At 45.7% G+C, this 139,917-nt stretch overlaps 4 protein-coding genes across 5 annotated transcripts; 1 reads left to right on the forward strand and 3 right to left on the reverse strand.

Annotated features, from left to right (window-relative positions):
* Nucleotides 1–48,818: 48,818 nt before the first annotated feature.
* kcnj3a (potassium inwardly rectifying channel subfamily J member 3a) lies at nt 48,819–66,246 on the reverse strand. The gene is made up of 3 exons (XM_084689169.1): nt 64,786–66,246; nt 63,983–64,199; nt 48,819–50,720 (listed from the first exon to the last, which is right to left on the reverse strand). The coding sequence occupies exons 1-3, from the start codon at nt 65,464–65,466 to the stop codon at nt 50,134–50,136; spliced, it is 1,485 nt and encodes a 494-aa protein (XP_084545295.1). The 5' UTR covers nt 65,467–66,246; the 3' UTR covers nt 48,819–50,133.
* A 5,736-nt stretch (nt 66,247–71,982) lies between these two features.
* LOC146235145 (uncharacterized) lies at nt 71,983–73,134 on the reverse strand. Its single transcript, XM_084689370.1, has 2 exons — nt 73,085–73,134; nt 71,983–72,889 (listed from the first exon to the last, which is right to left on the reverse strand). The coding sequence occupies exons 1-2, from the start codon at nt 73,132–73,134 to the stop codon at nt 72,010–72,012; spliced, it is 930 nt and encodes a 309-aa protein (XP_084545496.1). The 3' UTR covers nt 71,983–72,009.
* Nucleotides 73,135–73,495: 361 nt separating this feature from the next.
* galnt13 (polypeptide N-acetylgalactosaminyltransferase 13) lies at nt 73,496–106,657 on the reverse strand. 2 transcript variants are annotated; one of them, XM_084689268.1, is made up of 13 exons: nt 106,207–106,657; nt 102,467–102,742; nt 96,932–97,100; nt 94,048–94,214; nt 93,540–93,747; nt 90,994–91,164; nt 89,097–89,214; nt 88,617–88,797; nt 85,890–86,029; nt 84,021–84,119; nt 82,325–82,459; nt 79,622–79,878; nt 75,535–75,666 (listed from the first exon to the last, which is right to left on the reverse strand). In XM_084689268.1, the coding sequence occupies exons 2-12, from the start codon at nt 102,606–102,608 to the stop codon at nt 79,693–79,695; spliced, it is 1,716 nt and encodes a 571-aa protein (XP_084545394.1). In that variant the 5' UTR covers nt 102,609–102,742; nt 106,207–106,657; the 3' UTR covers nt 75,535–75,666; nt 79,622–79,692. The 2 variants fall into 2 exon arrangements, with proteins under 2 accessions (XP_084545395.1, XP_084545394.1); XM_084689269.1 differs by lacking the exon at nt 79,622–79,878 and having other exon boundaries at nt 73,496–75,666.
* A 3,818-nt stretch (nt 106,658–110,475) lies between these two features.
* Nucleotides 110,476–111,623, forward strand: rprma (reprimo, TP53 dependent G2 arrest mediator candidate a). Its single transcript, XM_084689355.1, has one exon. The coding sequence runs from the start codon at nt 110,702–110,704 to the stop codon at nt 111,008–111,010; it is 309 nt and encodes a 102-aa protein (XP_084545481.1). The 5' UTR covers nt 110,476–110,701; the 3' UTR covers nt 111,011–111,623.
* Nucleotides 111,624–139,917: the final 28,294 nt, after the last annotated feature.

Below are 139,917 nucleotides of genomic sequence, written 5' to 3' on the forward strand. Positions count from 1 at the left end.
CCCTCAGACCTCCAGTACTGATCCCTGCTGCCCTGTGACCCCGCCCTCAGACCTCCAGTACTGATCCCTGCTGCCCTGTGACCCCGCCCTCAGACCTCCAGTACTGATCCCTGCTGCCCTGTGACCCCGCCCTCAGACCTCCAGTACTAAACCCCTGCTGCCCTGTGATCCCGGCCTCAGAACTCCAGTACTGATCCCTGCTGCCCTGTGACCCCGCCCTCAGACCTCCAGTACTGATCCCTGCTGCCCTGTGACCCCGCCCTCAGACCTCCAGTACTGATCCCTGCTGCCCTGTGACCCCGCCCTCAGACCTCCAGTACTGATCCCTGCTGCCCTGTGATCCCGCCCTCAGACCTCCAGTACTGATCCCTGCTGCCCTGTGATCCCGGCCTCAGACCTCCAGTACTGATCCCTGCTGCCCTGTGACCCCGCCCTCAGACCTCCAGTACTGATCCCTGCTGCCCTGTGACCCCGCCCTCAGACCTCCAGTACTGATCCCTGCTGCCCTGTGATCCCGGCCTCAGAACTCCAGTACTGATCCCTGCTGCCCTGTGACCCCGCCCTCAGACCTCCAGTACTGATCCCTGCTGCCCTGTGACCCCGCCCTCAGACCTCCAGTACTGATCCCTGCTGCCCTGTGACCCCGCCCTCAGACCTCCACTACTGATCCCTGGTGCCCTGTGACCCCGCCCTCAGACCTCCAGTACTGATCCCTGCTGCCCTGTGATCCCGGCCTCAGAACTCCAGTACTGATCCCTGCTGCCCTGTGACCCCGCCCTCAGACCTCCAGTACTGATCCCTGCTGCCCTGTGACCCCGCCCTCAGACCTCCAGTACTGATCCCTGCTGCCCTGTTACTCCGCCCTCAGAACCAGCAGTAGAGGAGTGCACGGCAGGGCTGAACTACTGAGCTGATAAACTGCTTTTGTTATTGTCAGCTGAAATGCGGCCAACGCGCTGGCATTGCGCATAAGCGTTAATTACACACTAACCTTTTCAAAATGGATATTTAGACATGTTACTTCCTTAGACTCCTCATGCAGAGGAGATGGAAACAATCCAGCACCACTCAGCTACTGCTGCCATCAGCGTAGCCTTTGAAAAACCCGTTGGACAAAACATGGCACTGTATCCTCTCCTATCTATCTTAAAATAGCCACTTAGCTTTGACTGACACTAATTCTTACAACATGAAACTGTAAAAACATCCCTTCATTTCATCCTTCTGTCCCTGTCAGGAAATTACAAAAGCCAGAGTTTGTGATGTCCCCGGCGCCCAGATCCTTTTATTCTGTCAGATTACAGCATTTGATATGACGCAGTGCGCCGTGCCGGGCTGACATGCAGCCGTGGAGAGGGAACCTGTCAACCATGGGGTGTGTGTGGGGGGGTGAGTGTGTGTGTGTGTGTGTGTGTGAGGGGGGAGAGATGTGTGTGGGGGGAGATATTTGTGTGGGTGGTGAGTGTGTGTGTGTGTGTGTGTGAGGGGGGAGAGATGTGTGTGAGGCACAGTGAGGCAGGGTGAGGAAGGGTGAGGCAGGGTGAGGCAGAGTGAGGCAGGGTGAGGCAGGGTGAGGCAGGGTGAGGCAGGGTGAGGAAGGGTGAGGCAGGGTGAGGCAGGGTGAGGCACAGTGAGGCAGGGTGAGGCAGGGTGAGGCAGGGTGAGGCACAGTGGGGCAGGGTGAGGCAGGGTGAGGCAGGGTGAGGCACAGTGGGGCAGGGTGAGGCAGGGAGAGGCACAGTGAGGCAGGGTGAGGAAGGGTGAGACAGGGTGAGGCAGGTGAGGCACAGTGACGCAGGGTGAGGAAGGGTGAGGCAGAGTGAGGAAGAGTGAGGCAGGGTGAGGCAGAGTGATGCAGGGTGAGGTAGGGTGAGGCAGAGTGAGGCAGGGTGAGGCACAGTGAGGCAGGGTGAGGCAGGGTGAGGCAGGGTGAGGCAGAGTGAGGCAGGGTGAGGCACAGTGAGGCAGGGTGAGGCAGGGTGAGGCACAGTGACGCAGGGTGAGGCAGGGGGAGGCGGAGTGAGGCAGGGTGAGGCAGGGGGAGGCGGAGTGAGGCAGGGTGAGGCAGAGTGAGGCAGGGTGAGGCAGGGTGAGGCAGGGTGAGGCAGAGTGAAGCAGGGTGAGGCAGGGGGAGGCAGAGCGAGGCAGGGTGAGGCAGGGGGAGGTGGAGTGAGGCAGGGTGAGGCAGGGGGAGGCGGAGTGAGGCAGGGTGAGGCAGAGTGAGGCAGGGTGAGGCAGGGTGAGGCAGGGTGAGGCAGAGTGAGGCAGGGTGAGGCAGGGTGAGGCAGAGTGAAGCAGGGTGAGGCAGGGTGAGGCTGAGTGAGGTAGAGTGAGGCAGGGTGAGGCAGGGTGAGGCAGTACAGATCATCAGTCTGGCTCATCCACGGCCCTTCTTACTGTCATCTCCTCCGACTGTACGAGTCAACAGTAATAACAGTGAGGAGGCTCAAACCATGCCGTCTGGGCGTCCACATGTGTGTGTGTGTGTGTGTCCAGGCTGATGGTGGCCATTCCTTTTTATTCAAACCTTACAGATGACATGATGTGAAAAATGAGCCTGTGTCTAGTCGGGTGGCCATTAGTGAGTGAGCACATTATCTCTTCTGTTTCACATTGGCTCTCCTCCTCTCCTCCTCTCCTGCCTTCCTCCTCCCCTCCTCCTCTCCTCCCCTCCTCCCCTCCTCCCCTCCTCCCCTCCTCCACTCCTCCTCTCCTCCCCTCCTCCTCCCCTCCTTCCCTCCTCCCCTTCTCCCCTCCTCCCACTCCAGTCACTCACTTTTATGGGCTTTTGACTGCCGCTCTCTGTTAAATCCTGGGGTGTGCACCCGGGCCACTTGACGTATGGCTGTCAGTGCTCCTTACCCCTCACTCTGATGCCTTCACAGGCTCCCTCCATCTGACTGTGTGAGTGTGTGTACCAGTGTGCCTGGGTGTGTGTACAGTATGCATGTGCGTGCATGCGTGTGTACGTGTGCATGTGTACCTCCTCTCTCACAGAATATTTGTGTGTGCTCCAAATAAGGTAGTTACTGACATTGACAAAAGGACTGTCATTACTTACAATGCAATAATAAGAAAAGTGTTTTTAAGCATAAGGTAGTGTAAACTGTAAAACATAGAAATAAAGTTGAGAAGATATCATCACAGATATATTGAAAGCTAGAATAGTCTCATTCTAATGTTCAAAACATCTTTCACCTGCCCCTTCTTCACACACACACACGCACACACACACACACTTCTTGTCCTGTCCTAAGGCTGAGATGCACTCGTCTCTAACACCCTTAATAGTCAGTAAAACACTTATTGCAGCTGATGAAGGGAAATCAATTAGTTTCTCAAATCACAGTGTTGGTGTCACATTGTTGTGGCTGGGATTGACACCATGAATGGACACGCAGACCTGCCTTAAGGAGGGAATATCCATCCACCCTGACAGATGTTAGCATCTCCTGCTTACAGATCTGTGTGGGTTAGGATCTGCAGGAAAAGGCCAGGGTTAGGATCTGCAGGAAGAGACCAGGGTTAGGATCTGCAGGAAGAGACCAGGGTTAGGATCTGCAGGAAGAGACCAGGGTTAGGATCTGCAGGAAGAGACCAGGGTTAGGATCTGCAGGAAGAGACCAGGGTTAGGATCTGCAGGAAGAGACCAGGGTTAGGATCTGCAGGAAGAGACCAGGGTTAGGATCTGCAGGAAGAGACCAGGGTTAGGATTTGCAGGAAGAGACCAGGGTTAGGATCTGCAGGAAGAGACCAGGGTTAGGATCTGCAGGAAGAGACCAGGGTTAGGATCTGCAGGAAGAGACCAGGGTTAGGATCTGCAGGAAGAGACCAGGGTTAGGATCTGCAGGAAGAGACCAGGGTTAGGATCTGCAGGAAAAGACCAGGGTTTTCACACTCTTCCTCCTTCTCTTGGCCACGCTCTCCCAGAAACGAGAGGAATCGAATTCACAGCCTTCTCTCGCTCCCCTCTCTCCCTCTCTCCCTCTCTCCCCCAAGCCCACCTCACCCTGTCCCCCACCCCTTCCTACCCTGCCTCCCCCCCAAACCCATCCTAGTTGGTAAAGCTGTCATCACATTTACAAACACCTCAGTGAATAAAAACATTAATGCATTCATCTGCAGTCGTAGACAAGGCATATTCACCTCCTGTGTAAAGCTAACAGCAGTGTTCTCCACAACAACACAAACTCGATACCTAAGATGAAACAATGTTCTGTGTAACAAACTGAAGAAAATAAATTTTTAAGTGACTGATACTGTAGTTGAGCAACCAAGTGGTACCTAAAAAGTGGGTCAGCAAATTATTTCAGCAAACGTTTTTAAATATATATGTATACATGTACATACAGTATATGTTTATATTTACATATACAAATAATAAGAACTTGTTACAATATTGCAGGAAAAGCAGGAGTAGACCAGCCCAGGCTCTCGATGATGTAGCAGGGTGAGCTGGGTGTGAAGCTGTGGTCAGTGACAGCAGAGTGCAGTCCTCTCCCAGGGACAGCTCTGAACCAGGACCTCTCGGTTCAATCCAATCTCTGACATGAAACAACAAGCCTTGGGGACAGCCTCCCAGTCCGCCTGTCCCGCCCCACCTCACAGGAGCTCAGCGTTGGAGAGGCTCCACACATCTGTCAGGGGAGAAACACGCTTCCATCACTGACCAAAGCCCTTCCTGAAAACTGTGCAATCCTTCTCTCTTCTCTCCTCTCTTTCTTTGTTTCGTTTTTCCTCTTTTTTTTCTTTCTCTCTCCTTCTACCTCTTTCTCTCTTTTCTAGACCTCTCATCTCTTTCTTTCTACCTCTCATCTCTCTCTCTTGCATCTCTCATCTCTCCTTTGACATCCCTCATATTTCTCCCCCGTTCTTTATATCTGTCTTAGCACATTATGCTTTTTATTTTGTCAGCTGTGCTCTATTCATCTTTATCTAAAGTGGCAGCAGTTTGAAGACTGTTGGTTCTGAGTTTTGAGCCAAACGCCTGTAGCAACATGGACTAAATACTGCTACAACATGTCACCAGCTGCATGCTACGTCCTACATAATGCAATCCTATTTGTGTTGGTTGTTTGCGTACGACTTCATGAGATGATGTCACAAGGAGTCCCTGTCAGCTCATGTTCTCTGCCAAGCCAAGCTTTGAACAGGAGAACATGAAGGAAGCAAGTGCATATTTACTGATTAAATAAAAGCCGGTACAATGAACCACAATTAGTACAAAGACGGAGGAAATAATCATTTGATTATTTGGCAAAAATTGATAAAATACCACCTTGAATAACTTGGAAAATAATAATAACAATTCTAAGTAGTACACTTGCCTGGTGTAGTTACACAAATATATATATATATATATATATATAGTGTGTAACTACTGTGTGTGTCTCTCTGTATGTGAGTGTATGAAATATAAGTATATATAAGGTTGTGATTAATATTGATGAATATTTCTGTAATTCCATCATTGCTTTGGCAATATAAATATTTGCTATTTACGTAATGCCAATAAAGCCCATTGAATTGAATAGAGGGAGAGAGAGAGAGAGACAGAGAGATAAAGGGAGGAAGGGAGAGAGAGTAAGTCAGTAGTGTGAGTATTTCAAGTACGGCAGCTGTGCGTGAATGACGATACAGTATGTGTGTGTGTGTGTGTGTGTTGATGCACTTGTGTGTTGTGTGTATGAACAAGTGTGTGTTCATGAGCAAGTGTGTGTGTGTGGAGGTGTGTGTGTGTGCCACCTGGCTGCAGAGCAAACTGCCCCAGGTCGAGCTGCAGGGTCAATACCAGACAGAGTAGCTTTTTATTTCCCTAGCCACACACACACATCCTGCAGTTTGTCCAGCAAACTTCCTAATGACTTGAATAGCCATGCTCTTCCATTGTTTCACACCAACTGCGTGGAACAGTGTTGAGCATGTGTTATGTGTTGAATTAATTGTCCCTGTTGATAGATAAGACCACCAAATCCTTATCTTGCAAAGAAAAGGTTTTCATATAATCTTAGATTTAGTCACGTACATTGGTATTTTATTGCCAATATCATTGGTGAAAACTGGGTTAGAAACATTCTATGGAAGCAAATCAGTGACACAATGTTTTGAATTTTAAAAGGTATTGAATACTTAATATTGAAATTTAAACAACACTGAATTCTCATATGAATGTATTTCAATGTAAAATAAATTCGGGTTTCTCCAATTCGAGCCAAAAAATTTGATCTTAAAAAATAAGAGCATATGAAATTCAAGTCCATCAAATTCGAGCCTATCAAATTCGAGACAACAAAAATTTGAGGCAAAGAAAATCTGACTGCAACATCCGGGATACCAAGGATAGGTTGATATCCCAGATGTTGCAATCTGAATTTTTCAAGCTTGAAATTTTGCAGCTCAAATTTGATAGGCAAAAAAAAAACTGGAGGAACCTGAATTTTATTTGACATTGAAATATATGATTATGTGGGAATTTGCTGATGTTTAAATTTCAATATTAAGTATTCAATGCCTTTTAAAATTCAAAACATTATGTCACTGATTTGCTTCCATAACATTCTATTCTTTGCATATTCTGAGGACCACAAACATTGTAGTGCTCTACAATGATTAAGATAATGATTAAGATGATTGGCCTGTACTAATGTTTTTATAGAGCAGACACATTTATCCAAAGCAGCATACAGAACCTGCAAACTCCTAATTTGCAGTCAAACACTCAGCATTGAGCTATGGCCTCCAAATATGAGTTGGTAGTACATTGGTTAAAAGCTAATTTGAATAATTCTATTGTCAGTCACTGGTCACCTTTGTATCCAGCTCCCTTCAGACCCAGCTCAGATTCTCTCTCATAAGGCCCAGTCATTTCATCAGCCCGGTCCCATCCTGAAGTGACCAGGCCTCAGCTAACCTGGAAACACTAGGCAGGGTCCACTAATATGTCAGGGTACGAGATCATCAGAAGGAGAGGATCTCATAGTGTGGATCATAGTATAAGATAATGAGAGTTGTGAAAAAGACATAATGCAGAAATAATATTGGAGACTACTGTACTTTATATGAAGTGATGTGTATAGAGGGTAAACACAGATATCACACTGGTTTATGTTACGACCAAATTACTTGGAACACACCCTGGGCTCAATCTGAGTCTGAGAAGCCAGGCGGTGGCAATATTCATCTGATGTGCTGTTTAGCTTTAATAGGATCCCACAGCTCAAACATGAGCTGACAAACACAGCAAGACAAACACAGTCTCTCTCCGGCAATAAAATATACACTCTCAAATAGACCTGTACCTCTTTGAATCCACTGTGTGGGTGCAACCACATAGCAGAACAAACAGTGTTCTGATAGGGCTCTGATAGGGCTTTGAAGGTGATAAGAGCCACTGGTGGGGTGAAGAATGAGCAGGCTTCGGGCTCAGTGCAAAAACATTGCATGTGATTGACACGATTCCCTTGCCTTGAAGAAGTTTACCTTCTACTAAGAGCTCCAAGAGGCCCTCCCAACCACCTGCACCCTCAGACAGCAGGCCACAGCTGGGATGTGTGTGTGTAGTGGGGGGTCTTCTTGTAACAAATTTCAAAGAAGGACAGCGGCCATTCAGCCAAATATCCCTTCTCTTTTGGGCAGAGCCGGGAGTCTGTTTGAAGAAAATGAGTGGATTCTGGATCAAGAGCCTTTCTGGAGGAATTTCAGTCTGTTTGAGGATTATGATGCTTCATCCACTACAAAGCTAGTTGAGGAAGTGTTATAATGCTAACCCTCGGAGGCCGGCCTCATCCAGGCAGTCCAGACAGTGATATAGACATGATAAAACTCAGAGAAGCCGCACAAATCTTCAAAGATTTGTGGTAAAGAGAGAAACTTTTAGGAGTATTCTAAAATTCTAATGCAATTGAATATCCACATCTGAATCTGATTCTTTCAACCCACAGATTCAGTTAATGGGATAATGGGATTCAATGTGCAGATCCCTGTTCAGGTCTTCTGAATCGTCTTCTCAGCAGTCTCAGATAAAGTGGAGGTGTAAGCCACACCTGCACTCATCCAGTCCATCTCCAGTCTGCTCTCATCAAGTTTCCTTCAGCAAAGGTCCTCAGTGTGTGCACAGCAGCTCTTCCATAGCTGAAGAACTGCATCCCAGAGCTGTCCCTGTAGAGCTGTCCCTGTAGAGCTGGCCCTGTAGAGCTGTGCCTGTAGAGCTGTCCCTCTAGAGCTGTAGAACGGTAGAGCTGTCCCTGTAGAGCTGTAGAGCTGTAGAGCTGTCTCTGTAGAGCTGTAAAGCGGAAGAGCTGTCTCTGTAGAGCTGTCTCTGTAGAGCTGTAGAGCAGTAGAGCTGTCCCTGTAGAACTGTCTCTGTAGAGCTGTAAAGCTTTCCCTGTAGAGCTGTAGAGCTGTCCCTGTAGAGCTGTAGAACTCTAGAGCTGTAGAGCTGTCCATGTAGAGCTGTAGAGCTGTCTCTGTAGAGCTCATTCTGTAAGATTGTAGAGCTGTCTGTAGAGCTGTAGCGCTGTCACTGTAGAGCTGTAGAGCTGTCCTTGTAGAGCTGTAGAGCTGTAGAGCTGTCTCTGTAGAACTGTAGAGCTGTATAGCTGTCTCTGTAGAGCTGTAGAGCTGTAGAGCTGTAGAGTTGTCTCTGTAGAACTGTAGAGCTGTAGAGCTATCTCTGTAGAGCAGTAGAGCTGTCCCTGTAGAGCAGTAGAGCTGTCCCTGTAGAGCTGTAGAGCTGTAGAGCTGTCTCTGTAGAGCTGTGGCGCTGTAGATATGTCTCTGTAGAGCTGTAGAGCTGTAGAGCTGTCCCTGTAAAGCTGTAGAGCTGTAGAGCTGTCTCTGTAGAGCTGTAAAGCTATCTCTGTAGAGCTGTAGAGCTGTCCCTGTAAAGCTGTAGAGCTGTAGAGCTGTCTCTGTTGAGCTTTAGAGCTGTCTCTGTAGAGCTGTAGAACTGTAGAGGTATCTCTGTAGAGCTGTAGAGCTGTCTCTGTAGAGCTGTAGAGCAGTAAAGCTGTCTCTGTAGAGCTGTGGAGCTGGAGAGCTTGTGTCTGGGGGCTTTGACAAGGAGCCAGCCTGGTTCTCCTGGAGCAGGGAGCAGCCACTGATCCCCATCACCTGCCTTCCTCATCCGAGGCATCTGAAACACTCTGAAAAACTCTGAAACACTCTGAAACACTCTGAATATGAAGCCTCATCTCAACAGGGACCTCCACTCAAATCTGTCATCATTTAACCTGTTTACGGCACAAGCTGAAAGCCAAACAACTAATCGATAGCAAACGGGGACAGATTACTGTATGTGCCAATACCCCAGACAGACATGATGAAAGGCTCTGTGCCTCTAATAAATTCCTGGGGGAATACCCTCCATTTACCTTAAGCTCATACATTGAAAGGTTTATCAATCGCAAACGGTACTATTAATTAGTCGCTGATGAAGCAATTTAATTTAAAAGAGAACTTACATTGACAGGCAGTCTTCCGATGGGTTTGTCTACTAGATTCAGTTAGTTAATTTGAATCACTTTTTATGTCGTTTTTATGTCTTTTTATTTCACTTATTCATAAAATTTTATGTTTTGGTATTGCTCTTTTACCTGTGTAAATAGATGTCATATATGCCTGACTTTTTTCTGTGCTGCAGTCTACCAGAACCACAGACCACCAGAACCACAACCACCAGAACCACAAAACAGCAGAACCATAGACCACCAGAACCACAAACCACCAGAACCATAAAACAACAGAACCATAGACCACCAGAACCACAAACCACAGACCACCAGAATGTCAGACCACCAGAACCACAGTCCACCAGCACCACAAACCACCAGAACCACAGAACCAGCAGAACCATAGACCAGCAAAACCACAAACCACCAGAACCACAAACTACCACAACCACAAACCACAGACCACCAGAACCACAGACCAACAGAAACACAAACCACCAGAACTACAAACTACCAGAACCACAGACCACCAGAACCACAACCACTAGAACCACAGACCAGCAGAACCAAAGACAACCAGAATCACAAACCACCAAAACCACAGACCACCAGAACCTCGACCACCAGAACCACATACCACCAGAACCACAAGCACTAGAACCACAGACCAACAGAACCATAGACCACCAGAACCACAAACTACCAGAACCTCAGACCAATCGAACCACAAACTACGAGAACCGCAGACCATCAGAACCATAGACCACCAGAACCACAGACCACCAGAACCACAAACCACAGACCACCAGAACCACAGCCACAAGAACCAACTACTACCAGAACCATAGACCACAAGAACCACAACCACCAGAACCACAGACCACCAGATCCACAGACCAGCAGAACCACAGACCAGAGAGCATTGTCAGTCTGCTGCAGTCAGCCCAACAGGAAGTGTTGGTGTGTAAGGCTTTAGGCAGTGAAGCATCTCTTCTGATCCCTCTGCACACTCTGTCCAGTCCCAGGTCTTTTCTACCTCTCACTTTTAACACAACCTTTGTCCTCTTTCACAAACAGCCCTCCACACGAATAGAGGAGTCAGACAAACTAGGGAGAGAGACAAGCCTCTGGTGCAGTTGAAGCCTTGAGCAGAGAGGAAGTAGCTGCTCCTACAGACACTCCCAGCATGTGAGGGACTAACTATAGCCACATCAATGACTAACTGGCACAGCAAGGACACCTCCCCTCACTTTGAAAAGAAAATAAATTAAACAACAAAGGAGGACACTGACATTCACTGCCTCTCAGTTTGTTGCTCTGACTAACAGCTTGTATCATGACCATGATACACACACACACATCTCACACACCAAACACACAAGCACAGACCAATAGCCAGTCCTGTGCTTACACACACACCTTACAGTTGGTTAAGCTAAAATGAAACCTATTTGTGAAAGTTTTAACATTGACGAATGAATTAAATTAAAATTACCTCCCTCTCTGGTCTGGTCTGGTCATTCCTAACCTATATTTCTGTGATTCTCCCTGCCATGAATTCCACACAATCAATAATGGAAGAATATACACTGACAAAGGCCTCAGCAATGCCGACGACGAAAGGCATTGATAAATGATTTTGTGCCAGTTATGACAGCCAGGTCTGCACAGTAAAGAGAGTGGAAGGCCTTTTTAATAGTGCAAGGAGAGAATTAAACCAAACCCAGGAGGGCCTCCGCTGGAAGGAAGAGATGCTGCATCTCTCAGCTCTAAATCACACATCTACTTTAGACGCACAACTACCTCACCGCCATTTTTCTGCATTACCAGAGGAGAGCTGTCACTGCCGTCCACGGTAAAGTTTACACATTGTGATTTATCAAAGAGAGAGGAGCTGTGGAAATGCCTCTTGTCCAAGAAAATAAACATCCTGGTGAATTTTAGAATGTTACAACACAAGCTGACCTCATTCCGCTCATTCTCTCTCTCTCTCTCTCTCTCTCAGTGGGGAAGATGTTCTCTAAAAAGATATTTTCTCTATGATGCTTCATAATTCAGAAAAGTTGTAAAAGTTTTGCTCATTTGCAAAATCCATGTGCCCACACCCATGCAGGGTCCTGGTGTTATACAGGCTTCTACACCCTAGAAGGTGTCCTCTCTCCCTTTCTTTCTTTTTACAATAGCCTGCTCTGTACAAATGATGTGTGCATTCCATAAGTCAGCAATGCAAAGCCCTGTAGTGAGCAATACAGAACACTGCCTTATTATCGCAGGTGGTAAAAAAAAAAAAAAACAGAACGAAAAAAGAATGCTTAAGAGGAGTGAAAAGTTTCCAAAGGTCAAGAATTAATCAAACTCATTACGGTGGAAAACAGGGCTCATGCCTGCTTGCTGCTAACTGCTTTTGCACAGTTTTAACCTCTGTTTTCTTTTCAAAGCACCAAAGATTCCCATTGGGGGCAGATGTCCATGAGTCCTCATTTAGAGAGGGATAAGTGAATTATAAGGGCCCTTCTGGGCCCCTGGGAGACACAAAACAATATAATTTTCAAAAATGTCAGTACAAAAATAAACATAACACACAGTCAACCAAAACTGACGTTTGGCATCACAGTCCACAGTCCACAATACATTACTACATAGTGCTAATCATATAACTGGGTTCTATAATTACTGGAGTGCTGGGCCCACTAAAGCATGTCCCAGTTCTCACTAGAGACACTAGAAACAGCCACCGCAGTGAGGGGGGGACAGTCCTGAGTCCAGGCCTTCACTAGTGCTGGCTAGCACTCGGTCCAGTAAATACTACAACCCCAGGGAACAAGGAAGGGAGATACAGAGAGACAAAGTGCTATGCCTGTTTATACCCGTGAACCCAGTGTAGTGGCCACTCTCTTCCACTTTACTCTGTCTGTGTTCTGGTTCCAGAACTTTCTGAAAGCAAGTAAGGAAGTACTTACAGGAAGTACTTAAAGGGAGGTTAGGAAACCTGCAGCGGTTCACACATACAGATGAGACAAGCTTGAACGGACACAGACCTTTTACATATTGGAAAAATATTAGCGGATCGTTATAGCAAATGTCTTTTGAAATAATTTAGCTGTCAATGCAAAACAAGGGGCGGATAGTTAAATGTTTCGGAGCGGAGATTGATGTTGTCAGATAATAACAAAACCAATGTACGTGTATGAATGTCACATCCATATCCCATTTAGATGGTGAAACACCAAAACAGACACCAGGTTTCAGGGAGGCATGTGAGAAAGCATGCTTCTTGATTTTGAGTTAAGCTTTTTACTAGCTTTCTAACTGTTTAAGGCTAATCCAAAAATGTACATATGTTATTATCTGTATATTCTATATATTCGTTATATGAAATCATTTAAAAAATATATCACCAACCGATTTTGATAATACATTTTGAAGGAAGAAAGCTTGACACCTTACCATAGCCACAACACCATGTACCAGTTGGTGTTTGTGTAAAAATGTGTTTTAATAAATGCATTTCTCTTTTGTTTAAATCAGAAGAAGAAACCCAAAATTGTGGGATCAGTTGATTTTTTCATGCATTCCTCTCAGCCTAATATAGCTTGATGCTGCTGGAATCTCACACAGAGGAACACAATCTCCTGTCTAAGGTTGTGTCGTGTGGTTCCTGTGGCACCTCAAGCTTTCAGCAATCGATTGTACTCCTGAAAACCCTCATCTAGATGAGGCTCTCTGGATGAGTCTCTCTAGACGGGTCTCTCTAGACGGGTCTCTCTAGACGGGTCTCTCTAGACGGGTCTCTCTAGACGGCTCTGGCCTCCTGGACGTTGGACAGCGTGAAGACAGGAAACTCCTCAGCATAATCTGAATTTGTGTTCTCTGACTTAAAACTGTAACTGATTTAAATTTGTGTACATGTGAATTATAATTAGGCATCATATGAAGAGTTTATCAAAAGCCATTTGACCTCCAACATTATTAACTAATTAAGACCAACTACTTTATGCAGATACACACAAAAAAACACAATTGCATAAAATCTGAATTACAGTAGCATGAATTTTTTAAATATAATTAAGTATGTTTCTTTTATTTTGTTTAATCCCACAAAATTATAGCTAACCAAAATTATTGAACAAATAACACAGCAATAGGAAAAACACAGTCTCATAATAATCATAATAAACGCTCTGAGGAAAATCCAGGCTGTAAATGTGCACAATATTCCACATTATATACATGTCATTTCAGAGTGCACCCCGAGTGACGCAGTGTCAAATCTGTGTGACAGATTTAGGTGAATGCTGGTGAGGGGAGCCAGCATGGTGGAGCTGCTCTGGGCTGAGTCTGACAGGCCCAGCAAAGCTCTGTTCACTACTGGGCCTCCGCTATGCCAACCCTGCCTACCCCCACCCTGCTCACCCACACCCTGCCTACCCCCACCCTGCTCACCCTCACCCACACCCTGCCTACCCCCACCCTGCTCACCCACACCCTGCCTACCCCCACCCTGCTCACCCTCACCCACACCCTGCCTACCCCCACCCTGCTCACCCTCACCCACACCCACACCCACACCCTGCCTACCCCCACCCTGCTCACCCACACCCTGCCTGCCAAGCACCTGACACCATGGCCATCTTCTGACCAAGCAAATAAAAATGATACACAATTAGGAGATGAGTTCAGGTGGCTTACGTCTGGTTGCACATGTACTCTGAGATGCAGGACCAGTAGAATAAAGAACTCTTTGTCCCTGCTGCTTGTGGCCTTCTGAATAACATCAGGTAATTCTCCGTTTCTTGTATGAATTGTTTCTGTGTTGATTGGTGTGTGTTGATTGTTAATTGTTAAGATGACTGTGACCTTGATCTCGGGGGTTTAGGGTTTGTTCAGATAACACAATAAACAGCTAATTACTCTGACTAAAGGTTGCTGCATTTGTGGTAGCTCAGTGGATGGATTCATCTGGAAAAAAGGCCAACGTGCTTGAAGATCCTAAAATATATGACAGTGGAGCTTCAGAAATATAACTGGAGTGAAACGAGAAAAGTGAAAAAATTATATTTATAAAAAAGGTTTAAATTAACATTTTGTCTGCACTTTACCTCACTCTCTCAATATATTGTACTGTGGAAAAGATGTAGACGGTTAGAGAAAAATTTGGACGGGCAAGGTTACCTGAGATTTATTCTTAATGAAATGTCTCCCTCTTTTGGCAATTCTGGGATACTAAAGAAGAAATTGTCTGTGAGCATCACAAGTCCTTGTAGGGTGTGTTGTGTTTCTGTTACACATGTACGTATGATGTCAACACCATGCAGAGATCTGATCTGATCTGAGTTTCTAATTTGATCTGATGTGTTGGGGGCCATGGTCAGGAGAATGGGGTGGGGGGGGCCTTCCTTACTCAGTGTATTGGAGTGAAACTACTTCTTTAATCATCACTTTACCTCTGCTTATACTGGTCTACAGATACCGAACTGAAAAGCAAAAGATGAAATAATTTGAAGAAAATAAGCCAGAGACTACAAACAGCGCTTCATCTGGTGTGTGAATGGTTCAGTTATGGCTCGTAGGCTAGGCTTAATGTTGTTTTGTTAAGTGGGAACCCTTCACTGTAAAATATAAGAAATTAGATTTTCACAATGGTTTTATCAAATGAATTGCCTAGAGCTATTTGAGGGGAAGAACTGGATCAATTGAGTAAACTGTACCTCAATTGGTCCAGTAATATAATTACTAGGCAATTAATTTAATCAAATAAATGGGACAATATATATACTGTGTGTGAGTATATATATGTGTGTGCTTCTGATAACCTACAGTTTCAACTAACCCTAACCCTAACCCTAACCCTAACCCAGTTAAACTAGGACTGCGTGTCCCCTGGCCCTAAAAAGAGTCAAGATAGATTAAAATAATCCAGGGCTGCCTTGACAGTGAACTACCTTAAATAGAGATAGAAGAGGAGAATCCATCAGTTTGACCTCTGTAGTGTTGAGTAGATTATTGTAATCACAACAGAATAATTCTCTTTCCATATATTCTAATACTTAAATGAGAATAATGCTTTCTCTGTTTCCATCTGAGTTCATGTTGTAGATCAGACAAGCTGCCCCAGCTGTCTCCCTAGAATAGACGTCTGCCGTTGTTTAAAAACATCTTGAGCAAAAACGTCTCGTCTCATAGCATTTTCTGTTCTTCAGATTTTGCTTAAGTTGCTGATCCTCCCAGCTTCTTGGAGAGGTTCTCGTTCTGAGCAGCAGAGGGCGAGGCAGGCCTCCTAACATGACCAGGTTTCTCCTCCCCCTACAGAAGCTCTGATCTCCAGTCTACAGACAGTGATGGATGGAGTTCCACGCTTACCCATCACAGACACGCACAGTACAGTGTCACGCAGGAGAGAACAACATTAAGACCATTTCTCTCCCACCAAAGTGCTTTTCTGAAAACATGTAATGTAAGTATGTAAATGTGTTTAACCTTTCCAGAGTGTGTGATTGTAGGGTGGTGAGTGCATGTTGTGCCAAATAAAGATGAACGGTGTCTGTGGCTGAGGGACTGATCGCCACTGACTGCTGAGTTGATGGATGAGTAAGGAGGAAAGGTCTGCAACATCATGATGAGGAGAGGAAGTCAGTCTGGTTGCAGAAGAACAACAGTTCAGTCTGCCATGGTGTTAAACATTAAAGTAACACTGATCATTGGGTTCAGGAGATGTCTTGTCTCACCACAGCACACAGATTTCCAATCAACAATAAAATACAGATTTGGTGAAAGAACACAGACATAGCAAACTGCTTGTAAGTTTCATCATCACGGGTTGTTCTGAGGGAGAGAAAGCCGTCTTCTATGTGTGTTTGAATCTTTCCCTCTCCCTCTCTTTGTCTCTCCTTCTCAGTCTCTCTCTCTCTTCTCCTCTCCTTCTCCCCTAGGACAGGTGGCTTAGGTGCAGTCACACAGAATGAATCCCTGAGCGGCCCTGCCTCCTCATTGACCTAAGACGGATGGTTTGACCAGGCATACATCCAGCATCCACTTCATCAACCTTCAGGAACTACATTATGGAACATCAAATGATCTTGCTTTTTACAGCTTACCGGATCCCCACTGAACAAAGTGTAGCTGTTGCTATTTCTGTAACACACACACACACACTCACTCTGTGGACACATACATATTGTACATGCACACATACACAAATCAACATACACACAGTCACACACACATGCTATGCCACTCACACACAATAACAAGCACACATACACCCATGCACACAAACATGCAACACACACCCACAGAAACATAATATTCACGTATACACAAGCACACAAACAGAGTTCTTTCACAATTTGAGGAAAAAATACGATGAATGAATGAATGGATTGGTCAGAGTGATAGCACATGGCTGCTCAACTAAGTGGAAAATGAATATTGAAACTACCTTGTACTGAGTAGACTAGCTAGGGGATCAGGCACACAGGAAGTCATTTAATAGAGTGTAAGGCCAAAAGATAACCTCTTCCACTCAGTATTACTCTGAGCTAATTACCAGGAGAAACCCCCATCTCCTCAGGGCCTGTCTGTGACTTGTAAGCCCCCAACCAACACCCACACAGTACGATGGCAGTCATTAGGTAATGGTGTGATATGATGTCTCTACCTGTGAACAGACTTCCCAGGAAGGTCATCTATGGTAGAATCACATGACTAAAGACATAGCAAAGAATAATGTGAACAGGGATTTGAAAGAGCCGTATACTTAATTGTGTTTTCAGTCCTTAGTGCAACCGGCCAGGAAGAAACTGATATGTTTACAATAAATGCATGCGGTGGTTTGTATTGCTTACATTTGTTCTGACTATTTCAGTTGATTGTGTGGGAGGTAGTCTGTAGGGAGAGACATGGAGGCTGTCTGTAAAGACGGCTACATCAGTCTGTAGGGAGAGACATGGAGGCTGTCTGTAGAGACGGCTACATCAGTCTGTAGGGAGAGACATGGAGGCTGTCTGTAGAGACGGCTAGATCAGTCTGTAAGGAGAGACATGGAGGCTGTCTGTAGAGACGGCTACATCAGTCTGTAAGGAGAGACATGGAGGCTGTCTGTAGAGACGGCTACATCAGTCTGTAGGGAGAGACATGAAGGCTGTCTGTAGAGACGGCTACATCAGTCTGTAAGGAGAGACATGGAGGCTGTCTGTAGAGACGGCTACATCAGTCTGTAAGGAGAGACATGGAGGCTGTCTGTAGAGACGGCTACATCAGTCTGTAGGGAGAGACATGGAGGCTGTCTGTAGAGACGGCTACATCAGTCTGTAAGGAGAGACATGGAGGCTGTCTGTAGAGACGGCTACATCAGTCTGTAGGGAGAGACATGGAGGCTGTCTGTAGAGACGGCTACATCAGTCTGTAAGGAGAGACATGGAGGCTGTCTGTAGAGACGGCTACATCAGTCTGTAGGGAGAGACATGGAGGCTGTCTGTAGAGACGGCAGCACACCTGCCAGACCTCATCAGACAGAGCAAGTACAGTGTCTCATTATGGTGATGATCCTTCACTCTGTCTCTCTTTTAGTCTCTGTACTTCTCTCTCCCTTTCTCTCTCTCTCTCTCTCTCTCTCTCTCTCTCTCTCTCTCTCTCTCTCTCTCTCTCTCTCTCTCTCTCTCTCTCTCTCTCTCTGTCTCTTTCTATCCCTTTCTCTTTCTTTCTCTCTCTCTCTCTCTCTCTCTCTCTCTCTCTCTCTCTCTCTCTCTCTCTCTCTGTCTCTCTCTCTCTCTTTTTCTCTGTGTGTATGTGTGGATGCCCATGTGCCTGTGTGATTTGTGAGAATGTGCCAGTATGTGTGTGTGTGTGTGTGCGTGTACTTGGTTCTGGGTTCATGTGTGTGTATTGTCTGCACCTGTAAGCTTCAATGTGTGCCTGCATAGAGAGGACTTCTGTGTGTTTCCATGGTTATCTCAAGTGTGCGTAGTCGTTTTTGGCATGAAGGGATTTTCCCTTTGAGCAGAGCAGACATCCACCAGCTCCACAGTCCCACACAGGAGCTACAGAGGAGACCAAGGAGAGCCCACGTCAGAGCTGTGAAAAGTGTTGCAATAATCACAGTCATTGGGGAACCATTCTGCATGTAATATGCATGATCACACATAGTATATCTTCACTGCAAAAAAAAAACCCTGGATTAGGAGAGCTGTGACTGGTGTAGGATTCTGCCTCAACTCAGCCCTCTCCCACGCTTCTCCTCCCCCACCCTCCCTCTGCCTCTCTCCTTCTGCCACTCTCCCTCTCTCTCTCCTCTCCCTCTCGCTCCCCGTCCCTCTCCCTCTCTCCCCCCTCTCTCTCTCTCCTCACCCTCTCTCTCCTCTCCCTCTCTCTCCCTCTCTCTTCTCTCCCTCCCTCTCTTCTCTCCCTCTCTGTCCTCTCTCTCTCTCCTCTCCCTCTCTCTCCTCTCCCTCTCTCTCCTCTCCCTCTCTCTCCTCTCCCTCCCTCTCTTCTCTCCCTCTCTCTCCTCTCCCTCTTTCTCCTCTCCCTCCCTCTCTTCTCTCCCTCTCTCTCTTCTCCCTCTCTCTCCTCTCCCTCCCTCTCTTCTCTCCCTCTCTCTCTTCTCCCTCTCTCTCCTCTCCCTCTCTCTTCTCTCCCTCTCTCTCCTCTCCCTCCCTCTCTTCTCTCCCTCTCTCTCCCTCCCTCTCTTCTCTCCCTCTCTCTCCTCTCTCTCTCCTCTCCCTCTCTCTCCTGTCCCTCACTCTCCTCTCCCTCTCTTCGTCTCTCTCTACCCCTCTCTCTCCACCTCTCTCTCTCTTCTTTTCTATCCTTCCCTTTCCATTTATATCCCCTCATTGTGTTTACACAGTGGTTCATATCTCTTCACCATCAGGCTTTGCTGGTGTGACCTATGCTCTCATGAACAAAGCTTCTCTCGTTTGAGTGGCAGTGAAGATACTATTAATTAGCATAATTGCATGTGGAGCATGTGGACTGAGATTATGGTGGGTCTGTTTAGTTGTCAATTCTGTGCTACATACTGTAGCAGCTCCCAAAGCCTGTGGATAGCTCATTGACTCACCCAGCAGTTGCGTTTCCTAGCAACGCCTCTTGAATTTGCTGTACTTCCTCATGGGCGCCTGTAATAATCTGCTCTGCTCTGTCCATGAAAGCTTTGTTAAAAGATTCATGATGCATCTGAAACTGTGTGTTTCTGTGTGTTGTTCGGTGGGATCCTAGACATTCTATATTTGGTTGCTTTCGAGTTGCTCTGCTTGACTCAGAAAGCATCTGGACAGGCATACTCTTGGTTAGAGTCAGGCTGACTGACAGTGAGAATGACACAGACAGTTGCAGTGATTCTTTCTGGTTCCTTCAGGTTCTAATAAGTGAAGATATCATGTCTCTCGTCTATAGGGAGGAGAACATCCCTGTGGGGTGTGGTGAACACACACTGTCTCATTATATGACACTCACGCATTCACACACACAAGCACACACAATCACATCTCAGTTTACTGTAGCAAACGACAGAACTATAATCAACTACGTATAGATGAGGAATCCTGTGGTGACATGGTATTGTTGTTGCCATGTCGCTGAGGTCTGGCTGGGAGGGACCCAGTCTCTGTTTGTACTGTATGTGCCAATGTTGGAGGAGACGGTAGGGCCAGGACAGTTCTTTACATTCTTACTGTAGCAAAGAAACTTCTCTATTGTTTCATCTTCATCTGTATTTTTTCTCTTTCTCTTTCTCTCAGTTCAGTTCAGAAAGCTTTATTGGCGTGACTGTTCGGGTCAAGCAATATTGCCAAAGCAGTCCAGTTTGAAGGGACAATATAATATTTTTTGAACATATATATCATAACATATAATAAGGAGTCGAATAATAATAATATAACAAAATAACAGTAGCATAGCAAGTTGGAGACTGTAGAAAAGTAACAGACATGTTAAGATACAGAAAGGTTTTAACAATCACACAAGGGTGATTCACTGTCCCTCAGGTTGTGATATTGAGAGACATATCTAGCAGCAAGACTTGCTGTAGGCCCTTCGCCCGGAGATATCCTTAATTTCTCATTTACATCGAGCTCTATGAAGTCTTTAATTACTGTAACATTTTGGGAGATATTGATCTCTTATATTTTTATACTTGTAACATTTAAGAACGAAGTGAGTTTCACCTGATGTGCAGTGACCACATATTCTGTATTCTTCAGGTAACCATGTTCCACACATTGCTGCAGTTTCCCAGTCATGTAGATTCACCCTCTACAACACCCAGAAGATCGGATACCTTTCTGAGCATTCCACCCAGCTGCTAGTCCAAGCACATGTCCTCTCCTAGTTGGACGCAGCAGCCCGCCTGATCTTCAACCAACCCAGATGCTCCCATGTTACCCCGCCCATCATCTACCTCCACTGGCTACCCATGACAGCCTGCATCAGTTTCAAGACCCAGGTACTGACCTTCCGAGTGGTGAACGGGACTGCACCTGACTACTTCCAGTCTGGTCCAGCCTTACACCCCCACCCACCACCTACGGTCTTCTTCTGGTCTGGTGGTCCCACCTCCCAAGAGTGCCTGCTCCCAACCCAAGCTCTTCTCCTGTCTGGCCCCCCAATGGTGGAATCACCTCCCCACCTCCATCAGGGACACTGACTGTCTCTCCACCTTCAAGAAAAGGCTAAAGATGCACTTGTTACGTGAATACAATGGTCCATCCATCCATCATCTGCCACTTTTCCGGGGGTCAGGTCGCGGGGGCAGCAACCTAAGCAGGGAGGCCCAGACTTCCCTCTCCCCGGCCACTTCCACCAACAACAGTACTTACTTACTTTTGGCTGCCCACAATGTTTTTGGGGGTAGCCAACAACATTCTTGTTGTTCATGATCATTGACCAATGCACTTTTTGAAAAGCTCTTTCTTGTAAGTCACTTTGGATAAAAGTGTCTGCTAAATGAATAAATGTAAAGGCTTTGCTCCTTTTGTATAGTTAGTCCACATATTTAAGTTTCAATATTCCTATATGTTTAATGTATGCACTTCCCTGCCAAAGTAAATTCCTTGTTTGCGCAAACATTCATGGCGAATGAAATCCCTTCTGATTCAGATTCTGATTCATACCTCGGGCGTAGGACTCATAATTAAACCATTTCTCTTTTTTCATTTTGTTAAGTTTCATATTTACTTTCTGCAAGCCAGCTTCTTTTGCAGGATTGTGAAAGATAAGGTTTACATTGCTCATGGCCATCTCTCTTGATCAGCACCATGTTAATTTTGATCACAGAAGCATTTCATTTTGTTGGTCATTTTTGTTGAATTGAAGGTTAATGTGTATTTGTCTGTCTGTGTCCCATCTGTATGGCTGGTTACGTTTGCACAGAGGGATCACACTGTGTGCCACTATTGCAATTTGGCTTTTTCAGCAACACATTGTTTTGATTGTGGTCTGAGAGTGGGCTTTGCTGCCTGACAGTGAATGCATTGAAGGAGGAAGGGTCCATGTCAGTGACTGCATAGTCTAAGACGCTGCTTCCAAGTGTTGAGTAGTATGTGTATCTCCCTAAGGAGTCCCTTCTGACGCCTCTGGCTTTTAGGAAGAACAGGCTTGAGGTGAGACAAAGATTTACTAATTCTCACTATTATTTAGGACCCCATCTAGACTATTCCTCTGAGTTATGCTTGGTGTCATGTAAAGAGGACTCAGGCCAAACACATGGTTGTTGCCCTGTGGGTCTATATGGTCCAGTTCAGTTCCTGTCCTTGCGTTCAGGTCTCCACACAGAAGCACATTTCCCTGGGACTGAAAATGGCTTATTTCTGTGAGGAGGAGGTTAAAAATATCCACATTTTAGTAGAGGTATTCTGCAGGGGGGACATACATTGCACAAAGGTATATATCTTTTTCTACTAGTTTTTGTAGTTTTAGCCAAATGTGTGACTTCCCTTGTTTGATGACAGCAATGTGGTTGGCCAGGTTCCCTTTGTACCATACCAGAATTCCAGAGTTTCTACCCCGGTGGACAGTGCTCAGTTTTATTGAAGGTACTGAGACTTAATAATATCCAGATGGACAGTAGGTTTCTATGTCTGCATTGCACCATGATTCTGTTAGGATAAGGATGTCAACATTTTCAATAGATTTGAGGAATTCAGCATCTGTACTCTGCACACAAAAGGCTGAAGAATAAAGGCCCTGAATGTTCCAACAACTTATGTGAAATTAACTCATTAAATGAGCAAAAATTAGATTTTTTTGTGAGACAGGATATAAATGTTGCTCTTTAAATGGATGGATAAAATATTAATAAATACATGTAAATAATAAATAATAGAAAAACAAGTAAAATTAAAATAAAATAAAAGAGATGAAAGAAAAATTATAATTAAATAAAATAAATAGAAAACTAAACCAGAAAACATTGTTTTCTTCTCTCCCTCCCCCTCAAATTGTATGAACCATGTGTGTGGCATACAGTGACAGAATTGGGTTTTTATACATGATTGTATAAACATGATTGACTGCTCTAAGTTTGCTGCCAGTGTCTCTCGTTCTCTTTCTCACACATACACACACACCAGCATATCTTAGACATCCCACTGTTATTCTGTGTGCTTTTCTCTCTGTCCTGGACTGACTGACTGACATAATGATGAATCAGATCAAATCTGGTTGATTGAAAGGGAGTATACAGAGGTTTGTCCTGCATTAACAAATCTGACATAACCATAAACATACGGAAAGAGGTCCCTGCCCCCTGCACCCCCCTTCTCCTCCCCCCTCCCCCTCCTCCAACCTCCCTCCCCCTCCTCCAACCTCCCTCCCCCTCCTCCAACCTCCCTCCCCCTCCTCCAACCTCCCTCCCCCTCCTCCAACCTCCCTCCCCCTCCTCCTTCCCCTCCCTTATTCCCCCCCCTTTGTTCTTCTGTCTTGCCTCCTCCCCCCACACTACCTTCCACGCTTTCCCTCCCTCCCTCCCCTCCCCCCCTCCCTCCCTCCCTCCCTCCCTCCCTCCCCCCCCCTCCCCCGCTCTCTCAGCTCCCTCCCCCCCCTCCCCCGCTCTCTCAGCTCCCCTCCCCTGCTCTCCCCCCTCCCCTTCCTCCCCTCCCCTGCTCTCCCCCCTCCCCTTCCTCCCCTCCCCTGCTCTCCCCCCTCCCCTTCCTCCCCTCCCCTGCTCTCCCCCCTCCCCTTCCTCCCCTCCCCTGCTCTCCCCCCTCCCCTCCCTCCCCCCCCTCCCCCGCTCTCTCAGCTCCCCTTCCTCCCCTCCCCTGCTCTCCCCCCTCCTCTCCCCTCCCCTCCCTCCCTTCCTCCTCTCCTGGCCTGTTTGTTCCCTGAGGTGAGGGAGATGCTGTCTCCCATCAGGATGACTTTACAGTAGACGCTCTGTTCCCAACTCTCCTGTGAGTCAACGCTCATCCAGGAAATGCCAGAAGTTCCCCTGAACTCATCCATGACCATCTCCCTCCGAGTGAGACAGGGCTTGTTGGAAACCACACAGCCTCAATCTCATAGTGCTCTCAGCCAGCATCACAGACTACAATACTGCACTGGGGTTGTGAGGCTCCACCAAGGAACATGGCCATAATTTATAGGATGTGAAGAAAAGGTGTACGCCCCTGTGTGGTGAAAGTCATCATCTCTGTGGGCTGTTTTGTTTCCCTTCAAGGAGGGTGGCGGTGCTGGAATAAGTGTGCAGTAAGGAGATTACTGGTTGGAGGCGACAGTCATCTCTGATGCATACTTGCTCCTTAGCGTCGAACAGCTGCAGGAAGGAAATCTGACACTAAAGTTCTCCCCGTTGAGATAAGATTCTCTTCAAATCTGGGCCTGGACCCTCTTTCTCATCAAGCTTCACTCCACACTGGCAGGAGGAATGTGAAGTCCTGTCATCCACTTCTCACTGAGTCCTCTGGTCCACTGGATGGACAGTCTGTTTTTGGTTTTAATGTTCTTTTGTATAGATCACTAGTCATTTGAATATACCCATCTATTCTAAATGACATGGGGATGTAAAATGCCAGGTTTGTTCTTGAAAGGTAATGAGCAGAATAGGAAGCTCTGGGTGTTCCTGGAAGTGCTTGTTCTCAGGGCCAGACAGGTCTATTTTAGGGAGTTGGTCAGGCCCTGGAGACAGGCTCTCTGCTGGGGAATCACAGTCAGGTGATTAAAGAGCAAAGTCGAGGCTCTTTCTGGCAGTGGTAGATTAAGACGGTGTCACTCTCTCATCTCGCTCAAAGTCACAGTTATTTGATGTGGTCCGTCCTGTGGTGTGGTTCTGTTTCATGCCTACAGAGGCCGGAATTAAATACATATTCCAATGTGAGATGAGAGGCCCATCCTTTGAAGAAGAATTAAAAGATTGGTTTGGCTGTATGGCTGCTGAAACACCATCATGATCAGTGAGGGTCAGAGAGGGAAATGTTTACATGGACAGCAATTAGATACTGCTGCTTCAGAACCATTGTTACAATTATTTTTGTCAACTCTAATAAAGATATTCAGTGGATGTAGCTTATAATGTGACATTCATTAACCGGTTAGCACACTTGTGTCATGTAGTATGACTGTGTAGTATGACTGTGTAGTATCACTGTGTAGTATGACTGTGTAGTATGACTGTGTAGTATGACTGTGTAGTATGACTGTGTAGTATCACTGTGTAGTATGACTGTATAGTATCACTGTGTAGTATCACTGTGTAGTATCACTGTGTATTACTGTGTAGTATCACTGTGTAGTATTACTGTGTATTCTAAAACTGGTTGTTCCCATCTTTGATAGTGATTGGCTATATCGCGTTCCATGCCGTTGTAAAATCCAGCATAACCTTACAGGTTGTCCTCATAACATTCTTTAACATTCCATATTACTGCGCATCGAATATTTCAAATAAGAAAACTCGGCAAAGGTGTCCATCTGGCTGTTGCATGGCAACGATTTATGCAGGAACTATACTTTGTAGAGGCGGAAGAATCACGGTTTATTATTACAAATTTTTGTTTCAAATGTTTTTATTTATTTATGAAACCATATCAAATATTTGTAGTAACAGTTTTAGAAAAGCAATAAGCCCCAAGAGGCCGTGTTTTGCGCTGACTGGCGTAGTGCCTAACAACTCCCCTTACCTGTTCTATAATCAGCGCAAAACACAGCCTCTTGGGGCTTATTGCTTATTATCACTGTGTAGTATGACTATGTAGTATGACTGTGTAGTATTACTGGGTAGTATTACTGTGTAGTATCACTATGTAGTATCACTGTGTAGTATCACTGTGTAGTATCACTGTGTAGTATCGCTGTGTAGTATCACTATGTAGTATCACTGTGTAGTATCACTGTGTAGTATTACTGTGTAGTATCACTGTGTAGTATCACTGTGTAGTATCGCTGTGTAGTATCACTGTGTAGTATGACTGTGTAGTATCACTGTGTAGTGTTTCTGTGTATTACTGTAGTATCACTCTGTAGTATGACTGTGTAGTATGACTGTGTAGTATCACTGTGTAGTATCACTGTGTAGTATCGCTGTGTAGTATCACTGTGTAGTATGACTGTGTAGTATCACTGTGTAGTGTTTCTGTGTATTACTGTAGTATCACTCTGTAGTATCACTGTGTAGTATGACTGTGTAGTATCACTGTGTAGTATTACTGTGTATTACTGTGTAGTATCACTGTGTATTACTGTAGTATCACTGTGTAGTATCACTGTGTAGTATTACTGTGTATTACTGTGTAGTATTACTGTGTAGTATCACTGTGTAGTATCACTGTGCAGTATTACTGTGTAGTATCACTGTGTATTACTGTAGTATCACTGTGTAGTATCACTGTGTAGTATTACTGTGTAGTATCACTGTGTAGTATCACTGTGCAGTATTACTCTGTAGTGTCACTCTGTATTACTGTGTAGTATTACTGTGTAGTATCACTGTGTAGTATCACTGTGTACATTTACATTTACATTTAGTCATTTAGCAGACGCTCTTATCCAGAGCGACTTACAGTAAGTACAGTGTGTAGTATCACTGTGTATCTCTGTGTAGTATCACTGTGTAGTATTACTGTGTAGTATCACTGTGTAGTATGACTGTGTAGTATCACTGTGTAGTATTACTGTGTAGTACTGTAGCATTACTGTGTAGTATCACTGTGTAGTATTACTGTGTATTACTGTGTAGTATTACTGTGTATTACTGTAGTATCAAGATGATATCTGACAGACTCAGATAGCTGCCTGTCCAGCTGCACGCTCCTCTAGTCAGCACTGTTGTTAGACTTGCCAGAGGCAAGTTTATGTCGAAATCTAACCCCAAACTTCCATAAGGAAAATTTAGCCTACAGCAGATGTGTGAATTCTGTGTGTGTCTGTGAGTGTGTGTGCATCCATGTGTGCATGCGTGTGGTGTGTGTGTGTGCGTCTGCATACAGCATGTGTATGTGCATGAGAGCGTGTGTGTTGAGTTTCTGGATGTGTGTGACAGAGGACCATATTCCTCTCCCTCGCGTCCTGTCCTGTCCTGAGGGGAATGATCATATTACAGTCACACTTGACAATCCTTACTGAAGATTTAAATAAATCATAAATACTGCATTAATGTGACCAAACCATTGATATGTGTTGTATATTTGTCGTCCAAATTTGTCATAGTCTCTGCTTTGTATGGACTGGAGCAGGGTGTCATGGAAACAAGGACATGATTCAACAGCCCCTGGTATGGCGCAACAATGGCAAAATTACCCACGGACAATAGTCAGGAGAACAACCTGAACTTACTGGATGTTTATGTATGTATTTATTCATATTCGTTCTGGTTATCTAAACATGGAGACATCCACTAAGAGCCATGGAGATGTGAAGGGGTCTCCTTCAAAGCTTTCACTGCTTCCTGATGTGAGGGTGGACATGGTGTGGTGAGGTGTAATTAGCACAGATACATTAAACATGAAGCCAGGCTTGCAGCCGTAGAATAGAATAGGAACAGATGGTTAGTAAAATTCTCTGCAAAGAAAAACTTGCTCCCTTCCACAGATGCTACAGACAAAATGGCCTCCACTACTTTTAATTGCCCGTCACAAAAAACAACTTTGGCAACATAGCAGGTTCAGGGGATGTGTGGCTGGTATTGTAATCCTGCTAGTGGTGCACAGGCCTGTTTTGTAATCTTGCTAGCAGTGGACAGGCCTGTGTCTGTCTGGAGGAAGGTTTAGTTTGGGAAGGAGCAGACCGAGGTCAGGCAAGCATGAGAAGTCTAACATCTAACATCAACCAAGGGAGCTTTGGAGCACTTATTTTATACCTGCCAGTTAATCAGAGAAACATCCGACTGTAAACATGTACTGTGTGTGCTGGCTGTTACTAATGTATAGACTCTCTGATATTCAGATACCTGTTAATGTGACTGCATAAACTAAATATATATTCAATATAATTGTTCGATACATAAAGAAATACTGTTAGAGTTTCTTGACTGCATTATATACAAACATACTGTTTGGAGGGCACATAGCTCAGTGATTCATCCTTTTGACAAACACATACAGCAACTGAATGTAGCTGATATTTTCTGTGTGGTGATAGCTGTCAGCCTCATCCACACGCCCAATCCTTCCCAACACAGACATCCCAACCTGCAGAGACTCATTTCCACCCCCCCCCCCCCTCCACCCCCAGGGACGCAGTCCGCACGCATGATGTACCCCCTCAACCAGCTCGTACGACCCCCCCTCCCCGGGACACGATCAGGACGCGTGATATGCACTTGTTTCCACCATAAATGGCCATTGCACTGTCTCTCGCTCGCTCTAAATACAAAATTCCCGGAACTTCCAGGAGACTTGGGATGTCTGCCAACCAGAACTAGGATTGCTTGACAAAACCATCCCCACTATGCCCCCCTGGTTTAAAAATACCTCTGCATTGTGAGCACAGGATGGAGGAGACAAGCTCACTGACGTGAGCCTCCACTTCAGAAGAGAGATGACCATTAGACAGCTCAGCGCAGGCCTGCAGGACCAGGTGGATTACACTGCTGTTTACTCTGACTGGGACACAGTCGATATCATCATGTATCCAGAACAACACTGCTGTTTACTCTGACTGGGACACAGTCGATATCATCATGTATCCAGAACAACACTGCTGTTTACTCTGACTGGGACACAGTCGATATCATCATGTATCCAGAACAACACTGCTGTTTACTCTGACTGGGACACAGTCGATATCATCATGTATCCAGAACAACACTGCTGTTTACTCTGACTGGGACACAGTCGATATCATCATGTATCCAGAACAACACTGCTGTTTACTCTGACTGGGACACAGTCGATATCATCATGTATCCAGAACAACACTGCTGTTTACTCTGACTGGGACACAGTCGATATCATCATGTATCCAGAACAACACTGCTGTTTACTCTGACTGGGACACAGTCGATATCATCATGTATCCAGAACAACACTGCTGTTTACTCTGACTGGGACACAGTCGATATCATCATGTATCCAGAACAACACTGCTGTTTACTCTGACTGGGACACAGTCGATATCATCATGTATCCAGAACAACACTGCTGTTTACTCTGACTGGGACACAGTCGATATCATCATGTATCCAGAACAACACTGCTGTTTACTCTGACTGGGACACAGTCGATATCATCATGTATCCAGAACAACACTGCTGTTTACTCTGACTGGGACACAGTCGATATCATCATGTATCCAGAACAACACTGCTGTTTACTCTGACTGGGACACAGTCGATATCATCATGTATCCAGAACAACACTGCTGTTTACTCTGACTGGGACACAGTCGATATCATCATGTATCCAGAACAACACTGCTGTTTACTCTGACTGGGACACAGTCGATATCATCATGTATCCAGAACAACACTGCTGTTTACTCTGACTGGGACACAGTCGATATCATCATGTATCCAGAACAACACTGCTGTTTACTCTGACTGGGACACAGTCGATATCATCATGTATCCAGAACAACACTGCTGTTTACTCTGACTGGGACACAGTCGATATCATCATGTATCCAGAACAACACTGCTGTTTACTCTGACTGGGACACAGTCGATATCATCATGTATCCAGAACAACACTGCTGTTTACTCTGACTGGGACACAGTCGATATCATCATGTATCCAGAACAACACTGCTGTTTACTCTGACTGGGACACAGTCGATATCATCATGTATCCAGAACAACACTGCTGTTTACTCTGACTGGGACACAGTCGATATCATCATGTATCCAGAACAACACTGCTGTTTACTCTGACTGGGACACAGTCGATATCATCATGTATCCAGAACAACACTGCTGTTTACTCTGACTGGGACACAGTCGATATCATCATGTATCCAGAACAACACTGCTGTTTACTCTGACTGGGACACAGTCGATATCATCATGTATCCAGAACAACACTGCTGTTTACTCTGACTGGGACACAGTCGATATCATCATGTATCCAGAACAACACTGCTGTTTACTCTGACTGGGACACAGTCGATATCATCATGTATCCAGAACAACACTGCTGTTTACTCTGACTGGGACACAGTCGATATCATCATGTATCCAGAACAACACTGCTGTTTACTCTGACTGGGACACAGTCGATATCATCATGTATCCAGAACAACACTGCTGTTTACTCTGACTGGGACACAGTCGATATCATCATGTATCCAGAACAACACTGCTGTTTACTCTGACTGGGACACAGTCGATATCATCATGTATCCAGAACAACACTGCTGTTTACTCTGACTGGGACACAGTCGATATCATCATGTATCCAGAACAACACTGCTGTTTACTCTGACTGGGACACAGTCGATATCATCATGTATCCAGAACAACACTGCTGTTTACTCTGACTGGGACACAGTCGATATCATCATGTATCCAGAACAACACTGCTGTTTACTCTGACTGGGACACAGTCGATATCATCATGTATCCAGAACAACACTGCTGTTTACTCTGACTGGGACACAGTCGATATCATCATGTATCCAGAACAACACTGCTGTTTACTCTGACTGGGACACAGTCGATATCATCATGTATCCAGAACAACACTGCTGTTTACTCTGACTGGGACACAGTCGATATCATCATGTATCCAGAACAACACTGCTGTTTACTCTGACTGGGACACAGTCGATATCATCATGTATCCAGAACAACACTGCTGTTTACTCTGACTGGGACACAGTCGATATCATCATGTATCCAGAACAACACTGCTGTTTACTCTGACTGGGACACAGTCGATATCATCATGTATCCAGAACAACACTGCTGTTTACTCTGACTGGGACACAGTCGATATCATCATGTATCCAGAACAACACTGCTGTTTACTCTGACTGGGACACAGTCGATATCATCATGTATCCAGAACAACACTGCTGTTTACTCTGACTGGGACACAGTCGATATCATCATGTATCCAGAACAACACTGCTGTTTACTCTGACTGGGACACAGTCGATATCATCATGTATCCAGAACAACACTGCTGTTTACTCTGACTGGGACACAGTCGATATCATCATGTATCCAGAACAACACTGCTGTTTACTCTGACTGGGACACAGTCGATATCATCATGTATCCAGAACAACACTGCTGTTTACTCTGACTGGGACACAGTCGATATCATCATGTATCCAGAACAACACTGCTGTTTACTCTGACTGGGACACAGTCGATATCATCATGTATCCAGAACAACACTGCTGTTTACTCTGACTGGGACACAGTCGATATCATCATGTATCCAGAACAACACTGCTGTTTACTCTGACTGGGACACAGTCGATATCATCATGTATCCAGAACAACACTGCTGTTTACTCTGACTGGGACACAGTCGATATCATCATGTATCCAGAACAACACTGCTGTTTACTCTGACTGGGACACAGTCGATATCATCATGTATCCAGAACAACACTGCTGTTTACTCTGACTGGGACACAGTCGATATCATCATGTATCCAGAACAACACTGCTGTTTACTCTGACTGGGACACAGTCGATATCATCATGTATCCAGAACAACACTGCTGTTTACTCTGACTGGGACACAGTCGATATCATCATGTATCCAGAACAACACTGCTGTTTACTCTGACTGGGACACAGTCGATATCATCATGTATCCAGAACAACACTGCTGTTTACTCTGACTGGGACACAGTCGATATCATCATGTATCCAGAACAACACTGCTGTTTACTCTGACTGGGACACAGTCGATATCATCATGTATCCAGAACAACACTGCTGTTTACTCTGACTGGGACACAGTCGATATCATCATGTATCCAGAACAACACTGCTGTTTACTCTGACTGGGACACAGTCGATATCATCATGTATCCAGAACAACACTGCTGTTTACTCTGACTGGGACACAGTCGATATCATCATGTATCCAGAACAACACTGCTGTTTACTCTGACTGGGACACAGTCGATATCATCATGTATCCAGAACAACACTGCTGTTTACTCTGACTGGGACACAGTCGATATCATCATGTATCCAGAACAACACTGCTGTTTACTCTGACTGGGACACAGTCGATATCATCATGTATCCAGAACAACACTGCTGTTTACTCTGACTGGGACACAGTCGATATCATCATGTATCCAGAACAACACTGCTGTTTACTCTGACTGGGACACAGTCGATATCATCATGTATCCAGAACAACACTGCTGTTTACTCTGACTGGGACACAGTCGATATCATCATGTATCCAGAACAACACTGCTGTTTACTCTGACTGGGACACAGTCGATATCATCATGTATCCAGAACAACACTGCTGTTTACTCTGACTGGGACACAGTCGATATCATCATGTATCCAGAACAACACTGCTGTTTACTCTGACTGGGACACAGTCGATATCATCATGTATCCAGAACAACACTGCTGTTTACTCTGACTGGGACACAGTCGATATCATCATGTATCCAGAACAACACTGCTGTTTACTCTGACTGGGACACAGTCGATATCATCATGTATCCAGAACAACACTGCTGTTTACTCTGACTGGGACACAGTCGATATCATCATGTATCCAGAACAACACTGCTGTTTACTCTGACTGGGACACAGTCGATATCATCATGTATCCAGAACAACACTGCTGTTTACTCTGACTGGGACACAGTCGATATCATCATGTATCCAGAACAACACTGCTGTTTACTCTGACTGGGACACAGTCGATATCATCATGTATCCAGAACAACACTGCTGTTTACTCTGACTGGGACACAGTCGATATCATCATGTATCCAGAACAACACTGCTGTTTACTCTGACTGGGACACAGTCGATATCATCATGTATCCAGAACAACACTGCTGTTTACTCTGACTGGGACACAGTCGATATCATCATGTATCCAGAACAACACTGCTGTTTACTCTGACTGGGACACAGTCGATATCATCATGTATCCAGAACAACACTGCTGTTTACTCTGACTGGGACACAGTCGATATCATCATGTATCCAGAACAACACTGCTGTTTACTCTGACTGGGACACAGTCGATATCATCATGTATCCAGAACAACACTGCTGTTTACTCTGACTGGGACACAGTCGATATCATCATGTATCCAGAACAACACTGCTGTTTACTCTGACTGGGACACAGTCGATATCATCATGTATCCAGAACAACACTGCTGTTTACTCTGACTGGGACACAGTCGATATCATCATGTATCCAGAACAACACTGCTGTTTACTCTGACTGGGACACAGTCGATATCATCATGTATCCAGAACAACACTGCTGTTTACTCTGACTGGGACACAGTCGATATCATCATGTATCCAGAACAACACTGCTGTTTACTCTGACTGGGACACAGTCGATATCATCATGTATCCAGAACAACACTGCTGTTTACTCTGACTGGGACACAGTCGATATCATCATGTATCCAGAACAACACTGCTGTTTACTCTGACTGGGACACAGTCGATATCATCATGTATCCAGAACAACACTGCTGTTTACTCTGACTGGGACACAGTCGATATCATCATGTATCCAGAACAACACTGCTGTTTACTCTGACTGGGACACAGTCGATATCATCATGTATCCAGAACAACACTGCTGTTTACTCTGACTGGGACACAGTCGATATCATCATGTATCCAGAACAACACTGCTGTTTACTCTGACTGGGACACAGTCGATATCATCATGTATCCAGAACAACACTGCTGTTTACTCTGACTGGGACACAGTCGATATCATCATGTATCCAGAACAACACTGCTGTTTACTCTGACTGGGACACAGTCGATATCATCATGTATCCAGAACAACACTGCTGTTTACTCTGACTGGGACACAGTCGATATCATCATGTATCCAGAACAACACTGCTGTTTACTCTGACTGGGACACAGTCGATATCATCATGTATCCAGAACAACACTGCTGTTTACTCTGACTGGGACACAGTCGATATCATCATGTATCCAGAACAACACTGCTGTTTACTCTGACTGGGACACAGTCGATATCATCATGTATCCAGAACAACACTGCTGTTTACTCTGACTGGGACACAGTCGATATCATCATGTATCCAGAACAACACTGCTGTTTACTCTGACTGGGACACAGTCGATATCATCATGTATCCAGAACAACACTGCTGTTTACTCTGACTGGGACACAGTCGATATCATCATGTATCCAGAACAACACTGCTGTTTACTCTGACTGGGACACAGTCGATATCATCATGTATCCAGAACAACACTGCTGTTTACTCTGACTGGGACACAGTCGATATCATCATGTATCCAGAACAACACTGCTGTTTACTCTGACTGGGACACAGTCGATATCATCATGTATCCAGAACAACACTGCTGTTTACTCTGACTGGGACACAGTCGATATCATCATGTATCCAGAACAACACTGCTGTTTACTCTGACTGGGACACAGTCGATATCATCATGTATCCAGAACAACACTGCTGTTTACTCTGACTGGGACACAGTCGATATCATCATGTATCCAGAACAACACTGCTGTTTACTCTGACTGGGACACAGTCGATATCATCATGTATCCAGAACAACACTGCTGTTTACTCTGACTGGGACACAGTCGATATCATCATGTATCCAGAACAACACTGCTGTTTACTCTGACTGGGACACAGTCGATATCATCATGTATCCAGAACAACACTGCTGTTTACTCTGACTGGGACACAGTCGATATCATCATGTATCCAGAACAACACTGCTGTTTACTCTGACTGGGACACAGTCGATATCATCATGTATCCAGAACAACACTGCTGTTTACTCTGACTGGGACACAGTCGATATCATCATGTATCCAGAACAACACTGCTGTTTACTCTGACTGGGACACAGTCGATATCATCATGTATCCAGAACAACACTGCTGTTTACTCTGACTGGGACACAGTCGATATCATCATGTATCCAGAACAACACTGCTGTTTACTCTGACTGGGACACAGTCGATATCATCATGTATCCAGAACAACACTGCTGTTTACTCTGACTGGGACACAGTCGATATCATCATGTATCCAGAACAACACTGCTGTTTACTCTGACTGGGACACAGTCGATATCATCATGTATCCAGAACAACACTGCTGTTTACTCTGACTGGGACACAGTCGATATCATCATGTATCCAGAACAACACTGCTGTTTACTCTGACTGGGACACAGTCGATATCATCATGTATCCAGAACAACACTGCTGTTTACTCTGACTGGGACACAGTCGATATCATCATGTATCCAGAACAACACTGCTGTTTACTCTGACTGGGACACAGTCGATATCATCATGTATCCAGAACAACACTGCTGTTTACTCTGACTGGGACACAGTCGATATCATCATGTATCCAGAACAACACTGCTGTTTACTCTGACTGGGACACAGTCGATATCATCATGTATCCAGAACAACACTGCTGTTTACTCTGACTGGGACACAGTCGATATCATCATGTATCCAGAACAACACTGCTGTTTACTCTGACTGGGACACAGTCGATATCATCATGTATCCAGAACAACACTGCTGTTTACTCTGACTGGGACACAGTCGATATCATCATGTATCCAGAACAACACTGCTGTTTACTCTGACTGGGACACAGTCGATATCATCATGTATCCAGAACAACACTGCTGTTTACTCTGACTGGGACACAGTCGATATCATCATGTATCCAGAACAACACTGCTGTTTACTCTGACTGGGACACAGTCGATATCATCATGTATCCAGAACAACACTGCTGTTTACTCTGACTGGGACACAGTCGATATCATCATGTATCCAGAACAACACTGCTGTTTACTCTGACTGGGACACAGTCGATATCATCATGTATCCAGAACAACACTGCTGTTTACTCTGACTGGGACACAGTCGATATCATCATGTATCCAGAACAACACTGCTGTTTACTCTGACTGGGACACAGTCGATATCATCATGTATCCAGAACAACACTGCTGTTTACTCTGACTGGGACACAGTCGATATCATCATGTATCCAGAACAACACTGCTGTTTACTCTGACTGGGACACAGTCGATATCATCATGTATCCAGAACAACACTGCTGTTTACTCTGACTGGGACACAGTCGATATCATCATGTATCCAGAACAACACTGCTGTTTACTCTGACTGGGACACAGTCGATATCATCATGTATCCAGAACAACACTGCTGTTTACTCTGACTGGGACACAGTCGATATCATCATGTATCCAGAACAACACTGCTGTTTACTCTGACTGGGACACAGTCGATATCATCATGTATCCAGAACAACACTGCTGTTTACTCTGACTGGGACACAGTCGATATCATCATGTATCCAGAACAACACTGCTGTTTACTCTGACTGGGACACAGTCGATATCATCATGTATCCAGAACAACACTGCTGTTTACTCTGACTGGGACACAGTCGATATCATCATGTATCCAGAACAACACTGCTGTTTACTCTGACTGGGACACAGTCGATATCATCATGTATCCAGAACAACACTGCTGTTTACTCTGACTGGGACACAGTCGATATCATCATGTATCCAGAACAACACTGCTGTTTACTCTGACTGGGACACAGTCGATATCATCATGTATCCAGAACAACACTGCTGTTTACTCTGACTGGGACACAGTCGATATCATCATGTATCCAGAACAACACTGCTGTTTACTCTGACTGGGACACAGTCGATATCATCATGTATCCAGAACAACACTGCTGTTTACTCTGACTGGGACACAGTCGATATCATCATGTATCCAGAACAACACTGCTGTTTACTCTGACTGGGACACAGTCGATATCATCATGTATCCAGAACAACACTGCTGTTTACTCTGACTGGGACACAGTCGATATCATCATGTATCCAGAACAACACTGCTGTTTACTCTGACTGGGACACAGTCGATATCATCATGTATCCAGAACAACACTGCTGTTTACTCTGACTGGGACACAGTCGATATCATCATGTATCCAGAACAACACTGCTGTTTACTCTGACTGGGACACAGTCGATATCATCATGTATCCAGAACAACACTGCTGTTTACTCTGACTGGGACACAGTCGATATCATCATGTATCCAGAACAACACTGCTGTTTACTCTGACTGGGACACAGTCGATATCATCATGTATCCAGAACAACACTGCTGTTTACTCTGACTGGGACACAGTCGATATCATCATGTATCCAGAACAACACTGCTGTTTACTCTGACTGGGACACAGTCGATATCATCATGTTTCCTCCACTGTGTCTTTGTTAGATTTCTACAAGGTTGCATCTTGTCACAGAATAATCGATCTTGTTTGTTTTTTTTGTACATTCTTTCTTTTACATGTTTCTTTTTTCATTGAAGAATACTCAAATATAAATGTGCTTGATTGCACTGATAAAGGATGTTTTTCCTGCCAGATCTCCACACTGCGTGGTTATGTACTTAAAGCCATCAGAGGGATTTGTAGCTTTGTGCTCGGTTCAGTTTCATCTCCCTGGAGAAGAGGGGGGTTGGGCGAGGGTTTGGGGGTTTGGTGTGTGTGTGTGTGTGTGTGTGTGTGTGTGTGTGCATCTGTGGGTGTGTGCATGTGTGTGTGTGAGGGGACCCTCTGACAGTAGCTCCAGTTGATTACTCCAGCAGCATGCCAAACACTCTGGGGTGAGGTAACCTGAGGTTCTTACACTGCTGATCTCCATCACTTGAGTGGCCCTGAAGATCCAGGGGATCTGCACTGCTGCAGAACAGGAAGCTTCATTAATCCATTATTCATGGAAGGAATTTGCGTTGCAGGAAATTTTTCTAATAAACAAGAGGATCTTCGGAGTCCTACCAGTCAAATCAAGTGAAATGTACACGACAATGCAAGGATCAAAGGTCTACAACCAGAAAACTCAAGTTGATATGTGGATAAGTTCTTGGAACAGGTGTTTGAACTGTAACTTTAAGGGAGGGAGAGGGAGGGAGGGAGGGCAGCCGAGAGTGAAAGATTACGGTGAAAAGAAGAAAATAATATCCTATTTCTATGTACTGTCTTTGGTATTGTATATTCTGTTGCTTATAACATGATCACATTCTGGCTTTTGTTGTTTTAATTAAAAGGCTCTGAATGCTGAGACATGGATAACCTTAAAAGGTCTGTTACATGGCCTGGCAGCAGCAAAGATGTGCCAGTGTAGCAACATTGACTTCCCCATGGAAAACATTGACAGGTTGTTTTTTAATTCAGAAAAAATACCTATTAATATTGAGTCCATGCTGACAATATAATTTAATTTGGTGGCAGTTTTCTGTTGCTAAGTAACAAGTAGGGGGAAACCACTCATCAAGTATTTAGAATGCATCATTAATGACTAACACAAAAACACTTTACCACTAACACAATACTACTTCTGACTCCATAAAAACATTCCCATTCTTTAACGTTGATTTCAAGACATAGTTGGGATGTTTTTAATGAGAAAATACAATTCATTTCAGAAAACCTCCAGACAGATTCAGCCATCATGGTACTAAAGTGCTTATTGAGCTCTGAGCACAGTCTGTGTGGGAAAATGCTAATATTTGCAAGATGAAACAAGCGAAGCAGGTTCATGCAGGGGGACGCGAGACCTAGCTCGTCAGCAATCGTCATCACGTGTCAAGGCACACCCTTCCAATAGGGCGGGGTATAAAGCAGGGATCCCAGGGTCTGCATTGCTAGTGCGACACAGACACTCTCGGTCTCCTGCGGCCTCCACCTCCCCGGCCTCCTCCCTTTTGTCTGGTTCTTCTTTTTCTTCTTTCTCAGGGGGAATGCGTCGCTGCTCTCTGCCCGGATGTCGAGACGGTGTCTCAGGAGACGGTGTCTCAGTTGGGTGCGGCAGGGAGCCGCAGCGAGCACAACCATACGCCAAATCAAATATTACAATGAAGTATTGTAACGTGTACAATAAAGTATCAAGTAACATAACATTACTGAGTCCTCCTGCCTGAAACTGAAAAAACTGAAAATCGTTTCCTCTGACTTGATGGTGTTGCTTCCAGTGAAGCAGAGAGGAGTGAGATCCAGGAGAGCCAGCTCACCCCCATGTGAACAGGCGTATTTTTAGAAAGCATGGATTATCTGAGAGCTCTTGTTTTATTTCTGTCCTAATGGCTCAGCTTGAAGCCATACATTATTAGACTCTCTGCTTATGTGTGGAGCGTTTCCCTTTAGCTTACATCTTACACTTGGCTAAACAGAATTGATGTGATTTTCAGACACAGTGTATGAGTCCTCAAAGCAATGTTTTTAGATGAGCAGGGATGTCCTGATTTGGCTTATAAAAAAATCTCTATAGTGAGATAAGCAGCTAAAGGTAAATCGAAGAATAATTAAGTCCTAAAGCGCAAATACAAATTATTTAATCAATTGCATTAATTGTGATTGAACTGTATGCTGCTGTGTGCAAATGGCAGTCGCTAGCTGAGAGTATGAGCGGACCGCTGAGGTATAAAATCCAGCTGAGATCTTGTTGCCACATCATCAGAACACAGTGCATTCTACATCATCAGAACACAGTGCATTCTACATTATCAGAACACAGTGCATTCTACATCATCAGAACACAGTGCATTCTACATTATCAGAACACAGTGCATTCTACATCATCAGAACACAGTGCATTCTACATCATTAGAACACAGTGCATTCTACATCATCAGAACACAGTGCATTCTACATTATCAGAACACAGTGCATTCTACATCATCAGAACACAGTGAATTCTACATCATCAGAACACAGTGCATTCTACATCATTAGAACACAGTGCATTCTACATTATCAGAACACAGTGCATTCTACATCATCAGAACACAGTGCATTCTACATCATCAGAACACAGTGCATTCTACATCATCAGAACACAGTGCATTCTACATCATCAGAACACAGTGCATTCTACATCATCAGAACACAGTGCATTCTACATCATCAGAACACAGTGCATTCTACATCATTAGAACACAGTGCATTCTACATCATCAGAACACAGTGCATTCTACATCATCAGAACACAGTGCATTCTACATCATTAGAACACAGTGCATTCTACATTATCAGAACACAGTGCATTCTACATCATCAGAACACAGTGCATTCTACATCATCAGAACACAGTGCATTCTACATCATCAGAACACAGTGCATTCTACATCATCAGAACACAGTGCATTCTACATCATCAGAACACAGTGCATTCTACATTATCAGAACACAGTGCATTCTACATCATCAGAACACAGTGCATTCTACATCATCAGAACACAGTGCATTCTACATCATCAGAACACAGTGCATTCTACATCATCAGAACACAGTGCATTCTACATTATCAGAACACAGTGCATTCTACATCATCAGAACACAGTGCATTCTACATCATCAGAACACAGTGCATTCTACATTATCAGAACACAGTGCATTCTACATTATCAGAACACAGTGCATTCTACATCATCAGAACACAGTGCATTGTACATTATCAGAACACAGTGCATTCTACATCATCAGAACACAGTGCATTCTACATTATCAGAACACAGTGCATTCTACATTATCAGAACACAGTGCATTCTACATCATCAGAACACAGTGCATTCTACATCATCAGAACACAGTGCATTCTACATTATCAGAACACAGTGCATTCTACATCATTAGAACACAGTGCATTCTAACAGCCCATGAAGGCCTGTGGGCAGCATTCGGTACCTGGTAACATAAGGAAAAAAAAGGTTCTCTACTGTTCTCTTCAGTGTGGCTTCCCTTTGTCTGAAAAAACAGAACTGTCCATCCTTCTCTCTAGCTCTATCTTTATCTCTCTCTCTCTCCTCTCTCTCTCTCTCTCTCTCTCTCTCTTTCTTTCGCTACTGCCAGGTCATGTAGCAAATGTATACCTTTTGAGGTTATTCATGTGTCAGCATTAATTGCCTTTTAATTAAAACAACACAAACCTGAATGTGATCGGCCCCTCCCACCCTGGACACTCCCTGTTTCAGCTACTTCCCTTCCGGCAGAAGGCTGCAGTCCATCAAGACCAAAACCTCACGCCACAAGAACAGTTTCTTCCCATTGCAAGGGGGTGGCCACTCATTCTGTATTTAGGGGTGATGGACTGAGAAGGAGGTGTGCCGGGCTGTAACTGGTTTGTTACGGTCAGAACCAGCTGGCACAGGGGGCTCTTCTCAGGGTTAACCTCATGGACTGCAAGGACTTTAAAATGAAGGAGCTTCTTCAGGACTGGATTTTAAATGGGTGTAAAATGTTAATGATCTTTTCTGGATCTCTAACGTTAATGGGAATCGGCCTAATTTTGCACAACATGCATTTGTGGGTGTTTTCCTTTGGATATTTAATATATTTCAACAGAAATCACCATGGAGAGTCTGTATTGGGTGCTTGTCCCAACTACTGAAGTTTAGGTGGCTGAGTAATTCCATAGAGAGATATGGGCCCCCTCTCTCTCTCTCTCTCTCTCTCTCTCTCTCTGGCCCTCATGTACGTACATTTGCAAACTGCGTTATCAGCGCCATGGCCAACCCGCAGAAAGCGCACGCTACATTATATCCATAATGTATCCCCATAATTGCCCACTCAGGATACCTGACACCCTTCCATAGCTGGCAAGAATCAGGCAGAGCTGGTTCATGCAGGAGACTCCGAGACCTAGCGCGTCATGAGGATCTCGTCATATCACGCAGTCGGAGATCACGTTTTGCATAGGGTTTTTGCATAAGTGTTGCAAAAACAATTCTACGGATGCATAACGATATCTACGGATGCAAAATATTATTGACCCTAATTTGACTCCATATTTATCCGCCCACTATAAATTGCAAGCATTTAAACGCGCAATTGAATGGGCGTCCTTCTCTTTTCAGCCACAAAAATCAAAACAGCAAAAACAAAGATTTAGTGTTAACGAAGTTGATGTGCTTGTTCATGAGGTAACAGCGAATTTAAATATTATACAAGGCCTGAATTCCACCTGACAAAATAACTGTAATATTGCATGGCTGTTTAATCTGTAATGTGTAATGATTTTGTGTTCACTCAACTGAAAAAGTGTGATCCTTGCGGCAAGGCCCATATAGAAACAGAAAAATAAAGACAACATTATAATACATATAGGCCCTAGTAAAAAAAAAAAGGTGGTGCAAAATTGATCTTTGGCGGGGGGCGGGGCCCCCCAACACCAATATTCTTTCAGGAAGCCCTGAATACCTATTAACGGCCCTGAGAACATCCACACCCTCTGAACAAAATTGGCCTATGTCTTCACCTTCCTCAGATCACTGCTGCCATTGAATAAGGTACATATGTTACGGGGGCAAATGTCAACAATGAATGTGTTGGGGGTGGGACAGCCTGTCCCTCTACAGGTGTTCCTTATTATGTTGGCTAATTGGGAACCTACAGGATTGGTTGCGCAAAGGCATAAAATCCACGATCACTTCTCAACGAGGTAGCTTCCTAGAGCCACGTCAGACAACGAAAAACCAGAGTTTCCACGACGAACGTCGACAATTCCTGAGTGACGACGAAAGAATCAGAGTTACGCTACGGACGAGAGATATACGCGCTACGGACGAGAGAGGGACTCACACACCGCGCCTGGACGGAGCGGCGGGATCACAAAAAGGAATACATCAGGACGCCCCATTCGCCTAATTCTCTCAGCCGCCTACGGACTTCCATTGGCTAGGATGGGGGTTGGGTCAAAGCAACCCTGGACTGTGGTTGGCCTGCGAGCCGTCTCTCCGCTTGGACCCTATGTAGTATAGTGAGTTGTATTGGATGTTTCACTGGCTGCCCGCAGTGCTTTTACTCGTATGTGGTAAACCTATGTCTAGAGCTTGATTCTGCGTGGTATTACGTAGTAGTGTCTACTTGACTCAATTGCATTTACATTTAGTAGACGGCCTTATCCAGAGCGACTAATTGATTGCACCGTTTTGCACATGAGTTTGCAGTGCTGAGTTGGCTGCACCGTTTACACATACAATTGTAGTGTTGCTTATTGGTTGTACACATTGACACTACTACGGAGGTCTCTATATGGTCACCCAGAATGCTCTAGCCCTTTTATTAGATTATACATACAATCCATTATCACTGATGTGACCCAGCCTAGCTGTCTTATTTTAAAGGAAGATACTTTTGCTGTTTTAAACTTAATAAAAGTCTAACCATTTTCACAAATGTATTGTTGTGTACCCAAGGGTCAAATATTTAGAACATGCTACGGTTACACATGTGTACACACAGGAAAATGCGCTCCTGGTTAAGACCTGCTTTTAAGAGGCGGAGAATTTCCCCCGCAGAAAAGAGGCGCACTCTTACTGGCAGTCTTTGTAAATACCACGGAATATAGAATTAGGTGCACTTTATGCGTATCCTCCAATATTGGAGGATTGGGTGGAACTCCCACTTTCCCCCATGACCCTCCCACTTTCCCCATGACCTTCCCACTTTCCCCATGAACCTCCCACTTTCCCCCTCGACCCTCCCACTTTCCCCATGACCCTCCCACTTTCCCCACGACCCTCCCACTTTCCCCACGACCCTCCCACTTTCCCCACGACCCTCCCACTTCCCCTTCGACCCTCCCACTTTCTCCATGACCCTCCCACTTTCTCCACGACCCTCCCACTTTCCCCACGACCCTCCCACTTTCCCCCTTGACCCTCCCACTTTCCCCTTGACCCTCCCACTTTCCCCATGACCCTCCTACTTTGGCCATGACCCTCCCACTTTCCCCATGACCCTCCCACTTTCCCCACGACCCTCCCACTTTCCCCACGACCCTCCCACTTTCCCCCTTGACCCTCCCACTTTCCCCTTGACCCTCCCACTTTCTCCATGACCCTCCCACTTTCCCCACGACCCTCCCACTTTCCCCACGACCCTCCCACTTTCCCCCTTGACCCTCCCACTTTCCCCACGACCCTCCCACTTTCCCCACGACCCTCCCACTTTCCCCCTTGACCCTCCCACTTTCCCCTTGACCCTCCCACTTTCCCCATGACCCTCCCACTTTGCCCATGACCCTCCCACTTTGCCCATGACCCTCCCACTTTGCCCATGACCCTCCCGCAAACGCATAATGATATTGCATATCGTCAGTCTTTGCGAACAATTAACGCCTTGAAACAGCCGCAAACGGCTTGATAAATGAGGCCCTCTGTCTCTCTATTTGGCCTTCCCCCTACTCTCTCCCCCCCCTCTCTTTCTGGGGCTTGGTGTATGTGTGTGTGTATTTGTGTGCATTCAGGCAAAGCATGTTTGTGTGCACATTTGTGTATGTTTGTGCGTGTTTCCTATGAGTGAGTTGAAGAGAAGGGTGCAGTCCAGGAGGCGCTGGCTGGTGTGTGAGGATATAGATTTCTCTCTCTTTGAGTCTGTGATTTGTGTGATTGTCCCTTTAGGGTCCAGGATTGTAGATCAACACATCCCCCTCACCGCCAGACAGATAATAAAGGAGATCATCAGTCACAGTTAGGTAAGAAATAAATCACACTAAATGTACAATGGTGTAGACAGTCTCTAAATAAGACAGATGGGGTGGTAGGTATTGTGGCCAATGTAAACAAAAGCATGAAACACAAATATAATTAATTAGTTTGTTCACATTACCAACAGAGACTGTGAAAACAGCAGTCTGTAGAAATTAGGGGTTTCCCCCTGAGAGGACAGGAGAGCAGCACCTTGGGTCCTTCTTCACATCTCTGTTTGTGAGGATCTCAAGAAGTGTGAATGTAGAACAAGCTCAGACAATGGTACATCTATTCTCTGTCTTTCTCTCTCGCCATCTCTTCCATTCTCGCCTCTCTCCTTCACACCCCTCTCTCTTTCAGTCCCTCCCTCCGTTTATCCCCTTTTCTCTGTTGGTCTCTCACTCTCTCTGTCTTTCTGTTGCTTTTGAACTTCCCTCAGCCTCCTCACTCTTCTCCTAACTGCTGCCTTTGCTGCTCAGCTTTGATCACTGTCATTCAGCAAACCTGGTGGATTGCAGGGATTGTGACATATAATTATTCATTCCACACATCCATTTAGAGCCCTTGGCTTCCAGTCTTGTATTATGCTGTTCTCTCCTCTGTTGTCATGCAGGTCCTCTGAGTCTCTCGGGGCTGCAGGATCCTAATCTGAATTTTGTAGATTTAAATTTGAGTCTTGAGTTCCGTCTGTATGAAGTTTAGTCATCTGTAAGTCGCCAGCCAGTGATGGGTCACAATGCAGCAGTTTGATCCTCTGAGTAAAAAGAGACCTACAGTGGCCTACAGTAGGAACTTTTGATCAATCATCTATTAATTGTCAGCTACATTACAGGTATTGAAAAATATATCAAATTGTGATGTCATTACCGTCCCTGTAAACTAGGTGACAAATACATTGACCCCACCTTGGTTTTGTTTTATTGATTCACCATCAATTGGTGAGCATAAAAATCATCAACAGCTGTTCCAGTGCAGTTCTGTTGACCTGGATCTCTTCAGCTCACTCTCACAGAGAGAGTGAGTCATCAATTCTAAATGCAGAGTAGCTTCAGGGAATGAATGAAGGAATCTTCAACAACAACAGATTCACTCTGCAGATGACGGAAATTAATTCTAGGCTTCTCTCTGGGGATAGAAGTGAGATCCACAACAGCTACTGTATGTGACAGTTCTCTGGCAATTTATGGCCATGTAAAGATGTACATTTGTAAATGTGTAAATATGTAATGTTGTAAAGGTGTAATGATGTATAGATGTAGAGATGTATAGCTGTAGAGATGTACAGCTGACAAGGTGTAATGATGTACAGATGTAAAGATGTACAGCTGTAAAAGTGTAATGATGTATAGATGTACAGCTGTAAAGGTGTAATAATGTGTAGATGTATAGAAGTAACGATGTACAGCTGTTAAGGTGTAAAGCTGGATAGATGTACAGCTGTAAAGGTTTAATGATGTAGAGATGTATATATGTAAAGATGTACAGCTGTAAAGGTGTAATGATATAGAGATGTATATATGTAAAGATGTACAGCTGTAAAGGTGTAATGATGTAGAGATGTATATATGTAAAGATGTACAGCTGTAAAGGTGTAATGATGTATAGATGTAAATATGTAAAGATGTACAGCTGTAAGGGTGTAATTGTAACGGAGTGAGAACGGTAAAACTCACTCTTCAGGTTTGTAAAAGGCCGCCCGCGTCAAAGAAGAGCTAGCTTTTCCTTGGCGTAGTTGGTAGTGATCGTGCTTAGCGAGTCGGAGGCCGAGCGTTGGTATCCCGTGAGACGCAAACTACCTTGTCAGACGGAGCGTGGCTACGGGTCTTACAGACCCATCACATAATGATGAATAGATGTAAAGATGTACAGCTGTAAAGGTGTAATGATGTAGAGATGTATGTATGTAAAGATGTACAGCTGTAAAGGTGTAATGATGTAGAGATGTATATATGTAAAGATGTACAGGTGTAAAGGTGTAATGATGTAGAGATGTATATATGTAAAGATGTACAGGTGTAATGATGTAGAGATCTAGAGATGTATTGTCACAGCCCCGTGTTGTTTTTGGTTTTGCCCTGTCCTAGTGTTTCCCTGTCATTGTCTTCACCTGTGTCTGGTTCTCGTTAGTGTCATTGTCTTCACCTGTGTGTCGTTTGGTTCTGTGTATTTAGGTTTCTGTTTTGTGTCCAGTCTTTGTCTTGTCATTACTGCTACTGCTAACTGTCTGCGTGGTACCCTACTTGTTTCTTGTTAGCTATTAAAACCTCTGTTTTCAACATGGCTGCGTCCTCTCCTGCGTTTGGGTCCAACCCCTCCACAAACCGTGACATGTATAGAAGTATAGATGTAAAGATTTACAGTGGTAAGTGGTGGTGTAATGATGTAAAGATGTACAGCTGTTAAGGTGTAATGATGTATAGATGTAAAGATATATGCTCAGGAATGTTTCAGTCCCAGTGTCCCTCAGCTGAGGTAGAAGTTGGACTCAACACAGACTCCCTACATTCATAACTTAATGTATTTGATGCATGAAAGCTTGTCTGGAAGAACATGAAGCGGTGTTGTCGCATCGAGGGCTTACAGCACATTCCAACCTCAGCATGCTGTTCCGGGAGCCTGACTGATATACTACAATTATTTATTGAGGACGCAAGCTTGATTTCTGCTCTGCTGTCTTGTCAGAACAGGGACAGAAGTTAACATTCGTGTTGTTCGTCAGAGCATGTCTCCACTGAAGATGTAGGCTCCTTTTAACCACCATGACAACCCTGATGTGTCTCTGAAAACATTGAAACAGTGGCCACCTCCTCTCCACCCGGAACAGTTATGTAAGGTTACCTAACTACCCTGTTCATTGTGTCATAATACTCAAGGTCTCATTTTATCCACAGAAGACTGGCGTCAAACCACTTGAGTCTGTGAACCAGGAACATCGGCCCACACCAATATCAGAGCGTTTTCTATTCTTATTGTTTCTCAGAAAAGTGTTTTCAGATTTACTTCTCCCTCTATTTAATCAAGGCAGGTATCAAACATTATGTTTAGCATGCACAATGTGTCCTCTTGACAAGAGAGGGTGTGCTTGGTGTGCAAACAGTCATCATAAGTCAACACTGTTTCTAGCACTGAGTTATCAGCTATGCAGCAGTGCTGTTGTTGTTAGATGAAAACAAAGTGGCACTAGGCTAATCTTAGATTGGAGGAACCTTTCTGCTATTCACTTAGCAAATGTATGTAGTTTTATTTTAAGAACAATTCAGTTGTCATGGTGTTAAATTAGTGCTAAGACAGAGAAAGTGTGGTGATTTGAGTGCATTACTACCAAGGATGTAATTTAATTATTTGTACTAATAAGCTAATATGCCTCCCGGTTTACTTGCATCAGCCTGCCACAGTATCCCAAGATTGTATAAAAAGGATACTTGACATATTTTACACCACCCTGAGGTTTCACCTCTTAAAACAAGCACTCATGTCAGTTAACAAACACTTGTCAGGCAATATTAATGATTGGACACAAGAAATGTGTGTAACGGTTGCTAAACTCTTTTCTGTAGCATTCCATTGTTGTGAACGCAGCTCTATTGCCACTTCCAATGCAGTGCATCACACCTGGGGGGCAGTGGCCCTCCTAACCGAGCCGTCTAACAAAGCCCTCCTGAATCCTCGCAGAGCACCCAAGTCAATTAATTTCCTCAGGGCATTCTTTGTTAGAACAAGATGAGAAAGGGAAAATGGTGGAGGGTAAAACGCAAAGATCTCCTGGGTGATCAAGAGAACTGGCTGTGGAAAGATGGGGAGTGATTTAGGAGGTATTTACAAATACTTAGTAACCTGTCCTCCCTCCAAACTCTTCTCAGATTACAAGAGATTTGGAACAAAAGGTAATCGCTTGAAACAGAAGAGCAACCTTGACAACCTAAACACAAGCTTGATGCAGTACTCTCTGACTGCAGTACTCTCTGACTGCAGTACTCTCTGACTGCAGTACTCTCTGACTGCAGTACTCCCTAACTGAAGGGTTTAGCCTCAGAAGTCAAAGGAAATGTTCATCAATCGTACACATCACAACAAAACGCTAAACGCATGAGTACACACAATCAGTATTGTGTTCTCCAATTCGTGATGGGAGCCCTGGTGAGCTCTGCGTTATGCTTAGATCACATTAAATCAAAGTAGCAAGAGCTTTGAACATTTCTCTTAGACTTTTATTCCTGAAGAGATTGAGTATCATACAATGTTGTCGATAAAACCAAATTGGATGGCATGGAGTCAATATGATGAGGGTGGGGCTACTAGAGTTGGCCCTGTGGCTATATAAAGATTACAGTCATTATAACATTATTGCTTTTGTTAGAGGAACATATGATCTCTTAAGACAAAGGTGGAAAGTCTTCCCTATGTGTTCGAGGTCCACCTCTAACCCTATATGTACTGTATATGTATGGTAATACTTAAGGTGAAATGTTGAGTAAACAAGTCTTTTCTAACTGAAACCCTACACTGCATCAGCTGAGGTGACACGTGAGCGTGTCGTTTCAGTGGCTCTTCAGATGTAAAGCTTCATTGTATGATGTTGACAACACACTCATAATGCTTACTGTTGATAATGTGCGGCGTGTACTTTGTGGTAATTTTGTGCTTAGAAGGCCTTTGCATTGACCATTCAACTGAAGTGTTCACCTGGTTCAAATTAAGAGTTTAAATAGTGTGCCCAGTTCCAATATGTCATGTGATGTGGACCATGCACTTTCAATCATAGATTGCATCTCCTGTCAAATGTTTGCTGAACTAATAAATTGATAAAATTGCACATGGTAAAATATCCTATACATGAAATACCTCAAAATACAGCCGTGATCTCTAGTGGGAATGGAAACAAGGTAATATAGTTAAGGCTAAACATCTGTGTCTATTACCTTTGTCTAGCTAAGTCAAATAGAGTAGCATGCAATCAACATAACATTGGCACAAAATATTACATTAAACAACAAAAGCAAACAACTCAAATCGAAATGTAGTGTATGCACCCTTCTCCACCACAATTTAGAACCACAAAATGTGTGTCCAACTCCAGAAACCCTATGGCTTTGTGTGTCTGTTTGGCATCATTGTCAGTAATATTCACTATTCAAATCATCGCTGTAAAATTATTTAGCAATAAATGTCATGCCAGATATGAGAGAGATTCGGCTATACATGCACTTTGTGTTTCCAACATGCCAGATTGTGCTAATAATCTCACATAATCCTGACATAATCCAGTGTCTCTTGTCATGTTTTCTTACATCCAGGAACACATGTGCTGTATTCCATTACCCTAGATCACATATAGCTGTGCTGTGTGCTGTATGTATTATATAACTACATTTTCTTTAATATAAGAATTGCTGTCCTTTAATAAATACAAACGTTATAAGGAGGGGAGTGGGGGCCCTCTGGGGTTGTAGGATAAATAGTTGGTGGAGTTAAAAACTCATATATGTTTCTTTCTCTCTTTTTTACGTGAAACGCTCAGAATTCATCTTCCTCAGTTTAGGGGGCAGGTGTCCGTCCATCCTGCCGCCTCCCGCCATTCTCTGCAGCTTGGGGGGCAAGTCTGCCACCGATGTGCTGATGGGCTCTGTGTTGATCTTGCCGGCCTTGCCTGTCTGCCTGTCGTCAGAGACCCCGGGCACGGAGCTGATCCTCTGCAGCTTCATGGGCAGGTCTCCCAGGCTGTAGGTCATCTCTGAGGTGGTGGAGCTCATCCGCAGCAGCTTGCGGGGCATGTCCTCGCGGCCCATCTTCTGCAGCTTGGTGGGCAGCTTGGCGGTGCTCTCTGAGTCCTCCAGGGTCTCCAGGCCGTCCAGGGAGCTGGTCTTCCCCCCACTGTTGCAGAGGGAGGGGGCCATGAGCGGGGAGCAGAGCAGCAGGGCCTCGTCCTGCTCCTTCACGCTGTAGGGAGGCGTGGGAACCTCAAAGGTGGCATGGAACTGGGAGTAGTCCACCTTGAAGAAGCCTTCCTCCAGGGAGATCACTGGGAAGAAGCGGTGCCCCCACAGAACCTCATCCTCAGTGTACGACGTCCTCGCTTGGCAAGTCATCCCTGACGAACACACACACACAGAGAACACAAACAAAGAGAATCTTAGTTGACTGAGTGGATTGTCTCTGTGTTATTACTTTTGATAACACTTAAGAGCTCCCGTGACCCCCTGCCCTCTGTCTCGACAATGAAGTATTCCTCAAAGATACTTTTAATTTTCACATTACAAATCAAACAATATCACTACTAACAGATTTAGAATTAGCACTTATTACCAGGCAAGACATTTTATAAATAAATATCAAGTATATTTTCCAATACAGAAGGAAGAAACTGAAAAAGTCACTGACTCAACATGGAGCTACACATTCGTAAGTATTTTAAGTAAGTACTGTAGTTTATAACTATCTTACAATTTTTTTAAGTATCCATATCTATTATGAATGAGTAATTCTAATCAAAACCAGGCAACTGAAATACCTAATATAGTCTGAATTTGCTATCCCAACCAAGCTGAATATGGTACCTGCTTTAATGCTTTGACTAATAGCATTTGAAAACTGCTGTAGCATTCAAGGACATTAGGATCATTTGATGAGTACATTTAGCATAGGAACAGCCCTTCCTCCTCTGGCATAGGAAGAGCACATCCCAAAGACTATCCAGCAGCCCCTTTTATGCACACTCAAAACTGGTTATGATGTAGTTGGAATAATAGAAAAAGAAATAAATATTGTACAAAATCAAGGGTGTAGGGTAAATGTATCCCCCTGTATGCAATAACCCTGCTGTGCCCGGGAAGGGCCACATCCCCACTCCCCTCAAGCACAAGGTCAGGGTTAGCACATGGACAAAGCACAAGGACACCAAAAATATATGATGATTAAGTCTTCCAAATGCAGCACAGTGGACGCTGTATTGCATTCAGCAAGTATGTATTCTAAATGGGCTACTGTACATCCCTCTGTCATTTACACAGCACTGGTCACTCTGAGGAGTAAACACATTCACTGGCCTGTGTTGCCATCAAATCCATCTTAACGAGTCGTGTCTTTGCCATTCAGTACCTGTCTTGACCTTGGCAACTAACTACAAAAGACAGAGGATTAAGATAATTAAATTACTGGTGACGGGATCTGCTGGCTGCCAGAACACTGCATCTTAGACATGTGCAACGAGTTCAACACCATGCTGAACCTACTCCTCTATGCTCTAACCTTCAAACTGAGGAGTCATGGTCCTGACTGACGAACCTGAAGATGAGCTTGCAAAAGCAAACTTTGTAACATTTCTTATGACCATGAATGCTCAGTGGTATATTTGATACGTTGAAAGTCCTGAATATTGTTGAATTTGTTGTAATTTTAGGAAAACAGTATTTACGTATGTATCAATGATGGAGCAGGAGTGAATACTGATCCATATAATAAACTCAATGTGAACATGTTTGAATGTCACATGTATCTTTTATAATAGAAAATAATTTCGAAGGCATCCTTTTACAGTAACTGTAAACTCTGAATTGAAAGCGTGCTGAAAGCACTCTCGCTTACATTCCCATAGACAAATTAGTACTACAATTAGTCACATTATGAAGATTGAATTAATGAGCGACAACGTTAATTTGTTTTATAAAACATTACTGATTAATGATCAGTTTAAACCTCCCCCCTCAAAAACACTATTTTATAGCTGCAATCATAGTTATCTGAATACTTCCACAGTACCTAACTCTATTCAAGCTTCTTACAGTTTAAAATGTCTAAAGCTTACCAACAAAACTGTACATTCAACAAGATTATTAATTTGACAGATAAATCAGTCTGTTTGACTCGCAACTCAGAAAACGATACCTTCCCTTTCGTTCTAGCTTAGTGTACAGTTACAGATGAGGAGAAGAAACTTGTGTTATTGAGTATTGCTAGGGTTCGTTAGTTAGCGAGCGGTTGCAGGATATTCATAGAACACGTTCAAGTGATGGGCTTCAAAATGCTCCAATGACATCAGAGCGGCCCTCGACAGACCTTGGAGAGGAGAGCATCATGGGTACTGAAGAGACTGGGCACATCTGTGTTTCTGCAACACTCCGAGGTCAGGAAGCCGTCTGCTAGCAGCTTTTAAACAGAGTCCCAGATGTTCGACAGACTGAACATGGAGAGGAGGGGGATGCTGGATGTTACTACATCCCAGTTGCGTCACAGTTCCGAGTGCTTTCAGCCAGTGGAAATATGCTCCACTACCCAAACTAGGGGCCTACACATCTATGACAATGAGTCCAGTCTGAGCCGCCAGTTAAGGCTAAGCGTTATTGAATCTTGGAGTGTTTAGTTTTATGAACCCATCGCACTGCTCTCTGCCAACGCCCAGTCAACCTTGTTTCTCCACTGGTGCACTGACGTTCTGGTGCTCTGACGTGACGTGGTCATGCCCAGGCACACTTCTGAACTGTTGTTGGACTCGAGACATCTGCTATTCTTGTAGCACTCCCACCAGCTTGCCTACCATCCAGACATAGCACAGGTCTACCATCCAGACATAGCACAGGCTCAGCTTTCTGAGTCAAGAGTAGGATGCTTAAACAGTCAGGCAGGGTACATCATACAAGTCAATATCTAGCTCTCAGAGGCAAATTATGAGGAGAGGATATTAAAAATAAAGATGAAGTTCAGTGAATCTGGGACAGTGTTGTGTGTGTGAGACAGCAGTGTTATTAGAGATAACCTATAAATAAACCAGTCTGCTGCCGATCACTTTGGTAGTTAATAATCATCATTTGAACATTTACAACAAAAACAAGCAAGGGCATTTTAAAGTGTGCTTCCGTCAGACCGAAAACAAACGAACATGAAAGAGGGTGTTGGGCGTATTAGTGTCAGTAAACCCTTATGTAACCACAACAAGTCCTACCTGGCTGAGATGAAGTTGTTTCTATGGAAACCAAATCTACCAGTGCGAACATGTAAACATACCTCATGAAGCCTGTTTGGACAGTCAGTTGAAAGCAGAGTTGACAACTCGAAACGTATTAATTTTCTCTCATTGTGATTGCCTCAATTGACCACAAACCCAGCAACCTGGAGTAGTCTTGATCTCCCAGCACAAGGAGGACCATCCATCAAGCATTTCACTGCAGGTGTGTGCTGTGATTGTCTATGCGCCCCTGACCTTTTACAACACATCAACCCTTCAACAACCCTGAGTGTGTTTTGGTGGGGGGGGGGGCATATTGTGTCAATTTATCATCTGTGTTGGCCAGAGCTCATATTACCAATGTCATATTTAATAAACCAAAGGCCCATGTTCCTCCAGTCTCATATCAATTCTCATATCTTACTGTTTTTTTATCACTTTTTTCCAAGCTGAGCTGCAGCCACTAACATTCAAATGTCACCTCAGTTGGTAATAAAAAGGCATATTGAACTTGAGTTGATTTTATGACCTCATCCCTCGCTGGATTAGAGTTGGATTAGAGAATTAGATTTGGCACAAAATCCAAGTTTCTGAGTTTAAAAACTGAAATCTGATCTCCACATCCTCATTTTCTGAAACAAAACTCAGGTGAGACTCCTCAGGTGAGACTCCTCAGGTGAGACTCCTCAGGTGAGACTCCTCAGGTGAGACTCCTCAAGTGTGACTCCTCAGGTGAGACTCCTCAGGTGAGACTCCTCAGGTGAGACTCCTCAGGTGAGACTCCTCAAGTGTGACTCCTCAGGTGAGACTCCTCAGGTGAGACTCCTCAGGTGAGACTCCTCAAGTGTGACTCCTCAGGTGAGACTCCTCAGGTGAGACTCCTCAGGTGAGACTCCTCAAGTGTGACTCCTCAGGTGAGACTCCTCAGGTGAGACTCCTCAGGTGAGACTCCTCAAGTGTGACTCCTCAGGTGAGACTCCTCAAGTGTGACTCCTCAGGTGAGACTCCTCAGGTGAGACTCCTCAGGTGAGACTCCTCAGGTGAGACTCCTCAAGTGAGACTCCTCAAGTGTGACTCCTCAGGTGAGACTCCTCAGGTGAGACTCCTCAGGTGAGACTCCTAAAGTGAGACTCCTCAGGTGAGACTCCTCAGGTGAGACTCCTCAGGTGAGACTCCTCAAGTGTGACTCCTCAGCTGAGACTCCTCAGGTGAGACTCCTCAGGTGAGACTCCTCAGGTGAGACTCCTCAGGTGAGACTCGTCAGGTGTGACATAAGAACCATAACCCTTTCAGCACTGAGCGACAGACATTCCATCTCACAGGGAGTGATTTGCCAACTCGGCAGCTTGTTCTGGACGGTTTAGTTTGCAGGTTAGTCTGCCAAATCCCCCCACACACACACACACACACATACAAAAAGCAGGTTATCAACAACACAACAATGAGTAGACATAGTGTGTGCACATGTTCAGTCGAATGTCTGCAGTGAACAAAGGTTCACTATAGAACACACTATAGAAGACACTCCACACACTATAGAACACAGTGAACACAGGTTCCCTATTTCCCCACAGCAGAGCAACCCGTCCTGCTCTCTCAGAGTGGTATCAGTGGTTTGGTGACGATATCTCCAGCTCTGTGTCGCACAGCCTGCTCCCCCCTGAGTCCGGGAACATGGTGTCCTGCTAGATAACACCCGGACAGCCTATTGTGATCTACGGAAACACAGCGAAGGGGAGGCAGCAGCTGCAGTCTCTGACACTGACAGCTCGGATAAAATTGATTATTTTACGGCGGGGAAGAAACAGTAAACTAGAGAAGGCTATCTGTGTTTCTTTATGCTGGCTCAGTAAACCCACAGCAGCCTTGGTGCTGGCTTAGTGAGCCCACATCAGCAGCCTTGGTCTTGGCTTAGTGAGCCTTGCTGCAGTGGAGAGGTGAACAGAAGCATATCCAGGAAGGTAAGACAGAGAGAGGCAGGGATCAGATCAGATGCATGGCTCAGTTACTTACAGTCCTCTCCTCAACATCAGCTCTCCAGGGCCTCTCCCATCCACCCCCACACACCCTCCCCCACCACCCCCACCCACACACTCACACCCACACCCACCCCCCCACACCCTAACCACCCCACCCTGCCCCCCCCACCCTCCACCCCCCCCCCCCACAAACAGTATGTGATTTAGATTAGCTTGATTCATCACTTGAACTTGTGTGATTTGAGAGACTGTGAGAGAGGTGGGCGTCAGCTCCTCCCTGCTCTCTCCTCACCCAGACGCTTATCTGCAGACTACACACTCGATTTGTCTATTTCAAACAAACACATACACATTCTCAGTTTTTACACACACACACACTCACAAATATGTCTATTTCTCACACAGCCATACAGGGCTGGTCCACGCTGTTCCCCTCAGCAGTCCTGTCTCTAACTCTAACCCACACAGGGCTGGTCCACGCTGTTCCCCTCAGCAGTCCTGTCTCTAACTCTAACCCACACAGGGCTGGTCCACGCTGTTCCCCTCAGCAGTCCTGTCTCTAACTCTAACCCACACAGGGCTGGTCCACGCTGTTCCCCTCAGCAGTCCTGTCTCTAACTCTAACCCACACAGGGCTGGTCCACGCTGTTCCCCTCAGCAGTCCTGTCTCTAACTCTAACCCACACAGGGCTGGTCCACGCTGTTCCCCTCAGCAGTCCTGTCTCTAACTCTAACCCACACAGGGCTGGTCCACGCTGTTCCCCTCAGCAGTCCTGTCTCTAACTCTAACCCTGGCAGCCTAGTAGGCCTCCAGAGGCTCAGCCAGAGCGTGTGAGAAACAAGCAAGCAGGAACAAGGATATGAATGTGAGCAGTGAATACAGAGAATGTCACAACTTAACAACACCCCCGATTTACTATGTATTCCCCTGACAGGACCATGGCTGTGCTAAATCACATTTACCATCACTGCACATGTTCCAGGAGGCCATACTAAATGGTGTACTTGTGTCTGCAAAGCAGAAGAAATCGTCCTTGCATGACTACAGTCCTTACTTTGGGCTCAGTAGAATTAAATATTCAGGAGCCACACTGAACTAGATGGAGACAGAATGGAAAATTGTGAGGGCAGGAAATGCATTTGAGAGCCGTGCCCCCCTTTAGACAGAATAATACTGTGGTGAGACTCTGGTTCCTTAACTACCGAACAATCACTTGTTATTAATATCAACACCGGAAGGGACAGCACAAATTGTGTCATTAGTAGATGAAGTTAGGGGGGAAAAAAACATTTGGATGCTGATACATCTCTTCTGGGCACAATTCCTATCTCCAAGACAGATAATCTGTTACTATGGTGACCAACATCAATTGGTAAAAAGCCTAGAAAATTCCAGAAGCTTTTTACCGACCTGTTCTGTTCTTACTCACGGGGAGGGGGGGAGGGGGGCAGGGGGGTTGTTGATGAAGGAGAAAGTGCCCTGTATAATACTGTTTCGGTATTCAATCAGTTAGTAAAAGATGCCTCCCGCGCCTCTGGACCTTAAATGTTTATTCCACGCATCACACAAGAGACAGTGTGGCCATGTGAGTCCCCAAGCTGTGGAGAGAGAGCTGGGGAGGAGCCCTGCTTGGGGGAGGGGCACTGCGCTGATGCGGATGCTGAGGCAGTTACATGCATGTGGAGATGGGTAGACAAAGACAGGAAGAAGGGAGGGAAGGGAGGAGGGAGAAGGGATGGGATGAGGGAGGGGAAGGATGGAAGGAAGTAAGGGGAGGAGGTTAGGAGAGGAGGAGGGGAGGGGAGGGGAGGCTGCCAAGCCTGTATAACAGGGTTTGGTGACAGACCAGGTGGTAGAACAGAAGGCTCAACACAGCAGCCTGGCCATCAGCCCAGTCCGAACAACACAGCAGCCACAAGGAGCCACGCGTGAGCACAGCACTGCTCATAAAAAGAACCTGGTTAACCAAACAAGAATCCATCCATCTTCCCAAAGCCAGAAACCTGGTGGTAGTGAAGGACAGCAGTGCTGTGGCCGCTTGAACATCAGAAAGTCCTGCTCGTTTCACACTGTGAAGGTTTTAACAGTGAACACGGAGAGACGTGCAACAAGCCACAGCATGGCTGGGAGACGCAAATAGAAACTCACTTCCCAAAGGATCGTGTCTCTACGAGCTCCAGCTACGGACAGAATGTTCACGTGTCTGTTAAACCCTTTCATCGATTAGTTTTGGACTTCAGGGAACAGTCAGACAGAATCAATCAATAGCAGAACCCTAAAAGCAGGGCACCACTTGAAGAGGAAAAGAGCCGTGATGGTGAAGCTATCTTTAGGCACAAGGTCTCATCCACACTGATGGTGCTTTGTACTGTTGCTAGTCAATATCGTATGCTAACGAAACCCTGTGGTAGTGAACCAGGAACTAGACGTGAATGATATCACGTCTTAAGAGTCATTATTCCCACCTTTAAGAGGATTGATGACCCTCATGTCCTCATGGAGGGTCTTGGTGGAGCGCTGTCATCGCCCCACAGGTTCAGCTAAGGTGTCCTCATGTAGTCCATCACTGGTTTACTAGCGCTCAGTAGAGACCTGACAAATCCCTAAAGACACAATTACGCTGTTTCCCCTGGGAGGGCTGCACAGTGGATCTGCAGGAGATAATGAATCGTCTGTGTCACGACCAGTTTGGAGCTCTGCCTGTTACGTTGAGTTCATCCTTGGTGCGATTACTGCACAGGTCTTTCACAGTGTTCATGATGAGTATCTTCAGAGAAGCTTTTTCATACAATTTTAATATCCTCTAATATTCACTAAGTGGACTTTAATACGTCATGGGAAACTGGGCATGAAGTCTTTCAGTCTTGTTTAAAACCAGTTCAGTTTGTGTCTTTTTCCCACATACTTGAGAGCTCTACAGCAGTCAGATCACATGTTGTAATCATTAGATTAGACAATGTGGTCCATCAAGTAGCGACTGGCATCCATCACTCATCATAATAACATACTTTTCTATCAAGCGTTTGAACAACCCAAAGAACAAGGCGGGTTGTTTTGGAGAACAGGGAAAAAATACAACTAATGAACCTAACAAAGTCGAAATGAAACAAACAAATAAATAAATAACACTGACAAAGGGGTTATAACGAGGGGCTGTTAAATATTCAGCTTATCAGAACACCTCAGCTGTGTGTGTGTGTGTGCGTGCACGCGCGTGTGTGTGGATCGGGCAGTGCCTGCCTCTCTCCAATGCTTTGACCCTGGGCACATTAAATTTAATTGGCGACTCCTGCACTCACCTGCTCCGAAGTCTGACATTCCTGCTACACTCACATGAACCCTCTGAACTGCAGAGCAGATGGGGGAGGAGAGGGGGACGGGAGGGAGGGAGGGAGGGAGGGAGGGAGGGAGGGAGGGAGGGAGGGAGGGAGGGAGGGAGGGAGGGAGGGAGGGAGGGAGGGAGGGAGGGAGGGAGGGAGGGAGGGAGGGAGGGAGGGAGGGAGGGAGGGAGGGAGGGGACACGTTCTGAGTGTAATCATTCAGAATGAATTATAGTCACTTCCTCCAGGGGCTTGTCTCTGCTCTCAGTGTTGACTGCGGCTCCCTTCCTGGCCCTTCGTCCTGTTTACCCAGGGTTCTGAGCTGCTAACAGAGGCTGGAGGCTGGAGGCCGAAGGCAGGGGGCTGGAGGCTGGAGGCAGGGGGCTGGCCTGCTGCCCCTCTCTGGTCCTGACCTGGGTGACCTTCACTACAGTCCAATTATAGATAATCATCATAGAATCATATAGTAATTTAAATTAAATAAATAACTAAAAACACAATATGTACTGTGCTATCGGTTGCTGTTGATCTACAGAACTGCATGAGGGGTGTCTAATGTATTACAGTGATATGACTTTGGGTACGCAAATTGAATGACCTTGTATTATACTGTGATTTCTATGTTAGCAGGTGTAGTATGTGTGCAGGTGAAATCCAATGCCCTATGCCTTGGTACAGAACACAATGTAAATGCAGACTGAGAAAGATGGAGATGATCCAATAATATCTGGTGGTTATCATGTCTCGCCACACTTACAATACTGTATCTCTATGCACATAAATAAACAACTTTTAATCAAGTCAAGGATTCAATTGTCTCCAGTCGCCCACATGCACATCTTAGTAGGGGCAGAGACGTGTATGTGGGCTGAAACACAATAACAAGGGGATTCTATTTTTTCTCCGACACAAGTGAATCATGAAGGAAGCTTGAGGCAGCTGAGAGAGAGAAGAGGAGGAGGGGAGGGGGATGGGAGAAAGCTAGGAAAACAATCCACCAAATCAATGCACAGCTAAGTATCTACAAAGCAGCTGACTCTGACTCCTGACTCCCGACTCCAACTCTCGACTCCTGACTCCAGACTCCTGACCCTGACTCCTGGCTCAGACTCCTGACTCTGACTCTCCTTATGCATCCTTCAGCAGGCTTGATGTTTGCTCCATTTCATTGTTTCCATTAGACAATATGGAAACATTTTAGACAAATAAAGATTGTCCCGTCATTTAATATATATTAACATCACAAAGTATTTCATAACAACATCGTAGTGTGTTTATGAAAGTTACAGGGTCACATCTGTAGAATGCTGTGTGTGCCCTGTTGTGGGTTTGAATACCCCTCAATTTAAACATGTTGAGATGTGGATGGTTCCAGAAGGATCCAAACCACATGATGGAGTGCAGAAACCAAAAACACATCAGCTTCCCATGTTGCCATGCCTCCGGGGGACACCCAGACACTGAACACTCGCACAGCACCCACAAAGTGCTCTTCACAAAACTCAAATCAAATCCACACACACTGAATTTATGCTGAAGCGTCTCGGTAAAAGATTTGCCAAAGCCTCCATAGCATCCTGCAGATGTCCCAGCATGCACAGAGGGCATGACAATCATCTACATTTGCATGAGAGGCACACCACCATCCCCAGAATGCCATGTTTCATGGTGATGTATTGATGCTTTCAAAGCATGATTGGCAACTGAACTCCTAACTGAAATGCATGACAGATAATTTTTGTTTTTTGTATTTTTTGCACCCTTAGAAATCTGCTGTTACTGGAATAGGCATCCTGAAAGGCACAACCTTCCAGTAGTCAACTGTCATTTTACTGACTAAGTTTGTACTCCACTATGTCTTCCATTCAAAGTCAGCTCACCATGAAATTAAAATCCTCCAGTCTGTTTATCTTGAAACAGAGCATCGACTTTCAGCTTTTTCTCAAATCTCCAAGGAAGGGTCGGCATGTAGGTCTAAAGCAGCACATGACATGTTAAGTGACAGAACGTAATTGGCAAGTTATTCAAACCACAGTGTCAATAAAGCAACTGCAATCTGTGCAATTTAGCGTCAGCAACAATGACTTTCAGAATGCTTCTGTGATTCTGTGATTGTATACAGAATGTCTTACATTTCATGTTATAAAATGTCATCATTTGACAGATGATTTGCAGACGACCATCCAAATATTGTCACCAAATATCCACTGAGACAAAACACACATAATACCCACCATGAACCAGTTTATTCAGATCAATAATACCATCCAGTCATATCCAACACTAAACGACTGGCTGAATCTTAGATTATTTTGGAGGATGTTTGGGGGACTGGCCTGAAGAAATGTAATAAATGACAGCAAGACAACAAGACAACAAGACAGCAAGACAGCAAGACAACAAGACAACAAGACAGCAAGACAGCAAGACAACAAGACAACAAGACAGCAAGACAGCAAGACAGCAAGACAACAAGACAACAAGACAGCAAGACAGCAAGACAGCAAGACAGCAAGACAGCAAGACAACAAGACAGCAAGACAGCGTTTTCTTCCAACAGCAAAGTGATTTAGAATGATCCATCCATTGCTGTACACAATATTACAATCTCCAGTGTGTGTTGCAGTTTGAGTCACTTCATATTGTCTATGGCTTTCTATGGGCTGCAGTACAGACACTACATACAAATCTTTTATTTAGTGTGAAGAATCTGACAGTCTTATAGTAGTCAGCAGTGAAGCCTTAGCATGAATATGTTAGCATCCTTCTGATCTTGACTGTTGATCACCTGTTCCCAGAACGCCAGATCCAGGGACCAGATCCAGGGACCAGATCCAGGGACCAGACCCAAGGACCAGATCCAGGGACCAGATCCAGGGACCATATCCAGGGACCAGATCCAGGGACCAGCCCATCAGTCTTTCATCTGAAGCCCTGGACACCAGTGCTCTATGTCTGCTGGTGTGTGCTCTACAGATTGTTTGTTTTTCCCGATGACATCAAGAAGAAGCTGAATCTAAGTTTAGGTGCAGTGCCGCAATCCTGAACACTCAAGGAGCTGTTGCCATGGAAACAGAGTTACACAGGGGCCAGAAACGAAAGTGTCGGAGGATATATACTTTGGCAGTTCTAACCACATACAGTGTTGTTTAACCCTGGTAGCTCATCCTGTTGCCTCAGAGAACACACGCATGTCACTCACGCAGCAAGTTGGGGACGGCAGTCAGACTGACTTGTAAGATCTAAGCAATCTCTTGTCTGCTTCTTATCCTTACAATTACATTATGCTTATTACACTACCGTACATTATGTTCCGACTCAAAGCCTTTTTTGAATTTCCTAATCCTATCACAATGATGATGTATTCCGTCTCTCGATTTCTTTAGTCCCATTTAGTTCCTTTTGTACTGTTCCAAGTGATAAGACTGTACTGAAACAGCTTTACCAGCAGTGAAACCCTCTGTCAGTTAGCCCTGCCCATCACCCTCTGTCAGTTAGCCCTGCCCATCACCCTCTGTCAGTTAGCCCTGCCCATCAGCCTCTGTCAGTTAGCCCTGCCCATCACCCTCCGTCAGTTAGCCCTGCCTATCACCCTCTGTCAGCTAGCCCTGCCCATCAGCCTCTGTCAGTTAGCCCTGCCCATCAGCCTCTGTCAGTTAGCCCTGCCCATCAGCCTCTGAGCACAACTGAACTGTGAGCAGAAGCTTGCTCCTTCACACCTCTCACACCACAACAATGGAGTAACAGAACCAGCCAACCACACATATCATAACCCATTGACATTTCTGCACACTATTTAAGACAGCATCAATTAGTAAACACTCATGCATAATATATTCAGATGTGTTTGAATTGGTGTGAGTGTCCAGGCTGGGTGAGGTGTGAGCCCCATGTGCCAGGGCTCCAGGTGAGGGGGGTGCTGCGCTACTTAACCACACCACAGTAGCCCCACACCTTTCACCTCTTGATCGGTTTGTAACATTCACGCTAGTTCCTTTCACAGCAGAGTTCATTTGAGACGTCGCTTCACTTTGCAAGGTAGGACCTGTGATTGCGTGAGCCAGTAACACCAATAATATGAGTTGATCATTATCATTGAGTATTTCAGGCATGCACTGGTATGTCAAATGCTGGATGCTGGGTTAGTGTACTGTAGTGTTGCATGAAAATGCTTTGTTATGTAGTTTACACATGTTGTATGGCTTTGGCCTGAAAACTGGTTTAAAATGGGTATTTACGGTACATACGTTTTACACAACTATATATTCCTTCTTTGTAAGTATCACAAACAATAACTTTCAGTATCAACAAGAAGGAACCATTTTGTGTGTGGCAGCAGTGTGTTCTGTAGCGTTGGTAGGGCTATGCCATAACTACGGTAAACACTTCCCTCACCACTTTGAACTGTGCTAATAATCTGTTAACAAATTATCAGTTGTAGATCACATACAATGGAACATTTCCCTACAGGCATAACTGTTCTCTTTAAAATTGCTTTCCCAATTTTACTGATGAAATAATACTCTCAAAGTACAGCAGCAGTTTGTTTGAAATGTTCACTTCCCCAAGTAAAGCAACTTCTTTTGGACTGAACAGTATGTATTACTACAGTATTACTACAATATTACTGCAGTATTACTACAGTATTACTACAGCCTGAATGTAGGTACTACTGGCTGGCCAAAACCAAACAGTTTATCAGCAAACAACAGTTTGTTTAAAGGGTTTCTAAACCCTCTTCACTGAAGAGGACACATTCATATTTTGAACACGTTCCACATTCAGTTACATCAAATCAATGATATATGATTTATAAACCTCCAGTAGCCCTCTGTAGCAAAAATGTACATGTTCACAAGAATCAAAGATCAATAGAATGTAATCAATTTGTCATCCACTAACATCCAAAGGTCAATGAAAAGGCCATTTGGTGTTGACCACTAACTGTAAACATCTTAAAATGACTACTGAGAGCTAAAAAATGATTTGAAGTTTCCTATGCGCCTTGAGCTTCACTGTTGAACAAATGTGCAATTAAAATTGATGAAGGAGTCAGGCCTTCCGTTCAAAACTAAAATAGAATACAAAAGGAATATATTTATATTTACTCACCAGTAGTTTCCACAATTCCTTCCAATATCACCACAATCTCAAACTGTTCCGTTTGCATGGACCTTTGGGAGAGTTCGTAGAATGGGCTTTTGGTGTCAATCACATGGCAGATAGTGAGTGGGGAGACGAGAAAGAGCTGGTCTGCCCCGGTGCTGAAGCCCACGTCCAATTCCAACTGATCCAGTGGAAGAAACTCGCCTTCGGGCGTCTGACGAGACTGTAGAAGCGTGCAGAAAGTTGGGGGGGGGACGCTTTAACAGCAACTCAGCGAGACATTCTGACAGGCATTCACATTTTGTAACCAATCAAAGAGATCAATCACCAACGAGTAGATAGAGTAAGGACATCGAATGGAGAGGCCAGTTCATAAACTATAGCCTATATTAAAGCAATATACTGCTTAAGTTCATTGACCTAAACATCATACCCAGGTCATCAATTAAACAGTTTGATAAAGCATATTTGCTTGAACTGCATTTTGGAACTTTGAAGCTGGGATTGTTATTTAGCTGAGGAGGGTTATAAAAAAGACTGGGTAACAGAACTGTCAAAATGCATTTCATTGTTTTAGTTCATCATTTTAATTGTGATATCATCTAAATGTGAAAAACCGAACTCAGTGTGATTATAGGATATAATTGAATGGGCCTAAAATGAATTTCCTGTCCCCTACCCCGATAAATTGTGAGCTAATGTTTAATTGTGGACAAACGTTTAATTGTCCCTTAAGAAAAAAGCAAACAGTTATCGTGCGTAATACGCAAATAATGCCTCTGCATGGGTGCAAAGGTGGTGACACTTACTTTCAGCAATTTGCAGCGGATCTGTGCCGAGACCATGTGGCTATTACGCAGGTTGCCGACCCTGAACATGAGTGTTAGCTTTCCATCTCTCATAGAAATGGCTGCATGCTCACTAAACATCAAAGTCTCTGCCCGTTTTTTGGGTTGGGACATTTTAATGAACATACAACCAATCAAAAAGGCGTCCACGATGGATCCCAAGATTGACTGGAAAAGAAATAGAATGATTCCCTCAGGACATTTGTCCGTGATATACCTATAACCATATCCTATTGTAGCTTCGGTTTCAATGAAGAATAAAAACGCCGAGGGAAAGTTGTAGACATTGGCCACGCATGGTGTATATTTATCATCATGTCCAACGCGGTTCAGGTCTCCTCTGATGTATGCAATGACCCACCACATAAAAGCCATGAAGAGCCATGCCACTGTATAGGTTAGGATGAAAATAAATAAATTCCATCGCCATTTCAAATCTACGAGCGTGGTGAATAAGTCTGAGAGATATCTACTGGTTTCTCCACCCAGGTTACCATGCTGGACGTTACATCGCCCGTTCTTGTCCACAAAACGTTGTCTTTTCTTCTTCTTCTCTGGTGCTGGCTGGTTGAATCCAGACCCACTTGATGAGGTGGTCACTACCTGATAATCGTCCCCAAATTTCTTTCGAAGTGCAGACATACTACGATGACAGCAGCGAAAGAAGTAGTCGGAAGGATTCAATGCGAGTCTTTTTCGGCACCGGACTTCGATGTACTTGCTGCTTATGCTGTGCGCAATACCTCAGAATTGGAAATAAAGCAAGAAAAGTACGTTGTTTGTTTCGAACTAATCACGCACCGTCCCGTCTCTCCACATGCTGCTGTTCAAACAATCCAAAGCCATGAAATATGACGAACAATATAACCTATGTCACGACACCTCCGAAAAAGTAGTACCCTATGAGGACGCACGGGATGAGCTGTCCAAAGACGGCAGTCGCATTCTAGGTTTTGAACGCGGTTTCTTCTTTGGTGCGTCGCTGATTACTCATTACCCCTCCAGGTCCCAGCAATGCAATTACTTCAGCTGTGTTCTTCTCTTAGTTTAAACATTAGGATATAAGTTTAAACTGTTTCAACACCCCATCAAGCCTCAAAATATGTTTGCGTATTTTAATTATCGTTAGTTATTACAGCGCTTACATACAGGAGAAACGGGTCCGCGCGCACATCCGCGTTGGATTTGGACACGATCCGGTTCCCAAAGCCCCGCGCTGTGTTCTTCTGTACACACATAGGCTCTGCATTCAGTTTAATGGCAATACAATATGGATCCGGTTAGAACGTACGATCCAGTCATAGTTTTGAAGCACCGCGCTTTGATGGTGTCTCGTCTGGTACTGTTTTAGTTTTTTTACGGAAACATCGAGGACGTTCTCATGCTAAGGTATTAAGATCAGACGGACGCTCCCTCGCTCGTTCTTTCCCTCGATTTCTACCGTACGGCTCCTGCGCACTTGTATGCAATCATGCGCTCACTATTGCCTAGTGGCAGCTTAGGCAATACTACAAAGGCATACAGTTTGGAGAAGGGGGGGGGGGGGGGGGGGATACATTTGACAGAATTAACTAGAGTATGCCAGGAAAACACGGATACTTTACATTATGCGATAGTAAATATGAATAAAAAAGAGTTTACTGAAGTAAACAATTAGGGTTAGGGTTAGCTTGACAAGGACTCTGCTCTTCATTACTCTGGGCCACCTGGGGAACGAGACAACCAGCACCGCCTCCACACCCTCCACTACATCTGCTCCACTCCACCCCCTCCACCACATCTACTCCACCCCCTCCACCACATCTACTCCACCCCCTCCACCACATCTACTCCACCCCCTCCACCACATCTACTCCACCCCCTCCACCACATCTGCTCCACCCCCTCCACCACATCTGCTCCACCCCCTCCACCACATCTGCTCCACCCCTGCTCCATTTCCTTTCTTCTCCCTCTTCTTCAGCAGCAGTGGGGCCATGTATCCTGATCCTGGCAAAGAAAAGGTTTCTGTTGTTAGGTCACATGCTGCCGCTCCACACTAAACACAGCATCAGATTCCAGAGGACAGGCTGCACAGAAGAGCTGTGCACAACACTGATTCACACATAATGCCAGCTGAAAGGAATGCCCACCCACTCACTTTAAGTGCCCTAATGCACACACGCACTCCAATGTGTGTCCAACTGCAAATCTTTTTTGTTTCTCCTCTGCCAGACCTCCTCTGGCTGCAGTCTCAGAGGACCAGACCTCCTCTGGCTGCAGTCTCAGAGGACCAGACCTCCTCTGGCTGCAGTCTCAGAGGACCAGACCTCCTCTGGCTGCAGTCTCAGAGGACCAGACCTCCTCTGGCTGCAGTGTCAGAGGACCAGACCTCCTCTGGCTGCAGTCTCAGAGGACCAGACCTCCTCTGGCTGCAGTCTCAGAGGACCAGACCTCCTCTGGCTGCAGTCTCAGAGGACCAGACCTCCTCTGGCTGCAGTGTCAGAGGACCAGACCTCCTCTGGCTGCAGTCTCAGAGGACCAGACCTCCTCTGGCTGCAGTGTCAGAGGACCAGACCTCCTCTGGCTGCAGTCTCAGAGGACCAGACCCCCTCTGGCTGCAGTCTCAGAGGACCAGACCTCCTCTGGCTGCAGTGTCAGAGGACCAGACCTCCTCTGGCTGCAGTCTCAGAGGACCAGACCTCCTCTGGCTGCAGTGTCAGAGGACCAGACCTCCTCTGGCTGCAGTCTCAGAGGACCAGACCTCCTCTGGCTGCAGTGTCAGAGGACCAGACCTCCTCTGGCTGCAGTCTCAGAGGACCAGACCTCCTCTGGCTGCAGTCTCAGAGGACCAGACCTCCTCTGGCTGCAGTCTCAGAGGACCAGACCTCCTCTGGCTGCAGTGTCAGAGGACCAGACCTCCTCTGGCTGCAGTCTCAGAGGACCAGACCTCCTCTGGCTGCAGTCTCAGAGGACCAGACCTCCTCTGGCTGCAGTCTCAGAGGACCAGACCTCCTCTGGCTGCAGTGTCAGAGGACCAGACCTCCTCTGGCTGCAGTCTCAGTGGAGTAAAGGTCTCCTGGTCGAAACACCTTGTCAGTGTGAGGTGAAGTGCTCCACAATCAATAAACACTAAAAATACCATGTACTGTCAAATATGAAACGGTTTTGAATTGATCGATGACCATAATAGAACTTGTGTAAATAGTGGACATGTTCCAGTGCTCGGCCCAGGATCCAGTGTTAACCTGAGCAGAGCTGAACCCCCGACAGCCACCTACACTAGCTTGCCCTCGTTGACTTGTTATGACAGTGTAACACAACACCTCTCTCTCTCTCTCTTTCTGTCTGTCTCTGTCTCTCTCTCGCTCTCTCTCTCTCTCTCTCTCTCTCTCTCTCTCTCTCTCTCTCTCTTTCTCTCTCCACACATTCCTCATGTCAATCAATCTGTTAAACTATTCTGAGTAACACCCCGCAGACACGTTCTGTAAATGTCTCATTCAAGATCTTTTGATCCGACTGATGTGACAAATTTGGTGGTTAGCCTCTTCGCTTAAAATCGGACCCAACTGGTCTCATCACATAAGGCATCTACTCTCCAGCTTTCGTCTGCTGGATGATGTCTCACCTTCATTTCAGTGAGTGAGCCTGTTGCAGAAAGGAACACCTTCTAAAAACAGCGCCAAGGTCGCTGGCTGAACGGAGACGTTTCCGTGGGAATGGTTGCTTAACGATTTGCACTGTGACAAACCTCTTTGCAGACCACTTTGAATGTGCTCCCAGTGTAGGAGTCTGAAGCCATGCAGTACCTCAGTCCTCTCACAGGGGGGAGGGGGGAGGGGGAAGGTGGGGGGGGGAGGTAGGAGGTGGGGGGGGGGCAGTATAGGCTACCAGGCTTTCATGAGCGCCAGGTAAAGGCAAAATAAGCTCCTGCAGTCCTCTGGGGTTTTATAATGAGTTTGGGGTGACACAGGTCATCTCATATGTACTGGGCCTCATTAACAGGAGCGCCTCACAGAGATGACTGAGCAGCCTTGATGCTGTTGCCATGACGCTGTTGCCATGACGCTGTAGCCATGACGATGTTGGTTTCAGATGGACAACGATTAGTCTGGACACTGATTTGGATACCTTTTAATTGCTATATTCTCAAGTAAGTATTCTTGTCTGCACTGAAGCCTATGTGACAGTCATGATTACATTTACATTTAGTCATTTAGCAGACGCTCTTATCCAGAACGACTTACAGTAAGTACATTCTTCCTGAGGTAAGTTGGGTGAAGTGACTTGCCCAAGGACACAACGTCATTATGCATGGCCGGGAATCGAACCGGCAACCTTCTGATCACTAGCACAATTCCCTAACCGCTCAGCCACCTATAAAGCTTCATAGGGATATTGTAGATTTACTTTAACTACACCTCAGAAAATCTGAAACAAAGCTTATCAATTAGACAAAAGTCATGGCCTGTGGTGCAGACAGTTTCCTTCCTTCATGGCATGACCTGTCAGGTCTGTGACAAGGGCCCGCATGGAAAAGCCCATCGAACAATCCCTTTAATTGCCTCAGAACAATCCCTTTAATTGCCTCAGCCCACAGACCCTTTCACACGATTCATTAGTAATTTTCCTATTTATAGTTCCGTGGATAAAGGAAAAAGGGCGAGAGGTTCAGCTGTCGTCTCTTCACACATGGAGCGGCAGTGGAACATTGTGCACTAAATGAGAAGATATACAGATTATCTCCAGATTCTCTGGAAGAGTCTCCAGATTCTTCTGGAAGAGACAGCTGCCATCAGGACACAGAGCCCTCACTTTTTGGATGTTTTGTATTTTCTTCTTGAATAAAGTACTGCTCAAAAGCTTTTTGCATCCGATGCCTTTTCTTAATTATTTCTAAAAGCCTTTTGCTTTCCTTTAAGAAAACGATTGTGCTGAAGACTTTTCCTCATTGACCAATACAGAGCAAGGGCATGTCACACTGGAGATTTGGAGATGTTTTGATTTGAGCTAATGTACCATCTCCTGTCAGAGGCTGAAGAAAGATCACTTGATGTTGTTGTGTAACCCATTTCATAAACATAGCCCGACCAGGACGTGATAGGGAGAACAGGGATTGATTTGTTAACTTAATCAGAGATACAGAGATACGTTTATCCTGCACTCTGTTTGAGTTTGGATGGCACTTGAGGTCATTCCCCAGGAGGAACAGCCAATCACTTCAGGAGATCTTCTCTAATTTCCCATCATGCCCCTGTAATCTGTGTGATCAGCACTCCTGCACGGCCATGCAGCAGCTGTGATCAGGGTGGACGGGCTGATGAATCTCCCTGCTGTTTCTGCACACATGGAGAGGGGATACTCCTTTAGAAAACTGTTCATCACCACTTTAACATCTTCTATTGCAAATCAAATAACATTTTTCATTCACCATTTGGAAATTCTGCAATATTGATTTCCGAGATCAGAGAAGATTCATGCGGCAACCCTCTCCTCTGTCAACAGGGAGCTTTAACTAGATCTGGAAAATGGCCAAAGCACACTGAAGGCCGAACCAGCCGTCCTCCATCCTTCTGGCATGTAACTGAGTCAGTGTGGTGGAGAGGGCTGGTTCCACACTGCCTCACATCTGGGTCAGAGGCGAGGGCCCAGCATGCACAGATGAGACCGTCTCAGTCCAGTAGTAATCAGAAGGCCAATAGGACTGCAGTAGAAGTCTGTCTTCTCTATCGCTGACCTGGTTGACGCCCTACACTCAACAACAGGTCAGCCACCCGGAGCCTTCTAGAATCTCAGGTGACAACAGAAGACCTCTCCAGGAGTGCAGAGTTTCTTAAAGAACATGAGGCTCCAGCCAGCATGATTCAGCAGTTGAAGAGGAGGTTTGGAACCCACAGTGTTCCTCGGTTCTGTGTGTATGTTATATGAGTCCTTAGAGACCTGAAATAGACTGTATATCAGCTGCATCATGGCTGTTCATGAAAATACATGTTGACTGCCATTCTGCTAGTGTCACAATTACTGAAGAAAAACCAACTATGTATATATTAGTATAAACATGAATCTCTATATGTACTGTATGTAGCAGAGTATCATACAGAACGTAATGTGCTGTTGTCAGAAGTGTGGGTGCTGCTGCCTTGAAAGCAGGACTTAACAAGTGTTTCTGTTTGACTGCATGGTGCTGTGGTAGTGGTCTAAAATAGGAGCGTCTTGAAACTGCAAGATGTTTGTCAGCCTGCCCTTAGTGATTGATGATTGATTACCACACAATTACCGCTGAAAGCAGCAGGTCCCCCTAATCACTGCTTTGGTCTCTAAAAGAGGATTAACAGGTAGGAGATGCCAGCCTCTAAATAACTCAATAAGGAATTACACAAAGAGTCTGAAAGATGCCCATGTGTGGCTCTACTGCATTAGCAGGCACTGCAAGAGAGACATTCTAGTGCTGTGTGTTTGAGAGATGTGTGGCGTCTGTCCCTTGACTGGAGATGTGACGCCCATTGTGTCCTCCAACCCTGTCCAATTAAAGCTGCTTTTCATCCCGGGCGCTGGATCTCCAGGTCCCCACTACAATTAATGGGCAAGATTCCTCCTCGTGTCCAGGGACTGTCCTGGTCGCCTCCTTCTCCCCATCTCCAGCCTTCCCTGTCCCTCCTTTTCTCTCTCTCTCTCTCTCTCCCTCTCTCCCTCCCTTTGTCTTTCTCTCCCTTCTTCTGATTCACCCTTTGCTCTGTATCTCCATTCCTCCCTTTCTCCCTGTCTCTCTCTCCCTTCCACTCCCTTCCACTCCCTCCCTCTATCTTCCACTCCCTCCATCTGTCTCCCTACCCATCTTTCTCCCCCTCCGCTTTACCTTTCTCTTTCCCCCTGATGTTTGACTGGAGGAATCAAGAGAGGGGGAGTCAGACCCACACAATCACAACATTTACATTTAGTCCTTTAGCAGCTCTTATCCCGATCAACTTGCCAGAAGAAGAAACCCTGAGAAGAAGCACAGGACATGTGACCATGATCTCGTCCATGATCTCATCCATGATCCTGTCCTGCTGTCACAGAAAATGGTGTCTATCCAGTAAACTCACCATGGGTGATGAACACAGCATGGGCACCAGTAGTAAGATGAACAATGCATTAGAATGACAAATGGCCCACATGTCTCTGTTTAATATGGTTTAATAACAACAGCAAATAGCACATAAAAAATCAATTCAGCGAGGCCTGTAGTGAGGCCTGTAGTGAGGGATGTAGTGAGGGATGTAGCAAGGGATGTAGCGAGGGATGTAATGAGGGATGTAGTGAAGGATGTAGTGAGGGATGTAGTGAGGGATGTAGTGAAGGATGTAGTGAGGGATGTAGTGAAGGATGTAGTGAGGGATGTAGTGAAGGATGTAGCAAGGGATGTAGCGAGGGATGTAATGAGCGATGTAGTGAAGGATGTAGTGAGGGATGTAGTGAGGGATGTAATGAGGGATGTAGTGAGGGATGTAGTGAAGGATGTAATGAGGGATGTAGTGAAGGATATAGTGAGGGATGTAGTGAAGGATGTAGTGAGGGATGTAGTGAAGGATGTAGTGAAGGATGTAGCCAGGGATGTAGTGAGTGATGTAGCGAGGGATGTAGTGAAGGATGTAGTGAGGGATGTAGTGAAGGATGTAGTGAGGGATGTAGTGAGGGATGTAGTGAAGGATGTAGTGAGGGATGTAGTGAAGGATGTAGTGAGGGATGTAGTGAAGGATGTAATGAGGGATGTAGTGAAGGATATAGTGAGGGATGTAGTGAAGGATGTAGTGAGGGATGTAGTGAAGGATGTAGTGAAGGATGTAGCGAGGGATGTAGTGAAGGATGTAGTGAGGGATGTAGTGAAGGATGTAGTGAGGGATGTAGTGAAGGATGTAGTGAGGGATGTAGTGAGGGATGTAGTGAAGGATGTAGTGAGGGATGTAGTGAAGGATGTAGTGAGGGATGTAGTGAAGGATGTAGCGAGGGATGTAGAGCAGAGCAAAAAGGGTTAACTCCCTCCCGTCTCCATGGTGAGGAGGTGCATTCATGTCTGGGAGACACAAAGAGACACCTCAGATAAGGCCTCCATTAAGCCCATTATTTTAGAACCATTTCACCACTAATGGACTCCCAGAGCTGGTCCCTGTCGGCCTATCTTATCCACATAGGTCCAGTCCGGGCGTTCTGGCAGTTCCTCCCCTCGCTGTGAGCTGTGCAGATAGCTGGTTCAGGTTGGCCACCACCTTCAACCCCCCCCCACACACACACACACACGCACCACTGCCATGTGGCACTCCTGAAGGCTGGTGTCGTCAAACTAAGCCCCATGGGGAGACGTTAATTGCCACAGAGTGGTTGCCTTGGAGAGGTTTACAAATATTTATTAAAACCCATCTCCCTCCCTCACCTTGTCTCCCCATTAAGTGGGAAAGAGACTGCAGGTAAAGGGAAATCATAATAATAATAATAATATCATAACAGCTTGGATGGAGGCTCTTCTTCCTGTACTCATGATGCACTTACTGCCTGGTTTTCCACAAACGTACTGCCTGGTTTTCCATGTGCTCGCAGCATCAGCAGTTTGCTTGTTTGTGTGTTTGGTGTGGAGGGACGCAGAGATCACAGGCAGCAGCGTTAAAAGTTTTCAGTTTTAGATGTGGGGAGGACACAGAATACGTGAGATCAGAAAAAAGGTTTATCAAACACACAATTTATTATCCTTCACAGGTTCATCAGCACACGTCCCAGTCTGAAATCAGACGCATTCAGATTTCATCTAAATCCTTACCATTTACATTACTTTTCTGCCTTTTGTTTTACAAAAATGTACAAACAGGTAACTTCACTTTACAACCAACACATACGGTAGAAGTACTAACTACATTCCTAGTACCATGCACTTAAAGTGAACCAGTTTTGGAAGAAAAAAACAGTAAATATTTTGTACATGATATGAGACAGATGGTTGTATTTCAGTTGGTTGGTGTAAGTTTGACAATCATAAAGCAGCATTGACAGTGATCCATCATGTGATCCATCATGTGATCCATCATGTGATCCATCATGTGATCCATCATGTGATCCATCATGTGATCCATCATGTGATCCATCATGTGAGCCATCATGTGATCCATCATGTGATCCATCATGTGAGCCATCATGTGATCCATGTTCTCACTGTAACAGGTCTCAGGTTAGCGACACAGGAGTGTTGGTGTTTTAGATGAAGATCGAGACACTTTGTACTTTCATACAGTATTTCCTTCAGTGCAATGTAACACTACAGTGCACCAACATTCATCACCCTCTAACATCCTCGCTTTAAAGACAGAGTTCAAGTTTTACAGCATCTTAGAAAAATAATTGTTTCTGTATTTACAGGAACAATAATGATTAAACACACACTGCCAGTGTGGATTTCAGTCTCTTTACTGGACCTAATCCTGACCCTAGCTAACAGTGACTGACAGGAATGGTAATTGTTGTAGATGGAGGAAGACTAGGAATTGCTATTCTTTTACCTTTGGGGCTACAATATGGATCATTTTGATTGACAGGTGACATTATACTATGTGAAGTGGTTTAATGTTCATGTTTTGTTAGATTATGTTAGAATACCAAATATGAATTTGACCTTTTTAGTATGTTTTCATTTATCTACTGATGCCACAACTTTTTTTATTTTATTACAATAAAAATAATCTTTAGACCAATGGAAATTCAATGGAAATAAATCAACATTCAAACATAGTGGCACACACAAATAATTAGGCCTATAGATCATTTAACTAGATTGTTACTGTGAAAAACACCTTCATATGGATGGTATAAGCATGAGCTTCATATCATTGTGATATGATGGGTTTGATACACTTAGTATCTCTCATAATGATGCCTTGAAGAAGTTTCAGATACTAAATCAAGATACTAAAAAACGAGAGTTTTGTAGCATCAGTAGAACAGTAGCATCTCTCTCCTTAACTTCCCCAAGGATCCCCAGTAGACGTGATACTCTCAAAGCAAACTGTACCAATCATAGTCTGAGAAGATGCATCTCTCCACCCTCAGCAATGTCAAATATGTAACACATTCTTGCAACAGAGAGATGAGGGGTGATTGTCTCTGATGCCACGGCATCTCCGTGTCACCACGGACATCTGGGGTCCAGGCCATTGTCTTACACGGGCATTAATATGAACGCTTTTGATTTTCACATCATCCTCATCCGAAGTCCCGGACATGGTCCTGATACTGGGGGTCCTTGTGATGTGCTCTCGTCTGATATGAAGCTGGATGTGCAGCACAGAGCAGCACAGAGCAGCACAGAGCAGCACAGTGCAGCACAGAGCAGCACAGTGCAGCACAGTGCAGCACAGAGCAGCACAGTGCAGCACAGAGCAGCACAGTGCAGCACAGTGCAGCACAGAGCAGCACAGAGCAGCACAGAGCAGCACAGTGCAGCACAGAGCAGCACAGAGCAGCACAGTGTTTCAGGGAGAGTCATGAAACATCTACTGGCAGAGTGGGACAACACCTTATGTACAAAGTACCAGGTAGGTTCATGAGGAGCTTTGGACAGCAGAGTGTGAGGAGCTCTCCTACCGCTCCCCGCAGAAACCCCCCACCCAGCCCTGCAGCCGAGCACAAGTCTGGACTGGTGGGGGTGGAGGGGATGGGGTGGAGGGGGTGAAGGGGGGTTGAGGTGCAGGGGCAGAGCCTTCAGATGTTCAGGGTCATGTTGCGGAGCAGCCACTGCTGGGAGCGAGAGCTCGAGCAGTCCCTCAGGGTGGGAATCTGCTTGTCCTCCTCCGAGGGCATGTCCAGACACTGGTTACTGTTCACGTGCAGCAAGGTCAACCGCTGTGAGACACACACACACAGAGAACACACAGACACACAGAGACCACACACACACACACACACACACACACACAGACCAAACACACACAGAGAGAGACCACACACACACATACATACATTTGTGAGCTTATAGCCATGAGGTAAGCTAGGTCATGGCTTCTGCTCTAGTTGTCAGAGATGGAAGTGTGGTTCAGAAGACATCTCCCACCACCGGCCCCCTCTGGTGATGACTGTCCTGTTTCATCTCCCAGGATGTGTCGCACAGTTCCAGCAAAATCACACCACCCATCTGAGGGGAAATGTGAAGCTAAAGCTAATTGTGTTTAATCTAGGCTCATTAGTCAAATGGACTTCTAATTCTGACAGGTTTGAGAACTAAATTATTCTGTCGGTAACAAAGGTTGACGCTTTGTAACTAAGGACAAATTAAAGTAAAGAATTTTGCTGATGACAGTCATGGCACTAATAACTGACATTCTTAAGAAGCAGTTAAGGCTAATGGTTGTGCAACATTAGCTGATGTGTTGATTTTCAAGTCCAAAGAGGAGACAGCACACAGGAGAGAACAGTGAGAGTGAGAAAGGAGAGAATAGGAGGAAGGAGAAAGAATGGAGAGTGAAGAAAAGAGAGAGAATGAGAGAGAACAAGAAAGGGCTTAAAAGGTCTTAATTAACCATTTATGGCCTCTCTCCCTGTGGTAATGCACTTCTGCCATTTTGTTTCTCCATAACTGTAGCCACTCAGGGCAGAGCAGCCAGAGATGCATTCCAGCTACTACCCAATGACAAAGTCCCATTGTCTTATCATGAAGATAAAAATAACCTCTTCAGTCACAAGAAATAAAACAATACACAAGAGCGCTAAATTCAGGTCCTGAGTGGGTGTACCCTGAGTACAGTCAGCTGTAAAGCTGGTAGTCATGGAGACGCACAGCTGCTGTGTTGACAGGTGCACATACAGCCACTGCTACAAGTTTAAGCCACCCTGGACCTCCACACACCTCTACCCTGGACCTCCACACACCTCTACCCTGGACCTCCACACACCTCTACCCTGGACCTCCACACACCTCTACCCTGGACCTCCACACACCTCTACCCTGGACCTCCACACACCTCTACCCTGGACCTCCACACACCTCTACCCTGGACCTCCACACACCTCTACCCTGAACCTCCACACACCTCTACCCTGGACCTCCACACACCTCTACCCTGGACCTCCACACACCTCTACCCTGGACCTCCACACACCTCTACCCTGGACTGTTGTGGATTAATATCTTGTTCAATTTGTGGTAAAATTCTAAGTTCAAGTTCACTGTCTCCTGGCACTTCAGATGAAATAACACAGAGTTCTTACATTTAGTCATTTAGCAGCCATCTGACACCCTATAAGTTGAACATATCCAACATATATATATTTATATAAAATCCATATTTCATGAAAAATATAGTGATGTGGGGGCTGTGTCCCTGGATGATAATTATTTCCTGGCTTTGGAGGCAGTGAAAGCCTCCTGAGGCTGCACTCAGGGCCTAGGGGCTCTGTGTAGACACAGCTGAGACAGACTCATTAAATGAGGCTGCTTTCTAAGAGCAGGGCCGGGGTGAAACGTGGCAGCAGGCAGAGAGCTCTGGACATGCTGACAGGAGCAGGTCCTTGCCACGCTGGGAGACAAGAGTCATTGTCTCGGCGACACAGGATAGATAAACACCACAGTGCCTCGCTGCCAGAAGCCAGAGAGACAGAGAGACAGAGAGACAGGCACGGCAGAGGGATTTAGACGCAGTTCCTTTTGATGTTCAGTGGAAGTGTTGGGAGGTGTGAAGAATGACACTGGACGAGCTGAAAATCAGGCACCTCCACCCACCTAACAGCACCCTCCACCTACTCCATCTGACAGTAGGCTTCACACACAACCCTGCACCCTTCACACACACCCACAACCCTGCACCCTCCACACACACCCACAACCCTGCACCCTCCACACCCACAACCCTGAACCCTCCACACACACACACAACCCTGCACCCTCCACACAAACAACCCTGCACCCTCCACACACACCCACACCCACAACCCTGCACCCTCCACACAAACAACCCTGCACCCTCCACACACACCCACAACCCTGCACCCTCCACACCCACAACCCTGCACCCTCCACACACACCCACAACCCTGCACCCTCCACACCCACAACCCTGCACCCTCCACACACACCCACAACCCTGCACCCTCCACACCCACAACCCTGCACCCTCCACACACACCCACAACCCTGCACCCTCCACACACACCCACAACCCTGCACCCTCCACACACACCCACAACCCTGCACCCTCCACACACACCCCTGCACCCTCCACCAACACCCACAACCCTGCACCCTCCACACACACAACCCTGCACCCTCCACCAACACCCACAACCCTGCACCCTCCACACACACCCACACCCACAACCCTGCACCCTCCACACACACCCACAACCCTGCACCCTCCACACACACCCCTGCACCCTCCACCAACACCCACAACCCTGCACCCTCCACACACACAACCCTGCACCCTCCACCAACACCCACAACCCTGCACCCTCCACACACACCCACAACCCTGCACCCTCCACACACACCCACAACCCTGCACCCTCCACACACACCCACAACCCTGCACCCTCCACACACACCCACAACCCTGCACCCTCCACACACACCCACACCCACAACCCTGCACCCTCCACCAACACCCACAACCCTGCACCCTCCACACACACCCCTGCACCCTCCACCAACACCCACAACCCTGCACCCTCCACCCACATCCACACCCCTGCACCCTCCACACACACCCCTCCACCCACACCCACAACCCTGCACCCTCCCCACACACCAGCAACACACCCTAACCCTAACCCAACACACCCTAATCCAACACACCCTAACCCTAACACACACCACAGAACACTCCTTCAATTTCTCTACGCAAACAGACTTCAACATAGCCCCAAACAGGAACAACTGCGTTGTTTTTTGAGAGACTGTTTATCTGATATAGACAACATTCATGTGCACTCAGTATAAAACAAACTCTTAGGTCCACGCACCAGGTGAAATAAAGCTGTGATTCAGTGTTTAGACAATAGATATGGTGCTTGCCGCTCCCAGCTGCTGCAAGGCCAGAGGGGAAGAGGTTTGAATGAAGTGCCCCTTCCCCTGAGAGGCCAAGGCCCTGAAAGCTACTCTCACAATGAAGGATCACTTCAAAAGAACTTGTAAACAAAGGCGAGCCCATTTCAATCTGCCAGGCGCATAGATAATCAGCTAAAAATAAACATCTCCTCCACATCTCTCATTCAAAAAGCGCCCACGGTTGAAGGGGTGTGGGGGGGGGGACAGGCAGCAAAATTTCTCCATCAAAATAAAATATTTGTGGAGGAAAATAAATGTCAAATGAGATCTAATTTGGTGAGGAGCCTGGCAAGTCTGTCAGAAGGCAGCCTGTTTAAGCAGAATCTTTGGCTGTCAAACCCAGACCTGCCTCCCTGTGTTTATGCCTTCATATCAAAAGGTCAGCAGTAATAGCTACTAAATGCCTAGTGAACCAGCTGTGAGTCACAGAGAAAGCTCACTAGCAGTACAGGGAGGTGTAACCCTAACCCCTCAACAGCAGTACAAGCTTGTGTTCTTCCTAGGACACTACTCCATCACTACACAGTACTATTCCATACACAATACTCCGTCACTACACAGTATTATTCCATACACAATACTCCATCACTACACGGTATTATTCATTACACCACTAGACAAGTATCCATCACTAGACAATACTCCATTACCACACAGTATTATTAATGACACCACCAGACAATACTCCATAACTACACAATACTCCATCACTGCACTCCATCATCGTACGTTAGGCTACAAAGTCCTTGCTGTACTGACCTGCTCCATTCCAGGCCCAGGCCCAGGCCCAGGCCCCAGGTCCCTGGCCCCAGGCCCCAGGCCCCAGGCCCCTATAGAAAGTAGTCTGTGGGGCTGTAGTAGAGGCGTCTAAAGACCTCCAGGCGGGTGTAGTTGCGCAGGACCCAGGCTTGCAGTGGGCTGTCGTTACAGGACTCCACCGTGGGGCCGTAGCTGCCATCCTCCAGCCGGCTGATCGTCAGACACGACTGGGTGATGATGTGGAGGAAAGTATGCTTCTGCACGGCAGTGGAGGAGACAGAGAGAGAGACAGATGGTGTGAGGGTGGGAGATGGAGGGACGGAGATGTTGGTGGGGGGTGGGGGGTGGAGAGATGTTGTTGTGAGGGTGAGAGAGATGGAGATAGATAGAGGTATAGATAGAGAGAGAGGGATATTGGGAGAGATGGTACAGTAGCAGATGGGGTACTCTACCTGGAACACTACACATCACTATGGCCTCTCACAATTAAAAAATCATTCACCACGTTGGTTTGATTCACCCATTCTAAAATGACTCTTTATGCAACCAGAGAATGAATCCTCCTGCTGACAGAGCGTGGTGCTGCTGATGTTAGCGTGGTGGTGCTGATGTTAGCGTGGTACTGCTGATGTTAGCGTGGTACTGCTGATGTTAGCAAGGTGCTGCTGATGTTAGCGTGGTGCTGCTGATGTTAGCGTGGTACTGCTGATGTTAGCAAGGTGCTGCTGATGTTAGCGTGGTGCTGCTGATGTTAGCGTGGTACTGCTGATGTTAGCGTGGTGCTGCTGATGTTAGCGTGGTGCTGCTGATGTTAGCGTGGTGCTGCTGTTGTTAGGGTGGTGCTGCTGATGTTAGCGTGGTGCTGCTGATGTTAGCGTGGTACTGCTGATGTTAGCGTGGTGCTGCTGATGTTAGGGTGGTGCTGCTGATGTTAGCGTGGTGCTGCTGATGTTAGCGTGGTGCTGCTGATGTTAGGGTGCTGCTGCTGATGTTAGCGTGGTGCTGCTGATGTTAGCGTGGTGCTGCTGATGTTTGCTTTGAAGGAAGGATGACTCCGCAATCCTGCAGTGTTCTGATTGGATGAAGGTAGCACTGGATTGGAGGAAGGCTGACAGACATGAGTAGCAGAGCAGGAGAAGTGGAGAAGCCTTCCCATGACGGCATGACCAGATTGTCAGATGAAATGACAATAGGACTGAAGCCATCCATACATTAGCAGGACGATCCGTTCGTCAGTCACTGTGCTTCTAAAAGCAGCCTCTTAGTGACAGCCCTGAGCCTCCTCATGCTGAGGCTGTCAGGGACACATCTCCACTCATGAATGATTCAAATCCTCATATTAAACATGAACCCAGAGTAGAAAGTGTGATACCTGGAAGTCTCCCAGAGGGTTAGGGTCAGAGGTTTGTGTGGAGCTTCACCTGAGAAAGCCTCGGGGCTTCACTGAGCTGGCAACACACGAGAGATTGCCATCACTGAAAGACTGACACCACTCACACACCACTCACACACCACACACACCCCACAGCAGGATGTCAGAACATGGACTGCCGACCCTGTTCGGTGTACGAGCGCTGATGTTGCTGTAACGGGTAGCTCTGAGTTACACAATACTGTACCTTGCCTTCTGCACAGGAAGGGTATGGTTTCCCCTGTCTGTGTTCTGAGCCTTTTGACAGAGTAAAGCTCCAAGACAAGAGATGACTGACACACAGCCACTTCCCCCAGAACCACCTGCTAACTGAATCGAGGACCAGGGTTTATCATGATGGATTATAAATCACACACACATCTAATATCTCATCTAAGAAGCCTACTGTAGCATGTTCACTTACTGAAACCAATTCAATTTCAATACCTTATCTGGTCTGGTAGTAAATCTGACCTAGGGGTTGGTCTGCTATGGACCTGAGTGGGTTAATGTTGCATAATACAGGACAATGACTCATTTTATGCAGGGTCCTAACTCAAAAGATTGTGGGCAGCGGGTCTACAGAGAGTCATGTTGGAAAGCACATGTAGAAACAAGTTTCACTAACGGCAGTAGACACACACAGGAACAGAGGGAGGGGAGAGACGGGGCTCACTGTCACTAAGCCACACATAGTATGACGTAATACTACACACCAAACACAGGGCTTGTGGTCTACGACATGTTCAGGATCACCTGCTTCAAGAGTTCTTACCTCAAAATCATATTCCCATTTGCCAACATACTACATGAGAGGAGAGAATATTTACTATGAGAAATGATCTGGGGTTTTCTGCTGCAGGGTACAGTACAGTCCTTCTTCTGAGCAGTGTGTAATACGTAATCAAGACCTATGTCTGACACACAGCGCCATCTGGTGGGCTAAACCAATCACATCATTTATGCAGACAGCTCCCCCCCCCCCCCCCCCCCCCCCCCCCCAGTGGATCATTATCACATCATCATAACGTTTCGTACTCTCACCTTGATGGGGCTGTTGATAAGCTATACAGGCTCAGTTTACACTCTGAAAGGTTCATTTATGTCCAGTAATACATTATTTAACTACCTTTAGCAGGCAATTGTATCTAAAGCAATACACAAATAGTGAGTATAGTAAGATATGCCATATGTCAACTTTGTGTTTGTTTGTGCTGTAAATGACAGTGATCCAGTATGTGAGCCCAGTCACTGTGAGAACAGTGCTGGTTTCTCCTGGGCTGGGGACCTACCTCAGCATCATACTCAAACATCTGGTTGCCCTTCATGTGGTGACACTTCAGCATGACTACTGGTCCGTTTAGGCGGGAAACATCCAGACACAGGTCATCTGTACGGATCTCCTTATCGGCTGTGTAGGAGAACACCTGCAACCCAAACACATGCTGAACACTGGGCTGGCTGGGGTTCCTCAAACACAAAAACAATCCTATTAGTTAGTGGGTGTGCTTGCCACTGACAAACCTATACTCTCTATCATAGTATTATTCATTTTCCCACCCTAACATTCCTCAATTTTTGCACTACATAGACAATGTCTGTGTCCAAAAGTTCGTCTTGGTCATGATTGCAATGCTTGTATTCGATATTACGTTCCGTTGCACAGTTTAGGCTTAATTTAAGTTTTTGTGGTGAAAAGTGAAGCTAACGGTGGCTAACTAGCTAGCCACAGTCACAAATGTCACTAACGCCACAGGCAAATGCCAGGGTGATAACTATTTGCTCATTTAAAGGCCAAAAGTATCTTCACGTCTTGATAGCAACCAATATATCTAAAGGTTTGACGGTAATATGAAATAATTCTGTCATCTGTGGGCGTCGCAATTATGTAATAAATACAACCAATCATTAAGGGGTACCCTGACTAGTGATTGGACAGGCTACCTGTGTCTACTTACCTGCATGCACTCTGCGCCTTCACTCAATGCGCGTTACTGTAGTTTCGTGGGAGTGGCTTTGAAGGGAGGAGGTGGGATATTTTGGTTTGAATTGTGTCAAACAGAAGCTAAAATATCCAGCGTCGCAAAACTTGCCTACCCTGCCTTTAACATTGTGATATTGTGATGTACAATATGATATACGCTGATATTATTAGTACATCTACTTTCAGAAACAGCAGTCTGCTGTTTCAGTGAGGTGTTAGCATCATGATTAGCCCCCGTTGCAAGACACATGCGACAGCAGTTGGTTTTCAATAAACATGCCTCATAAATGATTTTGATTTATTATGACATTACTGTAGATTACATGTTAACGATTTGTTAGGATTTTGTGAAATGATCATGATGTACCTGTACTTTTAAACCAGTGTAGCTCACTGACACACGGTACACTTTCAGCACTCCACTTATCAAAGGTCCCAGATTACATACTGCCAGTGACAACGTTGTTAGATATAGGTTAGATCATTTTTACACAGGTTTTCCCAATTTCTTTGTTTTGATGTAACTGTTTCAACTATGTGAGGCTGGAACATAGCCTATCACCATTCCCTCTTCCCGCAATAAGGGAAATGACAAGAGAACCCCGTTTCATTCTACACTTCAATCTTAGTATTTTGAAGTGTAAATGAGCAGCAACAAATGTATGCTTTTTAATCAATGCCATCTTCATAAATGGTAAGTATGCATACTTATTTAAAATATACAGAAACATCAGTTATAAAGTTTCAGTAACAAAACGGACCCATCAGCAACTGACGCAATCACACTTCACAATTTCCCCAGAAATTGTACCCTCTCTAGTTTATTTTGTTAAAAAACAAACAAACAAAAACATTGGATTCATTAAGTTTCAGTTACTTTAAAATTTGACACTCAAATTATTTATTTTCTTCCGTTGCATGCCTTTAGGTAGAGTTCTTCCAGTACAGCACTGTGAAGTTTTAGGGATTAGGATTAAGGTTGTGACCTTACTCGCGACCCTTACCTGGTTGCCCCCCATCCCATGGCAGTTGAAGAAACCGACCTTCTCGTTCTCCTTCCGCCCCATGTTGTCCACACACTGGTTGGTCTCCACATTCCTTATCTGGAGGAGAGAGAACAGTTCCAGGTTCCTCTCTCTTTCCACCCCTCAAGAAACGTCACAAATGAGATTGTTCCTAAACTAAATCGAAGTGCAAACGTCAAACCATTTCCAGGTGAAGGAAATCACAGCCACCTGCTACTCGCCTTGTGTCTCCTGCACAGATGTCAGACGTAATGACATCTTTACGATCCAATGAAACAAGTCATCTAAACTCATTAGGTTCCACTTCAACAGATCAGCCTGATGATATAACTCTTAATCAGAGGTCTGATTTAAGGACGCAGAAGACTGCATAAATGGAAGCTTGTGTGAAGCATACCGGCAAGTAACCCACCCCCAAATTCTTATTTAATGATTTTATAATCCAATGAGCCATTTAATATCTGCCTTCTGCAGTCCTAGACTGGGTCATCTAATATCTGCTTAGTGTAGTCCTAGACTGGGTCATCTAATATCTGCCTGCTGTAGTCCTGGGTCATCTCCTGTATGTTGTGAAACTGGCTTATTAAGTGAATTATTGGAAGGGAATGGTGCCATTCATAAATGAATTATATAAAGCCTAATGGCTTCAACAGTTTAAAGCTTGAATCGTTGAGGGAGTCTATCAACTGGTAGGGGGAGAGGGAGGAGGGAAGAAAGTGGAGGGAGAAGGAAAAGGTGGAAAACAAGGAAAAGAGGAGTGAAAGGATTGAGAGGAGGGAGAGAGGAAGAGATGGAGGAGGGCAGAGAGGAAGAGGTGGAGGAGGGGAGAGAGAAAGAGGTGGAGGAGGGGAGAGAGGAAGAACAGGAAGGGGAGTGAAGACGAGAGAAAGAAGGAAAATGAGAGAGAGGAGAGGAGAAAGAGAGTGGGGAGACGGGAATAAGAAAAAGAGCAGACGAGGGCGCGGACTGCAGACTGTCCGTGCTGCAGTAAGAGTGTGCAGACTGTCCGTGCTGCAGTAGGAGTGTGCAGACTGTCCGTGCTGCAGTAAGAGTGTGCAGACTGTCCGTGCTGCAGTGAGTTTGCAGACTGTCCGTGCTGCAGTAAGAGTGTGCAGACTGTCCGTGCTGCAGTAAGAGTGTGCAGGCTGTCCGTGCTGCAGTAGGAGTGTGCAGACTGTCCGTGCTGCAGTAGGAGTGTGCAGACTGTCCGTGCTGCAGTAAGAGTGTGCAGACTGTCCGTGCTGCAGTAAGAGTGTGCAGACTGTCCGTGCTGCAGTGAATTTGCAGACTGTCCGTGCTGCAGGGAGAGTCTGCAGACTGTCCGTGCTGCAGTAAGTGTGCAGACTGTCCGTGCTGCAGTAGGAGTGTGCAGACTGTCCGTGCTGCAGTAAGAGTGTGCAGACTGTCCGTGCTGCAGTAAGAGTGTGCAGACTGTCCGTGCTGCAGTAAGAGAAACAGTTTTTTGCTGCAGTACATTCAGGCTGTACAAATCCTGGAGCCTCAGCAGAATTGGACTGGGGGATTAAACCCTCATCTCAGGCCCAGTTCCCAGGGCCTCTCACACTGCAATTGATGGCTTTTATTCCTCATCCAAAGGACATCATATTATTGTGAAGAGGGCAGGGGCTTCTGTCAGACAAACGCTAACTTCACTCGATATCTGTACATTGACACAATAGTGTTCAACTCATATTTCAGGCAAAGCTAGTCTCTGTGGGCTTTAAATCCCTGTAAAAAATTGCCCCTCTTTTGCAGAAAGCCTTTAAAATTGAGATTTAGTTGTGAATGAAGTATGTGTGTGTGTGTGTGTGTGTGTATGTGTGTGTCTAGGAAGAGAGGGTGTCATACTTCACCCAGTGAGTAGTATCTGCGTGGGATCTGGGAGTCAGGGTAGATGTGCTCCAGGTACCATGAGAAGGGCCGGCACTTCAGCGCCTCCCGGAGCGCCTTCCGAGAAGACACGTCACCGTAGTCCACCCTCACCACACCTGTAGGGGGCGACAAAGATGCATGTTACTCTGCACTGGATGAACGGCTTCATACATGAGTGTATGAATTCAAAGATGAGGACAGTAACCATGGCAGCACTGGTCCTAATTCTTTTCCTGGTCCGAGTCCAATTAGACATTAGTTTGGGATGTTCTCTGGTTATTTTCTCTATTCCCCTTCAGTCTTATTGGGGAGTCCTCTAACTCTACCCCAGCGCCCCCTCACTCTTCTGGGGGTCTAGGACGACCCCAACACCCCCTCAATCAAACCCTGGGAGGAAGAGGAGCTCTGCACCACCTAGAATGACCACTAGAGGGACCCTCCACATCAGTATTCAGTATTTCAGTCATACCATAAGCAATGCCCTTCTTCAATGCTAAGGGATTTCACAATAACTTTGTTGTGATTGTGTAGACTGTGCATGCTGTTGTCACAAACACTGAACAGATGTTTCAGTAATGTTTCCATTTCATAAACAACATCACTCATCTCCTTAGTGTCTCTGCAGACATGTGTCATAGATGCGCACAAATCAAATAATCAAGGGATTGGTGGTGATGAGTGGATGACCAGGTGTCCATGTTTCAAGGCTACAGTAGGAGATAAGTGCTGTCCATTCCTGTTAGTCTCCAGGCTGGTCAGCCTATCAAACACACTGGGGAACAGGCCTCTGCTGTGACACAGCCAAAACCTTCAACTGGATTCATTATCACAAGCTGTCAACCATGAGGGACGCTCTGTCCCCCCTACCCAGCCACTCCACTCATATGAACAGCTCTCTCTCTCTCCACTCATATGAACAGCTCTCTCTCTCTCCACTCATATGAACAGCTCTCTCTCTCTCTCCACTCAAATGAACAGCTCTCTCTCTCTCCACTCATATGAACAGCTCTCTCTCCACTCATATGAACAGCTCTCTCTCCACTCATATGAACAGCTCTCTCTCTCTCCACTCAAATGAACAGCTCTCTCTCTCTCCACTCATATGAACAGCTCTCTCTCTCCCCTCATATGAACAGCTCTCTCTCTCTCCACTCATATGAACAGCTCTCTCTCCACTCATATGAACAGCTCTCTCTCTCTCCCCTCATATGAACAGCTCTCTCTCCACTCATATGAACAGCTCTCACTCTCTCCACTCATATGAACAGCTCTCTCTCTCTCTCCACTCATATGAACAGCTCTCTCTCTCTCCACTCATATGAACAGCTCTCTCTCTCCCCTCATATGAACAGCTCTCTCTCTCTCCACTCATATGAACAGCTCTCTCTCCACTCATATGAACAGCTCTCTCTCTCTCCCCTCATATGAACAGCTCTCTCTCCACTCATATGAACAGCTCTCACTCTCTCCACTCATATGAACAGCTCTCTCTCTCTCTCCACTCATATGAACAGCTCTCTCTCTCTCTCCACTCATATGAACAGCTCTTTCTCTCTCCACTCATATGAACAGCTCTCTCTCTCTCTCCACTCAAATGAACAGCTCTCTCTCTCTCCACTCATATGAACAGCTCTCTCTCTCTCTCCACTCATATGAACAGCTGTCTCTCTCTCCACTCATATGAACAGCACTCTATCTCTCTCCACTCATATGAACAGCTCTCTCTCTCTCCCCTCATATGAACAGCTCTCTCTCTCTCCCCTCATATGAACAGCTCTCTCTCTCTCTCCCCTCATATGAACAGCTCTCTCTCTCCCCTCATATGAACAGCTCTCTCTCTCTCTCTCCACTCATATGAACAGCTCTCTCTCTCTCTCCACTCATATGAACAGCACTTTGCAGGCAGAGCTGCCAGTGGAGATTCAGTTCTGGTTCAGTCCAGGCTAGGTTTCTCCATCCTCCTCTCTCCCCCCGGCCCTGCCCTGGTCTGGGGGGCTGCAGGAGCATTGCAGGGGCTGGATGTGTCCTCCTGTTCTCCTGCTGGATCTTGGAGGAGCAGATTTGGACTGATCCAACATGCTGGCAGCTCTGATGTCTGTGCTGGGGCCGGGAGCTTCCAGGAGGTGTGTACCGGTCCAGGAAAGCTACCAGTCTGCCTCCACAGCCGATATTAGGCAGATCATACTGGATCCCATACTACAGGGTGTCATACATGAACACTCACTCGATAGCACAGGGGTACGTTCCTCTGAACAGTAATCCCATTGCTTAATTCCTGTAACATTGCTGGCAGATGGACAGTGGATTCTCGGTGTTGTGTGTTTGTTTGTTGGGTTGTAGAGAGCAGATGGGGTGGAGCATGGGGAAGGAGGGAGGCTACAGTGATTGAGAGAATCCCAGCTTCTCAGATGGATGTCAGAATCCATCTCACATGAATATGTGAGCTCAAGTTCAGTGAGAGCCAAACATCTTGAATCATGCATAGAACAAGATGGCCCTTGAATGAAATATTCAGAGAAAGTGAGAGAGGGGGGGGGAGTGGTGGTAATGAATATAGACATAACCCTAACCTGCTGTGGCATGGTAAGAACTTTCTAAAAGCCTTGGGATGGGGGAAAGAATGTGCATTCAAGTTGTTTGTCTTGGCTTGGAGATGCTTTCTAGAGCCCAGTGAAACCAACACTGGAGAGCGGCGCGAGATACCTGGTGAGATGATGTAGAAGAAGTCTTTGAAGTCATCCATCCACACCTCGGCCAGGCGGCGGTTGTTTTTGTTGATGACCTGCCCAGTGCCTCCTGGGAAGCTGTAGGGCGTGGCCTTGCGGAACACATGACCCACGTGGGAGCAGGTGATGATCTCCAGAGAGCCTCCACACTGCCATATCTGCATCCAAGACCAGCGGCGTCACCACACACACACAAACTGACACGCATACACACACCCACACACACAGCAGCCAACACACACATAGGAACATACACACAGGAACACACACAAACAGGAACTCATACACACTCACATGGATGTCTTGGATGCACACAGGAACACACACACACAGGAACTCATACACACTCACATGGATGTCTTGGATGCACACAGGAACACACACACACAGGAACACGCAAATACCTTCCATCACTTCCCCCCAGTACTTTCTCAGGTGTCTGTTCTTAGTCACTCACCCTGAAAGACATTTCCAAGTTCTCCCCCCCCCAGATGTCCATCCCTGGGTCGTATGTTCCGATCTCTTCAAAGTAGCTGCGGTCGATCGAGAACAGGCCCCCTGCCATGGTGGGGGTTCTGGGAGACAAGAACACATTTCCCTGAATTACTGATGTCCTCCAAAACACAAGTAACTAATGTGCTACCATTTGATTGAGCTAAATTGCTCATTCATCAGTAGCTACTGAGGGTGATTCATAAAAACTTCTGTCTTCCAGCCTCTCCATCTAAAACACATTAGCCCCACTGAACTGATGCAATCTCTATACAAATTCAGGTCATTATTCCACTCGCTCTATATTGCTTTGATTCCACTTACACAACTCTACTAACACAACAACAGCTAGGTTGAGAAAACAGAGATGGTTGTTCATGAGAACTGGGATTCATGAGGGCTGTGGTCTCTCTGGGTCTGTGGTCCCCCAGGGGCTGTGGTCTCTCTGTGGGCTGTGGTCTCTCTGGGGCTGTGGTCTCTCTGGGGCTGTGGTCTCTCTGTGGGCTGTGGTCTCTCTGGGGCTGTGGTCTCTCTGGGGCTGTGGTCTCTATGGGGCTGTGGTCTCTCTAGAGCTGTGGTCTCTCTGAGGCTGTGGTCTCTCTGTGGGCTGTGGTCTCTCTGGGGCTGTGGTCTCTCTGGGGCTGTGGTCTCTCTGAGGCTGTGGTCTCTCTGTGGGCTGTGGTCTCTCTGGGGCTGTGGTCTCTCTGGGGCTGTGGTCTCTGTGAGGCTGTGGTCTCTGTGGGGCTGTGGTCTCTCTGGGGCTGTGGTCTCTCTGGGGCTGTGGTCTCTCTGAGGCTGTGTTGTATATCTGGGGCTGTGGTTTCTATGAGGCTGTGGTCTCTCTAGGGCTGTGGTCTCTCTGAGGCTGTGGTCTCTCTGGGGCTGTGGTCTCAGAGCACATACTAGCACACACTTAGCACAGCCTACGCCTCACTGGGAACTCAACCGTCAAACTGTGAAACTACTGAAGGGATCTAGATGACTAATGACTTGTTTGACTTTTTTACTAATATTGTAAAGGCCTTTTTACAAGCATTGTCACAGTGGATGTTACAGTTGCGAGTATGTACTGTATAGCTAGCTCCCAGATGAAACTATGGCTGTAACAGCTGTCTTTATTTGCAGAAAAACCAAAACTGCCTCACAGAGCTATGCCAAAACACTACAGGGAAGACAACATGTCTATTTAGGGAGTCAGATGGCTGAGCGGTTAGGGAATTGGACTAGTAATCTGAAGGTTGCAAGATTGATTCCCGGCCGTGCCAAATAACATTGTGTCCTTGGGCAAGGCACTTCACCCTACTTGCCTCGAGGGGAATGTCCCTGTACTTACTGTAAGTCGCTCTGGATAAGAGCGTCTGCTAAATGACTAAATGTTAATTTCTATCTTCTAATGAAATGTATAATTTTTATAGCCATCGCCTTGAGTGAAAAGAGATGCATAGAAAAGTACAGAGCAGCCCTGTCTGACACTTGTACTTGGTACAACACACATATTTTCAGATGGAATGATAAACTTCTGTTTGGTCTGATGAGACTGTTCTTTGTCCATAGCTGACAGGCAGCATATCTCTCTCTGTTCCTGACAGGCAGCATATCTCTCTCTGTACCTGACAGGCAGCATATCTCTCTCTGTTCCTGACAGGCAGCATATCTCTCTCTGTACCTGACAGGCAGCATATCTCTCTCTGTACCTGACAGGCAGCATATCTCTCTCTGTAACTGACAGGCAGCATATCTCTCTCTGTTCCTGACAGGCAGCATATCTCTCTCTGTTCCTGACAGGCAGCATATCTCTCTCTGTAACTGACAGGCAGCATATCTCTGTCTGTAACTGACAGGCAGCATATCTCTTTCTGTACCTGACAGGCAGCGTTCTGTCTCCTTTACGTCGGTCCATCTCTCTCTGAGGGACGGGGTACCAGCGGAAGTTCAGCTTCCAGTTGAACCCTCCGTAGGTCATGTCTGACCCTGCCATGTACTCAAACGTGTCGTCACTGATCACGTCGATGATGGGACACACCACCGCACTCCTGGACACACAGAGGGAAGTTACACAGAAACACGTCAGCACATAGACATTTTATTGATATTAGTTTATAGATCCTGTCCCATCCTGCCCTACTCCCTAGGTCCTGTCTTTGTCCTTTGTGTTGTGTTGTGTTGTGTGTATTCATCTCTCCTCTTGTTTCAGTGTCCTGTGCCGTACTTGTGTGATTGACCTCCTCTCCTTGACAAGTGGGGTAGTACCCGGTGGTGGTCTCTGTCTCGTCAACGCCCAAATTTTTATTCTATCTTGTCTTGGTCTTGGACAAAGAGGACTCTGGATTTTATTTCAAGACTGGTCAAGACCACAACTGCAGAAATATCGCAGACGCTCACTGAGATGGCTGGGACTACATCAAACGTTTACCGGCATTTAGAAAGAAAACATTATTAAAAAAAGGTAAGCTAGGTGTAAGTGACGCTAGCAAAGCTAGCTACCTACCGTTTGCAATCTGCCTCTGTATCAAAACTCTTTAGAAATCTATTCCCCCTTCAAACAAAGTTGCTTGCCAGATTTTTTTGTGATAACGAACCAGGCCACATAAAGCTATGTAGCTAAGGAGGAATATAAAGTTATGATACATCAAGTTAACTCATGTCAGCTGCATACCTCCCCCGACTTAATTAAGTTAAACGCTGCGGGACCGCACTCCTTCACTTGGGTGAGAGAGATGTGAAAACAGAGAGAGTGGATACCTAATGCACCTCTATTCTGTGAAGAAAAAAAAAAACATTAAACATTAAATAGGCTGCTTTGCCTGTCCCCCCTTTTAAAAGTGCTGATTTTGAGTTCAAATATACAGTTTCAGATCAAATCTAACTTGTTACTTAACTTGTATATAGCCCTTCTGTTTCTGTCTCTGGTTGTTAGTTCATCTTTGTACTTTAGAGTCAAACGTCCCAGCCTTGTCTATGTATTTTTGTGAACCAAGACTTAAAAACCAAGATTTAAGACTTTTTCTGTATTTAAACACTACGAGTTGTGCTTTGGAGTCCACCACACATTGTCGTTACAGATATTGGCTGGGTTTCCCAGATTCGTTAAGAAGCTCTTAACTCTAAGATCTTCTTAGGAACATTCTAAGAGAGTAAACCCGGCCATTAAGTAGCTGCCAGTTTGTAAACATTATACAGATTGCAGTTGATACAATTTACGTAAATATTAGTTAAAATACATTACATCAATAATATATAACTGTAGATTTTACAGATAGACATTACTCAGACAATGATTTCCAGAGGAAAGCCATGGCATTATTTTGAAGGACACTACAGAGTAAAGTGAGGAGGATCCTAGTGATGTAGCATTCATTCAGCCTTCATTCAGCTGAGAATTCTGTGGCCAACAGATCCATTCTAACTACAACTGACTGACTGATGTTTATTCAGATATGATGAAAGATGACAGACGTTTCCAGGGGATGGCACAAAGAGATTTCAAAACCTAATTATCAATATGGTGCTGGATGGTAAAACATTACATCAAATGAACAGATATGTACGATTGGTTCCTTATTTAGTACATGGGTTCCTGTGTTCCCATTCAACAGAAAGTTAACCAGTGCTGGAACAGTTCATCTCCTGCTCTGAATCCAATAAGAGATGACTGGGAGCTCCTCTTCTCCTGAACATAGGGTTAGGGTTGTACACATCAATACAGGAGCAGGAGCATAAAGGTGGAATGGTTCTGTGATATCATATTCTCTGTAACACAATACTAATGTCTGCCTGGCACCTGAGGCTAAACGGATGAGTGTCTGACCTCTGATGAACAAGAGATGGAGAGAGAGAGATGGGGGAGGCATTTATCTACAATCTACAACAGCACCCTTTCACAAAAATAGCCAAGCCACTCAGCCTAAGAGCAATCATGGAACATAGTTACAGGCAGCCCCCCCTCCCCCAAATCATCAATAATAGCACAGGCATTAAAGCCTGTCACTTCTGATGGTAAATCCTACACATGGAGTTTGGAGGATGACACAGTGAGGCAAGGAAAATCTATATAACCGGAAATTGACGTCATAGGGTGTGTTGAACTCGTCTCTTTGACCCGTTGGTGGCGCTAGAGTGCTCGAATGGGAGACATAAAACTTGGTGAATCTAAAGAAGGGATTGTGCTTAATGAGTGTGCCAAATTTCACAACTTGTTACCATGCGGTTCTAGGGGCTGCCATAGACTCCAATGGGAGAGGAAGATGGTTTATAGTAATAATAATAGTAAGAAAAGGTAGACACTTAAGTGGCTTCGCCGCTTCGCAGCTTGGCCACCAATTAATTGAAGTGAACTCTCTATGAAAGGAATGAAATAGAACTGAATATAATTGAATGTCATTGAAAGGAACGAGAGCAGTGAGCCTACCTTTCTTCCTTGATCCTGGCCAGCAGGGGCTCCAGCCAGCCAGTGGTGCACTCACAGTGGGCGTCCAGGAAGGTGATGACCTGTCCGCGTGTGGCCGCCGCCCCGCGGAGCCGCGCCCTGATCAGCCCCGAGCGCTGCCCCATTCTCAGGACCCGCGTGGGCACCTCCAGGGAGCCCACGTAGTCCTCCAGCTTCTGCTTCAGGAAGTCTGGGAAGGGAAAAGATGAGGACAACATCATTCTAGCTCAGTATGGATGCACCGGCAGGCAGGAAGTTCAGTAGTGATTCAGGCTGGGCTCTGCTTCGCTAACCCTAACCCCAGGGGAGCATCGGAGCACTCAGTTAGACCCAGCATATACACTTATCATACACTTATTCCCTCTGTTGGTACTGATCAAACAATGCTTTCAGTCATCACAAATGCAACAGTGTGTATACAGCATGCATACTGCGTGTATTCAGCCCTTAGATGACAGTCAATCTAACCCCCCCAGTGCCCCCCCCCCACCTCTCTCGCTGGCGTCGTCCACCAGCAGGATCTCCAGCAGCAGGTGGCGCGGCGAGCGGCTGATGGCGCTGTGCACGGTGCGCAGGAGGGTGCTCCACGCCTCGTTGTGGAACACTATGACGATGCTGGTTGTGGGGAGGTCATCAGGGTACACCTTCGCCTTGCAGCTGAGTAGAGTACAGCAGGACAGAGTCACGGTAGAGCACAGTAGAGTATAGTACAGTAGAGTACAGCAAGATAGAGTCACGGTAGAGCACAGTAGAGTATAGTACAGTAGAGTACAGCAGGATAGAGTCACGGTAGAGCCCAGTAGAGTATAGTACAGTAGAGTACAGCAGGATAGTCAAGGTAGAGCACAGTAGAGTATAGTACAGTAGAGTACAGCAGGATAGAGTCACGGTAGAGCACAGCTGAGTAGAGTACAGCAGGATAGAGTCACGGTAGAGCACAGTAGAGTATAGTACAGAAGAGTACAGCAGGATAGTCAAGGTAGAGCACAGCTGAGTAGAGTACAGCAGGAGAGAGTCAAGGTAGAGCACAGCTGAGTAGAGTACAGCAGGATAGAGTCAAGGAAGAGCGCAGCTAAGTAGAGTACAGCAGGAGAGAGTCAAGGTAGAGCACAGTAGAGTATAGTACAGTAGAGTACAGCAGGATAGAGTCAAGGTAGAGCACAGCTGAGTAGAGTACAGCAGGATAGAGTCAAGGTAGAGGACAGCTGAGTAGAGTACAGCAGGAGAGAGTCAAGGTAGAGCACAGTAGAGTATAGTACAGTAGAGTACAGCAGGATAGAGTCATGGTAGAGCACAGCTGAGTAGAGTACAGCCGGATAGAGTCAAGGTAGAGCACAGCTGAGTAGAGTACAGCAGGAGAAAGTCAAGGTAGAGCACAGTAGAGTATAGTACAGTAGAGTACAGCAGGACAGAGTCAAGGTAGAGCACAGTAGAGTATAGTACAGTAGAGTACAGCAGGATAGAGTCATGGTAGAGCACAGCTGAGTAGAGTACAGCAGGATAGAGTCAAGGTAGAGCACAGCTGAGTAGAGTACAGCAGGATAGAGTCAAGGTAGAGCACAGCTGAGTAGAGTACAGCAGGAGAGAGTCAAGGTAGAGCACAGCTGAGTAGAGTACAGCAGGAGAAAGTCAAGGTAGAGCACAGCTGAGTAGAGTACAGCAGGAGAGAGTCAAGGTAGAGCACAGCTGAGTAGAGTACAGCAGGATAGAGTCAAGGTAGAGCACAGCTGAGTAGAGTACAGCAGGAGAGAGTCAAGGTAGAGCACAGTAGAGTATAGTACAGTAGAGTACAGCAGGACAGAGTCAAGGTAGAGCACAGTAGAGTATAGTACAGTAGAGTACAGCAGGAGAGAGTCAAGGTAGAGCACAGCTGAGTAGAGTACAGCAGGAGAGAGTCAAGGTAGAGCACAGTAGAGTATAGTACAGTAGAGTACAGCAGGATAGAGTCAAGGTAGAGCACAGTAGAGTATAGTACAGTAGAGTACAGTATATTACAGTAGAGAATAGTTGTGTAGAATAGAGAATATGAGAGTAAAGTATACAGGAGCAGAGTAGATGAGAGTGGAGTATAGGACATTAGAGTAGATTACAGCAGAGTATAATAGAGTATGTTAGAGCAGAGACAAGTCAAAGTAGACTACAGTAGAATACAGAAGAGAACAGTACAGAGAAATAGAGCAGTAGAAGCAGGATTGTAGAAGCAGTGATGGTGCACTACTGCTGTGCCGTGATGGTGGAGTATGACAGCATCACACCGACCTGCACACTCCTAGAAATAAACTTCAAGGCTGACAACCCAGTCAGCACTTCCTCTGCACAGTGGGACGTCTTTGCTAGTCCTCCCACCCCCTTCTCCAAGATCCAGTAACTAAGGAACCCAGGCCTTTAGCCATCAAGTGTGGTACTAAATAAAGGATTAGGTGCACGCCTGGTATTGGAGCAGGAGAATTGAATGGAGGAGGTGAGGCAGTCAGGGAAGGTTACTGCAGGGTGGAGTAGGGGCGGGGGGGGAGAAGGGGGGGGGCGAACTAGGCAGGACTGCAGCGTTAGCTGGCCCACCACCATGTCTAACAGCACAGGGGTCAGGGGTTGTCTCAAAGTCTTGTTCCTCTTAGATGACAAGCTGGCTGGCCACAGTGCTGAACTCTAGCTATACTAACCCTACATTCTCTCTCCAACTTCTCTTCGTCTCTTCCTCTCTCTGTATCTCTCTCCCTGTATCTGTCTCTCTCTCCAACTTTCTGTCTGTGTGTCTGTCTGTCCCTGGGTGTGTGAGGGAGTGTGTGTGAAGGTGTGTGGGGAAGTGTGAGGGAGTGTGAGGGAGTGTGTGAGGGTGTAGTGAAGGTGTTGAGGGTGTAGTGAGGGTTTGTGAGTGAGTGTGAGAGTGTGTGAGGGTGTGTAAAGGTGTATGAAAGTGTGCAAGGGTGTGTGAGGGTTATGTAACACACACAATGACTCCTCAATACAAACTACAGTTAACCAGTCTGGGTAGAGGTATTGGTATGAAAAGTGTATTTAAAGTGCTGTATTGCTGTATTCAGATATACTAGGAAGGGGGGGTTATTACACTATTACACTAACAGAGTGTTAACAGAGCCTCCGCAGGGTACGAGGGCTCCTATGTCACACAAGCGTCCCTCAGGCTTCTCATATCCAGCTGAAGTGGATCTTGTGAGAGCGTAAACAAGCACCTCTACCCCACCACACAAGAGCTGTCCCAGAGTCTCAACATCCACAGCTCTTTAACGTTAGACACTTCTGGTCATAGCAGGAGCCTGGTCTGAGTGTGAAGGAGCCTTCTTAAGATGACTGCTTAGAGTGTGTCTGGTGGGGTGTCTGTGTGTGGACCTGGGGAGCAGAAAATACCCACTCACCCATCCAGACGCACATCCGGCAAGGTCCTGTTCAGGGCAATCATGTCACTGGCCATCAGGTTGAACTGGTTGACCTTGAAGAGCTCTTTCATTTTCTCTTGGTCGTCCTTGGAGATGACCACGGCTTTTCCCATCTCCCCGGGGCCTTCATGGCCTCGTGATATGACAGCTGGAACGACACGACACAGATAAACTTCTCACACACAGCTACAGTACGGCGTGTATTCCTCTGTTGTATTTCCTGCTGCCTGAGAGGTGAAGGTCACACACAGTCACACAGAAACTTCTAAACTCAGCAGGGTCAAAATAAAATGGTATTGTATCTATCCATCAAGGTCTCACAGAAAGCCAAGACACTCAACAAAAACTCAAGATGGGTGAATCATGCTCTATTGTGAGAAGAGAACATAGAAGACAACATGGGTTTGAAAGAGCAAGAAGTTCCAGTACATTCCTCTCACATCTTAAGGCGCAGGACACTGAGGCAGGGCCCGGGGCCACAACCTGACAGCAGGACACTGAGGGGGACTGACCCTCCAAGGGTTCCCACTGTCCATGTACCCTCATGTCTTCATCACCATATTGTGTTGTATAATATGTTACCGTGAGAAAAACTAGCACACTAACTACACCACAGCCACGGAGACATAGCCAGGACAGGAAACATCTTTTAGGAGGCCTACACTTCAGAATCAGGAGATTAAAAAAAATATAATAATTTTTATTTGATTGCCATGTAAGTTTTCACAAACACAGAATTTACTGTGGCAGGAAGGTGCATACAATAAACATGTATGAATCTTAATTTTTTGAACAGGGGAACAAAAGGACAGATGGCATGGAGTTGCTGGAATGTTCCCTTGACGCCAGACATGGAGTCATACACAGTCCCGGTCATGTAAATGATAGTACAAAGACTTTCTGTTTACTTTCTCCCCCCTCCACCCCCTAGTGTTGCTGCAAAAAGGAAGAGTTGAAGATTATGTTTCAACTATCCAGCCTTCCGCTTTGTGTTCTTGGGTAAAACCCAGAAAGTGGGGGGTTTAAGATACCACCCACCACCACATTCCCTGAGCCTCTGTAGAAGCAGCCTGGGATGTGTCAGCCCTGGAACAGCTCAGCCTCTCACTCTCACCCTGACCCTCACATGAGCAGCATGTATTATACATGATGACCATCACCTCCCAAGATAACATTCACTCACTGCCAGGGTGTCCAGTCCAATTCCCTGGTCCCACTCAACGCTACGGCCTCCCCTGGAGATGACCCTCCAGCCACACTCCTCACCTACACACACACCTACACACTCACCTACACACTCCACACATACACACTCCTCACCTACACACTCACCTACACACTCACCTACACACTCCACACATACACACTCCACACCTACACACTCCACACCTACACACTCCACACCTACACACTCCTCACAATCACACCCACACTTACACACAAGCACTCACACTCAATCATACACTCACTTTCACAATCACACACACTCGCATGTATGCCGCATGACATAGAGAAGTATGGCTGCTTCAGTATGGCTGCTTCAGTATGGCTGCTTCAGTATGGCTGCTTCAGTATGGCTACTTCAGTATGGCTGCTTCAGTATGGCTGCTTCAAATCTGAGTGTCAAACAAAAAAGACACGTTTTCTGTTCTCTCCCTCCCACGTGGAAAGTGGAGTGATAGTGTAGACTGTGTATATGCTAGACCTTGGGGCTTATATGATTCCTGATTATGGATTCATGGCAGAAGGGCCTGATAAATGAGAATACTGTGGTTTGATTGTGAGAGACTGAAAGGTAGATAAAACGTTGAATCCATTCATTCATCCATCCATCTTAGCTTCAGAAAGCTATGATGCATGAGACTGAAAGATAGCAAGTTTGATCCATCCATCCTAACTTCAGAATTGTGTGACAGTGAATGTCTGGTTACTACGCAGGCAGATCTCCCCAGTACATTTCTGTCCTTCCAAAGCAGTTTTCTTTTTGGCCTCTAACCGCCAGCATCATCCTAGACTGGCAGCTCCTGAGGGCCCTCCTCAGCCTGGTCTACACGCTGAGAGGGTCTTCAGCACCAGGCTGCTGTAGAGAGACAGGGAGGAGGACCCACAGATGTGCATGCAGCTCACATTGACTTAACAGATCATGTTTCCAATGCTCCATACACCCTCCACTTTGATACTAAATGGAATTTTCCAGAAGTTATGGAGGAGACGAGTGTGTGAGAGGAAGCAGTTCTCTCCACACACCCTCCTCTACCTCCCCTCTCTCCTTATCCTCTGTGCCACACCTCTTCCTTGATTACTCTTCCTCCTATCTTTACCCCATCCTTTTCCTTTCCCCTCTTCCACCCCCTCCACCCTTCTCTCATCCCCCCTCCACACTGTCCTCCCCCCTCCTTCCCCTCCTCCTCTCCCCCTCCCCTGAGTTCTGTCAGACACCAAACTTACACATGTAACTGTGAGATTCTCTGTGAGGTCGCCACAGTAAACTCGTCTCCTGCGACCGTGTTTTGAACGATAGCACAACCACACAGGCCATGTGGCATTGATCCCCTGCAACACCGACAGCCTTTGATTTGTTGAACTGACTTCATTACTATGGCAACCCGACAGGGCTTGATATCCAAGGACAACTTCGAAAGTAGAGATTGGTCAAGATGTCCACATGCATTCTTTAAATGGGAATGTGATGGTATCACACTGTCTCAAAGGAAGCGATCACATGACCACAATATGGGAGCCTCTGCTGCTTGGAGAGGAAGAGATCCCACTGGTATCTGAGAGGAGGGACGACAGTACGAGCGTTCTGATTGGCTAATGTGTCGTCATGCCAGCCGCATATTGCCCTCCTCGCCGGTCTGATACGGATCCGTTTTGCCCTCTGATGTCATCTTCCAAATGAGTGATATTGATAGACATACCCATGAGGAAATTCAGAAGCAGCAAAAATGTGTTATTGAAAATGATTATGAAGACAATAGTTTGAATAACTTGTGTTGTTACTTTACTGTCAATCAAAGCCATTTTAGCTGAGCAGTGTTGTCTGTTTTCTATTGATCATTGTAACTTGAAGTTAGCAAGTAATTGGCAACACCTGAAACACATTGTGTCGTGAGAAGACTTGAGAGCTGAACAAAACTACATGATTTCTATTAACAATGACCATTTCTTTCCATTTACAAAATGAAAGGATCAAAAAATGCCATATAATAAACACTTACTGACCTCGACCGTTCGGCCATGCCGGGAAATATAAAACTTCGGCTATCGCTCGGTCAATACGTTAAAGCCTCAGTCTGATATTTCCCGGCATGACCTCACTCTCGGTTAGTAAGTACCGCAAAGAGTATAGAAGCACGTCAATATAAGTTCTTTGGTTACCGTAAATAGTTATGCATAACCAGGACAGGGAACCAGAGTTGTGAAGCATGTTAGAGCATGTCAATGCTGCATACATCATTTGAGTCACAATAATCTGTTGTGACCTAATCATAAAGTCACAAGTACTCTCTCCTGTGGCCCCTTTTCTAATCCACTGAGGTCGTCATGGAAATGTAGGAATGTTTACATGAAGACTACACGTCACAGGAGATATCATAAACACAGGGATTTTATGGGGCTGGATCATAAAGATGTGGCGTTCTGCTGGATAGCTATTTCAAACATCATGCATGAATTAATCTGTAACCGCAGGCAAATGTTTTTTAAAAGGTCATTATTGACTTGAGGATGGACAACCTCGAATCGTTCAACCACGTGTCGAAATGAGATTGTGGAATGAGAGGAATACTAATTGATCCCTCCCAGATGGTCTGTTGTGAGGAGACCTGTAGAAGCACTCAGATGTGAGGAGACCTGTAGAAGCACTCAGATGTGAGGAGACCTGTAGAAGCACTCAGATGTGAGGAGACCTGTAAAAGCACTCAGATGTTGGAATGTAAAGGCCAACTGTAATCAACATGCTCTCTACTCTAAAGGCTGCCATACATTACAGATAGGTAGCACACATCCTGCAGTACTCAGAAACAAGTACAGAGCCATAACTGTGGAAAGTTTTGCAACATTGTCTCGTGTCTCTTATGCGGTCAAAACATGTTCAAAACAGAGACCAAATTAAGCATGAAGAAAGAATTTGTCAACATGGTAATAAAACATTTTCTTTAATGCCACTATAGAATCCAGTCGTGGTTGATTGATTCCAGCTTTTTGAAAGCAGAACACTGAATGAGTAAACTGGTGACAGACCGGCAGAAGCTAAGCCTTGCTTTTCTAAGCAGAATGGCTACTCAGTCCTCATTTGACAATTTAATTCCATGAAAAGCTCATACCATCATGTTTAAGAGTAATGTTTAAATTACTTCAACCTAGACCTCACATACTCTGGTAGCTTACACCATTTCAATCCATCAAAAAGCATTAAGCATTGTGTGCAATTGTTTGGCATGATGGTAATTACATTGGAGAACAGAGTCCTCGGTACTGTTCTGACTTCCAGGTTTCTGCCTCATTCGAACCTTACAAGCAGCTTACAGAGCCTCTTGTAAACCTGATTACTAGAGAGGCCGTCCTGGGGAATAGAGAACCAGAGGATGACAGTCATGTAACTGAGGCTCATTAAGCAAGGATCCAGCTAACCACGGTCACTCATTCACTACTGAACAGCTTGCAGGAGCAGAGGGGTCAACACATGGGTCTCAAGGATAAGCCCTCCCTCTCTCCCTCTCTTTCTCTCCCTCTCTCCCTCTGTCTCTTCCTCCCTTTCTCTCTTTCTCTACCTCTCTCTCTCCCTCCCTTTCTCTCTTTTTCTCCCTCCCTCCCTCTCCCTCTCTCCCTCTCCCTCTCCCTCTCCCTCTCCCTCTCCCTCTCCCTCTCCCTCTCCCTCTCTCTCTCTCTCTCTCTCTCTCTCTCTCTCTCTCTCTCTCTCTCTCTCTCTCTCTCTCTCTCTCTCTCTCTCTCTCTCTCTCTCTCTCTCTCTCTCTCTCTCTCTCTCTCTCTCTCTCTCTCTCTCTCTCTACCTCTCTACCTCTCTACCTCTCTACCTCTCTACCTCCCTCCCTCCCTCCCTCCCTCCCTCCCTCTCCCTCTCTCTCCCCATCTCACTCTTTTATTTTTATTAGTCCACTCAGCCAGAGAAACACTAGCTTGCTGATTCCTGCATTTACTCTGCAAATTGTTTGCTGTCCGTTTGTACAAGTTTCTCAACACTGTAAGGTGGGTGATGTGTGATAATAATGAGATTAAAGTTACAATATTTTTGGAAATACAAAATCATATGGCGGTGGTCAGAGTAGGAGTTTGTGTATCTGTGTCCTAATTCACTACTACTTATCAATATCCATCAATTCATTTATAATCATTAACATTCAGTCCTGCCCCTGGCCCAGGCCCTAAATGAGGGGGCTCCTTCCCCCTGGCCCAGGTTGTGTGTGAGGGGGCTCCTTCCCCCTGGCCCAGGTTGTGTGTGAGGGGGCTCCTTCCCCCTGGCCCAGGTTGTGTGTGAGGGGGGTTCCTCACCTCTGAGAGCTGGCAGCAGTGAGCGGTCCTTCCTGTCGTCACATTTGTTACACTCGCTGAAGTAGAGGAGCAGGAACACGTCCACCAGCACCCAGACCAGAGAGGTGGTCAGAACCACCTTGCAGTACACAAACCTCCTCATCAGCCCCCGGACAGCCTCGCTCTTTCAGGGCCCAATCAGCACTCTGGCCCCTGGACCGGCGGGCAGGAACTCAGGAGCTGGTGAGCGGTGGTAGGGGGACGATTAAGGGTGGGGCACACGGACAAGTCATCCCACTGCAGAGACGAGAGGGACGAGAGAGGGAAGGACAATAAGAGAGAAATACAACTGTAGCATTTCAATACCATGAAAATTCATTCATTGTATGTCCTTCATATAGGAGCATATTTATGGATGCATAATTGGAGCCAGAAAGATCCCAATGAGGCATGATGTGATTCAAATCAACATTTCTTTGTCTTAAATTCAAGTTACGGGTGTTGTGCAACGGGACATTTTACAAGCAGTATTAGATGCATTCTTTAAATGGGAATGAGAGAATAGGAGCATAGGAGGAAGCTCATTCTCCCTGTGGACAGTCTAGATATCATCTCCTGCCTTCCTCTGCCAGGCACATAGATTTCCACCAGAGAGAATATTTGTGGGGAAAATAACTCTCAGTGGAATGAAATGGAATTCCTTGCTAAGCTGCGCATAAAACACAGTGATTTGCTTTCTCTTATTCTCTCTTATGACTTTCCCAGCACGAAATGAGTCTTACAGAGACAATTGACAGCACATTGATTTAGTCTGCGTTGAACAGTGTAAAGATATGATCTCAATAGCAGGCAGACAGGCAGCTGTCGCTCAGCACAGAGACTGAAATGTGACCCACTGTGTGCTCACTGATGTTCTCACAGCTGAGAGGCTACTAGCTTTGTTATCTGATCCATATATCCGTTATGGGGTTTACAAACTCAAACGCATCCATTGTTCTGTTTGCAAACCTGCAATACTGAATCCTGCTGTGGCTGGTCATGGGACCACCAAGGGCACTATTGAGAACTCATCCCCTCGGGCAGCTCACAAGCTTGTGTTTGAAAGTGTGTGTGTCTTGTTTCCCCACGTGCTTCTATGGTGTTCCTGTATCCCCTAGCTCTCCCTGGAGGGAAGGTCTGACTCTCATTTCCTTGTTGTTCCCCTGCAGCGCAAAGCTGGCATTAAACTCTCTTCCTCTCTCTCACACATACAGAGACAAACACACACACTCGCACACACACACGCTCCATGTCTGAATGTACCCCCCCCAGTTCAGTGTGAATGTGCAGCACAGGACCTGCCCACAGCTACTGAACTCACTGTTGTCTCATTCAGAAGAATGTGAGGCTCGGTCCTGATGAGCTGTGTGATTACAGGCCCATGGCAGACCACACATGGATCCCTGTTTCCATCCTGAAGTCGGAAGCTCTGCAGGTTCCGTGTGCGTTCTCCCCAGCACCCCCACCTGCTACTTGACCTGTCCCAGCCCTCCAGCAGCCAGGGCCTAGCGACCTGTAGGCTCTCTATCCCCTCTCATCCAGCACGACCTGTAGGCTCTCTATCCCCTCTCATCCAGCACGACCTGTAGGCTCTCTATCCCCTCGCATCCAGCACACCTCATTCCAATACTACTGGATGACTGGGGCTGGAGTGACAACATTCAGGAGGCTAGGGTTAGGGATCTCCAGATGCATGGCTGGACAGGCCTGAATTACACCATCTTGAGGAGATTCACAGCACTCTAAAGAACCCACTCAGACCCAGGCAGAACTCAGAGGAGTACTCCTAACCCTAACTCCAGCATGGAACCCTTCAATCCATTTAATCAACCCTCAATTCCAAGCTAATATCTGCTGTGAATGTGTGCGGGTGGTCCAGTAAAGTGTGTGTGTGTGTGTTTGTGTGTGGCGGGGGGGGGGGTGTTTGTGAGTGTGTATGAGTGTTTGATAGCGTTTGTCTCTTGCCATCTGCTTGGTGTCTGCAGCCCATGTTTGGGTTAGATGCCACCAGCCATGCTGGAGGCCTCCGAGGCTCCTGGTGCCTCACAGCAGATCAGGTCATCAGCCATCTGCACACAGGAAGATGTCCTCCCTGCTAAACGCTGCGCTGGTACTGGACATGGTCTCTCCCCTTGTGACACCAGACATTAATATTGACCACTACAACATGTTTTCTGGCACCACCTAGACTGTAGCAGCTAATGACCAGAAAGGAGCAGGATAGTAGGAAACCTTCATTTATGGTTTTCTGGGTATTTTCCCCCCATTTGATTATCAATCTGTTTTATCATATTGTTTTCCTATTCAAAGCTACTAGACTTCCCAATCCAGCCCTTTGAGAAGCTACTGTGATAACAATATTATTGATGGGTTTGCTTTGAATAAGAAATGTGCTACATTGTTGTGGAAATGTATTAAGCTTTGCTCTCATCCCTGAGCAAATGTGAAAATATACCAGGTCCATCTCCTGGGGGGTAAAAGGTTGTTAGGATCTGGCCTGACAGTTGGAAATGCATTGAGGAAAACAATGTTTGTGTATCGTGACAATGTCAAGTCTACTGAAGGTTGCCCTGACCGTGTTTGGGGAAATACTTTGACCTGCACGTTGTGTTCCAACCGTGTGTTTGAGCCAACACACATCCTCCAGTGAAAGATGGAGTCATTTGTACCTCTGAGACTTAGTGTAGTGGTTAGAGTCTTCCTGCTTGCGAGCATAATAAACACATATATTGTGAATGTCTTTTGTCTCTTGGTTCCATCTTTTTCTGGATTCAACAGGTGAATAACTTCCCATGAAACTACTTTCTGATCTAGTGGCACTTTAGTCTTAATCACCAGGCAGGTGGTGGTCTTGAGGGGCAATGGGTGTAAAGTGGTAGAGGATGCACAAGCAGATCCTACCTGTTTCAAAGGGCTCAGAGCACATCCACACCATCACAGCTCTTAGGGGCCACATCCACACCATCACAGCTCTTAGGGGCCACATCCACACCATCACAGCTCTTAGGGGCCTCAAAGGCTGGGCCTTTTAAGTTTTAAGGTTTTAAACAAAATAAGGAAATCAGCATAAAAGCTGCTGCGGAAAGAGGGCATTTGCTGTTGGGAGAGTGATTACCATCATGCACTCATGAACTGATCCTCTTATGCTAATCACTGCCCTGTGTTCCTCTACAGACAACACCACCACAACAGGTGTGCTTCCATGGTGAAGGTGGTGTTAAGGTTATATCGTAGGGGTGAGATGAATAGCTTTCTTCCCATAGATGGAAAGACATTTCATCAGTAAGGAAAGAAACGCAGACACACACAGTTGAAAAAGACCAAACTAAATGAAAAACTATAGATTATAGAATCGCATTAGCTTGATTTCAATGGATGCAACAGAATGGGCTTTTCCTGTGTAACACCAGTAGATGTAGAGGAGGGTGTGGGTCAGAGTAGTGAGATACCTTCATAGCATTATCTATGATAGATATTCACGACTTTCATCATTAGAATACGTGGCGTGTGATTCATTTGTAGAGACTAAGGCAGGTGCCACCACTGCTCCAAAATACTGGCTAAATGCAAAAACCTATGATAAAATGAACTGTCTTTCCATGTAAAACATCAAGGTTTCACATGCAGTAACACGTGCACGCATCTAAGTCCGTGTCTTATTTTGTGGACTACTGTCAGCATGAAAACAACTGGTGAAATTGAGTCGAAGACTCCGTACTTACAGTAATAAGATGATGTGAATAAATGGCCCGCCGAAGTCTTGCTTGTCAGCAACGTGTTGAATAGGAATTTTAAAACAAATAGGAAACCTCATTCAAAATGAGAAATGGCATGAATTTTTTTTTCGCTGCACACGTATCCCATCGAAGCAAAGTCAAGCCAGGTACTGGTTCACTCAATGGGGGGGAGCTGTAGCTAAATGAGACGCATAATTCCACGTCCCTGTGATGTTTCCTGTTAGCCTGACACCTATTTACTCTCATTGATAGGCAATCGGTCCCTCTTCGGAATGCTGTCTTCCCGACATACACCACCGACGCGTATTGTCACCGAGTGGTGCTGTGTCTTCATTTTCTTTCACATTATGTTTGATATGCGGAGCGAAAAGATATGTAGCCTGTTCACCTGTTCTCGGACAGAATAATGTAAGTATAACGGTGGGGACAGGCGAAATATTCCGCTACAACCTACCGTGAAACACTGGGATCCAAGGGTCGCTGGATATCTCCTCTGTGGTTGGTTGTAAGTGGTGTCGATCACAAAATCTGCTAAAAACACCGTGTCTCGGGCGCATGGTAAATGTAAACTATTTCTCAATAAATGTTGAGTACAACTAAAAGTCTTCGTTCTTGTAGGCGTCCTATATTTGTATTTGAAATAATTTAAATCAAGTAATTTGGTTATCTAAATGTGTCGTTTAATCCTATCTTCCATCACATCCAATTTAAATCACCTTCTAATTGAATGACATTTTAAACTAATTCTGTAATGCACATAATGTCACATTACATGTGTTAGTTTTAACAATAGTTGTATTATGTGGACTAATATATATGTGGGACACTCGTGAATTGGCTATACAGATTTGTTCTGCAATCTAGTTCTACAGTTCAAGTGAGTGTGTTGGTGGAATAGGACTACATCATCTATCCAAGACTACAGTGTCCATCATCACGTTCCAATTTAGGAGCACGTATTGGAATGAAAGATTTGTAGTTCTGCCAGTGGTAGCTCACTTCAATAATTGTGCAACACTGCCATCTGCTGACACAGCTACAACGTTGTTTATACCATGGTGTGGGTGAATACTCAATTCTGATTGGCTGTAGGGGTGTCCATTATCGGGTGATAACGGACACCTACTGCGTCATTGCAGCAAAACTGTCTTTTCACCGTTCTAAATTATTCCGCTGGCTACACAGGAGCTTCAAGCTTGTACAAAATATCTGAAATAAGTAACCTTAACAACAGTGACGGAGTCAAAGTCTCCATTTACAATTTTGAAAGACTTTATCAAGCTAACTTGTATTTACAACAATGAGTGACTTCAATATTTATTTTAACCTATTTGAAAATTGTTTATTTTCCGAATGTAGTGTGTCAGTGTCACGTAACCGCTCATCTCACATCCCATTCGCTATTCACCTCGCTAGTCAATCTACTTCAGACAGGCTGCGGCCAACACAACAGTAGCAGCAACATGGCCGATTATTTTCTTCTTAAAAATATTGATTTTATTTGGGGACAATGACATGGCTCGATAGTTGGCTAGACTTGTTGTTAAACATGCTGTCAAATTATAATTACTGTTTGGAGAAAATGTTAACTTTGATACGGTCATCTCACATCCATTTGCTATTCAACTCGCTACGCAGGCTGCTGCCATACTGTAGCCTAGTAGCCTAGCCCTACTAATCTATGGCTGATATTGTTCTTGAAAATCTTGATATTGATTTTGGGACAGTGACATGGCTGGTCATCTAGCAAATCTTATTGTCAAACATACTGTAAAATTATATTTACTCTTTGTCAACCGTACACAATGTTATTGCCACTGAATCTTGCTAGCATAACGTTAGCTTTCGGGCTAATAGCTTAGCAAAGGGAAAGCCGGTGTTGGTTCTATGAGCAGAGCGGACTATAAGGTATCAGAGTTGGCTAACGTTAAAAAACGTTAGATTTCTTTTGCAAAACGCCTGAAAACATAAATTAATGTTTGTAAAAAAAAAATTGTTGGCAAGTGACCATGGTATAAGCGGGATAATGCCCTTCGAAGTGTCCAATATCACCTGATAATGGACTCCGCTGCGCGTCGGACGGTTCACGCCTCCGCATCATCCATTATCAGGTGATATTGGACACCTCGTCGGGCATTATCCCTTACGTAGGTGTCCATTGGTGGTCGTGGGGAAGGCTATTATGCGGCCTGTAAGCATAGGCTACATCTACTCAGACGCAGGGCTCTCAAGTGTCACGCATTGAGCGTGATAGTCACTCATTTCGGTCTTTTGTCACGCCCTGCCGCCAGCCATTGTATTTCTCACGCAGAAAAAACATATTTATAATATATTTAATATGCCGCAGCACCCAACCTAAATTCCTCTGGCCGCCCACTCTCACTATGGAACCGGTAGGAATCAAGCACGTCTCCCCTGGAGTACTTAGTCGAACCTGCCACTTATCAGCCAATCAAAAAAAGAAAGGGTCTACACAATAGCCAGTCGTAAACTAGCACCATTGTATCTGGGCAAGATTTAATGCAACAACCAATGGGAAAAAAAGCATATCCTGTAATTTTTCACGTGATTCTGCTACAGAGTTTTCGGAAAGTTCGTTCACCTACAAAGCAAACCACTGGAGCTCGAGCTTTAGCATGGTCCTAACCAGACCCTCGTACATTTCATTTGTACAGAGGGTCTGGGATCTCTCCATTGACAAACGTTAAATTCCTTGAAGGTGGGTCCTCTGTTGAAGTTTAAAATTATTGGATCTGCCCAGAGCCACTCTGATTTTCCATAACCAATCGCAAGCGTTCGCCTTAGCCAACTCCTTCACCACTACTGTAACGAAGCTAGCTGCCGTAGCTGGAAAATCTAACTTTTCCCGAACCCCGTGGGGAGGAGGACCACAACATCATGGCCACCAACAAAACTCAGCAAGGAATGTTCTTGCTCTGGCTTTAACCTACGGATATACGGCAGCGTTGCCACAACCGCAGAATAGTTTCGCTCGCATCTTTCTCCGCCGCCATTACTGAACTACTCAAACTAGTGCACGACATTAACGTCATCGTTCTCAGCCACTCCCTCTGTTCGCTGATTGGACTTACAAAAAATGTGTTTCTGGAAACCGAATTCAGAGCCGAGCTCCCAGACCAAGTACAGAAGCAAAATCCAAATTGAGCGGAAGTACGTAGGAGGGCAGAGCCAGGCTACTCAAGCATCACTTTGAGCAGTCAGGATCTCCTGTTTTAATGTTACAACAAATTCACAACTTGTTTGACACAAACATTGACAACTTGACTGCTGTTAGAAAACGTTTCCCAGCTAATAAAGCATCAGTTTTTTATGAGTGTCTGTAACTTATCCAACATATTTACAGCCTGTTTACTGACAACACCTGCTAAAAACAAGTAGTTCATAGATGTCGCCGGTGTGTATTGGTGAAACTCACTCCTCAGGTAATTAAAAGCCACCCGCGTCAACTGATGGCAAGCTTTTCGTTGGCGTAGTTGGTAGTGGTGGCACTTGAGATGTCAGAGGTGGTAGGTTTGAACCCAGTGCGGGACTAACATAGGCCCGATACCTCTCACGGAGCTTTCAATCCCACGTCTGTTACGTATATTAGGCCTAGTCATATTTTCGTTATCACACGATGACTGACATATTCTCACATTATAAACATCTCTTTTCCAAATAGGCGTAATAATTAGCACTAAATACATTAAAGTGTTTTGCATAGTCGATGTTACAGGTCACTTTTAAAATAATGTCATTGTCAATGGGGGGGAGTCACTCTTGCCTGTCTTCAAAACTTGAGAGCCCTGCAGAGGAGAGACATAGGCCAGGCCTACTTTCCTTTTTATTGTCTGGGCCTACTATTCATTTGAACTATACGAGAAGTTCACACTTCTAATAATAATATGTAATTTGAGCGTTTGAGAAGATTCCTGAACGCTGAACTCCACAAGATGCCAGTGAAAGAATTCGGAGAGTGCTCCCTTCATTACAATAGTGTTGGCTGTAATTCACGGTGTCCAACTTTTAGGCTAACAGAGATGAGGTCTATGTTTTTTGAAATAAACTATTTTTATAAATACTGCGTGTGTTACCGGTCTCTCCTTTTGGCTGTTCATAAACAAGCCTGGCGGTGGCGCTATTGCTTTGTACGCCTGTTGATGGCAATGGGTGACGATCGGCGGGCCAACCATTCTCTCCATGGTGAAATGGTTTCACCCAAACAGGTATAACAACCAAGGGTTGTTATAACACCATACATGCGCGCTGGAGCTGGAAGAGAGCACTTACAAACATCCAGTAATGCGAAGTCAAACAAGTTCATACACCCGAAAACAGCCGCACCTGAGAAAAAGGTGATTCAATCTTCTGTATTTCCACACACATCTTTTACTTCACTTGTGAGGAATTTCTCTGGGATTTTGTTTAGTTTTTTCTTTAGCGGCTCAAATTGGTGACATTTTAAAGTTGAGAAGTGGAGATGAATTCTACCGGATTCAACCAAACGGACAGTGGGCTGTTCAACAAGACAGAGGAGATATTTTGCTGTAACTTTTCGTCGGTGGTGACTGATAACGGCTTTGTGGCGACAGCGCCGGATGAAAGAAGTCTATTTATCATGAGAGTGGTCCAAATAGCGGTGATGTGCGTGTTATCTCTCACAGTGGTGTTTGGCATCTTCTTTCTGGGCTGCAACCTTCTGATCAAATCAGAAGGAATGATAAACTTCTTGGTGACGGACAGAAGACCATCTAAAGAAGTGGAAGCAGTTATTGTAGGGGCATATTGATTAAGACTGCTTTTGCAAAGTTGCTATAAAAACTGTCTGCCTGAGCGAACACGCCCGACGAGGAGTTCAACAAGAGAAGAGAGGAAAGAAAACGGTCAAGTAATCACATTCGAACGTTTATCTGTTTTCTGGTGTAAAGATTGTCAGTTGTTGAAAACAGGAAAAATGTGGAATTCGGATCAGTCAGGTGGCTTAATTACATGTTTTTCATGATAATATTTTTCAGAGACTGAAGTTTGAGAAAAAGCCTAATTTTTAACAACATTCACATCTTCATGAATTGTGTTATTTAAGCTCTTATTCTTTGTATTCGTTACGCATTCACACACCCCTGTAGGATGTGTAGAGTTCATGTAGCAGATATTGTTACGCAGTAGCTTATTGCCACAATAGTGGCAGATGCCCTTTTTACTGCAAAATGCAGCCGTGTTGAATATTGTGGGGCAGATGAATGTTGAAATTGCACGTTGTATGTGTTTTTGCATACAATATGCAATAGTATTTAAACCTGTAAACCAACTGTTTCCTAATGAAAATTGTTCATTTCAAGAGTGTGTAATTGCATGGGTGGTAGAGATAAAGTAGTACATCTTGTTAATTGGCATAAATTAATCCTGTAATTAAAACTGTCTTTTAAATTCAGTGCTGGTTTATTTTACAGAGCATTATCATAAATAACAAAGCCCTCAAAATGTTCCTTTGACAATACAAAGCCTGACACTACATCATTTAAACACATGAAGCTTGTTGCGTATCATAATATAAAAAAAAAAATTGAACTATGTTTAAATTTATAGTTCTTCTGCATATTTCTTGTTGTAACATTTATATATGATACATGTGGCATTTGACTTGTGTGAAATATAAATTGTGTGACAGAGAGTAGTGCCTTCCACCATGCAGACTACCAGACCTGGGTAACCTACCTGAGGCAAGGCTCTCCTGTGGAGAAGGCCCTCTCACGGGGTCACAGGTCATATTGATCATCCTGTGACGTAAGTGATGTGTTTGTGGCACGTATGGGACTCAGCAGGACATGCAGTGTTGTCATGGGCACATGGGATTCACACCCTGAGTGCGTATCGATTTGCCGACTGCAGGCTGGGCCCTACCCCCATGCCCCTGGGCATGAATCAGGTCTATTCATGGGAGTCTTTTCAGGATGGGATCGCCTTTTACTGTTTCAGTCTTCGACACGATTCATACATGAATATTAAAAAGCACAGCAGATGTGTAATTAAAAGCCACTCACATTGGTTTTCAAGGTATGAGGTCATCCGCATAACATTTCAGTCATTAGGTACGCTGTAGGACATAAGGGGTCATAATGTGTCAATATTCTGCCTTTGCTCATCTCATGTTTGCATCCAGTTATTTAGATTTTATATTTTATATTCTCTAGGGAAGTTTAGCCTGTGGGCATTCAACCATTTTGAGTCCTCTTTCCCTTCAGCAAAAGCATCTGTTGTGTTGGGGTCTCCCCCCAGGGGAGATCCATGCTCCAGAACGCTTCATCCTGTCAGCTCCAGAACGCTTCATCCTGTCAGCCAGAACAAGACCCTGCACAATCTGCTGGGCTCTGATTGGCCACCTGTGCTCCGCATGCGGAGGTAAATTGTCTTCCATCGACTCAATTCCTCCAAAACGCTCCCGTTCAGTCGTTTGCTCCAGAGGGCAGGCCAAGCTGGTAACCCATCACAGATTAGTGAATTGCATTTGACAAGACCCTCTGCCATGTGTTGTGACGGATGGTCAGTGTTCGTACCTGCTGTACCTGTCACTGCTTGACCGACCATCAGACCTGCTGTACCTGTGACCCAAAAAAGAATGCGTTTTTATTATAATGTATATGTTACATAGGGTGGTACATCTGGTCAGTAAGGTGTTGCATCAGCGAACCAACTGAAACCCTCTGAGTCAGACACACATTGAACAGACCACCACAGCTGTCACAGCTGCACCAGGGTGAAGAGATTCATCACTTGAAAGTAGTTGATGTGGATTAGATGTGATAACACAGGTGTCCCTAATAGAACTCACTCATCATCCACATTGCAGTGGGTGGACCAAATCAAATGCACCCAAAGTATTTGGAATTAGTAACATGCCAGGAAAGTCTGCAACATAGTAGCACTGCCAAACACTGGACCTGTAATGTTCTGCTGTCCTTGAGGATGCACCAGGAGGAACTCCCTTTTCCAGGCGCATGATCAGCACCTGTGTAGATTTGTATGGTTACATTACCCTGAATAAGTTAGTGGCTGGAGTAAACAACTGGTTATTAAATAAATACATTCAATTATAAAAAATAAAAGAGAGAGAGAGAGATTCCCCAAATAACTAGAACAAATGTTACCACACACAAACACGTTCAGTAATTATGCTCTACTTTTAAAGCTTTACTTATGCCTATACTAGAGCAGTGAATGATTTTGATTTATTTTAAGTCGCGTCTCTCCGAGGGCAGACAGCAGACTGCAGATCAGACCTATTTCTACCACTCTGTGACAGGATGTATACGCATGAACATCACACTGAATAGCTAATCAGTGAACAGGCTCATACTGAGATCCCATTTATAGCCCCTTAACAACCCAGACTGGGAAGAAAGGTTGGACGTTTTATTTTTACTGTCTCCAATTTAGTTTTCCTTTCAAACACAGATAATAACCCCGTTTCCTTGAGGGCATTGCATTGTTGCACTGGTTGTTTTCCTGTAATTGTTTTCCTTGTCATCTTTGAATGTTTTAGGTTGGTTTTGGTGCAGTTGTGTGGGCATCTATGAAGCCCTGTGTGACACTGCCTGTGAAAGGGCCATATAAATTAAACTTAACAGAATGCAATAGAATGAACATTGAAAGCAGCTTTGCATTTCCTTCATGATGCTTTAAACAAAGTGGAGCCTCTGGTGGAAGTGATTTCACCACCTCCTGGTTTGGGGAAAGACAAAACCACAGCAATTCCACTTTATTGATAGAGGACTTTATTGATAGAGGACTTTATTGATCGCGGACTTGCTCATTTGACAGCCACATGTATTATGCAGTGATGGAGCTGCTGAAAGTAGTTTTAGGTCAAAACAGCAGGCTGCATGATATTCAGAGTGTTTTCCCCAAGCACAGTGTGATTGTTTCATTAACGAGCGCTGGGAATAACTCCCAGGATCGTCTCACTGGCAGTTTAATATCCCGCAGTGAAGCACTTTCCCCGTGCTGGAGCTCCCAGTGTGCGTCTGCATTGCAGGTGGCAGCCTGGAACACAGAAGGCCTTCTACTTCCTAGTTTCTTTATGCCAGTTTCACACCTGATGAAGTTTTAGACTTTTGATAAAATCAAATCCGCATCATGACACCATTGTTCAAACAAGATAAATATTCACACTCATCCTGGACAAGTTTAACGTCAATCCTTTGTATTTTAAAGAGGGAAAACAATTGCTGGGATGAACAGTACAGCAATATGAGTAAGACACATTTTCTTTACTGCTCTGGTAACAGTTGCTAGACAGACACACCAGATTCCAATCCACAGCAAAGCTCGCAGAGATTAGTGGGATAAGTGCCCCAGACCGTCATTTGTACCTCCAGCACTTCTACTGTCAACACACACACTCGCCAGCCAGGTCTATGACTGCCTGCTCCCTCAGTCTACCGGGAACCGTCGGCTGGATTTCAGTTTCTAAACAAAGATGGGACAGAGTAATGGTGTTTACACAACGGCAAACGTCCACGTCTGTGAACTTTATATTTTTCTCTAAATGGAACACAGTGTTTGGAATGCATTAAAGATGGCTATAGGATTTTAAATAAAAAACATTTATAAAAAGGTTTCTGGACAAGTTCATAAACCAGGACAGCAGTCCTCACCCCAACCAATAAGGTGTCGTTTGTATTGTCTAATGTGAGATTACGCTCAAGACAAAGAATCACAAGAATCTTGCATAAAGAACAAAACATCTCAGCCCGGAGCCCAGCGGCGGGCCAGAGATCTCCAGGCTCAGCTGTGCGACGCAGGCTGCTCCACAGACAGTGTCTGCAGGGTGTTGATTATGGGCTAAAAAAGGCCCTGGGACTAGAGGAGCTCTCTCTGTGCTGATTGGCTGAGAGTGGTGCTGGTTGGTGGAAGTATGGTGGATGAGCTGGATTGCCACTGACAGCTCCAAATTACAGCATGACACAATCATCTCTCCTGGTACTGCAGCATAGGCTACATCTCTCAGGGACCAGTCATCTCTCCTGGTACTGCAGCATAGGCTACACCTCTCAGGAACCAGTCATCTCTCCTGGTACTGGGGCATAGGCTACACCTCTCAGAGGCCAGATCATGTAGAGGGAGGTGTGTGTGTGTGTGTGCCTGTGTGTGTGTGTGTGTGGATATGTGTGCGTGTGTGTGCTAGTCTGTCTCCAGTCTGTTAGCCTGTCTCCAGTCTGTTAGCCTGTCTCCAGTCTGTTAGTCTGTCTCCAGTCTGTTAGCCTGTCTCCAGTCTGTTAGTCTGTCTCCAGTCTGTTAGCCTGTCTCCAGTCTGCAGTCTGCTAGCCTGTCTCCAGTCTGCTAGCCTGTCTCCAGTCTGTTAGCCTGTCTCCAGTCTGTTAGTCTGTCTCCAGTCTGTTAGCCTTTCTCCAGTCTGTTAGTCTGTCTCCATTCTGTTAGCCTGTCTCCAGTCTGCAGTCTGCTAGCCTGTCTCCAGTCTGCTAGCCTGTCTCCAGTCTGTTAGCCTGTCTGCAATCTGTTAGTCTGTCTCCAGTCTGTTAGCCTGTCTCCAGTCTGTTAGCCTGTCTCCAGTCTGTTAGTCTGTCTCCAGTCTGTTAGCCTGTCTCCAGTCTGCAGTCTGCTAGCCTGTCTCCAGTCTGCTAGCCTGTCTCCAGTCTGTTAGCCTGTCTCCAGTCTGTTAGTCTGTCTCCAGTCTGTTAGCCTTTCTCCAGTCTGTTAGTCTGTCTCCATTCTGTTAGCCTGTCTCCAGTCTGCAGTCTGCTAGCCTGTCTCCAGTCTGCTAGCCTGTCTCCAGTCTGTTAGCCTGTCTCCAGTCTGTTAGCCTGTCTCCAGTCTGCTAGTCTGTTTCCAGCTGTCACAGCGGCTAGCTTGTGTCGTGATTCGAACACTAACCCTGACACCAGTAATTGTTGGACTGAGTTAATGATAAAGCCCTGCAGACTGGGGTTGGAGGATAATTCCATAACCTGTCGTCAGCCTCCGCTGGGCTCTGGGCTTGGTCTGAGTCACAGCCAGCGCTGCTGTGTTGTTGATTGTCTCTTAAATATCACATCCAACCATCCACCGCTGAGCGCATGTCAACAGACCCATAATCCTTTTGTGTGTGTTGTCATAACTTTGCGGATGTTCCTTATCAGTTGTGGTTTGAGACAATAAGTTACCAACTCATAAGCTGTACTCACTTCCTGAGAACGTTCGTCGGAGGGGAGTTTGTGTCATTGTTTCTGAAACAGATCCTTGGTTTCCAACCTCTTTTAAGGTTTTTACATACTCTACATGCTAAGTCCTCTCTCTACTCATGATTCTGAAGTCAGCTGTGAGCAGGATTCAAGTTCAGCCAGGCCTTCAGACCAATTAGAACTCAAGTTGCTCCCAAAAAATAATAAATCCGTTTTTTGTTTGTCAATCCATTTCAATCCTGGTGCCTTAGTGTTCAAAGTTTTACTGACCATCTGGGTCTGCGTTGATCCAGTTATCATCCTCACAATGACCTCATCACCTACTCTTTACTTTGAGAGGCATGTTTCTGCATATAAACTAAAAGTTTTAACTTCTCAGACTGGATGTAGACCCAGTGTGGGTCTGTGGTGGAACCTTTTGATTCTCCTCAAGGGGTCATTTTGTCCACTTTACGAGACCAGCTGATGATTGAATGTTCAGTAGTGTTAATCTTGTCCCAGCAGAGGTCTGTTTATAGTTTTCAGGGAACATCAGCCAACTGTTTACTTGCTCTTCCTTGGGTGGTTCAAGACGTTTCTGAGCTTGACACGGAAATAATGAAAATGCTCATGTTTCAAAATGTAGAAAACAACCTCATATTCTCAAATGAAATTTCCTTATACCAACAGCTGTCTTCACCTCCCCAAAAGTACAGAATCCCTTTCATAAGAAACCACAAACTTATCTCATAGCCTAATATACAATTCCTAAACTGATGATTGAAAAAGTTATCAACTTTGTTGTTTTAGTCAAATTGGAATCCTGAAGTTCTTGGCTCAGCAACAGAGACAGGTATCAATAATGCATGCTCGGTTTGAAGACCTGCTTATCAGACAGTGTCTTGTTTAATAGGAATCTGCATTATTTATCCTCAGCTTGTCTCAATGTGCAGGTCCTCTGTCTTTCTGCTCTTTCTACACCCGTTTATGAATGATTAATCACTGGTGTCGTCCAGTTCTCATTAAAATATTATAATTATGTTGTTGTTTATGGTGTTGTTGTGTGTAGCTAACACTAAAGACACTGTCATCTTTCAGAACAGACATTCCATTTGACGTGTCAGATTATTCATTATCTTTTCACATTGAGACAAGCTGAGGAGACCTGGGCAAAAAAATATATAAAAACGTTGTGTTCCATCACACTAGCAATAGTTTGTTCCCTGTTTCTGTCTGACCCCATCAGGCTGAGATGGCTGGCAGGTATTTGAACAGATCTTAAAGCCCTTCTTGGTTCCCCCTCTCGCCACCCTGGGGTGTGCTCAGAGCTGTCAGCATGTCAACATGACTCAGCTGTGTTGGAACATGTTCTCCTCATGCAAGTGGTTCTCCTCATGCAAGTGGTTCTCTGAAGCGTCTGCTTGTGGAGGTGGCGGTGCCCGCGGCGGGCTTTTGGTTGTGAGTGGTGACAGGGTGTGTCGGCGTGGTGACAGGGTGTGTCGGCGTGGTGACAGAGTGTGTCGGCGTGGTGACAGGGTGTGTGGCGACAGCGTGTGTCGGCATGGTGACAGGGTGTGTGGTGACAGCGTGTGTCGGCGTGGTGACAGAGTGTGTCGGCGTGGTGACAGGGTGTGTGGTGACAGCGTGTGTCGGCGTGGTGACAGGGTGTGTGGTGACAGTGTGTTGGCGTGGTGACAGGGTGTGTCGGCGTGGTGAGAGGGTGTGTGGTGACAGTGTGTCGGCGTGGTGACAGGGTGTGTCGGCGTGATGACAGGGTGGGTCGGCGTGGTGACAGGGTGGGTCGGTGGGAGCGAGGCTCCAGCCCCCAGACTTTAGAAGGGGAGGGGGTCGGCTCCTGCTCCTGTCTGAAATACAGAACTCAACAACCCCCCCCTCTCCTGACAGGGAACTGTTTAACACCTCAGACTCCTCACTCCCCACAGACCCTGCATGTTGAGGCTGACCCTAACCCTAAACCTGCATGTTGAGCCTAACTGCATGTTGAGGCTGACCCTAACCCTAACCCTGCATGTTGAGCCTAACCCTGCATGTTGAGGCTGACCCTAACCCTAACCCTGCATGTTGAGCCTAACCCTGCATGTTGAGGCTGACCCTAACCCTAACCCTGCATGTTGAGCCTAACCCTGCATGTTGAGGCTTCCACTGTGGTTCACTCACTCTGTATCCTCTGATGTTTTGTGTGTTTTATTGTTTTGTGGCCTCATTTCAGAATCAGACACCCGTCACCCTAGCGTGATGTAACCATAGCAGACGACACACACGCAACAATAGGAAGGTTGTACAACAGCTGTTTTGCTCCCCCCTACTCCCCCCAGCTCCCTCCTGTTCCCCCTATGCCCCCCTGCGCCCCCCTGTTCCCCCTATGCCCCCCTGCGCCCCCCTGTTCCCCCTATGCCCCCCTGCGCCCCCACTCAGCCGTGCCCCACCCACCCACTCACCCTGCCCCACCCACTCACCCTTTCTTAAAAAGACAATTCTGTATGGTGAAGTGGATTCCAGCTGAATTCCTATTCTCTAAAGCAGGGGTTCCCAATCCTGGTCCTCAGGCCTCCCTTCCCTGCATGTTTTAGATGTTTCCTTGTTCCAACACACCTGATTCAAATGAATGGTCATTAGCAGGTTTCTGCATAACTAGATAACGACCCATTCATTGGAATCAGGTGTGTTGGAGCAGGGAAACATCTAAAACATGCAGGGCAGGGAGGCCCGAGGACCAGGATTGGGAACCCCTGCTCTAAAGACATCAAGAACATTGAATGTCTAAATTGTTCCATTGTTTGACCATGGCCATTAGAATCTCATAATGTGATGAGTAGAAACTTTATCAATGCATAAATCACTTGACATTTTGTGGTGCTACCTTCTTCTGTAAGGAAGTTTGAAAGGGTGAGGCGCGTTAATGCCCGCATGACGCACAGTTTCACCAGGTGAGCAATGTGTCTTGGTTTAAAAGCTGGAGTGAACTATGTTACTTTTGGAATTCCTGCTGAATTATATTTACATTTAGTCATTTAACAGACGCTCTTATCCAGAGTGACTTACAGTAAGTACAGGGACATTCCCCCTAAGGAAAGTGCCTTTCCAAAGGACACAACGTCATTTGGCATGGCGGGGAATCTATCCGGCAATCTTCTGATTACTAGCCCGACTCCCTCACCGCTCAGCCATCTGACGCCATCTGACCCGTGTGCTGCCTGTGTCTGTCACAGCACATACTGTTCATCTGACCCGTGTGCTGCCTGTGTCTGTCACAGCACATACTGTTCATCTGACCCGTGTGCTGCCTGTGTCTGTCACAGCACATACTGTTCATCTGACCCGTGTGCTGCCTGTGTCTGTCACAGCACATACTGTTCATCTGACCCGTGTGCTGCCTGTGTCTGTCACAGCACATACTGTTCATCTGACCCGTGTGCTGCCTGTGTCTGTCACAGCACATACTGTTCATCTGAGTGCCTCATGACACAACATCAGGGTCATGACTTATTGAGCTTCCCTAAATTGCTTGACTGCAGCGCCGGAAGCTGTCCTGTCCTCAGCTTCCATTACTGTCTGACTCTGCCCCTCATCACTCTCTGCCTCCATCTGAACCAGGGAGGGGCTTCCTGTTCAGGACCAGGCCCTCTCCACATGCTCCTGGTAACCAGAGGAGGAGGAGGAGGAGGAGGAGGAGGCGAAGGAGAAGGAATAGGATAAGGAGATGGAGGATGTGATGGGAGGAGGTGATGGAGATGGATAAGTGTGTGTCAAGTAGTGTTGTTTTTGGCAGCCTGTTTTAATTTTAGTTTAAGTCTAGACTCTGTGTCAAACTGTCATTTGAGTTTTTATTCGTTTAGTCACGTTCATACTCTTTTTAATCTTGTCAAGTTTCAGTCGATTCAGTTTCAAACTGATGACATTTTAGTTTAGTTTTAGTCAATGAAAACTGATGTCATTTAGTCTAGTTTAAGTCAATGAAAATTGTATTTTAGTCTCTTTTTAAACAAAACAGAAGTAGTCTAAGCAGTAATCTCGGGAGGCATGTTAATGCCAAAACCATTTGTTTAAATGTATGAATTGGTCTAGAATAAGGTATTCAAAGTCATGTTGTTGATGCCAAATTCAGTTCAGTGTGATTGCTATGTGAATGACAAAACTAGCTACAGTATTTGGCCAACAAGGGATGCTTAGTACACATGCAGAAGAACCCACTTTACACTCTCTGATACAAACAAATACACACACACACACAGTACACACACGTGTCACACACACCAACTTTACACTTTCACACAAACACACACACACGCTAGTCACACATTTGTCTCAGTTGTTTCCAGCTCCAGTGGCTAACTTTGAAAACTAAGGTCTAAAGCTAACGTTAAATTGAGACACATTAACCACAGCTTCATGAGTTGGCTAATAATAATAACACGAATAAACAAGACAAAATAACGTTAACATTTCGTCTGGTTCTTATTTTGTAAACCACATTTCGTCTTGTTTTTATTCGTCAACAATATTGCATTATACATTTAACTAGAGAGGGTACAATTTCTGGGGAAATTGTAGGGTGTGCTTGCTTGCGTCAGTTGCAGGTGGGTCCGTTTTCCCTTCTAGTGATATTTTCAAGCATTTAGCCTACTCATATTGCATAATTCATTAAGAACACCCTTTGAAACAAGGAACCCCCTTGGCAACCCCCCTGAAACAAGCTACTGTAACAACGTTGTCACTGGCAGTATTTCAGATGGAATTGTGATTCAAATAGTACCGTCTGCTAACTGAAAATAAGCCCCCCAAAACGTAAATAAGTTCAATATTAATTTAGGGGGACATAGCTAATTAAAAAGCAGTTTGCTAGAGGCAAGCTAGCTGCCGTTGCTATCCACACTCCACTAATTGTTTGAAAGCGCAGGAAATTAGATTGTTTCTTTTGTAAGGGATAATGTATAGTAGATCCGACAGACGAACAGCACCCCGACGTGAAGCGGTTTTGTTTCGCCCTGAAGGGGCTTATTTTCCCGATAATGACCGCCGTTCTAAACATTATCCCGCTTATTACACGGCTACTTGCCAACAAAAATAACTCAACACAGTGTGTCTTTTTACAATGTATTTGTTACCATTCGTATTGTTGATCAGCAGAGAAATAGTTTGCCAAAGACGTTGAACTTCATAGACTTTGAACATTATTTAGGCTTCAAATCAGCTGACGTTGCTAAGCAACAGAGTATGCTGGGGTTGAAAAGTTACCGAACTACTTGTGGAGTGCTACAAAAGACGTAAATCCGAGGCAAAAAGGCCACTTCCCTTGACAGCGGTCAAATATGCATAGCAACGGTCAAATATGAAAAAATTGTTCACCGCAGAACGTTGCGAAGCCCCATTCAAGTGAATGGAGCTTTCTACAGCATTAAGAACAGCCGTGTAATAAGACATAATAAAGTTTAGCCAGAGCTGTGGCATTGAAGACAGTACTGTAGCCTACTACTGCACACTTCCACTGGGCGAGCCGAGTCTGTAACTCTAAGGCTCAAAACAAGACGCGGTCTCACTCAAATTCCAAGTTTTACACAAATAACAAACTATGCTGACCCGCTGGCTGTCTTCGCAATCGCCATATCTTTAAAACACTGCTGTCCATTTGGATGTAGAATTGACCCTGGTACAAAATTAAGAAAATACTCACCAGACGCAGATCGACAACACTGTTGTTGCTGCCGTAATCGTCAATGGAGGCTGACAGGCTATCACGTAACAAACAAATCAAAGCTTTTACAGCAACCTATATTAAAATCTCACCAACTGGCTGTTTTCACAATAGTCATATCGTCATCATTTTCCCTCTTTTTGTTTTTTTGTGTAAAATTTTACTATAAAATTAGCTACGAAAATAGTACTATTACGCTTGCTAGCATGGCTGCCGCCTAAAAGACTAGGCGGTCTCACGGGTGACCCGCACTCGCTGAAATTACAAAGACTTTCACAACCTAAATCAAAAATCCGAGATTGCAGTTCCACTCAAAATCGCTCTCTCAACAAAGCATAATGGTTGTGATTTTTGGGGGGTGGTATTTTTCTGCTCCAATTTGCGAGATAGAACGTCTCTATCACGTTGTATCCATGCGTCGTTGCTAACGTGTGTTGATGTGGTGACGTAGCTAACACAGATTACCCTTCGTCGACTAAAGGCACTTTGTCGCCACAAAAACGTTGTAACCTCCTAAACTGTGCAATGGAACGTAAATCCCAATACAAGCAACGCAATCGAGACCAAGACGAACATTTTGACACAGGCGTTGTCTATGTGGTCCAAATATTGACTGATCCTTAGGGGGGCAAAAATAATAAATAAATTAATATATATGTAAGATAACAATGGTTTGTGCTCGCCAAAGGCAAGCACACCCCAATTATAATCATCGTCACTTGACCAGCAGTTACACTGCGTCTCGTCTCGTTTTCGTCAGGTGTTAAAGGTTTGTTGACGATGATATTTAGTCCGAATTTTTGCTGACGAAAGCAACACTACCTGTGTCCAGTACAGCACACTGTTGTTGTATTCCCATGAGCACCTCCAGGTTTTGAGCCGTTGAATGACAAGATGGAGTCTGGATCTATATGGACATTTCTGTGTGTGACAGTGATGGATGCAAATTTGCTGGCAAAGAGGATTCAGGGTGTATCAAGGATATTGCGTAAGTACATTAAGACAATGCAGACAGGACCACAGTAGATGCTCTTTTGTCTTTGAGGGAAGCAACATTCTGACTTGTTAGAAAGTGAGATTGTACCAGACAGATTCCTTTGCAGGGAGACTGTGTGGGATGTGATAAGCAGTTATATTGACAGGGGGAATTTATCACAAAACTGTGTTAGAATGAGGAGCAAGTGGGAGAGAGAGAAAGACTGAGTAAGATAGAGTGAGGCAGAGACAGAGACAATATAAGAGAGAGAGTGATAACTTGCCTGACACTAAGCCCGTACAAATGGTATAATCTGAGCACACAGACAGAGGGTCAGTCACAATCAGTCTCTTCCTGTCCTCCTAGCCATTATTCACAGACGCCACCTGAAGAAAGTCAAACCATGTATTAGTCAATAAAACGTGGTAGAGAAAGTGCTTTCCAAAAATGCCATTTCATATCTGGGAATAGTCAGCGTAATAAATGCTCTAGACTACCATCCACGTCAGCTCTGTCTGAGAAGCTCAGCCTGTATCAGGGTGTGAGGCCCAGCCTGTATCAGGGTGTGAGGCCCAGCCTGTATCAGGGTGTGAGGCCCAGCCTGTATCAGGGTGTGTGTATCAGAGTGTGTAAGACCCAGCCTGTATCAGGGTGTAAGGCCCAGCCTGTATCAGGGTGTGAGGCCCAGCCTGTATCAGGGTGTGAGGCCCAGCCTGTATCAGGGTGTGAGGCCCAGCCTGTATCAGGGTGTGAGGCCCAGCCTGTATCAGGGTGTGAGGCCCAGCCTGTATCAGGGTGTGAGGCCCAGCCTGTATCAGGGTGTGTGTATCAGAGTGTGTGTATCAGAGTGTGTGTATCAGGGTGTGTGTATCAGAGTGTGTGTATCAGAGTGTGTGTATATCAGGGTGTGTGTATCAGTGTCAGGAATGCAAAGTGGACCCAAAAGCAGACTCCAAAAGATATGTTTCCTCCTTTTATTGGAAGCAGAAAATAACATACAAAAGTAGATCAAAAAGGCATCACTCTGTGGCAGGTCAGAGAAAAACTAAGCACAGAATTAAAAATCCAAGCCACTTAAAAAGCACAGAACAAACAAGGCACAGGTGAAAACAATATGTCATAATAAGAACAGATTAACAGAACCAAAAACAAGAACACAGCGAGGGCCTCTGGTGGCCAACAAAGGGTCACAACCCTGACAATCAGGGTGTGTGTATCAGAGTGTGTGTATCAGGGTGTGTATATCAGAGTGTCTCTGTATGTCCACTATGAGCAAGCCTCCATCCTCCCGCTCTCTGCTCCCCCTCGACGTAACAGGCTCTCAAAGCCTGTCTGAGGCAGAGGGGCTGCTGTGACCAGGGCACTGACAGCCAGTGTCTGGAGTGTGTGTGTGAGAGACTGTGTGTTTGTGTGTGAGAGAAAGAGAGAGAGAGAGAGAGAATAAGAATGTGTGTAATCATCTGTATCCATCTGTGTGTACGTGTGTGGGTGGGTGGGTGTTGTGTGTGTGTGTTGGTGCATATCTGTAAGTGTGTGTTCTAGCAGTGAGTAAGAAGGGATGAGCGTGGTTGGGTGAGTGAACTCAGCGGTGCCACACCTCAGATGTGGAACAGCTGTCACAATTGATCAGCTTTGCAGCGTGCAGCATGGTAGCGTGCAGAAGAGGCCACAGAAGAAGAGATCACCGTAATTCTGCTGTCTTGTGAGCTCATCCTCACAAATGAAAGGTCAGCAGCTTCATGCATCCAATCAGATGGCTGCCTGACAGTCATTCTTTCACCACACGTGGAAACAGTCCTCAGAGACGAGTGACTAAATTATTTTGATCAGAACAGGATTGACAAATGAACAATGCTAATAAAATAAAATCCACCGGAGGTGTCTTGTTCCATGTCAATCCCACCAGCCAGGCAGACAGGCAGACAGCCAGACAGCCAGCCAGAGCAGGCAGGCAGGCAGGCAGGCAGGCAGGCAGGCAGGCAGGCAGGCAGGCAGGCAGGCAGGCAGGCTAATCAGCCTGGTCTAAATGCAACGTGTGGTGTAGCATGGTATTGTCTGCAGGACAAGCAGTCGTTTGAACATGTAGATGAAAGCTGCAGCCTCGCAGCTCTGCACCTGGCTGTGGGCTGGGCTCCTTTCATCTGTGTTTTGTTCATTTCCCACCTCTTTGTAACCATTATCCCGCACACTCTCCCCAGGGAGGGGGCCAGGGTGGAACTGATCTATGCGGTATAGGGAAAGGAAGGAAGGAAGGAAGGAAGGAAGGAAGGAAGGAAGGAAGGAAGGAAGGAAGGAAGGAAGGAAGGAAGGAAGGAAGGAAGGAAGGAAGGAAGGAGTGGAGAAGAGAGTGCTGAGTGGTGCTGTGTGGATGAGGGGAGGTGGAGGGGAGATGGTGTTAGGTAGAGGTGGAGGAGGAGAGGGGAGACAGTGGGTAAGAGAAGGGGAGAGCAGACTGGCTGTGACAGAGTGGTTAGAGAAGTGTTTAGAGTGATGACAGGCAGGCTGACACAGGCAGGGTGACACAGGCAGGGTGACACAGGCAGGATGACACAGGCAGGGTGACACAGGCAGGATGACACAGGCAGGATGACACAGGCAGGGTGACACAGGCAGGCTGACACAGGCAGGCTGACACAGGCAGAATGACACAGGCAGGATGACACAGGCAGGCTGACACAGGCAGGCTGACACAGGCAGGATGGCAGGACACGGCTGCTGCTGTACTGCTGGGTCAGCAATTGCGCTCTCTGCCTCCAATCTGCCCTGCAGTCCCAGGCTCGCCCGTCCAGAACCAGGGACAGGCTGTCCTATCTCTGTGGCCCTGCCTCTGACCTCCACCTCCTCCACCTCCACTTCCTCCTCCACCTCCACCTCCTCCTCCTCCTCCACCTCCTCCTCCACCTCCTCCACCTCCTCCTCCACCTCTTCCTCAACCTGCTCCACCTCATCCTCCACCTCCTCCACCTCCTCCACCTCTTCCTCAACCTTCTCCACCTCCACCTCCATCTCTTCCTCCTCCATCTCCTCCACCACCTCCACCTCCACTTCCTCCTCCTCCACCTCTTCCTCAACCTCTTCCACCTCCATCTCCTCCTCCTCCACCTCTTCCTCAACCTCCTCCTCCTCCACCTCCATCTCCTCCACCTCCTCCACCTCCTCTTCCTCCTCCTCCACCTCTTCCTCAACCTCCTCCCCCTCCACCTCCATCTCCTCCTCCTCCACCTCCACCTCCATCTCCTCCACCTCTTCCTCAACATCCTCCTCCACCTCCATCTCCTCCTCCACCTCCTCCTCTTCCACCTCCTCTTACCATTCCTCCCTCCTCCTCCTGCTCTTCCCTGTCCTCTTCCATCCCCTGCACCCCCCTCCTTCCAGTGATGATCCTCTCCCCCTCTCTCCTCCTTGAGGGAGCACCTGACCAATGAAAGGCTTGCGTCTCACCACACAATCACCAATCACAGCCCTGGCGCTCAAGTAACTGAAACAGCCAGGACAGCTCATGTCAGCTGCTGTTACGTATTACTCACATAGCAGTTCATCTCATCTGCTCCCCTGAACAAGGATATATGAAGCCCTCTGGTCATGGCTTTCCTCATAAGTGACACTGCACTGGGTGTTTAGCTCAGCTAAACTGTATCATGACTTGTTCAGCCTGATGATTGCTCATTGTGATGACTGTCTGTTTCTCAGAATCATTTAAAAAGTCATCACATTTCAAAGCAACATGGACCAGTGAATCCAGATGCCACAGTTCACCTGTTTCATTTCAGAAATGAGGCAGAAAAGAAATCGATGCCCATGAATCCAAACCCTTTTCCCCCACAGTGAACAGCACAGCGGCAAATCAGTCAGACACGTGTTAGCAGCTTTGTCCAGCATGCCAACCTGACATCTTCAGGACATCAACAGATGTTGGAAGACAGGCTTTAGAAAGACAATATCACTTTAGTGGAATATCTTATTGAGCCTGTAGGTAATTAAGCTTTAACAATAAAGTCACATGGAGACTTAGGTCTCTTTGACAGGAGAGGTCTTTATGTGACACGGTGCCAGCCAATGTAATGGCCACTCAGACATGTGAACAAGCCAAGAGCACACACATTTACAGAGCTGTCTGTTTTAGAATGAGGATTGTTGAGAAAGAAGAATTTTGCAAAAATTGGAATTTGCCACGGAGGACAAACTTGCTAGTTAGCTCATGCAGGTTAGACGTGTGGGAGGCAGACAGGAACAGTCTGAACTGTGGTAGCCGGGAGTCAATGAGGAGCCAGGTTCCTGTGCAGGACTCCTACAGCGAGGAGAAGAGTTCTACTTAGTCCCTCCCTGCCTCCCTGCCTCCCTGCCTCCTTGCCTCCCTGCCTCCCTGCCTCCCTGCCTCCCTGCCTCCCTGCCTCCTTGCCTCCCTGCCTCCCTGCCTCCCTGCCTCCTTGCCTCCCTGCCTCCCTGCCTCCCTGCCTCCCTGCCTTTGTCACCAAACCCCACCACACACATCTGAGCGTCAACAGCTCATCAGGGGTCCATCTCCCCCTCATCCCTTCTCTTTACCCCTCCCCTTCTCCTCCCCTACTCCCCTCATCCCTTCTCTTTACCCCTCCCCTTCTCCTCCCCTACTCCCCTCCTCCCTTCTCTTTACCCCTCCCCTACTCCCCTCCTCCCCTCTCTTTACCCCTCTCCCTACCTCCCCCTCTCCCTCCCTCCCCCCCTTCCTCCACCCTGTTCCTCCCTCCACCCCCCTACCTCCCTCCACACATGTCACACTAGGACATTATGCTGTCTGAGCTTCCGAAAGATCATTGGAGAAATAAATTGGTTTCCATGGGTTTCCTATAAATAGCTCGCTCAATACCACAGCTTTCCATGTGGGCTATTTTTACAGTGCAGATGCAATGTGGCACAGGAGACGAGTGGTGTTGAAAACACAGTATAGATCAGGTCTGATATGAGACTGACAAACAGTTAGGCTAACCCATTCTCTCAGAGCACATTAACCCTAGATAACAGAGACACAACATTAGAATTTTTCTTTCAGGACGGGATGTTGAACATGTCTCTGTAGACTAATATCCTTAGACAGCTAAGTGACAGCTCTGATCCCTACAGCCTGGAGCGAAGGGCACATCGGAGATGGTGATGTAGGGAATGGAACAAACACACACATTCTTACACAAACACAAATACAAACACACTTGAACGTCAAACGTTCTAAATCAAACATTCTTCACACACCCTTAAATATTCTTTCACACACAAATACAAAAACAAATGCATGCACATTTTCACTTACACAGACAGGGTAGGAGCAGTTCCTTAGAGCTCAAAGCCACATCTGTGGGACTCATCCCTCCTCCTCCCTCTCATCCCTCCTCATCCCTCAGAAGAGGACTCATCCCTCCTCATCCCTCAGGAGAGGACTCATCCCTCCTCATCCCTCCTCGTCCCTCAGGAGAGGACTCATCCCTCCTCATCCCTCAGGAGAGGACTCATCCCTCCTCATCCCTCCTCGTCCCTCCTCATCTTTCCTCATCTTTCCTCATCCCTCCTCATCCCTCAGGAGAGGACTCATCCCTCTTCATCCCTCTTATCCCTTTCATCCCTCCTCATCCCTCCTCGTCCCTCTCAGTCCTCTCATCCCTCCTCATCTCTTTCATCCATCCTCATCCCTCTTCACTCCTCCTCGTCCCTCATCGTCCCTCTTCATCCCTCAGGAGAGGACTCATCCCTCTCATCCCTCAAGGGAGACCTCATCCCTCTCAACAAGTCTGACAGTGGTGGTCCCTTCCTTCCCCAGCCCCACATGGAGGATTCATTCCTGATTAGCCTCCTGCACGTGCTAGCTGATGTCAAGGAACATCACCATGGCTCACAGGAGCAACAGTGAGCACGCAATTACGGATGACATTTGGAAAAGGGCTCAAAGGGGAGCGTTTTACAGCAACTGCCCCTGTGTCTTGCTTTCATTTTTTCAAAGACTGAAAACCCCTCCATGTCCAAACTTCCCTCCGACTTTTAAGACTTGAAAAGGTTTCTGCCTCTTCTGACAGCTGCAAACAAAAAACATGGACCATGGTTGTTAAGGTGCCAGGAAATGATACAGCACTTCTAACAAGAATGCTGCAGGACAGTGCTCTCCTGCCAGACGAGCAATGATGATGTCATTTAAAAGGGATGTATTTCACTCAAAAACTATGAATATGTTTGTGTGTTTGTTTGTATATGTGTGTTTTTTGTGTGTCTGTGTGTGTGTGCGCATTATTTCATGGCTCGTTTAGTTTAGGTTTTTGTTTTTTTTGGTTCCTCAGCAACATCCAGTATTGATGTTGCTCTGAGGCTCATTCATCCATGTCTAGAAGTATGTGTCACCATGGTGACATGTATGCGTTTCACAGGATTCCATTTGGGAGAACGTAGATTGAACCCATTATCATCAAATAATCATCTATTCCATTAGATGCTAACTTTAACCACTCTGAAACACTGGTTCTCTCTCTCTTTCCCTCCCTCTTTCCCTCTCTCACCACCCCACTCTATCTTTCACCCACCCCCCACACTCTCTTTTTTCTTTTTCTCTCACCCCCCCACGCTCTCTATACACACCTCAACCCCCACCCACCCACCCACCCACCACTCCACCCTCTCACCACCTCCACCCCCATCAATCCCACCCTACACCCTCCTCTCCCCTACCACCTACCCACAACATCAAGGCCAGCTCCACTTCCAGGCATTGTATTCACTAATGCCTTCACCTCTGTGCTGTGCTGAAAAGAACATACATTTCACTTTACAGTAATAATCCCCATAAATGGGATACTGTGTTTACTCAAGAATGACAGGACTGGAGACATTCTGTGTTCTGAAAACACCAGTCATCCACACAGCAATGTGCATAGCAACGGGATCCACTAGAGACTTGGCAAATGAAAGAGTTATTATAAATGCTTTATAGATCTCTCTCTCTCTCTCACTCACCCTCTCTCTCTCTTGTTCTCTCATAAAAAGCTAGTCCCACTGGGGAGATCACATGAATGATGTCAACACGTGATGCATTTGTTTTCCTAGCATTTGGCCCTATGTGTCATCTTATTCGGCTAGGGAGAAATGGAGAAATTACAGATCGTTCCAGGCGTGGTGATATCTGGACAACTCTGATGCTAGGAGCTAGTCTGGAGTACATAATTAGCATCACAGCCAGACTATTGTGCCCTGGGTGATGCCAGTAAGTGAGACAACTATAGGACCGTGTGTCCCAAAGCAAGCTTCAGAATAGTCTGCTGAATTCTAAATGTCCATTCCTGGAAGCTCTTCTCTAATTGGTCCTCAGTTGTTCCTGGGTTGGTGATGCTCCATTGGTGGAGCTTCATCTCCAGGAAGAGACAGAGAGAAGCAGCAGAGGAGACAAGAGTGTCTGTCAGCCTCCACCCAGTCCCTCAACCCAGTCCCTCATCCCAGTCCCTCATCCCAGTCCCTCACCCCAGTCCCTCATCCCAGTCCCTCATCCCAGTCCCTCACCCCAGTCCCTCATCCCAGTCCCTCACCCCAGTCCCTCACCCCAGTCCCTCATCCCAGTCCCTCATCCCAGTCCCTCACCCCAGTCCCTCATCCCAGTCCCTCATCCCAGTCCATCATCCCAGTCCCTCATCCCAGTCCCTCATCCCAGTCCCTCATCCCAGTCCCTCACCCCATTCCTGACTGCAGGAATAGGACCTGAATCAGCCTCCTTCTCTGCTCCTCGCAGCAGCTGTGCTGTGGAAATCAAATCTAACTGAGATTAATTACTAAACTTGCTGCAATTATCAGTTTTTGGATTGTCTCTGTAAAAGAGTTTGAGATATCAGAAACACTTCTAAGAATCCAATCTAAGAATAATTCCTGCCTTTTCTAGGAAATAAAAGTCTCACACCACCTCTTAAAATGCTGGAAACAGTCCTTTGTTCATCCAGAAGGATGAGGGCTCTGACATCTGTCATATGCTGTTAGCTTCTGAAGGCTGTCTCTGATTACTGGCAGTTTGGTCAGATTTGACAGAAGGCAAATTATACTTTGAGACTGAGATGTTTGGCTGGACTGGAACCTGAGGGGATCTTATAAAACATTCAGCATGCAGTGACCACTCTATCTCCCTCTCTCTGTCTCCCTCTCTCTGTCTCTCTGTCTCTCTGTCTCTCTGTCTCCCTCTCTCCCCCCTCTTTGTCTCTCTGTCTCTCTCTTTCCCCCCCCGTCTCTCTCTCTCCCCCTCTCTCTGTCTCGCTCTCTCTCTGTCTCCCTCTCTCTGTCTCCCTCTCTCCCTCTCTCTATCTCCCTATCTCCCTCTCTGTCTCCCTCTCTCTGTCTCTCTGTCTCCCTCTTTCCCCCCTCTCTGTCTCTCTCTGTCTCTCTCTGTCTCTCTCTCTCTCTCTCTCTCTCTCTCTCTCTCTCTCTCTCTCTCTCTCTCTCTCTCTCTCTCTGCCATCCAGCTTGTGATGAGCACCAGCACATGCAGAGACAACAGTTGTCTTCTCCCTGTATTCAGATTTGGGGTAATAGAAAAAACGATTTTTCCCGGACTGGTAAAATGTTGCATGAATATAACTTGAGCTTACTTTGTGGGAAATGATTTGGTCTGATCTAGGCTAGAAGCTGTCTCCAGCCCTCCACATATTTGAATGGGCCAGTGGATGCCCCAGTCTGACCAGCAGCATCATGTATAAGAGTCTTCGTATGGAAATGAGAGTTTGAAGCTGACGCACTGTTCCTGGAGTCTGGGAGCATTAATAACCGTTCTAATAAACAACAGCTGCCACTCAGCAGAGAGCAGCACACTGCAGCCATGTCTGATCAGAGAGCACCAACATATCAAACTATTATGCTAAAAATGGAATGACAATCTAGATACCGTACAGTACAACCAATCACAAAACCTCTCCTCAATCTTGGAAAAACTCTCACCTTCGATTACATTTGACATTTAGCAGGCAGCAGTTACATTTACAGCTACAGGTAGGGTGTTCCCGCCTCAAGAACACATTTGTCTGCATTTGTGTTGTAATCATAATAAGAGCAGGTGGATTGTGTTCACCAGGGAGACAATGTATTTTGTTTTTAATACCTATTTTCCAGCAGTCTCCATTGCTTTCTTCATTTAATGTAGTTAGGCCCTTCATTGATAGGATCTTACAGAAAAAGCCTTTTTTTCCCTTTACGTAACAGCCTTGGTTCCTAGCGACCAGTGTTAAGGAAGTACAGATTCTGAATTTATAAATTAGAATCAGATATAGCACATAAAATATCACGTTCACATTAACCCTGATAACAGTTACATGGATAAGAGTTCAACAATATGCAGTCAAAACAATTACAGGTGTCCGATATAAACTCTTTCGTATGTGTGTTGCAAAGTTGTGTGTTTTACGTAGTGTAGAAGTTGCTGTTGGTTGAAAATGAATGACCACTGACAGACTGTCACCAGCAATTAAACTTTAAGTCATTGCTGAAGTAGAAGTGGAAGAACTGCAGGTGGACTGAATGCCCCAGAAAACCATGAAAGAAATCAACCAATGTGAACATGTCCCCAATAGTCTCTGGCAATGCAACCAAGGTTTGTTTCTCTAAGTATCGTGTCCCAGGGGAACTTACACTCATCAAGTTTCTTTTCTATAAATGGAACAGCCTTGTGGGACACATCAATCCTTTACTTTTTAAGATAATACTTAAACGTTATTTTGTTTTTGTTGTAAAAATTAAGCATGTGAGTTTCCTGATGTGCTTCAGACAATTAACTTGATCTCAGTCTAATGAATCCCATCACTGGCACCTTGAGACCTCTTTGTATTTTAAAGTGAGCTATACAAATAAAATCCATTATTATTTATTATTATCACTGGCTCCAGCAACAGCATCCATGGTGCCTTATCTTCAAATGGTGATGATAGGAGGAGTTTGATAGTCATCCAGAGGATTACTGAGCTCTGACATGGTAAACAGCATGGCAACACCACAGTATATAACTGTGGGACAGTGTAGCCGGTGTGTGGTGAAACTCACTCCTCAAGTATGTAACAGGCCGCCCGCGTCAACAAATTGCTAGCTTTTCATTGGCGTAGTTGGTAGTAATGGCGCTTGGGAAGTCAGAGGTGGTGAGTTTGACTCCCGATGGGAGCGGACGGATGCCTGTATACCTCTGACGGAACTTGCAAGACCACGTCTGTTACAAAAGCATGGCAACACCACAGTATATAACTGTGGGACAGCATGGCAACACCACAGTATATAACTGTGGGACAGCATGGCAACACCACAGTATATAACTGTGGGACAGCATGGCAGAGACACAAAGGCTGTAAATGTACATAATTCATTCCTGTCATCACTGACAAATCTCTTCTCTCTCTAATGTCATTTTCTATATCTATATATAGCTTGGAATCAAATTACTTTTCAACATACATATTCCTCAATGTGCACTCAAGCGCTTGAGCATAAGATAACATGTGGCATTGTTCCCCTCTTTTAGTTTTATCATCTAAAACTGATACACTTGTTAAGCAGATAACAATCAACTCATCATAAGTGAGTGTACAAACCATAACCTGTCTCTGAAACAGAAACTATGAAATAAAAATGAAACAGTGTTACCTGAAGGACCCTTTTTTGTATTTAAATGAAATTATGTTTGATTAAAGGGGAGCAACAACAACAAAAAGAACTTAGTGACCAAAAGTCTTTTAATTCTGGTCTGTCTCCAGTCAGACTGGGGAGCCGTGGTGTGTGAGGCGCTGCAGGAAAGGCGGCTCCACACGTGAGGCCCACAGGAGACTAGGCTGAATGAAGGCTGGCAGAGTACTGGCTGCAGCCCAACTGTTTCCTACAGATAAGGGAGAACAGACCGTTTGGGACTAATTCAATCATTCAGGGAGGCTGACAGTGACATTTTAACATGCTATCTAATTAACCATCTTGAATCACATGACACAGGCAGCTTCAAAAGTCTTCAACTTGTTTGAAATGTGCGAGGCAAAACTCAAACCCCCTGCATTGTCTCTAATTATTTCAGGCAGTTTAGTACTAAGGATGACTTCATGAAAGCTAAGCATTCACGTCTCACATTCAAGTGTTTTCACATCTGATTACATTTTAAGAAGTGGTTAGGCAACCACAACCTCATGACCAGAGTACATGTAAAAACAACTTGGGAATTATAAAATATTTTTTTGTAAAAACCTCTCCCATCACCCTCATGTTCCTTGAGTATTGTAATACAATGTATGCCGTAGGCCACTCCATTAGTCAAATATTTTACTCAGTTTGTGAGGCGATGCATAATACAACTCTCATCTGTGGAAAATACCTCTTCACTTGAGTTTATCATCAACTGAGGTGTTGCTGTCACAAAATAATAATAACCCTTATATTTAATCTAGAGGAATTGCATCTCAGGTTGGAATTATTCCAGAGCATAACCTGACCAGAACAGAGAGAGCATTCTGTGACTCAGGGGACATGTGACTGTACATGACTACCGCTGGCATGCAAAGCATCTGTTGTAATAAATTATCAAAGCCTGTTGAAGTGTTCCCTCCCTCCCCCTCCCCCCTCCCTCGCTCCCTCCCTCCCCCCTCCCCCCTCCCCCCTCCCCCCTCCCCCCTTCCCCCCTCCCCCGCTCCCTCCCTCCCCCCTCCCCCTCCCTCCCTCCCCCCACCCTCCCCCGTCCCTCCCCCTCTCCCTCCGCCCTCCCTCCTCCCCCCTCCCTCCGTCCCTCCCTCCCTCCCCCGCTCCCTCCCTCCCCTTCTCCCCCTCCCTCCCTCCCCCCACCCTCCCCCGTCCCTCCCCCTCTCCCTCCGCCCTCCCTCCTCTCCCCCTCCCTCCGTCCCTCCCTCCCCCGTCCCTCCCTCCTCCCTCCCTCCTTCCCTCCCTCCGTCCCTCCCTCCTTCCCTCCCTCCCCCCTCCCTCCCCCTCCCTCCCTCCCTCCCCCGTCCCTCCTCCCCTCCCTCCCCCCTCCCTCCGCCCTCCCTCCCCCCTCCCTCCCCCCTCCCTCCGCCCTCCCTCCCCCCTCCCTCCCCCCTCCCTCCCTCCCTCCCCCCTCCCTCCCCCCTCCCTCCCTCCCTCCCCCGTCCCTCCCTCCTCCCCTCCCTCCCCCCTCCCTCCCTCCCCCTCCCCTCCCTCCCCGCCTCCCTCCCTCCCCCGTCTCTCCCTCCCCCCTCCCTCCCCCTCCCTCCCCCCCTCCCCCCTCCCTGCCCCCCTCCCTCCCTGCCCCCCTCCCTCCCCCGTCCCTCCCTCCTCCCTCCCTCCCCCCTCCCCCCTCCCTCCCCCCTCCCTCCCCCCTCCCTCCCTCCCTCCCTCCCTGCCCACCAGAGCCACCTGAGCTGAGGTTATTATTGTTCACTTTGACGGAAGGAGCCCATCAGGGCTTTTTTTACCATTCAGTTGACAAGAGCCAGAGTTGGCCGGCTCATGGAAGTTTTGGGAGCAGGTGCTTTCAAATACTAAGTGAATCCTAATGCATCCACCAAGCTGTGTGCACCTCCCAGAGCACCAAGGCGTTGCCACTGTCTCCCAGGGGGCTTGAGGCACGCCATTGAAAGGATCGGAGATGGCAGACAAAATCCCTAGATAACCTTTAGGAGGAATAGACGATGAATAAAGCTGCAGAAGAGAGAAAAACAGGTCTCATGCCCTCATGGGAGGGAAACGGGGAGATTGCTGCCAAATGGGATTAGTCACATTCCCAGTTCAATCAAGGTAGCTGAAACACCTGAATATTATGAGCACTATTAAGATCAGATATTAGGATCCTAGTGCTGTGCTGTGTGCAGTGATGCTCTGTCTTATGTAACAGGACACATCTCCCATGTGCATTGTGGGTATTGTTTTCCTTTGCTCCACGCGTGTCTCATTAAGGCAGGGAACTACTCGCTCTCGTCCCAATTTACAGTTCATTTCCAAAAGCCTCTCAGAGGAAGCGTCTCCCTGCAACACCTGAGGCAGCACCTGGGCTCGGCTTTCATCCAAAATAAAAATATGATTTTCAGGAAAGGTCAATTTTCTCAAACTTTGGATCTATCACAAATAAAAGAATGAAGAATGTTTGAAGTCAAATATAAATGTTTTTTTTACTCTAGACACTTGTTATGGTAGAAAAGGTCAACTTACTGTCTGTTTGTTGGCCTGTCCCTGGCCCCCAGTGATGCAGAGGGTTAGGGTTAGCTGTCTGACGGGCAACTAAGGTGTTATACAGGGACCAGTTAGGGTTAGCTGTCTGACGGGCATCTAAGGTGTTATACAGGGACCAGTTAGGGTTAGCTGTCTGACGGGCAACTAAGGTGTTATACAGGGACCAGTTAAGGTTAGCTGTCTGACGGGCAACTAAGGTGTTATACAGGGACCAGTTAGGGTTAGCTGTCTGACGGGCAACTAAGGTGTTATACAGGGACCAGTTAGGGTTAGCTGTCTGACGGGCAACTAAGGTGTTATACAGGGACCAGTTAGGGTTAGCTGTCTGACGGGCAACTAAGGTGTTATACAGGGACCAGTTAGGGTTAGCTGTCTGACGGGCAACTAAGGTGTTATACAGGGACCAGTTAGCCATATTATTGCTAATTGACTGCCCACTCATGTTCCAAGCACAATGTTCTGGGGCCATAGTGAAAGCACTGTGCCGCATTTGGCAAAGGAAGTCAATGTGTTGATTGATTCTGTCTATTTAAGCTTTCCTTTTCCATGAGAATAAAGATTAAATTTGAATTTTAGTCAGTTCCTTGAGAAAAATGATATGCTGCTTTAGATTCAATAAGACTCAACACTCATACAATATGTGACAACTGAAGCTGCGGATGAAGAACGTAACCTTGGCCAACATTACGGAGAGAATGAACTACTTGTATAATCCTGACATGCATGGGATAAGCATTGCAGTGTTTGTTGTGAATATCTTCATGGAGACATACATTTACCATATTAAAATATATCATGATGAAATTCTTGATGTGCTTTTAAGAGAACTCAAGCAATACATTTGTAAAATTTGCATTTGAATGATTTGCATTGCTTAAAAGCCATGACAATAAAGGGTACTTACAATACATTAGGTTCAGGGAATAATTTAAACACGATTAACAACATCTAACATAACACAGCACACTGCTGAACAAAAAAATTAAACCAAGGTTTTAGTGAAACATTTAAGTAAGGTTTTGTCAACTGCAAAAGTGAAAGAACATTTTTTTTCAGAGGCTTGGTCCCTTTGTACCCAAACTGTCTGAGAAAGCCCTGTGGTCTTATCTAAAAACGTCCAGGCACACACTAGACCATCTCCAAAACCAGCCAGCCTTTGAACACTTTACCAATGGAAAGTCCTCACAAAGTCAGGATGTTCTTTCATGCATAAAGGAAAAGTTCAAAAGCATTAGTGTAGATCCAGCAACAACGCCTCTGTTCCCTGACAGGGCTTCTCTCTGGTGCTCTGCTCCAGCTGTGGAAGCACCAGTCACACCCACCAGCTGGACATCAGTCTGCAAATGAAAAACAGTCCCTCTTCACTTCTTCCTTGAACAAGGAAAAAGAAGGGACTTGATGGGTTCAATGTTCAAGGTTATCTTTACTGTCCCTATAGGGAGAAATTGTCCTCCAGCCAGGGTTTACATAAGAACAGAACCCACAGGACAACATCAATGACAACATCAGACTTGATGGGACTTTAGGGTATTTACTGTGTGTGCCTGCGCTGGATCACAGTCCTGGTGTTCATCGCATATTACAGTATTTTACAATTGTAATGACAATTTTTTCCATAGAGTTTAACAGTTAGAACAACATCTGTCTGTGTTGGCTATACCATTAAAACAATTCTTCTTGCTTTGACACAAAATGCATAGAGTAAACACAAATTTAAAATGCTTGAACTTATTTTACACACAAGCTCAACCAATACCAAAACTATCGATTTTTACTGCCCAATTTACCAATGCTTTCACACTGTCCCCTCTATTTTGACGATCTGAAACGGAAGTATCAATACGCAAAGCGCAAGTAACTTTGTGGGCGTGACTTCAGCTTTGTTGTTATTTTGCCGGCGGGATAAAGGACTTTGCGCCTGGCGCAAATCTAAAAAGGGTTGGTCTGCTAGTAGCTACATTACTAATGGGTGTGGTTTGGGCGTAACGTGCAATAAACCAATCAGAGCATCATCTCACATTCCCTCTAAGAGCAGCGCTTGTTCCATGGCGAATTGCTATAACGGCGGATTTGTCAGGCGCACGCCTGCGGTTCACAGCCGAGGAGACCGATGTTATCGTCAGGGTCGTAAAAGATAGAGAAGTGACATTGTATGAGAAAGGCAGAGCAGTTTTCTCATTGCACTAAGCTGCCCACTCATACTGCTCATTCAAATTATTATTCATATTTTTACATATTATATATATTTTTAATTGTTATATTTTTTGTAGTATTTTCAGTACATTTTTTCTAATTGTTTAGTTCTTAGAATTTGTTTAACTAATGTACTTTTGTAATTAATTTATACCCGTATATGTTTATTGTTTTCACCTTCCTGCCACAGTAAATCGCGTATTTGTTTAACATAAGCTTCATGGCGAATAAACCGAATTCTGATTCTGATGGGCATGGGAGAAGAAACCTAACCAAATTAGCTTCGGTTAAACTGTCATGGGAGGAAATTGCCACAGTTGTTACAAATAAAGTTCACATACATAGACATTTCTTATATAATTTTTTTTATAATCATTGAAGAAATGTAACAGCCATAAATCAAAACAATGTAACGTAGCTTCGCAGAAAGAACACCCTGGCCTCGCCAGCAGTGCGCACGCACCAAGCTTGCGCCCTTAAAATAGCATCTGAATAATGCGCCAATGACTGTAGACCATGTTTTTCCTGGTCAGTAGCGGAATTGTTTTTCGGAAACTGCAAGATAGCACCAGGGAACGTTTGCGCCGGAACACGCCTCACTTTTCGCTGAACCGCCCACGGGAGCGCAAAGTTATTTCGATGTGCGTCTGTGGAGGGAAAAGTCGCCTTTGCGTCGAGTGCAAACTAGGAATGACACTTGCGTCGTTGACTAAGTCAATTGCGCTGGGTGCAAGATAGGGCCAAGATTGTCAGAACAGTTAACATCATGTTCGAAACCTAACTTATTGGCTAAAGTCAGAGTGAACAGTTGCTCATATTGTGAATTGAAACACAAATATATCCCTTTTTTTATTCCATTGCTACTGAGAAACAGCTGGTTGAAGTTATGCAAACAAATCACAGCCCCATCTAGGAAACCCACTCAGGTGTTGAGGTTCTTTCAATCGCATGACCATATGGTATATAAAGAGAACCTCTTTGGGCTGATCTTGTGTGGAAAAAGATCAATATAGAGCAACACAAAGAAAATATGAATAATTCCTGCACGAGGGAGAGGAAGACAAGTACCAGGACAAAGGAAAGGAGTGGGACAAGGGCAAGGAAGAGAGAGAGGAGTTAGAATGCATGGTGGCGCTCAAAGAAGGGCCAGAGCTAGGGTAGCTGATGAAATACTGTAAATGGCAGCTATATTGCATATTTCTGTTATTTTTCTGTAATGTCCTGTTGCAATTGAAGCCTTTACTGCAGCAATTCTCTGTCTTCTTTTTTCATAAACCGTACATTCTATAAAGCTACTCTGAGATGGGTCATTCATTTTTTGTACTTAATTTCTGAGGCAAAAGAAACAAAATGTGTGCATTTTCTAAACCCAACAAAACAAAAATGTAAAGGCTTCAAAAGAAACTGCAGTGCAAAACACAATATATGATCAAAATACTGTGAAACCTGACAAATATACAAGAATGCAGTTTCTGTAATTCCATCTGATGTTAGTCTTTTTATGACATTGT

This window comes from Hypomesus nipponensis, chromosome 23 (assembly GCF_054491055.1).
Source record: "Hypomesus nipponensis isolate SF chromosome 23, ASM5449105v1, whole genome shotgun sequence".
Taxonomy (NCBI): domain Eukaryota; kingdom Metazoa; phylum Chordata; class Actinopteri; order Osmeriformes; family Osmeridae; genus Hypomesus; species Hypomesus nipponensis.

Excerpts from the sequence above, each read along its gene's own strand:
- kcnj3a (XM_084689169.1), bottom strand. The coding sequence starts at position 65,466 with ATGTCTGCACTTCGAAAGAAATTTGGGGACGATTATCAGGTAGTGACC. Across the intron at positions 64,200-64,785 it reads TCCGCTGCAAATTGCTGAAA|TCTCGTCAGACGCCCGAAGG; the intron begins GTAAGTGTCACC and ends ACGCTTCTACAG. Across the intron at positions 50,721-63,982 it reads AGGAATTGTGGAAACTACTG|GGATGACTTGCCAAGCGAGG; the intron begins GTGAGTAAATAT and ends TGTGTTCGTCAG.
- LOC146235145 (XM_084689370.1), bottom strand. The coding sequence starts at position 73,134 with ATGGGGCTTAGTTTGACGACACCAGCCTTCAGGAGTGCCACATGGCAG. Across the intron at positions 72,890-73,084 it reads AGGAGTGCCACATGGCAGTG|GCCTTATCTGAGGTGTCTCT; the intron begins GTGCGTGTGTGT and ends GGCTTAATGGAG.
- galnt13 (XM_084689268.1), bottom strand. The coding sequence starts at position 102,608 with ATGAGGAGGTTTGTGTACTGCAAGGTGGTTCTGACCACCTCTCTGGTC. Across the intron at positions 93,748-94,047 it reads GGACGACGCCAGCGAGAGAG|ACTTCCTGAAGCAGAAGCTG; the intron begins GTGGGGGGGGGG and ends TTCCCTTCCCAG. Across the intron at positions 91,165-93,539 it reads GCCAGGATCAAGGAAGAAAG|GAGTGCGGTGGTGTGTCCCA; the intron begins GTAGGCTCACTG and ends CTGTGTGTCCAG.
- rprma (XM_084689355.1), top strand. The coding sequence starts at position 110,702 with ATGAATTCTACCGGATTCAACCAAACGGACAGTGGGCTGTTCAACAAG.